The following is a 132,834-nucleotide window of genomic DNA, read 5'->3' as shown; positions in this document are numbered from 1 at the left end:
TTTATCCCCATCACCTGCTTCCCCCCTCCCCTCAGCGTTCTCTACAGTTAAGAGTTTCTTGGTTTGTCTCTTTTTTCCCTTTGCTCATTTGTTTTATGAATGAAGTCATATGTAAAGCCTCTATTTTTTATTTGTTTGTTTTATTATTAGGGAGTTTATTTTGGAGAGAGAGGGAGTGCAGCAGGGAGGGGCAGAAGGAGAGAACTCCAAGAGACTCCCCGCTGAGCACCCTAAGATCACAACCTGAGCCAAAACCGAGAGTTAAACTCTTTTTTTTTAAAGATTTTATTTATTTATTCATGAGAGACACAGAGAGAGAGGCAGAGACACAGGCAGAAGGAGAAGCAGGCTCCACGCAAGAAACTTGTTGTGGGACTCCATCCCGGGACTCCAGGATCATGCCCTGGGCTGAAGGCAGCGCTAAACTGCTGACCCACTCAGGCGTCCCAAGAGTCAGACTCTTAACCAACTGAGTCCCAAAACCTCTTTTATTTTATTTTAAAGACTTATTTATTTATTCATGAGAAAAAGGCAGAGACACAGGCAGAGGGAGAAGCAGACTCCCTGCAGGGAACCCAAAGCAGGACTTGATCCCAGAACTCTGGGATCATGACCTGAGCTGAAGGTAGATGCTCAACTGCTGAGCCATCAGGCATCCCAAAAACCTCTATTTTAAAGTGGGGCAAAACCATACCCAGTTGAGTATCATTGTTCTAAATTCATCTGTTTATTAAATAAAGATCATTTATTTTATGCACAGAATAACTATGCAAGCAGGAATAACATTATTTCAAGTTCTAAAATAAAATAATCTCTGCAATATTTTTTTTTAAGTGTTATTTATTTAAGTAATCTCTATACCCAGCGTGGAGCTTGAACTCAGAACTCTGAGAGATCAAGAGTGATGATGCTCTTCCGACTGAGCCAGCCAGGTACCCCAAGGCTAGTTTAAGCGTGTAAGCTTTTTTTAAAAAAGTCATCTCTATGTTTGATGGAGGCTCAAGCTTGTGACCCTGAGAGCTCCACAGAGCCAGCCAGAAACCCCTGAGATGATTCAAACAGGTTTCCCCAAGATGAGCCACTTTGGCATGTGGTCTATTTGGAGCTGAAGCCAATCCAGACCCTGCAGGCTCAAGAGAAACTTGGCCCTCCCTTAACTCCCTAGAAGACTCTACATTGGGGGTCTTTTCCAGAATTAGAGCTACTCCCTGAGATAAGTTTTATCTGAGCGCCCCGTCTGTACAGCAGGGCAAACATTGACTTACCAAATCCGTGTTCTTGCCCTGCTCCCCTCTGAAGCCCCAGCCCCCATCCCACTGCTTAGCTCAGGCTGGCACCGGTGCCTCGTCTATACCTTTCTGTCTCAGAACCTCTCGTGTCTGTGAGGATCCTGTATGTACAAAATTAAATTTGATTTTCTCCTGTGAATCTGTGTCATGTCAGCCTGATTTTTTTTAACTTTTATGATACAGAGAGAGAGGGGCAGAGGGAGAAACAGGCTCCATGCACCAGGAGCCTGGTGTGGGATTCGATCCTAGGTCCCCAGGATCATGCCCTAGGCCAAAGGCAAGCACTAAACCGCTGCGCCACCCAGGGATCCCTGTCAGTCTGATTCTTAAGCCAGCCATTGAAGGGTAGAGAATTTTTTTCCTCCCCAACATTCTACACAGGTTAAGATACTTAAAACTGCAGGCACCTGGGTGACTCAGCTGGTTAAGTATCTGCCTTCAGGTCAAGTCATGATCTTAGGGTTCTGGGATCAAGTCCCATGTCCGGCTCCCTGCAGGAAGCCTGCTTCTCCCTTTGTCCTTCCTCCTCTGTGCTCTCTCTTTTTAAAAAATATTTATTTATTTATTTATTTATTTATTTATTTATTTATTTATTTATTTATGAGAGACACACACAGAGAGGCAGAGACATAGGCAGAGGGAGAAGCAGGCTCCCTGCAGGGGGCCCGATGTGGGACTCGATCTCAGGACCCTGGGATCATATCCTGAACCAAAGGCAGAAGCTTAACCACTGAGCTACCCAGGTGTCCCAAATTTTTAAAAATCTTAAAAATAAATAAATAAATAAAACTGAAGTATACTTTTTTAAAATTTATTTTTATGATAGTCACAGAGAGAGAGAGAGAGGCAGAGACACAGGCAGAGGGAGAAGCAGGCTCCATGCACCGGGAGCCTGATGTGGGATTCGATCCCGGGTCTCCAGGATCACGCCCTGGGCCAAAGGCAGGCGCCAAACCGCTGCGCCACCCAGGGATCCCTCTCCTTTTTGTTTTGGCTTTTTTTCTTTTAGAAAGAACCTCAAGCAGGCACCCCACCCCACCCCCACCCCGGCCGCAGAGCTCAGAGACCATACAACCTGGGTTCTCGGGGCTTGGTCTCATGACACTGAGATCATAACCTCAGCTGAAATCAAGAGTCAGACGCTCAACCGCTGAGCCACCCAGGCGCCCCTAAACTGGAGTATATTTGACATTCGTTAGTTTAGTTTCAAGTATATGACACAGTCCACAAGTTTATACATTATGCTGCACTCACCACAAGGGTAGCTACCATCTGTAATTATCACAACTTTGTTTAGCAAACACACTTTAAAAAATTTTTTTTTCCTTTTTAAAGATTTTATTTATTTATTCATGAGAGACAGAGAGAAAGGCAGAGACACAGGCAGAGGGAGAAGCAGGCTCCATGCAGGGAGCCCGAGGCGGGACTCGATCCCGGGTCTCCAGGATCAGGCCCTGGGCTGAAGGCAGCGCTAAACCACGGAGCCACAGGGGGGCTGCCCCACACTTTCCTTTAATAAACTTGGTTCACAGCTTCTGATGGGCAGAATATTTCGCATAGAACATTTCAACAAATATAACTGTCCGCTACTAACAGTCACAGTCTCGAGGTTTCAAGTTTATGATCCTCCGGATTATTCTTTTAAAAATCTGTGAATGTTATTAACGTATTGTTTTTTATGATGGCAAGTTATGGAATAAATGTAATTTTGACTCTAATGTTAAGACATTTGGTATGTCAATGTTTGCTAAGTTTTTTTGGAGCCATTTACAGAAAGGTTAATGACTAATGCAGTTATGGCAGTTCACTCACTCCTGTCAACATTCTTTTTTTTAAAGATTTTATTTATTCATGAGAGACACACAGAGAGAGGCAGTGACACAGGCAGAGGGAGAAGTAGGCTCCCCATGGGGAGCCTGATGTGGACTCGATCCCAGGATCCCAGGATCACGCCCTGAGCTGAAGGCAGATGCTCAACCACTGAGCCACCCAGGCACCCCTAAAAGTAAAATCTTTAACAAAAAAAAAGAGGCACCTGGGTGGCTTAGTCAGTTAAGCATCTACCCTCAGCTCAGGTCATGATCCCGGGGTCCTGGGACTGAGCCCCATGTTGGGCTCCCTGCTCATTGGGGGAATCTGTTTTTCCCTTTCCCACCCCTGCTCGTGTGTGTTGTCTTTCTGAAATACATAAATAAATAAATAAAATCTTTAGAAAAATAAAATTAAATAAAAATGTAAAAAAAAGATTGATGGCTTTTCTCAGTAGCTACATGTTGAAGCTTAGGGCCTCTGGTTTCTGTAATAATTTTGATAAAGGGTAGGGCTTATCATCCTTCTTTATTACTTACACAGAATTAATAAGCCCTGAGGGGACAACCAGAAACATGCTTCTGATAGAGACTATCCTTGCCTGGCATGTGTCCTAGTCATCAAGCCTGAGGAACCATAATAGGTAACATTTATTGAGCACTGACTGTTTTAGGAGTTGATCCAAATCCTTTCCACGCATTAAATAATTTAATCTGAGGTATGTGTTATCACAGAGGGCTGAAGTAATCTGCCAGTCAGCTGTTGCTGTGCAACAAACTTCTCAGAATTGGAATAGCTTAAACAATAATGATTTCTTACTTCCCACGGTTGCCGGGGTTGGCTGGGCTCTCAGCTGGGTGGTTCTCTGGCTCTGAGTGGTGCTGACTAGAGGCCCTCATGAAGCTCCTTCAGGTGCTGGCTAAGTTGAGCTGGAAAAGCCAAGGTGGTATCACTCAAGTGCCTGGAGCCTTAGTCTAGGCTAAGACTAGACTTAGCTCCTGTCCCCAAAGGAGTGACAGGAGCACGGGGTTCTTCCTCTCATATGCTCATCAGAGTCTAGCCCAAGGCTTCTTAACTGGTGGCTGGCTTCCAACACAATTAGAAGCTGCAAAGTCTCTTACTGCCGAGGCTGGGAAGTCACGCAGTGCCACTCCCAGCATGTGCTCTTGGCCCAGGAAGTCATAGGACCACATAGATTCAAGGGGACAAGCAACATGATTCCACATGGATTTGGGAGGAATTGTCTGCAACCATCTTTGCAGAAAGTGTATCACAGGCATTTCACCTTTAAATGGTAGATCCAGGATTTGAAGCTTGGCTGTCTTGCCCAGTGCCCTAGCTCAGAACCATGATGCTATTCAGCCTCTCCTTGCACACTTCCAAAGACACATGCAAGGGAAGCTCAGAAGCAGAGCTACCTCCTCTGAAGTTCTGAATAAAGTCTTGTATGTTATGGTTAATTTTGTGTCAATTTGACTGGACCAAGAAGTACCCAGATAATTTGGTCAGGCAGTATTCCAGGCATATTTCTGGGTGAGATTGACATTTGAATCGGTACACTGAGTTGAGCAGATTGCCCTCCAGAATATGGGTGGGCCTTGTCCAATCAGTTGAAGACTGGATAGAACAAAAAATTCTTTCTGCCTGACTGCCTTTGAGCTGGGAAATTTGCTTTTGTTTCCTGACTTTGGCTCTTTCTGGGTCTTGAGTCTGTCAGCCTTCAGACCAGAACTACACCACTGGCTCTCCTGGGTCTCCAGTTTGCTCAATGCAGATCTTGGGACATGTCAGCTTCCATAATTTTATATATATATATATATATATATATATATATATATATATATATATATATCACAAATACCCATGCTTGTCATCATCCTATCAGCTATGACCACTGGATGAGCAACTCTTCCAAGTGGAGGAGGCCAAACTTCCAAGTGGATTCATCTGCTTCCCATAAAACTGTAGCTCAAACCCCCTGGATGTATTCATTTGCTTCCCAGAATATCCCCAGATGAGCCCTGCCTCCTCCTAAAGTGTGTGTCTGCTTGCCTCCATAACAACCATTTAATAATTCCAAGAATAGCTCCTTTCTTTTAACCTTTTTACTATGTTCCAGGCATTCTTCCAAATCCTGTGAGAGACTGAGCTCCTAACTCTGAATGGGAAGCATGACCACAGCCCTGTCTGAGGCCGCATCCGCTGGTGAGCCTCAGAGATTGGAGGGATTGGTAGCTCACTCCTCAAGGGCATGTTTGTCAAGGTCTGGGATTTTATAATTCTTACGGACTCATGAGTTATCTTGTCCCTGTTTCGTGGACACTGGTGGAAGACTCGCACTTCTGAGTCACAAAGGATGTATTCTCCTGGTACAGCAGCCAGTAGGGAGAGCATGCCTGTGTGGTTCCTTGGGTCGCTCATGTCCCACCTAGGCAGCGCAGAGGTTTGCAGCGGTGTGCGTTAAAGCTGAAGAATGCTAGCTGCCAGGTCTGCCTCTTGCAGAGCAAGCCTGTGCTCTTTGTCCAGGAAAGGAGGCAGCCCCTCACCCACCGAGGTTGTTTGTGGCAAACTGAGCCCTGAGAAATGGCCAGATGGACAGTGGAGGGCCTCGCCTCTCCCCGTGACATTGCCCCTCCGGGCGACATTGCCACATAGACATTGCCCTAAATATCCTGCTGGATGGCTGTGCGACCTTGTGGTGAATGGTTACCTCTCCATCATCAAAACACTGAGTCAGCATTACCTGAAGCGAGTGGATCCCTCAGATTACCTCGCCCACAATCTCAGGAAGGAGGTATCCTTACGGAGTGAATCTGTAGTCCTAATCTTCATCCCCTCTAATGAGAGTATCTGCCTTTGAGTGTGTGTCCCTGTCCCTCTACAGACCGCTCCCAACCAACTCCCTGAGCATCTTTCAGATGTTCCTCCCTTAAACTCCACTGGTTCTCAGGCCCCACTCTCCTCTGACCACACCTTTCATTTTACTCATTTTATTTTTTCAAGATTGTATTTATTTGCGGTGCTTGGGTGGCTGAGATAGTTAAGCATCTGCCTTCAGTTCAGGTCATGATCCCGGGGTCCTGGGATTGGGTCCCACATGGGGCTCCCTGATCAACGGGGAGTCTGCTTCTCTCTCTCCCTCTGCCCCTCCCCCTGCTCATGCTGTCTTGCTTTCTCTCAAATAAATAAATAAAATCTTTTTAAAAACAAATAAATATTTTATTTGAGTGAGACATAGACAGAACAAGCAGGGGGAGTAGCAGAGGGAGAGGGAGAAGCAGACTCCCCACTGAGCAGGGAGCCCCATGTGGGATTTGATCCCAGGACCCTGGGATCATGACCTGAGCCGAAGGCAAATGCTCAACTGTCTCAGCCACCTGAGCACCAACAGGAGCCAACAGGTGCTCCTGTTTTATTTATTTTTTTAAGATTTTATTTATTTATTTATTTTAAGATTTTATTTATTTTTTTTTTTAAGATTTTATTTATTCATTCATGACAGCCACAGAGAAGCAGAGACATAGGCAGACAGAGAAGCAGGCTTCATGCAGGAAGCCTGATGAGGGACTTGATCCGGGATCTCCAGGATCACACCCTGGGCTGAAGGCAGAGGCTCAACCGCTGAGCCAGCCAGGCGTCCCAAGATTTTTTTTTAAGTCCTTTCTACACCCAACATGGGGCTTCAACTCAAACCCAGAGGACCAAGTGTCATATGCTCTGCCAACTGAGGCAGCTAGGCGCCCCCATTTTGCTCATTTTAGAACAAGCAAACACACTCCCACCCTCCCACTCCCCACCCCACATTTTAACTTGCTGTTCCCACTCCCAGGAATGTTCTGCTTTAAGGCATTCAAGCCCCAGGCAGAGAGGCCTTCTCTGATCACCTAACCTGGAAGGGACCTACTCGCTCGTATCACGGGCTGTTTTATTTTTCTCCTGACATCGTACAACATGTCTGATTCCCGGCGTGGTCAGAGATCAGTTCCCCCTGAAGAACAGCAGCCCCATGAGGACCTCGTGGCCTCACCTGCAGTGCGTGGAATGGGCACAGGGCACTCACTCTGCTGACACCGCCGGGTGGGCGTCGCCCTGGTCAGTACCCTGACCTCCACGCCCCTGAAGCCACCCAGTGACCACAGCGGCATCTTACCCCGGGCCCTTGCCCACTCTGGTCTCCCTCACTTCACTTCTTGTCTTTACTGCAGCCACTTTGCTGGCTGTTCCCCCCAGCAAGACGGTTTTAAGCACAGAAATCAGATTATGTCATTTGCAGTTTTAAAAGCCTCTAATTGCTTCCTTTTTGACTTTGAAGAAGAGCCAGCATCTTTATCATGCCCTAAACCACCTTCCAGAATGGGGCTCCTTCTCATCTCACCACTTCATTTCCTGCCTGCTGGCTGGCCATCTCTGCCCCATACTGCATTAGCCTCAAAACTCTCTTCCAGACACTGTGATTACACACCTTTTATGCAGAATCCTTAAGCTGATTCCTCCCCATGGTCAAAATATCCAGACTCCTTTTCTACTCTCTACGGGCTGGCTTCTCCTAATAGCTCTGTTCCAGCTCAGACGTCACCAGCTCGGATGTGGTCTTTCCTACCAGGTAAGACCCAACGGGGTTCCCCAACTTTCACATTGGAAAGGATCTGATCCATGTCTCTGTGTCTGTATTGTCTGCCTCTCCCCAGGGCACATGCCCTGGATGGGGCACGTCTGTCTTATCCACGGCTATATGCCCCGTCCTACGTGGCCAACACATTCTTGCTGAAGGAAAGAATAAAAAAGAACCTTTGTCATCTTCATCAATATCTAAGATAAATGCATTTTCCCATCGCAGTTCCTAGAGCAAGACCTCAGCATGCAGGAGCCCTCACGGGACCCAGATTCACCAGTGGCTTTCCAGAAAAGCCCCACCCCAGATTCCTGTCAAAGAATATAGCAGGAGACATCAGGAGGGTGAGAGCCCCCGGGCCAGGCCTGGACTCTCACTCTCCAGCTCTCAGTTTATCTGGGAAATGAGACGTGGTTCTGGAAACCTGCTCGGACCTTCATGCCAGGAGAAGAACTAGATGTGGTGCCAGCCCTGGAGCAGCTCCCAGTCTGCTGGGGCGGCCACCGACTGACTCAGAGAACACTGGGTCCCAGCCATAGATGCCAGGATAGAAGCCTGAGTCTAGAGATCACAAACCATCAGGGTCAAATTCTGGCCTTCCTTCCAGCTGCCTGTTTGGGGACATATCAACTGCTACTATTTATCAATCTCTTTACCTCTGCTGTGAGCTAAGTATCTTCTCCCCAGGGGCAAACTAACCCATCTCCTTCCAGAAGCATTCATTCTCCATCATAAGGCTCTCTGTTGGCCAAATTAAAATACGTACCCAGCTTTGACTCAGTAATCGTTTACATGATAAACTGCAAAGTATTTTGTACAAAGGGCAAGATGGTCAACATATGAGAACAGAAGGTTGCAACAATGTGCATGGCGCTGGAGGGCATTATGCAAGGTGAGATAAGCCAGAGAAAGACAAATATCATATGATATCACTTATGTGTGGAATCTAAAAAAGCTGAACTCCTAGAAACTCAGAGTAAGAATGGCGGTTACCAGGGGGTGGGAAAAGTGGGGAGATGCTGGTCAAAAGAGTACAAACTTGCAACTAGCCAATAAACAAGTTCTGGAGATGTAACCCACAGCATCCTGATTATAGTTCACAATGCTGTATTATAAACTTCAGAGTTGCTAAGAGACTAGATCTTAATTTTTCTCACTGTAGTGAAATGGTAAGTGTACGACATGATGGAGATGTTAGCTAATGCTAAGATGACAATATTGCAATATATAAATGTATCAAAATGGGTGATAATATTGCAATATATAAATATATCAGGGGCACCTGAGTGACTCAGTCAGTTAAGCACCGGATTCTTTTTCAAGATTTTATTTATTTATGAGAGACACAGAGAGAGAGGCAGAGACACAGGCAGAGGGAGAAGCAGAGGGAGCCTGCTGTGGGACTTGATCCCAGAACCCTGGGATCACGCCCTGAGCCAAAGGCAGATAGTCAACCACTAAGCCACCCAGGTGCCCCTAAGCATTGGAGTCTTGATCTCTGCTTAGGTCTTGATCTCAGGATTGAGTTCAAGCCCATGATGGGCTCCATACCCAGTGTGGAGCCTACTTAAATTAAAAACAAAAATCAGGGATACCTGGGTGGCTCAGTGGTTGAGCATCTGCCTTTGGCTCAGGGTGTAATCCGGGAGTCCCAGGATTGAGTCCCACATCGGACTCCCTGCATGGAGCCTGCTTCTCCCTCTGCCTGTGTCTCTGCCTCTCTCTGTATCTCTCATGAATAAATAAATAAAATCTTTTTTAAAAAGTCAATCAAATTAACACAGTGTATATCTTAAACTTACACAATGTTATATGTCAGTTATATCTCAATGAAAGTAAAATTTTTAAAGTGAAGTAAGTCCCCCATGCAGCCCTGCTTTCCGGTTTCTCAATCCCCCTCCCCACTTACCACTTATCACTTCATTATCTTCTCCAGAAATTCACTGCATATATAAGAATATATTTAATGGTTAGCAAGTAACAAGATGTCACAATATGGAGGCACTGTTCTAAATGCTCTCCTTGATTTGAGCTTCATAATTAATACATGGCTGTTAAATGGGAAATACATTTATGGATTTAAGGAATCCCAATAATGCAAAAAGGTACATATCAAAAGGTCTTATCCATGTCTTCATACCTGAACACTTGCCGGGTGTCCTTCCCTTATAGACCACTCTGATGAGTTTCCTATGCAATCCTCCAGTATTTATGCAAAACCCAGGAGATAGGAAAATATATTCCCATTTTTAAACCTTTCCTCACACAAATGATGACGTAATCCTAGTCTGTTCTTGCTTATCTTACTAGAAAATAGATCCTGGAGATTTTCCTGTGCTCCATCCAATTAAATAACATTCAAGTGAGTCGGGACACCTGGCTGGCTCAGTTGGTAGAACATGTCTCTGATCTCAGGGTCATGAGTTCAAGCTCCATGTTACACATAGAGATTACTTTTTTAAAAATTAAAAAAAAAAAAGTAGAAACAAATTCAACTGAGTAAATTTATTTTTTTTAAGAAGAAGAATTTTTTTTTTTTTTTAAGAGAAGCAGGCTCCATGCAGGGAGCCCGACATGGGACTTGATCCTGGGATTCGATCCGGGACCCCAGGATCATGACTTGAGCCAAAGGCAGACAGACACTCAACCCCTGAGCCACCAAGGAGTCCCTCAATTGAGCAAACTTAAAGACCAAATTGGCTTTATTCAACTATTCATGAATCAGGCAGCATTCCATGTAGCAAAAAGAAAGGAGCTCCCCTGAGCTGCAGAAAAGGTTTTTAATGGCAGAAAAATAAATTATTAGCAAAGAATGCATTGTTTCAGGCAAGGTTGCCCTCCTGAGGGAACCGAGGGCCCAACCACACTGCTGCTTACCAGATAATTCCAAGTTGACTGGTTAAAAGTCATCTTCTTGCGGGGCTGGAATTGCATTTAGCTTTAGGTGTTAAGTCTTGGTTTGCCAATGTGGAGTTCTAGTAAAAATGGCTCCATTTCTGGGCCTGCTGTCTCCTTAACACCCCCACACCTTTGCAAATTGTTAAATTCTCCTCAGTTAGCCATCAGAGTTTTGTGTTTCCAGACTCCAAAGACACTCAGTATACCTGACATAATTGAAAACCACTTGAGGGTGGAAGGGCAAAGTGGGCCACAGATAGTCTGGGGGCCAGACCCACATGGACAGGACATACATTCACTCAAGGAATGAGAAGGCCTAGGAACATCTGTACAGGGGATCTGGATGGGAGAAGTCATTTATTTTTTTTTATTTATTTTATTTTATTTTTTTTTTTTTTGGGAGAAGTCATTTATAATTCAAGTTGCCATCCCCACATTCTTGTCGACAGTACCCTCAGTCTCTGCGTGGGCAGAGACTGGTATTTATTTATGAATAAATAAACAAACAAACAAATAAAGATTTATATTTAGTTATGAATAGTTATGAATAAATAAATAAAACCTTTTATTTATGAATAAAATAAAATTCTAATTAATTAATTATTTATTATTATTTTTTTATACTTGAGAGATACAGAGAGAGAGAGAGGCAGAGACACAGGCAGAGGGAGAAGCAGGCTCCATGCAGGGAACCCTACGTGGGACCCAATCCCAGGTCTCCAGGATCAGGTCCTGGGCCGAAGGCAGCACTAAACCACTGAGCCACCTGGGCTGCCCAAAATCTTTAAAAAATAATAATAATAATCACCTCCCCAAACCATCATGCTGGAGATTCCAATATATGGGAGGAGGGGCACTGACATTCAGTCTAAAGCAACAAAAGTTGTGTTTTAAGATAGCTTAACTGACACTTTCTGTTTTTACACGATGTTCTGTGTCCTGTTTAAGAAATCTGTGTGGGGCGCCTGGGTGGCTCAGTGGTTGAGCATCTGCCTTCAGCTCAGGTCGTGATCCCGGGGTTCTAAGATGGAGTACTGCATCAGGGTCCCCAGAGGAGGCCTGTGTCTCCCTCTGCCTATGTCTCTGCCTCTTCTTGTGTCTCTCATGAATAAATAAATAAAACCTTAAAAAAAAAATCTCTGCCAATCCCAATATCCCAAAGATGCTTTCCAATGTCATATTCTTTTTTTTTAAGTTTATTTATTTATTTATTTATTTATTTATTTATTTATTTAGGTAATCTCCACACCCAATGAGAGGCTCGAACTCACAACATAGAGATTATGAATTGCATGCTTTTTTGACTAGGTTGGCCAGGTGCCCCGCCAATGTCCTCTTACAAAAAAAAAAAAAAAAAAGATTTTATTTATTTATTTGACAGAGAGAGAGAACAACTAGGGGGAGCGGCAGGTAGAGGAAGAGGGGGAAGCAGGCTCCATGCTAAGCTGGATGTGAGGTTTGATTCCAGGACCCCAGGATCATGACCTGAGCCATCCCTCTGGAAATTTATTTGAGGGTATGGCATGGGTGGGGATTCTTTGGGAGGATCAATTCTCCTCTACCCTTCAGAGGATTTTTTTGGCTGGTCTAAGAATCCAACTGATACAAGACAGATTCAGAGGAGAAAATCAAATTTAATTTTGTGCATACAGGATCCCCACCGACACAAGAAGTTCCAAGACAGAAAGGTAAGACAAGGCACCGGTGCCAGCCTGAGCTAAGCAGTGGGATGGGGGCTGGGGCTTCAGAGGGGAGCAGGGCAAGGAGAACACGGATTTGGTAAGTCAATGTTTGCCCCGCTGTACAGACGGGGCGCTCAGATAAAACTTATCTCAGGGAATAGCTCTAATTCTGGAAAAGACCCCCAATGTAGAGTCTTCTAGGGAGTTAAGGGAGAGCCAAGTTTCTCTTGAGCCTGCAGGGTCTGGATTGGCTTCAGCTCCAAATAGTCTACATGCCAAAGTGGCATCTTTTTGGGGAGACTTGGTCTGAATCCATTCAAGGGGCATTGGCTCAGCAAAACTCAAAAAAAAAAAAAAAAAAAAAAAAAAAAAGAAGAAGCCATGCTTTCTCCCCTGCAATGCGGTATGTGTTTGTTCGTAAGCCAAGTGACTTTCTGTGTGTGTCTGTGTTTCATCCATCTGTGAGAATACCACGTTATCGGCCTCCCTCCCACCAGCTCCTCTGTCACTCTAGATTCAGCCGCTTCACCCTCCGGCTCTTCCATCTCCCTCAGGGCATCTGCACCTGCTCTGGAATGGGCTGTCTTCCTCCAATCTTTGGGAGGCAGCTGCCCCTCGTCCTTGAGCACTGAACTCAAGTGTCACCCCCGGCTAAGGTCCTCTGTGACCACTCCACCTAAGACAGACCCTCAACATCCTCCACGTGTCTTATTTTGCTAGGCAGAAACCGCAGGTGACGGTGTTTGCATGTTCACCGTGTCTCCCTCCGATGTGTGCACTGAGCAGTGAGGACCTTGTGTCTTGTTCACTAGCCGAGTCCCCTGTGTTCCTTGGAATAAATGAGAAGGAAAAAGCTCCTCTTCCAAATCCAGGATGAATGCATTCCACCCTTGCAGTCCCCTAGAGGGCGGCCTACGACGGATGCGCCCGCAGGGCCCAGCCCCACAGGCCATCTGGAGTTGTTTTTGTGAGTTTGACTGAACTGCGCCTTTTAACCGCAGATTTAGAGACGACAAAGGTGGAAGCCAAGGTTCGGCCCTCGCTGACCCAAAATGAGATATTTTTATTGACTCCGGGGACCCCATGCTAGGCCCCCTAGGGCATGCAGAGGTTAACTGGGCCAGGTGGCCCCAGCCTCACAGAGCTCTGGCACCCCACAGCCGAGCAGGAACAGGTAGGGCATGCGTCCCATGTCTGCAGGTCACCGACACTGGGATCAATCAGCCCTGGCCTCCAAATCTTCCAACAGTGTGTTTGATCCCCACTATTTTAATCTGAGAAAAGGAGCGCAGTAAGAAAAAGGCTTCTGTATTCATTTATCATCATAAGGCTCCTTGCCTGGCAGATTAAAAATAGCCCGTTAAAATGCATGCGTACTGACGTGTTTTGACTTGGTCACGTATTTACCACAGCAGGGGATTCAGAAAGTACAGAAAAGGGGTAGAGAGTGAAAAATAAGTTTCTCACCCCTGCCCGAGTGCCGGTTGCCTGGTTCTCCTGTCCCTCTGGTCTGACCCGATTTCTTCCGTATCTTTCCAGAACTTTCCACAACATATTTTATACAATATTAGTATATGTTATGTGCTGTGCCATAATTAGCATGTATTAATGTGGAACCATCCTTGTGAGCATTTCACATGCATTGAGTCCTATAATCTACTCTTGGATATAATTTCAAATGATCGGCTAATATGTTTAAAATGGAAAATTTAGGGACTCCTGGGTGGCTCAGTGGTTGAGCGGCTGCCTTTGGGTCAGGTTGTGATCCTGGGGTACTGGGATGGAATCCTCCATCGGGCTCCCCGCAGGGAGCCTGCTTCTCCCTCTACCTATATCTTTGCTTCTCTCTCTGTGTTTCTCATGAATAAATAAATAAAAATAAAATTTATCCATACTCAGGAAGGAGCTCCATTTCCACCCCTGTAGCCCACATCTCACTTTCTGCCCGCTCTTCAGGCCATTGCTTTTAGGGATCTCTTCTGTATCCTCTGGTGTTTAAACAAACATCACCAAATAGATGGACCTATTCTTATTTTTACATATTCGCACACGAAAGGTTAAATTCTCTTATACTGTTCTGTTCTGCATCTTGCCTTCCTCATTAAGTCCATACCCCGGAAAATTTTTTCTTTCTTTCTTTTTTTTTTTTTTTTTTTTTGGAAAATTTTCCATTTAGGTAAACAGAGCTCTTCTAATTCATTTTTTTAAAGATATACACATTGTTGCATTGTCTGGAGGTACCACCAATCCCCTATAGCTGGGGACTTGATTTATTTCCCATTTGATAAGAACTTTTAGCAGAAGAGTTTTACAAATCAAATAGATTTCCTTCCTCACCACCCCCTCCCAACAAATGCAGCCTACGTCTTAAAAACAGAAGACTCCAGTCTGTTTTACTTAAAGAGGATGAAAGTCACCATCTGTTAATCCAATCTGCATTACAGAGGAAAAGGAAAATCGGTCTCGTGGGCATGACATCTTTCAGATCCCATGAAGGGTAATTTCTGAGGGTCTTCTGCAGGCAGGCACTGGGAGGTCCTGCCTACTGAGGTTCTGGTTTGCAAATGACGTTTCTACTGAATCTAAGAAGCAGAGGAGGAATTTATGGGAAGGACCCTGAGTAAATCGTATCATGCATGGGAAGCCTAGACAATCAGGCTTAGGAATTTGGTGGGAAGCCAAGAACAGATAGCAGAGTGTCCCTAAAGTCATGTGTAACCACAGCGGGCTGGGAGGCTGCCACCGACCACCATCCCCACTGGACATTTCCTCCTCTCCACACTTGCCCAATGAATGATGCCTGCTCCCCTTCCCCCTACACTCTGAATTTCCCTGTCCTTGCCTCTTTTCCTGCCTAATCAGAGTCCCAAAATTAATGATAGAATAGAATCTAGGGGGTGAGGAGAACAGGAGGAAGGCAGGTCTGGCTCCCCTAGGCTTCCTAAAAAATCAGGCATCAGCCCCCACCACTGTACCTACAGTGACGATCTGCTTCCAAAAAAAAGTGGAGGTTTAGATACTGGAAAGCCCTCCAAATATCTGGCATTGTCTATAGTGTTTATATAGGCTGACATCCTTCAAAGAGCACTCTGAGAAGTAGGGGCAGTAGACATCCGTCCTGACACCAGACACCAGGGAAATCCCTTCACAGAGCAGCAGCCTTGGAGGGCTACAGGGGTCTAACAGCTTTGACAACTATAACTTCCTATATATTGAGTGTTTCAGGTTTTTTTTAAAGCACTAATAGATATTCAGTTTTGCCAAATATTCTTTTTGCATGCATGAGATCATTATATGATTTTTTTCCTACTTGGCTCTGCTAATGTGATCCCATTAATGGTTTCTGAATTTTAATCATTTCTTTTTTTTTCTTATGATTTTTTATTTTTATTTATTTGAGAGGGAGTGAGAATGAGAGAGATCACAGATGGAGAGAAAGAGGGAGAAGCAGACTTTCCACTGAGCAGGGAGCAGACACAGGGCTTGATCCCGGGACCCTGAGATCGTGACCTGAGCTGAAGGCAGACACTTCACCGACTGAGCCACCCAGGTGCCCCAATATTAGCCATTTCTTTTTTTTTTTTTTTAAGAAATGCTGATACTTTTTAAAAAAATATTTTATTTATTTATTCATGATAGACAGAGAGAGAGAGAGAGAGAGAGAGAGACAGGCAGAGGGAGAAGCAGGCTCCATGCAGGGAGCCCAACGTGGGACTCGATCCCGGGTCCCGGGGATCACGCCCTGGGCCAAAGGCGGCGCCAAACCACTGGGCCACCCGAGCTGCCCTCTTTTTTTTTTTTTTAAGATTTTATTTATGCATTCCTGAGAGACACAGAGAGAAGCAGAGACACAGACAGAGGGAGAAGCAGGCTCCTCGCAGGGAGCCCCATGTGGGACTCCATCCCAGGACTGGGATCACGCCCTGAGCCAAAGGTAGATGCTCAACCACTGAGCCACCCAGGCATCCCCAATATTAGCCATTTCTATATTCAGCCCTTATATATTGCATTTCTAGGGTAAATTCCACCTGGTCACAATATATTATTTTTGAAAATGCTGCTGGAATCTGTTCATTTAAGCTGGCACACTCCAAAAAACTGGGAGTTCCACTCTGAGCATAAGAAACTAAGGATGAGGGATGCCTGGGTGGCTTAGTAGTTGAGCATCTGCCTTGCCTAGGGTTGTGGTCCTGGGGTCCTGAATGGAGTCCCACATCAGGTTCCTGCAGGGAGCTTACTTCTCTCCCTCTGCCTGTGTCTCTGCCTCTCTGTGTGTGTGTCTCTCATGAATAAATAAATAAAATCTTAAAGAAAAAAGAAAGAAAGAAACTAAGGATGAACTATGATATATGATATATGATATATATATATGATAAATGATAACCATACTGAGTGTCTTGAAATGTGGCCAGTGGGGCTAAAGAACTGTATTGAACATTTTATTGATATTTAATTTAGTCTAAAAACTGATATTTGGGACACCTGGGTGGCTCATGGGTTAAGTGTCTGCCTTTGGCTCAGGTCGTGATCCCAGTGACCGGGATGGAGTCCCACATCAGGCTCCCTGCATAGAGCCTGCTTCTCCCTTTGCCTGTGTCTCTGCCTCTCTCTCTGTGTCTGCCTCTCTCTCTGTGTCTCTCATGAATAAAATCTTAAAAAAAAAAAAAAAAAAAAGCTGATACTTGATCCGGTTAGATACCTTTTAAGTATGTTTGGACAACTTGGGCATATGGATTTACTTTTATAGCTATTTTATGAATTCCACCTAGATATGAAGCATCTATCTCCCTTGAAACCTTAGCATCCAGGGTGAGAGCGACTTGTGATGGCAGCCACCATGGGCTTGGACAATTTATGAAAACCGAATAGACAGCCTTAAAATAGAATGTGGACCTAAATACCCAGAAACATCCCTCACTTTGTAAGATTTGAAACAAAAATGAATATGAATGGAGTTAATAGTTCTAATGAAGTGGTGGACCCAAGAGCCATATCAGTGCTAGCAAAATGGCAGAATTCATATAGCATCAAAGTTGCCCTGCAAGAGGGGCACCTGGGTGGCTCAGTGGTTGAGCGTCTACCTTTGGTTCAAGTCGTGATCCCGGAGTCCTGGCATCAAGTCCCTCATTGGGCTCCCCCCTCTCTCTGTGTCTCTCATGAATAAATACATAAAGGGCCCTCTATCCCTAAAAAAAAAAAAAGTTATCCTGCAAGAGCTCCCATGCCTAATGTCTAAAGAAAACATGAAACTCCCTCAGCTACCCAAAGGACAGTTACAGCAATTAATCAAAAAAAGAAATCACAGGCTCTTCCCCTTCCCCTCATTAGATTTGAGCAGTCATTTTCCACAGTAGTACATTTTCTAGACACATCTGGTAGATGTCAAGGTACTAGAAAGGACGCTCCCATTCAAATGCAATTTATCTTAAGATACTGTAAATGATACTAATTTTTTTGTCCATTTGAAATTTATAAGTTGTGCTATAACAAAAAAAAAAGAAAGTAAAAAGAAAATTCAGCGTCTAGATTGAGAAGTGCTCTAAATGCAGAATAGCCCCTGGATTTTTTTTAAAATTTTTTTTTATTTATTTATGATAGTCATACAGAGAGAGAGAGAGAGGCAAAGACATAGGCAGAGGGAAAAGCAGGCTCCATGCACTGGGAGCCTGACGTGGGATTCGATCCCGGGTCTCCAGGATCGCACCCTGGGCCAAAGGCAGGCGCCAAACCGCTGCACCACACAGGGATCCCTGGATTTTTTTTTTTTTTAAGATTTATTTATTTATTCATTCAGAGAGAGCGAGAGAGAGGCAGAGACACAGGCAGAGAGAGAAGCAGGCCCCATGCAGGAAGCCCGATGTGGGACTCAATCCTGGGTCTCCAGGATCACACCCCAGGCTGCGGGCGGCACTAAACCACTGCGTCACCGGGGCTACCCTAGCCCCTGGATTTTAAAGGGAGTACAGGCCAGCATCATCACCATGGTCAACAGCTAGGTCGTATTGGGAAATATTTCCCCAAAAATGATGTAGGGGCAGCTGGGTGGCTCAGTCGGTGAAGTGTGGGACTCTTGATCTCGGGGTTGTGAGTTCTAGCTCCACGTTGGGTATAGAGATTACTAAAAAAAAAAAATATATATATATATATATTAGTAATATAATATATAAATATATATTAATTAATAAATATATTATATATTTATTATATAAATATACATAAATATAATATATAAATAACATCTCATTAATAATTAGTTAAACAAGTTATTAAAGTTAACCTACTTGTCTCTTTTTACTTTTTTTACTTTTTGTTTTTTTTAAGATTTTATTTATTTGTCATGAGAGACACACAGAGAGGCATAGACACAGGCAGAGGGAGTAACAGGATCCTCGCAGGCAGCTTGATGTGGGACTCGATCTGGGACTCCAGGATCACCCCAGGTCTGAAGGCAGCACTAAACCACTGAGCCACCCAGGCTACCGTCTTTTTACTTTTTAAAATGTAGCTACCAGAATTTTTTTTAAAAGATTTTATTTATTTATTCATGAGAGAGAGAGAGAGAGAGACAGAGACAGAGATATAAGCAGAGGGAGAAGCAGGCTCCTCGAAGGGAGCCAGATGAGGGACTCGATCCCGGATTCTGGGATCACTCCCTGAGCAGAAGGCAGACGCTCAATCGCTGAGGCATGCAGGTGTCCCTTTTTCTTTTTTTCTTTTTTAAAGATTTCATTATTCACTTGAGAGAGAGGAAGCACAAGGCGGGTGGAGGGGCTTTGAGAGAAGGAGAAGCAGGCTCCCCGCAGAGCGGGGAGCCTGATGCAGGACTGGATCCCAGGACCCCAGGATCATGATCTGAGCCGAAGGCAGATGCCCAACCACTGAGCTACCCGGGCGCCCTAGAAATGTTTAAATTACATTTGTGGCTCACATTATATTTCTATTGGATGGTATTTCTCTGAGGAAAGCAGAATTTCATTTGTAGGCTTTGGCACTAGATGGTCTGAGAACCAGAGATGCTGAGAACTCCGGAGTGGTATTTCTGAGCGTGGGTTTCCCGTCATCGAGGCCTGGAGAACATTAGGGACAGTCAGCCTTGAGGATTCCTTTAGGCCAATCCAGTCCAACAAGTGCGGACCTGGCAAAAGTCCATCCTAGTGATACTTGGGTAATTCTATTAACCATACTTCTACTGACACCAACTCTTTAAGGGTTCTCGGACCTATTCCAAAGTGGAAGGGGATCCCCCTCCCAACAGCAAGCAATTCCTGGACACCAGCTACTGTCCAAGAATTCAAATCAATTCTGACATTATTTACCCAGAGAGAGTACCAGATCCCCCCAATTGTTTTTTTTTTTTTTTTTTTAAGATTTTATTTATTTCTTCACAGGAGACACAGAGAGAGGCAGAGACATAGATAGAGGGAGAAGCAGGCTCCCTGCGGGGGCGGGGGAACCCCCATGTGGGACTTGATCCCAGGACCCCAGATCATGACCTGAGCCAAAGGCAGATGCTCAACCACGGAGCCACCAAGGTGCCCCAGATCCCAAATTAAAGGTTAGATCCACAAAGACTACCGCCACCGTCACATCACATGCCAGCTGCAAAACCCAACCTGTTGTCTGTGCTTCTGACCAATGGCTATGGATTGGAGGTTCCAACAATATTTTCCTGAGGTTCTTTTTTTTTTTTTTTTTTTTTAATTTTTTTAATTTTTATTTATTTATGATAGTCACACACAGAGAGAGAGAGAGAGAGGCAGAGACACAGGCAGAGGGAGAAGCAGGCTCCATGCACCAGGAGCCTGATGTGGGATTCGATCCCGGGTCTCCAGGATCGTGCCCTGGGCCAGAGGCAGGCGCCAAACCGCTGTGCCACCCAGGGATCCCATCCTGAGGTTCTTTTATTTTTTTTTTTTTTTTTTTTTTTTTTTTTTTTTAATATATTTTTTTTAAATTTTTATTTATTTATGATAGCCAGAGAGAGAGAGAGAGAGAGAGGCAGAGACACAGGCAGAGGGAGAAGCAGGCTCCATGCACCGGGAGCCTGATGTGGGATTCGATCCCGGGTCTCCAGGATCGCGCCCTGGGCCAAAAGCAGGCGCCAAACCGCTGCGCCACCCAGGGATCCCCTGAGGTTCTTTTAAATTGCTTGAGCAGCTCACAGAAGTCAGGGGAACACGTAGGTTTAAAGGATATGATAAAGGATATTTATCAGTAGCTAGATGGAAGAGATACATAGGACCAGGTGTGAGGAAAGGGCGCGGGGCTTTCAAGCCACCACTTTATCAAGACATCCCCATGTCACCATCTCGGAAGGTCACCGAAATGAAGCTCTCAGAATCCAGCCAGTCCTCTCAGATTTTGCTGAGGCTTCATTAAATAGGCAGGACTGACTAACTCATTGTTAGCTGATTCCATCTGCAGCTTCTCCCCACGCCAGAGATCAGGGGAGTGAAAGTCCCAACCGTCTAATCACTGGGTTGGTCCTCCTGGCCACCAGCCCCTGCCCTTGGGTGGAGTCCAAAATTCACCTCCTTAACACAACAAAAGACACAATTATCAATCCTTCTCACAGGAAATCCCAAGGGTTTCAGGAGCTGTGATCCCGGAAATGTGGATGATATGAGGAATATATATTTGATCATTGGACTAATTATAGATTTCTTACAAATCATACAGCAATACTCAAACATTCCTTAAAAAGAAAAAAAAAAAGGAAGTTCGGAGTGCTTCCTCTTCCATTTTCTTCTGTTCTATTCTGAATGTTCTGGTTTGTTCCATTGTTCTGGTCTGTTCCATTGTTCTATTTATCTAGATTTGTGCCAACACCACACTCACCCAATTATTTGGCTTCATAAGTAAGTCTTGTTTTTTTTTTTTTTTAAGTTTATTTATGTAAGTAATCTCTACACCCAACGTGGGGCTCAAACTCACAACCCCAGAATCAAGAGTTAAGCGCTCTTCGGACTGAGCCAGCCAGGCACCCCTGCATTCTCATTATTGTGCAACCATCATCACTATACATTTCCAGCACTTTCTCAACAACCCACACTAAAACTCTGTATCACTTAAACACTAGCTCCCATTTCTCCCTGCCACTAGCCCCTAGTAATTACTATTCTACTTTCTGTATCCATAGGTTTTAATATGGGAGGTCTTGCATATAAGTGGAGTCATACAGTATCTGTCCTTTTGTGTCTGGCTTGTTTCATGCAGTATAATGTCCTCCAGGTTCATCTGTGTTGTAAGCATGTGTCAGAATTTCCTTCCTTTAAAACACTGAGTTTTGGAGCACCTGCATGGCTCATTTGGTTAGGTGTCTGCCTTTGGCTCAGGTCATGATCCCAGGTCCTGGGATTAAGTGGAGCATCAGGCTCCCTGCTCATCCGGGAGTATGCTTCTCCCTCTGCCCCTTCTTGTGAGCGTGCTCTTACTCTCTCTCTCTCTGTCAAATAAATAAATAAAATGTTTTAAAAAAGGGATGACTGGGTGGCTCTGTGGATGAGCATCTGCCTTTGACTCAGGGCGTGATCCCAGAGTCTCAAAGTCTCATGTCTTGGGATCAAGTCCCACAGTGGGCTCCCTGCAGGGAGCCTGCTTCTCCCTCTGCCCATGTCTCTGCCTCTGTGTGTGTGTGTGTGTGTGTCTCTCATGAATAAATAAATAGAATCTTTTTTAAAAATCTAAAAAAACAAAACAAAAACAAAAAACACTGAGTTTTGGAACACCTGGAGCTCAGTCAGTTAAGCACCTGACTCTTGACTTGGGGGTCAATTGAGCCCCACATCGGGCTCCACACTGGGCATGCAGTCTGCTTGAGATTATCTCTCTCTCTCTCTCTCTCTCTCTCTCTCTCTCTCTCCCCCTCTGCCCTTCCCCACCTCTCTCTCTTAAAAAAAAAAAAAAAAACTATTAAAAAAAATCCAATCCCCACTGAGTTCTGGGGAAATACATTACCCAGCAATATGTGACTAGTACAGAGATATGTAGATGCTGATGAGTTGGAGAGGGAATACAGGAAGCAAACATGATAGGTGACAGGACTTGATGGTGTCCTGGATGCAGGACTTGAGACTATCAGTGATGACTTAGCATTCTGGCTTGTGCAACTGGATGAGGGCTGGTGATACTCACTGATGGTGTGTGCTGCATTGGGAATGACAAAGTCCTAGAGCAAAGGTCATCAGTTCATTTGGACTTTTGTGTCATCCAAGTGGAGGCACAGCAAGTGCCTGGATACATACATCTGGAGCTTGGAGGAGAGATCTGGGTTATGGTCTATCCCTGTGAGTCATAGCAGAGGTGACCAGGAGTTTCTCCCAGTTTCTTTCCTCTGTAATAGAAGGTTTATCTCGACATAGAGATATCTCAACATATCTCTCTTCAGTTTTCCCCAACCGAAGACTAGATCCCCCAGTCTCCTTTACAGCTTTGCGTGATCATGCAGCTAAGCTCTGGACAATGGGATGTGTATAATTTCAGGATTACACCATCAAAAAGAAGGAATCATGCCAACCTCTCTCTCTTCCCCTCTTCCTCCTGGAGGCGATGCCAACATAGTGGTATGATCTGGATCACATGCTGGATCCCAGGCAGAAGTCCTGTTGAAGATGACAAAGCAACAAGGGAGAATGGTTCCTTGAGACCGTGGAAGTATCATATCAACCTTGGATTGCTAACTCTTGGACTGCTACAAGGGAGAGAACTGTATCATTACCTTGCCTTGGCCTGCCTTGTCTAATACGGTAGCCATTAGCCACATGGGGCTATGGAACACTGGACATGTGTGGCTAGTGTCACACCTTGAAATTTTTGATGTATTAGATTAAATAAAATATGTTGTTAAAATTAACCGTTTCCAGGATGCCTGGGTAGCTCAGTGGTTGAGCATCTACCTTGGGCTCGGGTGGTGATCCCAGGGTGCTGGGATCAAGTCCCGCATCCAGTTCACCATAGGGAGCCTGCTTCTCTCCCTCTGCCTATGTCTCTGCCTCCCTCTGTGTCTTTCATGAATAAGTATATAAAATCTTTTTTTAATTAACCCTTTCCTTCTACATCATTTTATTTTATTTTATTATTTTTTTAAGATTTTATTTATTTATTCATGAGAGACACGGAGAGAGAGAGGCAGAGACACAAGCAGAGGGAGAAGCAGGTTCCATGCAGGGAGCTGGACGTGGGACTCGATCCCAGGTCTCCAGGATCAGGGCCTGGGCAGCAGGCAGCACCAAACCACTAAGCCACCTGGCTGCCCTCTACATCATTTTAATGTGGCTACTAGAAAATTTTAAATTGCACACATGGCTCATATTATTATTATTATTATTATTTTATTGGTCAGCCCTGGTTTCCAGTTACTGATATTTTGCCTTTGCTGATCTAGTATCTTCACTAGTACATGGGTCATTTACCCATTGGTGCCACCCAAAGCCAGGCGTATATGGGATCCCCCGGCAAGAGTGGGTCATGAGAAGAGCAGGGGCTCAAGGAAGAATTTTGAGGAACTCTACTATTCAAAGGACCATGAGCTTGTAAGAGAGTCAGAGAAGGGACCCAATGTAGCAGAAGGAAAACCAGGAGAATGATGTGCCATGTGATCCTAGAGGACAGTGTTTCGGGTTGGAAGAAGTTACCAATAGCATCAGTTACTTGAGAGATCAGAAAGTTAAAAACTGAAAACAAAACAAAACAAAACACAACACAAAATTGTTCAACATGGTAGGGAACTGTATTAGTTTGCTCGGGCTGCCTAAGAAAGCACTATGGACTGGGTGATATAGAAATTTACGGAATTTACAGAAATAAACAGAATTTATTTTCTCATAGTTGTGCAAGTTAGAAACCCCAGATCAGGGATGTCTGGGTGGCTCAGTGGTTGAGAATCTGCCTTTGGCTCAGGGCATGATCCCAGACTCCCAGGACTGAGTCCCACATCGGGCTCTTTGCATGGAGGCTGCTTGTCCCTCTGCCTATGTCTCTGCCTCTCTCTGTCCGTCATGAATAAATAAATAAAATCTTTAAAAAAAAAAAAGAAAAAGAAAAAAGAAAGAAACCCCAGATAAAAGTGTCTTCAGTGTTGTTTTTTTCTGAGGTCCCTCTTGCTTGGCTCATAGACCATCATCTCTTCCCTGTGTCTTCACACGGTCACAGTGTGGCCGTATTAATTCCATTGAACTGTACATTTAAAGATGGTCTAAAAAGGGGCTCCTGGGTGGCTCAGTCAGTTAAGCATCTGCTTTCAGCTCAGGTTGTGATCCTGGGGTCCTGGGATCGAGCCCTGCATTGAGCCCTGCATCAGGCTTCCTGCTCGGCTAAGAGTCTGCTTCTCCCACTCCCTCTGCTTCCCCCCACTTTCATGCTTTGTCACACGTGCATTTGTGTGCTCTCTCTCAAATAAAAATCTTTTTTTTAAAATATTTTATTTATTTATGACAGATACAGAGAGAGAGAGAGAGAGGCAGAGACACAGGCAGAGGGAGAAGCAGGCTCCATGTACCGGGAGCCCGATGTGGGATTTGATCCCGGGTCTCCAGGATCACGCCCTGGGCCAAAGGCAGGCGCCAAACCGCTGCGCCACCCAGGGATCCCAAATAAAAATCTTTTTAAAAAAGATGGTTAAACAGTAACAGTTAACAGTATGTTATATGTATTTTTAGGACAATTAAAAATAACTATTATTTCTTGAAAGGTCAGAGAAAAATTCTTTGAGTAAGAGATACAGACTATCCAGAAAGAGGAAGAATAGTAATAGGAATAGCAAGGCTATGAGTAAAAGGATGTATTTAAAAATCACACAGCTAAGAAGGATTGACATGAAGTAATTGCTAGAGGAAGGCAGTCCTGGAAATAGAGTCAGGTCTGTGGTTTTAGGAGATTGAGGGGCTTCCCAGAGGCCGGCTTCTATCATCTCTCAAGTAAAGGAGGCAGGTCATAGGCTGAGAATGGGTTGGGCTAGAGGCAGAAAGTGTGTCTGAGGTGGAAGAGGATAAAAATAGGGCACTTGTCACCATGGAAATGACAATGAGTTGACCAGATGATAGCAGCAGGACTGTGGGCAATGTTGAGAGCAGTGGAGTTCAGCCATCATGTATTCACGGTGGAACCACTCCATCTGTAAGGTGATTTTCTTTGGGAATGCCCAGTTGCTTAGAGACAAGCTCAGGGGGAAAAAATACAAAACAACAACCTGCCTTTTTTCTTCTCCCAGACTGGGGCCAGAGGGCCCCTTACCAGAAGGGCAGGGGTGCCTGAGTAGGGGTTAAGTGTCCCAACTCTTGATTTCAGCACAGGTCATGATCTCAGGATTGTGAGATCCAGCCAGATCTGGGTGGGGCTCTGAGCTCAGTGGGGAGTCTGCTTGAGATTCTCTCTCTCTCTCTCCTCACCTGCATCTCCCCCTTCTCTCTCTCTAAAATAAACAAATAGGGATCCCTGGGTGGCGCAGCGGTGCAATCCTGGAGACCCGGGATCGAGTCCCACGTCGGGCTCCCGGTGCATGGAGCCTGCTTCTCCCTCTGCCTATGTCTCTGCCTCTCTCTCTCTCTCTCTTTCTCTCTCTGTGTGTGACTATCATAAATAAATAAATAAATAAATTTTAAAAAATAATAATAAAATAAAATAAACAAATAGATAAATCTTTTAAAAAGAAGGGGGGGCAGAAAGGCAAAGGAGTGTCAGATGCATAACATGGCAAGAGTGTTATTGAAATGATGGACCATGGAGGAACCCCTGGGTGGCTCAGTCAGTGAAGCATCTCCCTTTGGCTGAGGTCATGATCTCAGGGTCCTGGGATGGAGCCCTGCATCGGGCTCCCTGCCCAGCAGAGTGGGCTTCTCCCTCTTCCTCTGCCCCTCCCCCTGCCTGTGTATGCACCTGCGTGTTCTCTCTCTTTCAAATAAATAAAATCTTAAAGAGAAAGAAAAGAAAGAAAGAAAGAAAGAAAGAAAGAAAGAAAGAAAGAAAGAAAGAAAGAAAGAAAGAAAGAAAATAAATGATGGACCATGCAGTCATACCCAAAGGAAAGAGGATGGGCTGAGGCGGGTTCCTATCAAGTTAAGAAGATATGATAAACTTAGGGATCTTGGGGAGAGGACATCATCCTGGGTTATCCAGGTGGGCCCTAAAGCCAATGGTAAATGTCCTAATATCCTAATAAGAGGGGCGGGAAGATCAGAGACAGAAGAGGAGAAGAGTAGGTGACATAACAACAGAGGGGAGACCCTGGAGTGATGAGGCCACAAGACAAGGAACCCACAGTTACAAAAAGCTGGAAGGAGCAAGGAACCCATTCTAAGAAACTTCAGAGTGAGTAAGGCCACACTGATAATTTGATTTCAGACTTCTGGCCTCCAGGACTGTGAAAGAATAAATTTCTGTGTTCTGAGTCACCAAGATTGTGATGGTTGTTACTGCAGCCCTAGGAATCTAATACAGGTGTATAGTAGTACTGTCACACCTTCCCCTGGGGTCACATTAATTCTCTGATTGTTCTTCAAGAACCTTGATCTTCTAATACCCCATAGGTTCCATTCTGGTTAACCACGTTTATGATGTAATGCTGATAAAACCTGAAAAGCAGGAAGGAGCAGACCGATACGCGGTAGGTCTTATTGAGACAGACACATGCCAGGGCATGGGAGATAAACACCATGAAAATTGGGGAACTCGTCACCTCAAGGAAATTACTGAGAATCAGGTAGTCTGAGGACAGTGGGAATATGCCATCCAGATGAAGTTACTACATCTCATTCGCCACAACAAATGAGATAAAATCTCCAAGAGGAGGTATTCCTTAGCCTGCTTGATGCTCACGTAGAAGGCACTCATAAATACTTGATGAATTAATGCAAATTTCAAATGGACCCGGAGTATGGAAAGATCTGTGTGATATTGATAAAACAGAGTTCCCTAAGACCCTTGTGATTCCTGAGTGGCAACGGTTAGAGGAGAATCTTTTTTATTCAACATAAGCCACTTTCAACCATACCTGAGTTTATGCTAATGAGATGAGTCTTGGTGAGCCCCTGGGTGGCTCAGGACGGTGGGTGGTTGCCAGAGAAATCAATCCCGTGGTTGGAAGGTCGGACTTTTCAGCCTTAGTCCCTGACCTCCTGGTAGGAGATTGAGCTTCATCACCAACAGCCAATGATTTAATCAACCATCCACTATGGGAATTTCCGTAAAAGTGCTTTCTTGAGTTCTGTAAGCCACTCTCTAGCAAATTATGGAACCTTAAAAGGGGGTTATGGGAAACCCTGATTTATGATCAGTTGATCACAAGTATGGAACACCTGGGATTTGATCTGGAATCTGAATGGGGGGGGGGTGTCTTGTGGGACTGAAGTTATGACTGCATAACTTCAGGTCAAGAGGGTACCCAGATTCAAACAGAATTAAATCTGTTTTGAAGATTTTTGGGGTGCTTGGCTGGCTCAGTCAGTAGAATATACAACTCTTGATCTTGGGGTTGTGAGTTCAAACCCTGTGTTGTATGTAGAGATTACTTAAAAATATAATTAAAAAAAAATCATTGGGCACTCAGTAGTTGGTGTCTAGAGGGTTATAGATTGGTTGTTGGTGTGAAAAAAAGCCCCACACATTCAGTGTCAGACACAGTGGGAGTGAAAAACAGCCCATAATCTGTATCCAGGTGAACTCCTCCCCAAAAGCCTCTATTATAGAGAATGCTGTTAATCCATCTGGTGGATCAGATGACCTCACTGTGGCTCTCCATCAGCCTCCCCAGTGCTGGCTCAACGGGCTCATGAGCAAAGTCTATACATGGATTTGCCTCACCAAAGTTTAGCCAGCTGTGTCACTGATAAAGGCCTGTCTTGGTGAGCCCCCAGTGTGGTAGGTTTCCTAGGGAGATCAGCCAAATATCTGGTCACCTGAGAATTATGCTGGGCTCCCTCTATCATGAATTGAGCAATGACTTTTTCCTCCCTGGAATAATTAAATCTGGGTTGTTATTTGCTTTCCTTGCCTTACCCACTCCTGCCAACAGCAGCATCTGTGTACCCACTGAATGGCCCTATTCACCGTCATGTTGACCCACACAATATTGCTTCTGATCAAGAAACTCCGTTTATTAGGAAGTCGGTGGGCAGGCCCACGAACTCCATTAGCCCAAAGCAGCGAGCTTCACAGAACAGAGGTACAGCCTGTTTGAGATTGCATTATGGTGCCAGGTTGAAGACAACATCCTTGGTTTTGGGTGCTGCGTAGGGTAAACACTGAACCGGGTTCACATGCTAGGTGCCAGATCACACAGACCCAGGAACCCCAAGGTATCACTTCTCAAGATCACACCCGATGACTCATTCTTTACATTTGTTTCCCCTTTTTGTTACCCTGAACTCTGCTGTTTGGGGATTTTGGCGCCTCAAGGAAAACACTTCCCTCAGAGAGCAAATTGTGTGAGTGAAGGCCACCCCTGGACTATTTGGGGTATCTCAGGAGTGCCACGATGCGGTCAGGCAGAGAGGGTAGTCACCTCTTTGATGACTATGGCAGGAAGCAGGAGAGACAAGCCTCTGCACTGGGGGGCCAAGGAAGTGTGTGAATAGAACCTGGGGACCGCGCTGGAGAACCTCCAACTGGCTCCATGTCCTGACTCAGCAGGCAGGGTGGGATGCCAGGCTCATGGAGACCCCTTCCCCTAAGCAGAGCACAGAGTGGCTGAGAGGGTCTGTGCCTATCCCTTTTGCAAGGGCACAAAAGTGGGCATGCACGCTCCTCATCCCTCTTCCACCCCCCCATACTGCCTAGCTCCCGGCTTCCAGGCCCCCCAGCCCCTCCCACCTCCGTAGGGCACGCAGCCTGGTAGACCCGGCTCACGGACCCCATCAGACCACCCTACTCCGTCGCGACGCGCGCGTCTTCCACCGTAGGGCTGAGGCTCAAAGCCTCCTTAGTTGTCTTCCTGGGAGGCACCCAGCGGCAGCAGCGCCCGGTTAGCTCAGCGTCGCGGAGCATCCGCAGCCGCCACCAGGCCCCGCCCAGAGGCAGCCGAGAGCAAGGCCTCGCCAGGAACGACTGCAGAGCGCGGTAAGTGAGCACGGCCGGCAGGGAGGGACCCAGGCGTCCCGGTCCCCGCCCCTACCCCGGGCAGGCTTCCCGACCTTCACTTCTGCTTGCTTCTTGACGCCGTCGATCAGTTTAGGGCTCCAGAGCGGCCCTGAGAAGGGACCCCGCAGCCCCTCCCTGTTCTGGGCCTCGGGCAGACCCGCTCCTTGGGCCCCTCTCTTCTCGCAGAAACCTGGAATCTGACGCCCCCCTGCCCCCCAGCCCTGTCCTCAGGAGCTTCTGAGCCCCTCCCTCTATCCGGGAGCCAGGAATGCAGGCCAAAAATATCTCTCCGTTCCAGACCGAGGCGGCTCGGCTTGCAATCACATCTGAGCGGATGAAAACCCAGGAGCCTGCGCTTTGATCGCTCTTTGCGCCAAGAGCCTGGGCCCGCAGCCTAGGCGTTATTTGGAACTTGGGAGTCCGTGCCTCCGACTCCCACTGCCCTAGATCCAGGCGTCTAACGACAGCCCTGCCCCTGCCCCTGGCCCCACCGACGGTGACATCTGGGACCTGGGAGTCCTGCCCACCGATCCCTAACACCGCAAATCCCAGTGTAAATGAGGATTTGGGGACCCAAGAGTCCGGGACCTCAGCCCACAAACCTCTTAGAGCCTAGGGATCGGCAGCCTCAACTATTACCCCTTTCCGAGACCCAAGAGACAGAGAGACCTTAGCCCACAGACCCCATTAAACTGAGAGGCCTGGTCTCCCACCCTGCTGCCACCCAGAGGTCCAAGCTTGCATCCATCCTGGAAGAGTGGGGCTGGAGCGGACGGGGAGGGGAGGGGGCCGGAAGGGAGAGGAAGAATTGAGTGAGGTGAGACTGGGGTGGAGACCTGGGCTGGGGGCTCTGTCCTAAACAGATGCTAAACAGACGGGTTGCCGTGGCAACGGCCTTCCTGGGCCTCGCCTGGAGACTGCGCTGGGGCCGAGTCGGGGAGGGCAGCCCCCAGGAGCCCCCACACCGCCAGCTGTTGTGTCTTCCTGTTTTGTCACCACGGCAACAGTGACCTCAGCCTTCCACCCCCACCGCCGGCTGGGCAGAAGAGCCTAGGTCCGTTTCTCCCCGGGAGGGGCGTGGTCACTCATCGGCCCCGCCTCGGGGGTGGGGCTGGGATACCCCTGGTCCAGGGAGTCTCAGCCCGAAACCCCGCGCTCCGGCCGGGTCCCCGGCCCCGCCCCCGCCCCCGCCCCCACCCCAGCCCGCCAACCCCACCCAGTAAGCAAACCCAGTCTGCAGCTGCCGCCTCTGCTCTGCAGCAGCCGCCACAGCCGAAGAGGTGAGGCTGCCTGCGGGGACCCCCCGGCGCGGAAGCTGCAGTCAGGATTCCTGGGCGCAGGGGGAGGAGAGGGGTGGGGTCCCGAATGTCTGAATCTCTAGAAAGACTGGGCATGGATCAGGACTCGGGTTCTGGAGAGGAGAGTGCTTGAGACGTGCACTCATACAGGTCATCCATCTGAAAGAGAAAGGAACGGGGGCCCAGACTCCTGGGTCTGAGGGAGGAGGCGGGACGGGGGGTTGCTGGACTCCTGGGTCTGAGGGATGAGGCTGGGGGCCTGGACTCCTGGGTCTGAGGGAGGAGGGGCTGGGGGCCCTGAGTCCGGGACCTGGGAGGAGGGGCTGGGGTCCGAGGGAGGAGGGGCTGGGGTCTGGACTCCCAAGTCTCAGGGAAGAGGGGCTGCGGCCTGGGCTCCTAGATCTGAGAGCCAAGAGGGATGGGGACTCCTATGTGCCCTGGTTGAAGGGGGCTGATACCCAGTATGACAAGGTATCCAGGAGGGGAGGAGTTTGGGTTTGGGAAAGAGAGTACCCTTCCCCGGTCCCCACCCCTCCATTCTGGGGACAAAATTCGAACTCTGGGCCTGGCTGAGACCCAGCATCGTGTTCCCTAAAGCGAGGACGGCTCAGGGAAGCTGATATCCTAAGGCCGAGAGAAGCCAAGGCTGAGGCCAGCGTCCTAGGGTTGCCGGTAGCGGAGGTTGGGGTTTAGGGACGCGATTCTCAGTCTGAGTGATGGGGTGTGGTGTTCGGCCTGGAGGTGGCGAGAGACGATGGGGCGTGGCCGGGGGGGAGCCCTTAGCTGCGCAGGGAAGCCGAAGGGGTGTTTCCTCTCCTTGGCAGTCTTCGGCCGTGCATTCCTGAGTTCTGACCTCAGGCGGCGGCTGGAAGCCGGGCGGGTGGACCCGGGCCCCTCCCCTCCGGGCGGGCGCAGCGCAGCCCACCTCCTTCCTTGGGGCACTTCTGGAATTGTGACTCGCGTTCTTACCCCTTCCGTGCTCGGGACCGGCAGTACCCGCTTTCTACAGTGTGCGAGTGTAGGCTGGTCCTGACTTCCTCCTAACGGGTTTTCGAAGGGCGTTGGGGGGTGGGGGCGGGAGGCGGCCGACTCCCGCCTCCCCCTCCCAGGTGGCCAGCCCCCGCCGAGACACCTGACTTCCGAGGGGTGGTGGGAGGTGTGGCTACTAGCCTTTGCACTGGATTCCGACACCGTAGTTTCCGGCTTGGGGTGGGGGTGGGGGTGTTCCTCTAGGCAAACCGCGGGAGCCGCTCGCTCTCAGAGACCCTCTTGGGGTACAGGCTCCCAGGCCCCGCTCTAGGGACCCAGAAGCCACATTTTTGAAGGACCTAGAAATTCAGGTCCTCCTAGGTTGCCCCCCCCCCCCCCCCCCCCGTCTCCTAAATCCACGAGGGGGGCGGGCCATCCCGGAGGTCCCAGCACCGCCTTCCGGACCACATTCCAGATGGCTGGGCCGACTCGAAGCCTTATAAGGCACGGAGACGCCGCGCCGGGCCTGGCCGCCGGCCTCCGCAGCCACCGCCCAGGGCCCTCCCGCCCGCGGCTTTCTCGGGCCGGGGCAGGGTTAAGATCACCCACACCCACGCCGGCCTGCGCGCAGGGCGTGCACTTTCACCAGCTGCCCTCCGTTCCCGCCCCCGCAGCTTGGGGACTGGGGAGGAAGAAGGGGCGGGGCTTCCCTGAGGTCACCTCCCGGACCCCTCTCGACGCGCCGCCAAGTCCCCGCCCTGGCTGGCCCGGCGCCCGGGGCTGCAGGGCCAGGCCGAGCGTCCTGGGCGAGCCCCCGCGGCGGGCGGTTGGTCGCCTGGGTCCCGGGGGGCGGGGCCGGGCTTGGACCCGGCGCTGACTCTCTCCCGCCCTCCTGTGTTCCGACTAGCCTTTTCCCGGTCAGCCTTGCACCACCTCCGGAGCCGGATCTTTCTCCGTCGGGGTTCTCCGCAGAGACCGCTGGTGAGTGAGCCTGGACTCCCGTGCCTGAGGGAGGAGAGGCTGGCGTCGGGACTCCTGGGTCTGAGGGAGGAGGGAGCTTCCCACCTAGACTTTTGGGTCTGGGTGGAGCACCTGGGGGCCTGGACTCCTAGATCCTGAGAGAAGGACCTGGGAGTTTGGTTTCCAAGGAAAGAGACCCAGACACCTTTGTACCTGAGAAAGAAGTGTGTCCAGGAACTGGGCTCCTGTGTCCTCAGGGTCTCTGCAGGGACAGCGGGGCAAGGTTAGAGCCTCTTTTACTGCCCTCCTGTGTGTCTGACCCTGGAAGGAGGAAGTTTTTTTCCCCCCTGTGGCTAACAGGTCTTATGAGTTTTTTAGGAGTGGCAGCTGAGATTAGATGTCCTAGGGAGGATCTGGACACCTGGTCCGGAAGAGGCTGGGCCCTCTATCCCTAAGGGTCTTTAGGACAAGGAGGCAGAAGGTGTAGGTTCTAGAGGATACAGAAGAAAGAAGCTGATTTCCCAGACTACAGGTGTCTGGTGTGCCCAAGGCTGAGGGCCCAGAGTCCTGAGGTCTGAAGCTATGTTAACTGGACGTGAGAGGCGTGGAGATTTCAGTGGAAGGGACTGGGGCACTGGACAGTTAAGAATCTGGAGCGCTGAGTTTCTTGAAAGTCAGGGAATTTGGAGATTGGACTCCATGGTGGGGGGGCACAGGCAGGTGGAAGTTCAGTGTCCCTGGGTGAAGTGCACCAGCCCCAAATCCCAAGTGGGATTCAGATTTGAGGGCGTGGGCTCTTGATCTCTGAGGTTGGGGGTGGGCGTGAGAAGATGGGCTCCTGAGACCTCAGACCCAGTTCCTCAGACCCAGGCTGGGAGGTTGGAAGCTCTGATTACATGTGGGTCCCTGAGAATGTTCACATGTGGAGGTTGGACTCTTGAATGTCTGGAGATTGGAAATGCCTGTGAAAGAAGGAAGATAGGTGCAGAGGCCTGGGTGTCCAAAGGGAGGAGGTGGAGCCCTCTGAAGCAGAGCTCTTATTCTGATGCAGCAGGGTTGGGGAGGTTTTAGAGGGGAGTCTTGATTTGCTGGGTGGCTGAGTCCGTGGGGGAGGGAGGGCAGCTTTGAGTGTCTGGCAGGGAAGAAAGATAGATGGTTTTATAGTCACTGGGTTGCAGAGAGAGGAAAGGAGAGAAGCAGCCTAGACTCTGGGGTTCTGACATGGGAGGTGGAAAACCTGAGTCCAGAGGAAGGAGGGGGCTGGGACCTGGGTGACCACCTCATCCCCATAGGCCCACAACTGTCCCACTTTGAAGACTGAAAAGTTGGCCCCCTGGGTACCTCCCAGCTAGAGTCTGGGTTACTTTGTCCAGGAGGCAGGAAGGGCGGAGAGCCTGGATTCCCACATACGGAGCCCTCTAAGGACACTTCCTTTCCCTTCTTCCCAGCCATGCCTGTGACGGTGACCCGCACGACCATCACAACCACCACGTCGTCATCCTCAGGCCTGGGCTCCCCAACCATCGTGGGGTCCCCTCGGGCGCTGACCCAGCCCCTGGGCCTCCTCCGTCTGCTGCAGCTGCTGTCCACCTGTGTGGCCTTCTCCCTGGTGGCCAGTGTGGGTGCTTGGACCGGGGCCATGGGCAACTGGTCCATGTTCACATGGTGCTTCTGCTTCGCTGTGACCCTCATCATCCTAATAGTCGAGTTAGGTGGCCTCCAGTCCCGCTTCCCCCTGTCCTGGAGAAACTTCCCCATCACCTACGCCTGCTACGCTGCCCTCTTCTGCCTGTCGGCCTCCATCATCTACCCCACCACCTACGTTCAGTTCCTGTCTCATGGCCGCTCCCGGGACCATGCCATCGCCGCCACTGCCTTCTCCTGCATCGCTTGTGTGGCTTATGCCACCGAAGTGGCCTGGACCCGGGCCCGTCCCGGAGAGATCACCGGCTACATGGCCACCGTGCCGGGCCTGCTCAAGGTGCTGGAGACCTTTGTGGCCTGCATCATCTTCGCCTTCATCAGCAACCCCTCCCTGTACCAGCACCAGCCGGCCCTGGAGTGGTGTGTGGCCGTCTACTCCATCTGTTTCATCCTGGCGGCTGTGGCCATCCTACTGAACCTGGGGGACTGCACCAACATGCTGCCCATCTCCTTCCCCAGTTTCCTGTCGGGCCTGGCCCTGCTCTCCGTCCTGCTGTATGCCACGGCTCTGGTTCTCTGGCCGCTCTACCAGTTCAACGAGAAGTATGGTGGCCAGCCCCGTCGGTCGAGGGATGTTAGCTGCGCCGACAGGCACACCTACTACGTGTGTACCTGGGACCGCCGCCTGGCTGTGGCCATCCTGACAGCCATCAACCTGCTGGCTTACGTGGCTGACCTGGTGTACTCGGCCCGCCTGGTTTTTGTTAGGGTTTGAGGCTCCCACAAAGGAGGCTCTCGATTCCCTTTTGTTGGCAGAGGTTTCTTTCCTGAGTTCTTATTTCTTCTTCCTGGCTACCTCTCTCCTACCTCTCTCATTTCCTTCCTGATTCGTCTTGACGCCTTCTGTTTCTTTACTCCACTCTCCTGTTTCCTCTTGCTCCGTCTTTACCTATTTCTGTTCCTTGCTTCTTTTTCTGGTCCTCGTTTGTTTTCTCACCTGCCTGTCTCCTGGCCACCTCTGTCCCAATTTCTCTTTTATGATTTCCTTGGGAGCTCTGAGACTTCTTTCTTCTCTGCCCCTACTCCACTGCCTACCCACACCCCCTGCCTCCGAAGGTGCTGAGCTCCACATCCCACACCCCTTTCTGCAGCTGTTCATACCCTGGGCCTCCCGAGGGGTCTCATTGCCAAAGCATGCAAGCCCGCCCTGCTTGTGCCTTAGCTGGTGTGTACGTGTGTGTTGGGGGGAGGGGATGGATAGCTAGGGATGGGCTCCATTTCTCCTGGTGGAGGGGGGTGTACATTACATGTCCCCTTAAGATTAAAAAAAAAAAAAAATCTGGAGGCCAATGATTTCCAGTGGGCATGAGGCTTAAAGCACAGACCCTGGGTCCCTGGGCCCTATCTTGGCACCCAGCCTCGCCAGAGACTGGCTCCAGGATTTTGGCTAAGCTTACTAAAAATCCATTGCCCAGAGACCATCATAAAGGAAGAAAAGGGTGGATGCTTTCCATCCCAGCTGCTCTCTGGGTTATTGAAAAAGTGGCTGGCAAAGAACTGTATGGGCTTAAGGACAACTGTCTGAAGTATTTATGGGGGGCAGGGATGTGGCTCTTCTGCCTCAGTGTTAAAAACAGCATATACTGCCTTTGCTGGGAGAAGAGGATGGCCACTGCCGGCCTTAAAGGCAACGTCAGCCTGGGTTTGTTTATCTTTTCCTTTTCCGTCATGAGGGCAAAACTTACTGGGTGGCCCTTATCTAAAAGGAGAAGTTTCTTTCTCAATGTCTTTTTCTTGGGGGTGGGTGGGTGGGGATTGCTGTTGCCATAGTCAGAGGAACGAACTGCATTGCTCGAACTGCATTGCTCGAGTGTGGTACACACACACACACATACACACACACGTGTGTTTCTGCATGCTAGTTGCTTCCTGTAGCTGCTTCCTGCTTCTCGGGACTCACATGCATAACATCATATATATAAATGTATAAATATATATTTTATTTTTTTTTAAATTCCCTGGAGCTTTTGGTTCCCATCAATCCCTGCTGGGACTTGTCCATTCCCTCACTCCCACATCCATAATTTTTTTTTTTACATCAATATAAAGATGAAAGAAAAGCTGTGTTTGCTTTATTGCTGGGGAGGGCTCCAGGAGAGGGGGCAAGATCTGGATTCTTGGGTCTGGTGGGAGAGGGGGCCTGGGGCCAAGACCAGTTTGGCCTTTGGATCTCCCAATTTACTCTCACACCAGGAGAACAGAGTTAGGATTAAAATGAATAAGATTTATCCCTCCTTGGAGTCCCAAGAGCACTTCAGAAATACAGTGAATACTGTACAGTGTTTCTATAGAAATACTCTACACTTGAGTGCAACATCTCCTCCCAAAATTAACTTCTCAGGTTCCCCATCTCCATAACAGGCTCTCAGGGTTGAGGACCCAGGCAGTGGTTCTTTGCATCTGCTCTGTCAGTTGCTCACTAGACACTGTCTGTCCTTCCTCACTGTCCCCTGGTCCAGGCTCCTGACCCAGCTCAGGTATCCTTTTGTTTGTCCTGAACTAGCTCTCCAGCCCCCTCCTTGACTAGCTCACCTCTTGCTCACCCTGGCCCCAGGGGGAAGCTTCTAGCACCCAGGTCTGACAGTGACCCCTCCCCCCACCTGCTCATATCCATATCCGCCTACAGGTAATACTGCAGCTCCTCACTCTGGGCCTCCAGGATCAGACCCTACCTACACCCCCACCCTCAGCTCCATCTTATCCTCAGTTCTAAGCTCCCTGACACAACTGGTCCATAGAAGACCTCTATAAACAGCAAAGGAATCATTACCTCCTGCAAAGAAGCTCTGTCCCACAGGAGGTTCCGTTGCTTGTTTCTGCAGCTCGAGGAGAACCACAAATACATAGACACAAATCTGCAACCATCCCAGGGTCACGCAACTCATGTTCTGCACTTAGATCCGCAAAAGCAACTGGGAAGAGATATGTCGAAGGAGGGAGGGAACCCCTCCCCTCCCCCGCCGAAGAGAGGGAAGGGCTAGCTGGAACAGATGCACTTCCTATCGGCAAGAAGCCTCCTTTTCATCTCTGCAATGTCCACCCCAGAGTTCAGACTCACACCAATGCCTGCATCCTCCAAGGGCGTCTCGCCCCCTTCCCCTGCCCCACCTCATGTGTGAAGCCTTTCTGGAAGGCACCAGAGAGGAGAGCTCTAGAACCTGCGGGTGATGTGTTGGTGATGCGGGGAAAGCAGTCAAGCAGAGCAAGGTGGGATTCCCAGGTCCGTGTCCAGGGCCCCTCCCACCCCATATTCGCCCTTGGGCAGGGCGGACACCTGGAGGTGGCTGGCAGGCAAGAGCACCCCATATCTGAGGGGTTTGGAGAAGTGTCAGAGTCCCTCACCCCGCCCCCCTCGGCTTCGGGAAGCTGGACCCGGACCCCCAAAATTAACAGAGAAGGCGTGGCGGGCCGGCTCCCCCGGCGGCGCCGCGGCACCCCGGCCAGCCTCGCGGAGCGCGCCGGGAGAGGAAGTTCGCGGCCGCGTCGCCACAACAGGCAGTCCGCAAGCTCAGACTACAAGTCCCAGGATTCATCGCACTCCGCAGCACCGGCTGACCGTGGTTGCCCTTGGCAACAGAGCGGGTCTCCGGGAGCTGGGAACCCTGCGCGCTCGCCAGTCGGGGGAGGGTCGCAGAGCGACCTGACCGAGGGAGGGACGCGGGCGGAGCGACCGAGGGGACAGCGGAGCCCGACAGGGCCGACGTTCAGAGGGACGGAGATGCACGGGGCTTTCCAGAGCCAGAGAGGGACGTGGGGGGAGGGGGAGGAGAGGTTCACAGCCAGAGCGGGTGAGAAGGGGTAGAGATGGGGGGCGAGCTGGGGGGAGAAATAGATGAGTTCAGACAGCCCGAGAGATCCCCAGCGACAGAGGGACACGCTGGCAGAGCCAGACAGTGGGTCTGAGGGAGGGCTGGACACAGAGGAGGAGGAAGAGGCGAAGACAAGGAGGCTCGCAGACTGGGGACCCAGAGGGGTGAAGGGGTGGGGCGACAGACACAGATTCTCACAGAGGGAGGGGGCTCCTGGGAACCCCAGTCACTGCCCTATGGAGAGAGGCAGGGAGAGAGCCACAGAGACAGAGGTAGGAAGAGGGAGAGAGTCAGGGACGATGGAGACATCTGGTGAGAAGCCGAGGGACACCAAGACCCAGAGAGGGTCACAGCATGGCCACAGGCACAGGCAGAGACACACAGAGAAATAGAAGCCAGGACCCCTGGGACAGGGACAGAGCGCGGGCAGACACAGTGACCCAGGCCCAGAGAGAGTCAAGACTTGAAGAGCCGCAGAGTGAGACGCCAGGCCTCTCCGTTCACCACTGGGCCCCCAGCCCTGAATACAAAGTTTGTGCAATGAAGCAGTGACACCGGCAGAAGCCCAGAGATCCGAGCGGAGTCTCAGCGGGCTGCCGGGACCTGCACAGGTACCCCAGTGGGAGCAGGCCCCGGCCGGCGGTGGGGGCAGGGCACCGCGCAGAGGATGCCCCCTCCCTCCAGCCAGCCCCCGGAGTGGGTGTGCGCACGTGTGCCGGGGGAGGGGCATTTGTCCCGAGTCTCAGGGAGGGGGGACGCCTTTAAGCCGAAACCCCGCCCCTCGGTCGTCATGGCAACGCCTCCCCCCAGCTGGGGCTCCCACATTTCAGCAGGTGCCTGAGCTGGAGCTCCCGCCGCCGCCGCCCTTGCCTCCGGCTCCTCGGCGCCCTGCCCTCGGCTCTCCGCCTTGCCCGCCCGCTCCCCCTGGCGGAGCCGGCGCGCCCCGGGGTGCGGCTCCCTGCCCTGCACTCCGCGCCTGGAGGTGCCTCGCCCCTCTCCTTCCCTCCTCGCAATCTCCCCGTGGCTCAGGGCTCTCCCGAGTCTCGAGTCTCCGGCTCCTCGTCCTTCCACCTGTTTCCCCCAGAAAGGCAGGATCCTGGTCCCTGCAACGTTCCTGGGGCCATGGCAGGCCTGGGCCCCGGCGGAGGCGATTCAGAAGGGGGACCCCGGCCCCTGTTTTGCAGAAAGGGGGCTCTGAGGCAGAAGGTGGTCCACGAAGTCAAGAGTCACAAGTTCACCGCCCGCTTCTTCAAGCAGCCAACCTTCTGCAGCCACTGCACCGACTTCATCTGGTGAGGGAAGGGGCTGGGGGCCTGAGGGAGGAGGGAACGATGGGTGGAGACATGTCACCCCAGACCCCTGAGTGATGGAGAAGAGGGCTGCAGCCCTGGCTCCTGGTCCTAGGGTAGGAAGGGGCTGGGGACCCAGACTCCTGAGTCTGAGGGAGGAGGGGGCTGGGGACCCAGACTCCTGAGTCAGAGAGGAGGGGGCTGGGGACCCCGACTCCTGAGTCAGAGAGGAGGGGGCTGGGGACCCCGACTCCTGAGTCTGAGGGAGGAGGGGCTGGGGGCCCAGATTCCTGGGTCTGAGAGAGGAGGGGCTTGGGGGACCTGGACCCCTGGGTCTGAGGGGGGGAGGGGCTAGGGGCCCCAGACTCCCTAATCTGAGGGAAGAGGGGTTGGGGGCCTGGACTCCTCCTGGGTCCGAGGGAGGCGGGGCTGGGGGACCCCCGACTCATGGGTCTGAGAGAAGGGCTGAGGGCCAGAATTTCTGGGTTCTAGAACAAGAGACAGCTGGGGCTCCACTCCGGGGTCCTGGTCACAGAGGGAACAAGGCGCAGTGAGGCTCGCAGAGGTGGGAGGCCCAGGCACCCTGTGCTGCACTGACCTCTGATCCTTGATCTTGCAGGGGCATTGGAAAACAGGGCCTGCAATGTCAAGGTAAGAGCTGGGCACCAGGACTCCCAGGACCCTCAGGAGGGTGGAGGCTGGGGCCCCACAGCCCAGGAGGCTTGACACACGTGTTCTTTGGTCCCCAGAGAGGCGCGGGGGAGCCCGGGGTGGGGGGTGTGGCAGAGACACAGCCTGCGGTGGGGAGGGAGCTCTGACGGCGGGGCCACCGCGGAGGTGGTACTGAGGGCCCCTCCCTCGGCCGGCTCCAGGTGGGGACAGATATTTGGAGAATCTGTTGCCATGGGAACAGGGAGATTTGGAAAAGGGGAGCTCAAGGGGGGGCTGGAGATGCGAAGTCAGAGCCCCCCCCCCAAGCTGCTGTCACCATGACAACACCAACAGTCCTAGGCAGGGGCAGGCCGGGTGGGGTCACCGATGGGCGGGTGGGGGCCGGGCGGGGCTGGCAGATATGGGGGGCGGGAGAGGGGGGCGAATCCTAGAGCACCAGCTGCCACTGCTGAGAACAGAGTGAGTCAGGGAGAGGGAGGCCGGCAGCGGCCCCCAGACTCACTTCTGCCCAAGTCACTGCTCCCTCCATTCTGTCGGAGGACATTTCTGTTTCCTCTCCTCCTCAGCCTGCCTCTTTCCTTGCTTTCTCGTCTCTGTGGGTTTGTGTCTGTCCATGGGATCCTGCTTCCTCCTTGGGTCCCTGTCCCTCTGTCTTTCATGGTCTGTCTCTGTGTCTCCCTGTGGCTGTGTGGGCACTGGGGTCCCTCTGCTCTGTGATGCTTTGCGTCTCTGTTTCTGGCTTTGGGTCCATCTCCTGAATTTCTATCTCCTGGTTTCCTTCCCCCACTCCATATTGTGGGCTTTCCTTTGATTTTCTTTTGAACTCTCAATTTGGGGGTCCCCCTCTCTGTTTTTCTTTCTGTTGAGATCTCTCTCTTTCTGATTTTCTGTGTATTGGGCTCTCTCTCTCTCTCTCTCTGTGTGTGTGTCTCTATGATTCTCACCTTCAGTCTGCAGCTTTGTGGTTCATCGACGATGCCACGAATTTGTGACCTTCGAGTGTCCAGGCGCTGGGAAGGGCCCCCAGACGGATGTGAGTGCCCGGACACCTGATTCTTCCTCCTTGGGCCGCGCCCCCGCCCTCACCCCCTCGGCGTCCGTCCCAATTTCTCCTGCTATTTTTAAGGCTGGGAGGGGAGGGGGGCTGGAGAGATAGGGAGAGCTAGTCTGGCCCAGATTCCCTGCCCTTGGCCTGGAAAGGGGGAATGAGAGGGGGCTGAGACAGACTGGTGACACAGGTGGGGGACAGAGGGGAGGCAAGGGTGAATGGACTAAAGAAGAGAGAGCATTGGAGGGGTGGGCTGTCATCCAGGGGTCAAGAAATTTAAAAAGAGAAGAGTTGAGGGACAGAGAGAGAGACAACTATTGATGCAGGCACTGACATATGACAGAGAGAGAGAATCTCAGAAATGCAGAAAAAGACAGATTTGAGACAGAGAACAAGGGAGGAATGGAACAGAGCAGCCCAGGAGGGAGGAAAAGGCAAGCCTGAGACAGGGACAAGAAACTCAGAGAAACAGAGCTGCAGATACCCAGAAAGACAAGCTGGAATGGAAAATGGTAGATATTGAGAACGACTTTGAAGATGCAGAGAGGGAGACCCAGGGAGACCCTGTCATGCACACGCACACATGCACATGCATTCACATGTCCTCCAGGATCTGCGTGTACAGATACCCCATGCGTGTGTGTGCCTGCGCGCGTGCACGCACACACACACACACACACACACACACACACACACACATAAACACAGCCTCCCTCCCTACCTCCACCTCCCATCAGCGGGGATATCAGGTCATCTTACAAGAATGGTGGACCCTGTGGCCCGCTCCTAGTCCCTCCTTCACTTTCTGTCTGGCTTCTCTCTGAGCTCAGTCCCCCCTCTGCAATGATGGAAATATCCTGGATCTACGCTGTTCAGTCTGACAGCCACCAGCCACACCTAGCTAGCTAGAGGAGCACCTCAGAGGGGCTGCTCTGACCCAGGAATGGAAATCTAAGTTCCCTTTATTTTTTTTATTTTTATTTATTTTTTTAAAAAAATATTTATTTATTCATGAGAGACACACAGAGAGAGGCAGAGACACAGGCAGAGGGAGAAGCAGACTCCTTCCAGGGAGCCTGATGCGGGGCTTGATCCCAGGATCCCAGGATCATGCCCTCGCCGAAGGCAGATGCTCAACTACCGAGCCACCCAGATGCCCCTAAGTTCCCTTTCATTGGAACTGATTTAAACTTAAATAGCCACATGTGGTTAGTGGCTACTGGTTGGGACAGCATAAATCTTGACATTGCCAGGCTTGTTTTGATAGTTCAATGCAGCCAAGTGGCTTAAGAGTCTAGCCCAGGTCTTGACATACAGTTAGAGACAGTTTTATGATGAGCAGATGGAGAAAGACAGAATGAGAAATTGAGGCAGAGAGAGAGAGAAAGGGGCAAGGAGATCTACAGAAGTCCAGGGGACATCTTGCCAGTTGGTCAGGTGAAGAAAATTGAAGTTTACAAAGAGGACGTGATTTTACAGAACATATGTTGAGCACCACTGTGTTCTAGCACCCATATATATCATTGATCAGCCGCCTCGCTTGCCCACCTCCACCACCAACACTACTTCTGATTTATCCAATGCTGGTTGCATGCATGCATCAGGTATCTTGCATACAGGAGTGAATCTGCACAACACAGAAGGTGGGGTGTTCTTGTCCCCATCTGAGCACGGGCTCCTGAGCCAGAACGCCTGGACTTGAATCCCAGTTCCACCATTTATCGGTTCTGTGACCTTTCAAAAATTAATTTACTTCTCTGCACCTCTTGAGCTTTTCATCTGTAAAATGGGGATGCTGACCATGCCTACCTTACAGGGTTGTTTTGAGAACTAAATGAGTCAAATACTTGGGATGGTACTTGGAATATGGCGAGAAACTATATCAATTATTATCCTTGGAAAGTTGTTGGTATTACTGATGAAGAAACATGGAAAAAATGAGGAGGAGGTCTTCCTCTCCATCACTCTTTTTTCCCCCCCTTGCTTAATGCTTTTGATCTTGTTGTAAGTTACATGGATCAAGGGCTAAAGAAGCAATCAGGGCTTGGCCAGCATGACTTCCATTAGACTCCTTTACAGGGAGGCCTCGTGGCCCCATTTTAGAGGAAGGAAGCCTGAGTCTCTGCAAAGGGTGGCGTGGGGGGAAGCCATGGAGCTGGGTAGTGGGCAGAGTCAAAATGTGGATGCTAATTTATCTAATTAGAGCTTCAGCACTGTCTCTTTTTTAAATAGTGATTTCACCTTGAGAATAAAAGCAGCTTCTCTCCATGGAGTGGTAGAGCTTGCACGTCAGGCATCCTGCTGAGGCCTTTTACATAGGATATCACTTAGTGCATCAGGCACCCTTTGAGTTAGGGTCAGCTGAAGATCTTTAGAGCCCCAGAGTATTGAAAGAGATCATCACACCCACCCCCTCCCTCCATATGTCATTCAAAATAGAATCCCCGCTAAACTGCAAAAATAAATAAAAGCCCAAGAATATCCTGAATTTTCACCCTAGTGATAACTCTTGCAATGCCTCCCTAGAAAAAGGCAAATACCAAATTATTTAACATTCAGACATTGTCAGGAGTGGGGAAGGAATGCTTTACGGGTGTCCTAAATTCATGTTTAATTGGACTCTGGATACTTAGCATCACTTCAAGATATTCACTGTTTATTTCCACTGGGCAGAAGAGGATACTGAAGCTCAAAACTGGGCACTACCTTGCCCCAAATCGCACAGCTGGTCAATGGCGCAGCTCCTATTTAAACCCAGGGCTATAGTGGAGACTGCAATAAAATCATGAATAGTTAAAAAAAAAAATCATGAATAGTAACCACAGCAGCACGAATAACAGTACCAAACACATTTAACATGCCAGGCCCTGCTATGCAGTTTATACTTTCTTTTTAAGTAATCCCTACACTCAATATGGGACTTGAACTCATGTCCCTGAGATCAAGAGTCACATGCTCCATCCACTGAGCCAGCCAGGTGCCCCTACACTTGGTCTTTCATGAGCTGAGAGGTCCCTATAACTGAGAGGTCATATTTTCCATCTCACAAGAGGCTCAGAGAAGGTGGATCATCAGTGGAAAGACATTGCTAGAGGCTGACAGTGAACAATTTGGCGTTCATCGTGGCCCTTAAGTCCTTGGAGAACAGCTTTTGGGAGGTGTGGGGAGCATAGGGACTGTGGAAGGTTAGGAGCCTCCACCTCCTTCAGGTTCTGCCCAAATGCCACCTTGTTAGTGAAACCTTCCCTGATCACTCTCTGCAAATTTCAATCCCCACCCCTGGCAGTCCCTTTTCCTGCTGCATTTGTCTCCAAAGCACCTATTGCCTACCATCCATCATACTATTTTATTTATTCACAGTGTTTATTTTCTGTCTCCCTCCACTAGAAAGTGAACTCCATGGGGACCACAGTGGGTCCTGGCACCAAGAACAGTACCTAGCACACAGCAGGCAGTCAGTAAATGCTGTAGGGTGAATGAGTGGGGGGAGCAAAGCAGAGGAGGAGGAAAAGTTCAAAGGATTCCTCTCCCAAGGTCTAGGGCACCCCTCTCTTCTGACCCCCTCTGATGTCTCCTCTCTGCCTCCAGGACCCCCGCAACAAGCATAAGTTCCGTCTACACAGCTACAGCAGCCCCACCTTTTGCGACCACTGTGGCTCCCTGCTCTACGGGCTGGTGCACCAGGGCATGAAATGCTCCTGTGAGTCTGCTACGCTTGCTGCTCCTGCTTGCTGCTCCTGCCAGAGCTTGAAGCTCTGGGGCCCCTTTCAAAGAGCAGTGTCTGGGTTCCGGTAATGCTAGGGGATGGAGTCTGGTGTTGGGGGCGGCTGGACGCGCTACCTCGCGTTTTGTACTCCCCAGGCTGCGAGATGAACGTGCACCGACGCTGTGTGCGCAGTGTGCCTTCTCTGTGCGGGGTGGACCACACCGAGCGCCGTGGGCGCCTGCAGCTGGAAATCCGAGCACCTACTGCAGATGAAATTCATGTCACAGGTGGAACCCCGCTCCCTAGTCTGGCCCCGCCCTTAAACCCAGGGGGAAGGCCAGTGTTGTTCCCCTGCGCTGCCCACGCCCCCTGCGGGTCCGGCCCACACTCCTGACCCCACCTGCAAGGGCTGACATCACCCCGCCATGCCCCTTCCAGCTCGGAGCGGGGTCTCCAGCCTTGACTCTTAGCAACTTCCAGCGCCTCTTTATGACCTTTCTTAATCGAGGTCCTAGAGAGGGAGGGAGGAGAGAAAACTTGGCGGGGGGCGGGGTGGGGGAGAGGCTCGGGATTGCTATTGGTAATATGGCCAGGGTCCTCACTCCGGGGTCCTGGGGGGAGGGGGTTCTGGGTCTGATTTCTGGGTCCCTGGCTGGGGAAAGGGCTTTCCTGCCCTGTCTTCTGGGTACGTGGGTCGTGAGAAAGGCTGAGACCTTGGACTTTTGACTGCTGACTAAGGGAGACTTAGGGGCCTCTTCCTGGATCTAACCCCGTCTCCCCTCCACTTCCCCTTTCAGTTGGCGAGGCCCGTAACCTCATCCCAATGGATCCCAATGGTCTGTCTGATCCCTATGTGAAGCTGAAGCTCATCCCAGACCCTCGGAACTTGACAAAGCAGAAGACCCGGACGGTGAAAGCCACGCTAAACCCTGTGTGGAACGAGACCTTCGTGTTGTGAGCCTCGGGTGCAGGGGATGCAGTGATGGCTGACGGAGAATGATCTGAGGGTCTTGGTGACCCACAAGACCCCGGAGAGCAGATAGTGGGAGGTGTTAGGACAGAGGGAACCCAAAAACTCGCAGAGAAAGGTGGTGGGAGCCGAGAGACACGTATCTGCACATTTAATCTCCATCAAAGCCCACTACTTTAGAGACAGAGATGGAGGGCGCTCAGAAGAGGAGACGCAAACCCAAAGAGACACAGAGACAGAGTGCAGGGGGTGGAGTGTAAGCAGGGGGGTGGTGGGTGGGTAGCAAGAAGAGAAAGAGAAGCTAATTAACAGAAAGACAGAAGGACAGAAACCCAGAAGAAAGCACGCACGGAGACAGGAGAGAGATCTGGAGAGAAGGATGGGACAGGGATGGGAAGGAGCCCAGGATGTGGGTGGAAGGGAGAGAGACCGAGCCCTCTGCATGTACTCACGATCCCCATATTGGGGGAGGCCCTCTTGGAAAGGATCAGAGATGACAGGACACTTCAGAGAGCAGGAACAGACCCCAGCTCCCCCTGAGAGAGGGAATCCTCCAGCACTGAGGAGAGGGGAGGCAGGGAAGGCGGAGCTGGACCTCACTCTGCCCCACCCTTCCTGCAGCAACCTGAAGCCGGGGGACGTGGAGCGCCGGCTCAGCGTGGAGGTGTGGGACTGGGACCGGACTTCCCGCAACGATTTCATGGGTGCCATGTCCTTCGGGGTCTCGGAGCTGCTCAAGGCACCCGTGGATGGCTGGTGAGGGCGGGGCAGGGGTGGAGGCTGTACCTGGGTCTCTCGGTCTCCTCTGGCTGTTTTCTCTGTCTTCCAGGTCATCATCATTCCACCTCCCTCTCTTGTCCCCTATGCCTCTCCTCCCACCCCATTTGCTCCTGTCCCTTTCCCCTGTCTCCCCATTCCTGTCCCTCTTCCCCATCCCGTCTCCCTGTCTCCATTGTCATCTGTTTCCCCGTCTCCCCTGCCCCGCCTCCGTCCTCCCCACCTGTCTTCCCGTCTCCCCCCACCCGGTCCTTCTCTCCTTATCTCACTCTTTCTCTCCCCATCTCTGTCTTTCTTTCTGCGTCTCTCCCGCCCCACCCACCCCCACTGTGATCCCTCTGCCTCTCCTTCATATACTCCCCTCCTCCCTGCCTCCTGCCCTGCTCTGGTCTCCGTCTGTACTTCAGGTACAAGTTACTGAACCAGGAGGAGGGCGAGTATTACAATGTGCCTGTGGCTGATGCTGACAACTGCAGCCTCCTCCAGAAGTTTGAGGTATTCAGGTCCCGCTTCCCCCAGGGGAAGCCCAGCCCTGCTGCCCACAGCTCAGAGAGGCTGGTTGCCCAGTGGTCCCGGGACTACAATTCCCAGAAGACCCTGGGGTTCCTCCCTGTGCTTTTCTAAGGGACTCCTGCCCCAGGGTATGATGAGAATTAGAGTTCCTAACCATTCCTGGGCTTGGGGGTTTGGAGTCCCCACCCTCTGCTGTAGGGCAGCCTCCTACCTCTCTGGGGGCTCTGACTTTGGCTTTCTTCTCCCTCAGGCCTGTAACTACCCCCTGGAACTGTATGAAGTGAGTAGAGCTCAGGCCTGGAATGGAGACCGTCTCATTCCGGTGGTCTGCCTCTCTCTCCCCACATCTCGCTCCTCTGATACTTGTTTTCATTTCCACACACATGGGCTGGGCACAGACCTGTGCACAGGTCTTGTGATTGCTGAGTAAACCAAGCACTTTGGAGGTGAACCTGACCCTTAAGCAAGTCCCCCAGGTAGGGATACTGTCAGAAATTCCAGTATGATGTTCTATGTTAGAGGTAACCCAGGACTCTGAGAAGCCTAGAGGAGGTGCTAAGCCAGCCTGGGGGGGCAGGGGGAAGTGGTCAGGGAGGGATTTCCCTGAGGAGGTGACACCTGAATGGATCCTTGAGTTTTTCTATTTATCACTGTGGCCTTTTCTCCTCCGTTTGTTTTCTCACTCACTCCACACCTATTTTCTGATGTGTCACATAACCCAAACCCTTTCTGGGAGAAGAATCAGTCCATTCCCTAGGGAGCTCCAATTTCAAAGTAGGAGAAAGTTATAGATGGAGACATCTACCAGGAAGGAATGTGTTTGATAATGGAGGTAGTAGCCTCAGGCACTGGGGAGTACCAGAAGCACCTGGCATAGCCTGGGAGAGCCAGACAAAGCTTGGGGGTGGGGGGTGAGTCCCAGAGGAAGTGCAAGATTCTCCAGGCACAGGAGATGGGGATCAGATTGCTAGGCTGAAGGATGGAAAGCCTTCTAGGCAGAGGGAAGAGCAGGCACAAAGGCCCTGTGGTGGGAGAAGGCTGAGAGTATCTGTAGCACAGCAAGGAGGACAGTGGGGCTGAAGGGGGTAGAGGATGGGAAAAAATAAGTTAAGTCAGAGAGGGAAGGGGTGTGACTTGTCATTCACTAGAAGGATTTTAGCTTTTAAACTGGGTAAGATGTGGTAGGGGTGTGTGGGAGCATCAAAGGTGGCCTGAGGTGGTTTAGATCTGAACAAGACCCTGCTTTGTTTAGAGAAGAGATGATGGAGGCAGAGGGGAAAGGGGAAGGAGGCTCTGTGGAGACTCAGGTGGTAGGAACGGGAGGCAGTGGTGGTAAAGGTGTTCAGATTCTGGGTGTGCTCTGAAGGTTGAGCAATAGGAAGGGTGCTCAGCACTTGCGTCCTGAGAGACCTTCATCCATTCAACACCCTCTGTGCTGGGCGATGCTGAAGACACAGAAAAGAGGGAGACACAGTCTCGGCTTTAATGGATTTTTATTTCTGGCTCTGCTTTTTCATCTGCTGTGTAACTTTGGGCAAGTTATTTAATGTCATTGTGCCGATTTCCTCTTCTCTAAAGTGGGAGTGAGACCACCTGGTGGGCTCAGTTAGTGGAGTGTGAGACTTGATGTTGGGGTTGTGAGTTTGAGCCCCACGTTAGATGGAGAGATTACTTAAAAATAAAAAATAAGATGGGGTGATAACAGAGTTATCTAATGTCATATGGTAATCTGTAATCTGAGTCTTAGTTAAATGATCAGCCCTCCAGGCTCTGGAAAATCAGTACAAGTTCTGAAGCCAAGGGGTGGGGGGCAGAGACAACTTTCTTTTTGTCTCTGTCGCTCCCCGACCCTTTCATTCTTGGATGCTGTGTCTCTCAGGGGCATCTCCTTATCCCTGCCTGGAATCTGACTGCCTCTGGCTTTCTCTCCTTTCTCACAGCGGGTGCGGATGGGTCCTTCTTCCTCTCCCATCCCCTCTCCATCCCCTAGTCCCACCGACTCCAAGCGCTGTTTCTTTGGGACAAGCCCCGGACGTCTGCACATCTCTGACTTCAGCTTCCTCATGGTTCTAGGAAAAGGCAGTTTTGGGAAGGTTGGCCTCCCTGGCTTCTCTCGGGAAGGGGAGGATGTCTGGGGGTAGGGGAGATCAGATTTCTGTCCTTAGGGAAGAGGTACATAGGGAGGGACTCTAGGCTACTGAGTCCCCCAAAGATGACTCTATGGGACCCCTGAGTGCTTTAAGACAGTGCTCAGCAAAACCAGGGCACCTGGTCCTCTGAGAGAGAGAGTCAGGAAGAACCTGGGATTTCCTTTCTGTGTCCCTGAAAGGGAGGGGTTTCCAAAATGGGCCTCTGTCCCTAGGTGATGCTGGCTGAGCGCAGGGGCTCAGATGAGCTCTACGCCATCAAGATCCTGAAGAAGGATGTGATTGTCCAGGATGACGATGTGGACTGCACCCTGGTGGAGAAGCGAGTGCTGGCCCTGGGGGGCCGAGGCCCGGGAGGCCGGCCCCACTTTCTCACCCAACTGCACTCCACTTTCCAGACCCCGGTAAGGGGCGGGGGGCGCAGAGACTGGCTCAGGTCAGACATCTGCTGGGGAATCCGGAGCGGACAGCGAGGCCAAAGAACTGCCTGCACTCTGACTGGGCCTGGCAGAGGGGTGGGTGTCTGTTGGGCGTGGCCAGAGGTGGGGTGTGGGCGCCTGCTGGGCGTGGCCTGAGCCCGGGCTTGAGTGGAGGTGCCCTGAGCGAAGGAGTCCCAAGTAAAGGGCGCGCGCGGGCAGGAGGGTGGCTGCCGAGTGGCCTGCCAAAAGATGGGCTCCACGTAATGAGGTCGTCACCTTCGGATTCTGAGATAAGGTCTGGATAGACTCGGGGCGTGTCCCCGAAGTCCAGGGACAGAACCAGAAGCGAGAACCATCAGAGGTTTGAGAGGGCATGACTACTTAAGAAAGCTCTGGATAAACAGAGCTGGCTTCCTGGATATAAAGGGAAATTATTGTCACTTGCAGGTGGGGCCCGAAACACTTCTGGTTCCTAACAGGTGGCCAGGGTTGTGTTTGTGTGAGGACGTGGGGGGAAGAGGTGGTGGTGCCCCATGGGGTGTCCAGGGAATGGTGGGCTTCAGTCTTCCGTTCCAAGAGGGTGGGAGCCGTTCGGAGCCGCCGCGGGAGGGTGCCTGGCTTAGGGTCCTCGGGACCTCCCCGCTGCTCCGGATTTCTGACTGGGTGGGTCCCGACACTTTCCAGTTAGTCTGCAGTGGGCGGTGATGGATATGTCCTGCCCTCTGCCCAGGGTGTCCCCGCCTCTAAGCCCTGCCCTCCCCTCTCCGCCCCAGGATCGCCTGTATTTTGTGATGGAGTATGTCACCGGAGGCGACTTGATGTACCACATTCAGCAGTTGGGCAAATTTAAGGAGCCTCATGCAGCGTGAGTCTGGGCCAAGAGAGGGGGGGCGGGGGAGGAGGAGCCCAGCATTTGACCTCAGGCTCCTGCCTCCTTCTCCAGGTTCTACGCTGCCGAAATCGCCATCGGGCTCTTCTTCCTGCACAATCAGGGCATCATCTACCGGTGAGGAGTTGTCCGGGCCTTTCAGTGGAGGACGTCAGGCCCCAGAGGGAAAGGGATCAGATTCGGGCTCTAGGGGGCACCTGGCTGGCCCCCACTTGGGACATTGAGCTTACTTAACAACAAAACAAACAAAACCTTGCTGGTCCAGCCAGTTGAACTCTACCCTTCCCTCAATCCTATCCTTTCTACCTCCCACCCCCAGGGACTTGAAGCTAGACAACGTGATGCTTGATGCCGAAGGACACATCAAAATCACTGACTTTGGCATGTGTAAGGAAAACGTCTTTCCCGGAACCACAACCCGCACTTTCTGCGGGACCCCAGACTACATAGCCCCTGAGGTAACCCTTCCTCTGCTGCTCTCCGCGAGGTCCAAATTTGCCTGGTGGGTGTGGCTGGTTATCTGACATCCAAAATATGGGGGTCCTAACCCTGGGGTCTTGACGTGAGTTGTGGGCAGTCTAGCAGCAAGCGGGGTGGAGAGGCCAGTGCACCCTGTATTCTGAGTGGGTGAAGCAGGGTCTCTAAGCTGGCAACATGGGCATGGGCAGAGAGGTGGGTGAGTGTCCCCCAGAAGGACTGGCCCAGCCCATGAGGGTTCTCAGAGAACAGGACCTGTTACAGGACTATTCTGGAAGGTGGAGGCTACATCTGGTATCCTCTCAGCATGTGGGGCCAGTCCCTCCAGAGTACTGAGTGTGTGCAACGCTGTCTCCTGAATATTTCAAGTGGGGGGAGTATGCTCTGACTGTTAAGGAGTTGGAGCTAATGATCTGACTGTATGTAAGTAGATAGAGGGTCCTGACTTCTTTTAATTGAAGGAGGTCCTGGCGTTGGTGGTGCCATTATTAATCATTCAGGGTGATACAATGCTAGTGCCCAGGTAATCAATGTCGATGATTTCAAAACATGGCTGGGTATCAGAATCATCTGCGGAGATTTTGAAAAACACACACATATTGCTGACTCTGACGCTGACCTAATGAGGCTAGAATTCTTAGGGTTAGGAACAGCCCCCTAGATGAATCTTAAATACATCCAGATTTAAGACTCTCTGGTCTCTGAAATGTAGCACTTATGCATCTTATGCACTCTCTTCTTATTGTAAGGAGAGTGTCCAGTTACCTAATTGTTCTAGCTGGGCGGAACTTTTGACTTGGTCCTTAGATAGTCTTTATTTTGGGGACCAAAGGAATGTTCTAAGTAGGTAAATTTTGTTTCTGAATTTTCCAAAAAATGGAGCTCTGACCTGAGAGTTCTGAATGGGAAGAGTTTGTGTTGAAAACACTTAAAGTGGGTACAGTTCCCAGGCATGAGGCCAGAAGGGATCTTAGGCCTCTTAAAGCACAAACCATGATTCCTACCTTCCATCCTTCCTCCTCAGATCATCGCCTACCAGCCCTATGGGAAGTCTGTTGATTGGTGGTCCTTTGGGGTTCTGCTGTATGAGATGCTGGCGGGACAGGTAAGGGAAGCTGGGGACAGGCTGGATTGGCTAAAGGCAACATGGCATGGGGTGCCACCCATTACATGGCCTTTATCTCAAAGGAGCAGATTAGGAAGGGATATCTGGCCTCTCAGGAGGGGTGCTAAGCAGTTGGGAATGTCCTGCTGGATAATGCTGTCCTTGGTCCTGAACCATTATTTTCCCACAGGCCAGAGGTTCTTAAACTTTTTTGGTGCCAAGGACCTCACCTCAGAACAATATGCTTAAATGCATGAAATAAAATAATAGGATGACAAGGGAAATCAATCACACTGTAATGATTATCAAACCTTTAAAATTTTAATTTAACTTAGTTAAGCCAACTAAATAAATTTAACTTAAAAGTATACAGTTTTGTAAATATTAAACACTGGGATGTGGACCTATATGTGATTTCCTATTAATGAATTAAATAGTAATATCTCACAGGGATGGGAAGTAAACAGGAAGGGCTACCAGCAATCTTCAAGTTGAGATGACTAATATTTTGAGATAGCTGTAAATCCAATGTGCTAGGAAAATATCTGTGATTTCTGTTGGTGATGAAGTCACAAGTACTACTATTGTGGTTTTTGCATACATTCATAATTGAATGGGAATGGTAAATTTCAATTAGAGATTTTACAAAATAAAGATGTACTTTCCCCCCTCAATTGTATAAACGGACCTCCTAGACCCCACATTAAGAATCCTTGCCTTGGGGGGTGGGGGGAGCACCTAGGTGGCTCAGTAAGATAAACATTGGATTCTTGATTTCAGCTCAGGTCATGATCTCAGGGTTGTGAGATCAAGCCCTATGTTGGGCTCCATGCTGGGTATGGAGCCTGCTTGGGATTCTCTCTCTCTCCCCCTCTATTCCTTACTCTCCTCTCCCCTACTCCTGCACTCATGCACTCTTTTTCACTCTCTCACTCGTTCTCTCTTAAAAAAAAAAAAAAAGAAAAGAAAAGAAAAAAAAAAGAAAAAAAAAAAAAGAATCCTTGCCCTGGTATTGCTTTTCCTAATCCCAGAAGACTGGAAGCCACTCATCCAACCAAGAGAATGCTTTTACAGTTTTTCCTGTATTTTTTTGTCTCTCTTCTATTTAAATGACATATTGTCTAATTAACACCCTGCTGATTTGCATAGCAGAGCAAGACAGAACAGCAAAGAGGTGCAGAGAGCTGGTGCATCTGAGTTAGGAAACCAGAGAGTCTGAGAGAGAGAGAGAGAGATAAAGCTTTGATGGCTTGTTTAAATTTTTCCCTAGGATGTCAGAGGGGGGGGGTGTTCATGTTCATGGTTGGTGATGAGGGTGTGGAAGGTGGGGAGAGGCAGTTTGTCAAGCTCTGACTCTATCCCTCTATTTCCTCAGCCCCCTTTTGATGGGGAGGATGAGGAAGAGCTCTTTCAGGCCATCATGGAACAAACAGTCACTTACCCCAAGTCGCTTTCCCGGGAAGCTGTGGCGATCTGCAAGGGGGTGAGAGCCCCCTGACCCCTAGGTTCTCCACACAAACTCCTGTGCCCACCCTCAACCATCCAGATACCATGCAGTATCTCTGTGCACATGAGGACCAGGCTCCCACCCCTCACATTACTTCACTTCCATCTGCTGGGAAAGTTTGTAGGATACAGAGAAGTCATCAGAACACTAAATGACTGCCCTGTTGCTACCTCTGGTCTAAGGATGACCTCTCATTCCTCTCTGCGGCACCCACTTCCCAGCTCCCTGCAGGGAGTACTAAAAGGCCAGGGTGGGTTTCCAGAACCGGGTGGGTCAGGTGAACCTAATTCCTGCCACTTTTCTTCCTGTGGGATCTTGGGCAAGCCACCTAAACTCTGGGAGCCTCCCTCCCCTACTGGGGTGATGGAGTTAATGCAGGAGTAAGAGCCTAGCCTGGGGCAGCTTCTCAGGCTTTAGCACACTTCTGCTTCTGGCTCCTGTCTCTATTCTCTCTGACTGTTCCTCTCTGGGTTCTGTCTCCCACCTCTGCCTCCATCTCTATTTGATGGGGCTTCCTGTGTCTCTACCTTTTCTCTGGGGATCTCTGTCCACCTGTCGCTGGGTGTGTGTTCTCCTCCTACCCCCAACTCCCATACACCCATACTCTGGGTCTCTGTCCTCTTTTTGGAACTCCTCTCCTCTCTCTCTGAGTTTCCGCCTTCTCTACCCTTCTCTCTGGGGGCTTGCCTCTGGGGTCTCCATCCTCCTCTCTTTCTGCATCTCTGCTTCCCCCCCAACATCTGCCTATTTCCCACTTTCCCTGGGTCTCTATCTCCCCCTGTCTTGGGATCTCTATGCCCCTTTGCTCTGGGTCTCCAATCACTGTCTCTCCCTTGGGCTCCCTTCATCCCTCTCTTTTCTCTCTCCTCTCCTCCTCCTCTGTCCCTTTTGGGGATTCTTCCCATGTCCGCTTCCTCCTTCTGGGGTTCTTGCCCCCCATACACGGATGCCCTGATTCTTCTCTCTTTCTCTCTCTGTCCCTGGGTCTCTGGGTTTGGAGCTCACCTATCTCATTCTCACTGTTTCTCCCCCATTCTTCTTTCTGCCCGCCTCCCCACCCCTGTTCCCCCTTTGCTGTTCTTCTCTCTCTGGGTCTCTGCCGTGTCTCTGTTCCTGTCTTTCTCTCCTGCTCCTTCTGTGTGCCTCCCTGTCGGGGACTCTGTCTGTCTGTCTGTCTCTGTGTTTTCCACAGTTCCTAACCAAGCACCCAGCGAAGCGCCTGGGCTCGGGGCCAGACGGGGAGCCTGCCATCCGTGCTCACGGCTTTTTCCGCTGGATGGACTGGGAGCGCTTGGAGCGACTGGAGATCGCGCCTCCGTTCAGACCCCGCCCGGTCAGCCACCTTGCGGAGACAGCCTTGGTCCCCAGGGGTGGGGGTGCCCAGGAGCTCCAGTTCCCGTTTGTGCGGGGGAGGGGGGGCTTCCTCTGCCAGGAAGATTGCGCAGAGATTCCAAAGGAAACAAGTGATGGATGGAGGGGCCACAGAGGGACACCCAGGGAGGGAGGAGAACTTCATCCTTCTCTCCCCATGTCTCCCAGTGTGGACGCAGCGGCGAGAACTTCGACAAATTCTTCACGCGGGCTGCGCCAGCGCTGACCCCGCCAGACCGCCTAGTTTTGGCCAGCATCGACCAGGCGGATTTCCAAGGCTTCACCTACGTGAACCCGGATTTCGTGCACCCGGACGCCCGCAGCCCCATCAGCCCACCGGCTGTGCCCGTCATGTAATCTCTCCTGTCGCCACGAGGTGTCCCCAGCACTCCCTTCCCGCGCCGGCCTTAGCACCCACCCCCACCCCCCCTTTCCAATTTAGATCTTGCTCCCCAACATTCTAGCCTCTGCCCTGTGGATGCTAGATGCCCCTCCCAAGCGTTCCTGGCATTCTAAACTCCATGCAGTCTCTAGGGCCTTACCGTGTTCTAGACTCTGCTGTGCTGAGCCCTGGATTCTCACCCACCTCGGTATTCTGGACTCTGCTCTACCAGGTTCCAGAACCAGTACCACTATCTCAATTCCATGGGGTTCTAGACTCCATTTTGGTAGAATCTGTGCGTCTTGTTTTTCTTTTCTTTTCTTTTCTTTTCTTTTCTTTTCTTTTCTTTTCTTTTCTTTTCTTTTCTTTTCTTTCTTTCTTTTTTCTTTCTTTCTGGGAAATAGTCTCATGGGGTGGGCTGTTCCAGACTTGGATTCCAGAACAAACCCCTACCTCTGACTTACCCCCCCTCCACCTCCACTCCATTCTGGACTAAATGGGAGGCTGTGCCCCCATGCTCCAGCACTCCTTTTCTACACTCTAGGAATTCCTGGGATGTATGAAGGATTCTTACCCCAGCTGTTCTCAATCAGCTTTTGTTCTAGACCCCCCACCCTAAACCCATCACTGCTCGCCTGCCAGGTGCATGGCTCCAGTCCTGCTCGGAACCCCCTCCCCACCAGCCCGTGCCTGCCACTCTCTGGGACTCTCCTCCTCCCCCCCCCCCCCCCCCCTGCGCCCACTCTTCTCTTTGGCTCTCCCACCCGGCCACAGCTGCTGGAGAATAAATTTGGGATGCTGATGCTGAAGTGTTTGGATGTTTTCTTCTAAGCTTGCAGAATGAAGGGGGTGTGGAGGTGGGACACTGTACACGGAAACACACACACAGGCTGGGGAGGGGGCAGAGAGAGGGAAAGCACCGAGATGCATAAAGTGGGGAGAAGGTACCCACAGAGCAAGAGGGAAGGAGCAGAGACGAGACGTGGGGGGAGGCATAAGTGCCCCAGAGAGGACCAGAGGGCACCTGCACGAGGAGGTAGGCATGAACGCACAGACCACGGGGGGTATCAGGTAGAGACGCCCCAGCACAGGGACAGTAGCATGCACCTACTCACCCAGAGCAAGACAGAAGCTCACAGACTCACACTGAGCCCCCCAGACTGGGACGGGGTTGGGGGCAATCCTGAGAGATGAAAGCCAACCAACCCTCCTGTTGAGAGACCTGGGAGACCCCACCACAGAGAAAACAAACAGAGCCTGTGAGCTTGAGAGCCAGCCACCGAGGCCGGAGAGGGGCTGACGAGCCCTCCCGGCCTCTTTGCCTTGGCCCACTTGCGAGGGGGTGGAGTGGAAAGCACAGTCCCAACGGACTACAGTTCCCAGCAGACACCGCGGCGGACCCTTCCCCCAGGTGCGGCCTTTCACCGCCAAGGCTGCTGGAAAATGTAGTCCCGGGTCTGGGGCAGGCCAGTTGAATTGGTGTGCCTACGTCTGTGTGTTTGGAGGGGACTGAGCCCCAAAGCTTCGTAGGCTCCCTCGGGGAGCCCTGGCGTCTCTTCGTCTCTGCAGGCTCTTGGGTTTCCGGTACTCGGTCCAGTTGGATGTCGGGGCTCCCCGTGGCTCCCCCAGCACCGCGGCAGTACCCCCATGCTCTGCCCGCGGCCCCCAGCCCCCGCTCCGACCCTCGGCGGGCGGCCTGCCCCTTTAAGAGTGGCCCCGCTGACATCACGGCGGTGGGGGGTGGCTGGCCCGGCTCCCGGCTCCGCGGCGGCTGCAGGACCCGGCTCCGCTCTGCGCCCGCCTGCTGCTCCGGGGACCCCGGCCCGGGACGCCCCCTCCCGCCTCCTCCAGCCGCCCAGACCCCAGGCTCCGCCCCAGGCCTGCCCAGAGCCCCAGTCCGCATCAGGGGAGCCCCAGGATTGCCCCTGCTCTCTCTCCTTCACAGGGTCTCTTTCTCTCTCGTCTGTCTCTTTCCCTGGCTCAAGGTCTCTGGGTCTCAGCATCTCTCAGCCCGGGGCCTCTGAGCGTCTCCCTGTCTCTCTCTGTCTGTCTCTCGGACCTGTCCACTTCCAGAGCCCCAGAAGCTCTGAGCCCGAGGGCAGCGGGGGTCTTAGACTTGATCTCTGCCTCTCCTCTCTCTGTCTCTCTCTCAGGCCAGCTCTGTGGGTCCCCCAGTCTCCAGACCTGCGAGTCTCAGAATTTCTCAGCCTCGAGGTCTCGGTGGGACTTGAGCTCCTCCGCTCGGGCTCTCGGCCTCTCGGTGTGCCCCTGCCCCTCTCGGGCTCTCTGCCTCTGTTTCTATTCTCCTTCCCTCCCTGCCTCCCCCATTCTCAAGGCCCGTCTCCCTCCCTCCCTGCAGCCTCCCCCTCCCCTCCCGCCCCTCCCCTCCTCCGCAGTAGCCAATGAGCGGCCGCCGGTCCCAGCTCCCGGCGCCGTCCGCCGAGTGAGGCCGCGGGCGCGGGGGGTGGGGGGTGGGAGGCCGGGAGGGGGCCGGGACGCCGGGCTCCGGGGCGGGGGCGGGGGGCGCGGGCACCGGCGACCCCGGTGGCGGCGGTGGCGGCCGGGGGAAGCCGCGGAGCCGGTCATGCGGCTGCGGGGCCCGCGGCCCGGAGCGTGCGCCCAGCCCTGAGCGAGGTGAGCGAGAGGGGAGGGTCTTGGAAGGAGTGGGGGCTCCCCCGGAGGTGGCGGGGAGCCGGGGGTGGGGGCTAAGAGGAGCCCGAGTGGCCCCGGAATGTGGGATTCTGGCGGTCAGGACGCCTGAGTTCGGGAGGCAATGGAGGGGTGGGGGGCATTGGGCCTAGGGAATCCAGGAGCACCGGGTCTTAGGGTCCTGGAGTGGGGCAACTCTACTCTGAATGTCCGAGTCTTAGGGACCGTGGGCTCTGAGGAGGGTGCAGGCCAGGTCCTTGGGGGAGGCGATCCCGGATGAAGCGGGGAAGGCCCAGGCCCGGGGAGGGCAGGATGTGTCTGAGAAGGGGTCCCCAGAAATGAGGAATACGTTCCCCAGGAGATCGGAGGGAGACGGAGTTTGGACTTGGGGCTTGGCGAATGGGACCCCCGGGATCCGAATGCCTGAATCCAGCAGAGGCTGCGATATATAAAGAGGGAGAAGAAGGTGGCTCCAGGCCTGGGGGAGGGTCCCAAAGGAGGAAGGGCTGGAGGAGAAAGAGGAGATCCGGGCGGGCCATTTGGAGTGGGGCGGAATCGGAGCCAAGAAACGGGGTGGGGGTGGGGGGCAAAGGGGGCGGGGGGGTTGGTCTTCAAAGGGCAAGTGAGAAGGGTGTCCATGGACAAGGTCCCAGCTGGGAGTCCAAGGAGCCATGGTGGGGCGGTGGGGGGAGCTGAGGTCAGCTACCTGGGACTCAGGCAGTCAGGGTGACTGGGGTTTTGATGCTTGTTTCCGAGCTGAGCGGGCTGGAAAAGGAGCCGGCAGCTGGCGGTCAAGCCCTGGAGCCTTGGGACGGGGGATGGGAGGAAAAGCTGGTCAGAGCTCTGCCAGACTCGGATTCCTGACTCCTCCAGGAGGCTGGGGGTGGGGCCTGGCGGGATGGGGGCTCTGGACGCTGAGGTGTGTGTGCGTGTGCATCTGGGGTCTGGGATGATGAAAGTTGTCTGACTCCAAGATCCTGGCCTGGGGTAGTTTTAAAGGCTCCAAGAATTCTGATTAGAGAAAGGCGAGTCTCAAGTCCTGGCTGCATTGTTGGGCAATGTTTAGGGTCTTAACCTTTATGGTGAAAAAAGATGATGGGATTGCTGGTATTCCGGGATGTAGAGAGGTCTTTGGCTGAGATAGGATGGGGGATCCCAAGTTGAGTCCCCCAAATCATGGGATTTTGTGGTTTATGGAAAAGTTATGGGGTTGGGGAGCCAGGGTGGTAGATAAGACATTAGTAGCTCCCTAGTTCGAATCTCTAGATCCCTGCTTGGAATTTGGAAGGCCAGAGCTATGAACTGGGGATCTCTTGTTTTGAGGGCTCAGGGTTAGAGAGGTCAGAGTTCCAGGCTAGGTGTTAAAGACGGTCTGTAATTGGAAGTCCTAGCATGGAAATTGGAGTCCAGAATCTCTGGTAGGGAATTTAGGGATATTGTGATGGCACATAAAAGAGATGGAAATCCTGGACTTCCCGATTTGGGATTTTAAGGTTCAGAGCACTGATCCCTAGTTTCAAGGATGGTCTCGAGTACTCTGGTTAGGGTGCTGGGTTGGAGGGGAGGGGGTCCCAGATCTTGGTTTTGACATTCTGGAGTCTCTCGCAAAATATAGGCTCTAGGTCTCGGGGTCCCAGGGTTCTGGGATCCAGTAGTCTGAGATGGAGTTCCAACATCCCAGGGTCTTGGGCCTGCCTGGATCTCAGATGGTGGGGGGATTAGAATTCTGGAATCTTAGAGCTGAGTCGTGGGCCATGATCTCAGATTGGAGTACCAAATCAAGGTCAAGTCACAGGATCTAAGTTAGAAGGTCATGGGTCATGGTCCTGGTATTAGAATTGGGTGTTAAAGGTCAAGATAAGAGTCCAAGGGTTTAAACTTAGATGGGGACCTCTACTCAGGTCTTGGTTAGTGGGTCCTTGGTTAGTAGGACCCTTAGTTAGGGTTCTGGTTAGTGACCCACTTGGGAGATTTCTGGTAATTATTTAGCAAAGTCCAAAAGAAAGGGGTCAGGGTGCCAGAAGACAGGATTGGGGGGATAGCCTGGTTCTAGTGTTGAAATGCCTGATCTGTGTAATAGTTTCTGAGCTTAGGCTCAAGGTTAAGGATTCTGGTGAGGGCTGGTCCAGGGTGAAGGTCTCGTCTCTGGTCAGGGCATAATGGGAGGGTTGGAGGGCCTGGTTCTGACTTTGAGAATATGGAAGTTGAGTTTCTAGGCAGTCAGGATATTTGGGACGTAGGTCCAGACACATGGTTGGAACTAAGGTTTCATCTCTAGCTCTGGGCTGTAGGTGTTAGTTGGAAATCTTATCCTGGGGTCAGGGATCTAGTGTGGAATCTGTCATCAGGACCCAGAGCAGAACACAAGTGTCAGGCTTGGGAAGACCAGTCCTGGGGCTGGAGGTCAACTGTTGATGTCACCTGTCCAAATCCAGAAATGGGGTCATGGGCTAGGGCACAAATGTCAGTTGAGAAGTTTCAGTTTGAGAAATGGTGTCTCTGGCTTGGATTCAGTGTCCCTGGTGGCTGCATGGGGTTGGGGGGGACTCTCGTTAGTCCTATCATGGCTCTCCAAGGCAGGGGCTTCCTGTGTCTCAGGCCCCGCAGGGCGCCCCCCGCCGCTGAGAATGAGTCACTGCAGCAGCCGCGCCCTGACCCTGCTAAGCAGCGTGTTTGGTGCGTGTGGCCTGCTGCTCGTGGGCATCGCAGTCAGCACTGATTACTGGCTGTACATGGAGGAGGGAACGGTGTTGCCACAGAACCAGACCACGGAGGTCAAGATGGCACTGCACGCTGGCCTCTGGCGAGTCTGCTTCTTCGCAGGTACAGACCCCACCTGTCCTCCATTCAACTGTCCCTGCTTTGCCCGGGACCCAAGAGTCCTTATCCATAGTCCCAACTCTTGGGTTCCAGAAACCCAGAAACTGATCCTGTTTCTCTCCTGGAGACGCAAATTTCTACCTGGAGACCTGATTCCTAGCCCTTTATTTCCAGATCCAAAAGTCGCGATGCTCACACGATCCCCAAATTCCTAATCCCTTGCGAGTCCCCATCTAGAAGCAATAGTCTAGCATCAGAGCTTGTCCCCTGCACAGTTCTGGTGTTGAATGGGCAGGATAAAAAATTCATGCCCCCCAGTGACCGCGGAGACCCTTCTAGGAATCCCCCCCTCCCCATCCTCTTTAGGGATTCAGGAGTCCTAGCCCATTGCCCCTCCTCATGGGGACCCGGGTTCCAGCCGCGTCCTCCAACCACGGGTCTTCAGGGGAGCTCGAGAAGGGAGCTCCCAGACCTCCTGTGCAGCCCCTTCTGTGACCCCCTGTATAGACGGGAACCCCTGGATGAAGCCTCATGTACCCATCCCGAGGTCTCCCTACTGTACCACCTGCCCCTCACTGCCTCTCCAGAGCTCAGGAACCTCTCATGCAGCTTTGCCTTCTTGCCTTATCCCCAGGCCGGGAGAAGGGTCGCTGTGTGGCCTCGGAATATTTCCTTGAACCAGAGATCAACTTGGTGACGGAAAACACGGAGAATATTCTGAGTGAGGGGGAGCTGGGGGCCTAGACAAAAGGGGGCAGGAACTAGGGGCGAGTCCTGGGTCGAAGGGCAGCCCCAGAAAGGGAGGGGGGTGGGAGGGAAGAGGTGGAGGCCAGAAGGAAGGCGGAGGTGGGGTAAAGAGGACGAGCCAGGTTGATGAAGCGGGCGGGCGGGGCAATGAATGGGTGGAGCCCACAGGAATGGGGCGGGGTCAAACCAAAAGGATGTGGCCTGGGTGAAGGGGTGGGGTCAGCAATGGAAGTATCAGAAAGGGGAGGAGCTGCATAAAGGGACGAGTCCAGGGGAATGGGGAGGTGTCATCTTCCCCAGGGTCCCCCCTCACCCCTTGTTTCACCCTTTACCCCTCCCTCAGAGACGGTGCGCACGGCCACTCCGTTCCCCATGGTCAGTCTCTTCCTAGTGTTCACCGCCTTCGTCATCAGTAACATCGGCCACATCCGCCCTCAGAGGACCATTCTGGCCTTCGTTTCTGGCATCTTCTTCATCCTATCTGGTGAGCCCGAGGAAAGGACTTAAAGCCCTTTTTTTTTTTTTTTTTTTTGTTTTTGGTTTTTGGTTCCAGGAACCTGTGGTTCCCTCCTCCATTAAGAAAGTTACTTCCTTGCTGTGTGATCCTAGCAGGGTTGCAGAGCCTCTCTGAGCCCCACTTTCCTTCTCTGTGAAATGGAGATAGCAGCACCCATTTCACAGCTTGTTGGGAAGACCCAGTCGTGGGTGCTGATTAGGTACCAGGCTCTGTCCTAATACTCAGGACAACCCCGTGAGGGAAATGCTATTAATAGCCTCATTGTACAAATAGAGAAACACTCTCAGAGACCTGAAGTCATTAGCTCAGGTTGGTGCAACGAGGGAGAGTTGGGACTCACGCTCGCTGTTCACCCCAGAGGCTGTTTTTTAACTGCTCCTGATATTTTAGCAGTTAACATATTCCAAGGCTCTTTCTTTTCTTTTTATGATTTTATTGATTTATTTGAGAGAGAGAGGGAGAGGGAGCAGGAGCAGGAAGAGGGGCAGAGGGAGAAGCAGACTCCCCACTGAGCCGGGAGCCAGAAGCCAGGCTCCATCCCAGGACTCTGGGATCATGACCTGAGCCGAAGGCAGAGGCTTAATTGACTGAGCCACCCAGGCACCCTCTTTATTTTCTGTGCAACATTTTATTTGAAAATTTTCAAACAGAAAAGTGGAAAGAATTTTGGAGTGAGCACCCAGGTACTCACCACTTAGTGTCAACCATTACCTTATGACTAGACTATCTGTCAATCTGTCTATATTTCTGCGTAGCCATCAATCCGCCTTATCATTATTTCTTTATGCAGTTCAATGTGAGTTGCAGGTGTATACTTCGCCCTCAATACATCACCATGCCTGTCATTAGCTACTTCTCAGTATTTGTTTTTGTTTCTTATTTTTTTCTTTTGAGATACGAGGCTCTTTTGTATGTGTGATCTCACACCTTTCCCTTAACATCTCTGTCACGGAGTTATTATTAGCACTCGATAAAATGGGGGCACCCAGGCCCATAGTGGTGCAGGGAGTTGCCCAAGACAGCAGCATGAACCGGTGCTGTGGGACCGAGTGTCATGAGCTCCAGAGCAGAGTTCTTTCTCAGATGTTACCCACCTCCAATGTCAGCACTGTCTGGTCCAGTTCATTCCCTCTCCAGTCAGGTCAGGCCAGGTCAACCCAGCCCTGACACATTTCACTCAGCAATCCAGTCCGACTAACACTGGTCCCTTCTGACTCCATTCTGCAACCCAGTTCAAATTAATTCAACATCATTTCGTTAAACTCTATTCTAATTCTTATCATTCAGTGGATAATTTTATGAACAAACCCCGCTGATGTCTCATTTCCATTCTGTCCCCTGGGGCCTGCACTCGGATTCGTCTTCAGAGTTGGCTACGCAAAGAGTTGAAGATGGATCTTTGACAATCTCCAGTCTCATCCCTGTTCCTCACTCAGCTAAACCTCCCCCATGCCTCCAACCTAACCTGATGAGACCTTTTCCAGAGAAACCAGGGTGCAACCTCCCTGTAAACTTGAATCACAGCATGCAGAGCCAGACACTGAGCTAAAATAAGACGTGTAGAATATCACCATCCCGGAGCGTCAGAGCAGAAAGGTCTCATCATTTTTCATACAGAAAAATAGTGGCCTAGAGAGAGAGAAAGTGGGACAAGGGTAGGAAGCATGGAGATCTTATTCAATCCACTCAGACCACTAGAAAGAAAATCCCATTGTTTGCTGCTTACACAAGGAGCTGCACAGCTGAGTGGTAGAGGGGTGGTGCACACAGACGGTGTTCTCCTCACAACACCCGCACTCATGCTCCTGCAGTGCCCCAGAACCTGACTTCCCAAGGTCAGGCTGAGGATCAATGGTGCTGTCAGGGCTGGAGGTCAGGCTTGTGATGTAACAATACAGTAATTTGTGGGGGATTGAACTCCACTTCCCTTTGTCGAGTTCACGTTACAGACATGGCAGACATGGCCTGTGTGCCCCACCTCAAGGAGTCCAATCGTGTGCTTTCAAGGTTGTGGGGTGTGGTGGCTGACAATTCATGTTGCTGTGAACCTAGGAAGACCTGGGTTCAAGTTCTTCCCCTTCACTGCATGGGCTACAGCCTTTGTGAAGTTGTCAAGAGGACAAATCTTGGTCAAAGAGTGGCAAACCTGTCTAGGGCCAACTAGTACATATTTCAGGTTTTGTGAGCCATAGGGTTGTAGTGCCAAAGCAACCAGAGGTGAAGCAGTGAGTGTGGCTGTGTCCCAGTGATACTCTATGGACCCTGAAATTTGAATTGTATGTAATTTTTGTGAGCAATGAAATACTCTTCTTTTGTGCCTTCCTCCCCCTCTCCCACTCCTCGCACCATTTAAAAATGTAAAAACCATGCTTTGTTGGAAAACCAGATAGAAACAGGTGCTGGGGCAAATGGTAGTTTGCTGACCCCTGATCTCCATCATAGATGTGGAGGGCTGACCCAGTGCCTGCTAAATACAAATATATGTACATACATAGTAGTAGGGACAGCAACAGCCAGAATAATAAGCACTTGATGGAGTGCCACAGTTTGGGGACATTCTAAGTGCTTTATGCAAATTAAGTTATTTTTTTTTTCTTTACCTCATAAGTTAGATGTCATTGTTACTGTCATTCCCCAGCTGAGGAAACAGAAGGACCCAGGGGTGAAGTTTTTCCAAAGGGGAAGCAGAATTCCTACTGAGGCTTTCACCGTGGCACTATACTGCCCCACCACAATTGAAAATCACACAAAAATGGGATGCCTGGTTGGCTCAGGTGGTAGAGCATGTGACTCTTGATCTCAGAGTTGTGAGTTTGAGCCCCACATTAGGCATAGAGATTACTTTAAAAAATAGGACTATAAGTAAAAAATGAAAAACTTTTAAAAATCATAAAAATGGTGGTGCCTGGGTAGCTTAGTAGGTTGAGCATCCAACTGTTGATCTCAGCTCAGGTCTTTTTTTTTTTTTTAAGATTTTATTTACTTACTTGAGAGAGAGAATGAGTGAGTGAGTGAGTGAGTGAGAGAGCATGAGCAGGAAGAGAGGAAGAGGGAGAAGCAGACACCTCCCGCCCCCCACTTAGCCTGGAGCTCGATGTGGGGCTGGATCCCAGGAGCCTGGGATCATGACCTGAGCCCAAGGCAGACATTCAACTGACTGAACCACCCAGGTGCCCTCAGATCAGGTCTTGATCTCAGGGTTGTGAGTTCAAGTCTTGAGCTGGGCTCCATGCTGGGTGGGGCCTACTTAAAAAAAAATCATAGGGCAGCCCTGGTGGCCCAGCGGTTTAGTGCCACTTTCAGCCTGGGATCGAGTCCCATGTCAGGCCCCCTGCATGGAGCCTGCTTCTCCCTCTGCCTGTGTCTCTGCCTCTCTCTCTCTCTCTCTCTCTCTCTGTCATGAATAAATAAATAAAATCTTAAAAAAAATCATAAACATGAGGAGATTTAAAAGGAGAGGGAAGGGTGATAGTACCAGCATCTTAGATCTGGGAACAGAATAATCTGGTCCAATTGCTTCATGTCCCAAGACTTGGAGAGAGAGACAGGAGTTGCCTAAGGGCTGGTGAATAGTGACATTGGCATTCAATTCTGGAGAAAGCAGGGGGAGGGTTGGGGCAGAGGAGGGAAAGGGTCATAAGCATCCTTCACAGATGGACTAGCAGGAAACATGGGAAATGGGCAAACCAAGGCAGAAGCTTATGCAGTGGTCTGTCTGGGCAAGAGCAGCTGGTGCTTGAGCTGGGGCTGGTGATGGAAAGATAAAGTCAAGTGGATGGCTTTGACAGAGAAGGATATCGACAGAACAATCAATGGAACCAGATGACTGACTGGATATGGTTGGTGAGAGAAGCAGGGAGGAGGCTGGAATGATAATTGATTTTCATTCCTGGAAGAATCCAGGCCATAAGAAGCATGCTTCCCATACAAAGCCCATGCTAACCCTTGACCCTCAACATGTTCTATACATATGCTCATCCATTTGTTCATCAAGCATTTACACAGACATCCTACATGCCAGGCCCTGCACTGAGCACTAAAGATGTAGCTGAATCCTAAGTGGGAGCTCACATCCAGTCAATTACAAAACAGCCTCAATTTCCTGTCAATCAAAAATACACACCTGCTTCATTCCCTTCCATGCTCAGTGGATTCCCATTTGCACATAGAGTACATCCAAAGTCTCCATGCTAGTCTACAAGGTTTTCTGTGATTTGGCTACTGCTCAGATCTCTGACCTCATTTCCTAACCCACTAACACTGTCTCCATGGCTTACAACCTCAGCCACAGTGGCCTCCTGCTATTCCTTGAAAATGCTCATCTCAGCCCCACATGAGGACATTATACTCAATAGCCTTCCCTGCTTGAAGTCTCTTCCTCCTGATACTCAAAGGGCTTCAACTTTCTGTCTTCAGAGTTTTCTTCTCTGACAACAGTATGTAATGTTGCCTTGTCCCCACTATACTATTACATTACACACTTTATATTTGTTTCATAGCTATCGTCATCTTATGCGTTTTCTGTCTCTTACTAGAATGTAAACTACAAAATACATGGGCCTTTACAAGCATGCTCTCATTTGTTTCTGCAGAGCCTAGATGAGTTGCTGGTACAAAGTACACATTGAAATATTTGTATAAGAGAGGAATAATAAAGACAACTTAGGGCATTTTGGGAAAGGGAAGATGCATTAGCTTGGCACAGTAGGGTGGTGGCAAGGGGGGGAATGACCCGGGAGGGCTTCCAAGAGGAGGTGACATCTGAGTAGATGAAGTTGAAAGGGTGAGCGAGGGAGGCTTTTTAGAGTGAAGAAAGAATAGTGCCTTCTATGGAGGTGGAATTCACAGCATGTGTTAATGCCCTAGAAAGCTGCTGAGACAGGTAGAGGCACGTGCAGCTCTCCATGGTCCTGAAACCCTATTGTTCTAAGGCCCAGTTCTTTCTTTCTTTTTTTTTTTTTTTTTAAGATTTTATTTATTTATTCATAGACACACACACACACAGAGGCAGAGACACAGGCAGAGGGAGAAGCAGGCTCCATGCAGGGAGCCCGATGTGGGACTCGATCCCCCGTCTCCAGGATCACACCCCAGGCTGCAGGCGGGGCCAAACCGCTGCGCCACCGGGCTGCCCGGCCCAGTTATTTCTATCCAGCTTGGAATGTAGGTGATTCTTGCCTACTGAGCAATCTTGAAACAGATGTGGGGTGAGGAGGGAGAGGGAGTGGGAGTTGGACTACAGAGAAAGGAAAGGGGAAAGGAAGGAGAGAAAGAGGAAGGGAGATAAAGGGGAAAAGACTATTGTTTTTGGATAACCAGAGTGCCATTATTAAATGTCTAGGAAGTAGACAGATGACAAGAATAACTTACCTTTTGCTACTTTTTAAAGATTTTGTTTATTTATTTATGAGAGACACACACAGAGAGGCAGAAACACAGGCAGAGGGAGAAGCAGGCTTCCTACAAGGAGCCCGATATGAGACTTGATCTTGGATCCCGGGATCACACCCTGAGCAGAAGACAACCTTTTGCTATCTTTAAAATTTTTATTTATTTATTTATTTATTTATTTATTTATTTATTTATTCTTTAACTATTTATTTATTTATTCATGAGAGACACAGACTCAGAGAGAGAGGCAGAGACATAGGCAGAGGCAGAAGCAGGCTCCTTATAGGAAGCCTGATGTGGGACTCAATCCCAGGACCCCAGAATCATGCCCTGGGCCGAAGGCAAGTGTCCAACCTCTGAGTCACCCAGGCGTCCCTCATTTATTTATTTGAGAGAGAGAGAGAGCACAAGCAGAGGGAAGGGTAGAGGGAGAGGGAGAAGCCAGCTGCCTGCTGAGCAGGGAGCCTGACTCAGGGCTTGGATCTAGGACCCCAGGATCATGACCTGATCTGAAGGCAGATGCTTAACCAACTGAGCCACCCAGGTGCCCCTTGCTATCATTTTTACATGATTTCCAATTACTGAAAACAAAAACAAAAGCAAAAAGGAACAGCAAAAGATTCTTTGTCTTTGGAAATATTTGTTTCCTTATCCATCCTTGCTCCTGACTTGCCTTAGCACTGTAATGTGAAACATGGAACCTAAAGGTGAGGTTGGGTGGTTAGCAGGAATCAGATCACAGTCTGGAATGTCAGGCTGAAGAACGGAAAACCTCGTCTGGACAGTAGGGAACTAAGGGAGAGTTTTGACAACAGAAGGATGGAGTTTGTGTGGGTTTTAGAAAGAACCAGGATCTAAAGCAGGGAGATGAGGATTTAAGAGCAATGGTACAAACATAGACAATAAGCCTTAACAGGGTCAGAGGACTTTGATTGCAAGAAGGGGATTTGATTTATGAGAGATACAAGAAGTAAAATAGACATGACTTGATGATTGAGCATCTTTGCTGGATGAGAGAGAATAAAATCAGGATGACTCCCCTGCATTTGACTAGGGTACCTGAGTGAGTGTGGATTTTGAGATTCCTTTGCCCTTTGCTATCTCTTTTCTTTAAGCCTGTTCATCTTTCTACACCTATCTCAGATGATTTCAACTGTGTAACACTTTGTGGGCCCTCTTTTGAATATCCAAATTATGGAATACTAGAAATTCAAAGTGCCACAGAAGTTCAGAGCAATGAAAGGTTGATTCTTTGAGGAAATGGAGGAATGGTGGGATTTAGAAGGGGGTTCAAGGGCAGCCTGGGTGGCTCAGAGGTTTAGCACCACCTTTGGCCCAGGGTGTGATCCTGGAGACCCGGGATCTAGTCCCACGTTGGGTTCCCAGCGTGGAGCCTGCTTCTCCCTCTGCCTGTGTCTCTGCCTCTCTCTCTCTCTCTCTCTGTGCCTCTCATGAATAAATAAAATAAAATATTTTTTTTTTAAAAAAAGAGGGGTGTTCGAAAAGGAGAAGCAACTAATGAGCTTTTCAAGAAGCTCCAGTTGCTTGGTGAGTATACTTATCTATTCAACTGGTGTTTATTATGTGCTGGATCTTGTGCTAGATGGTAGGGGTTCAAGAGGGAACAAGGTAGGCTAGTTCTTTTATCCTGGTGGGGGAAATGTATGATGGGAAGAGTCACAGATACAGATTACATGTTAAGGAATGATAAGAGTTACAGAAAAAAGTAAAGCAGGTTGAGGGGAAGGAGAGTGATGGGGGGCCACTATTTTATCTCAATCACTCCAGTTTCTAATGAAAATCTTGAAACTGATAGCAGAGTGCAATGAGCACTGGTATACATTCCTCCACCTAAATCCTGCATTTTGGTGATTTTTTTTTTTTTTGCCATAGTCTCCCCGCAACCTCCCCCCCAACTTTTTTGGGATTTTATGATTTCACAGTACATCACAGGCATCATGATAGATTGTCTGTAAACACTGTAGTATGCATCTCTTAAGAGGAAGGATGTTCCTCTACCACAACACCATTACCACACCAAGAAATTTTACAGGAATTCCATAGTATAACCTATTCCATTTGCCAACTGTCCCATTGTTTCAAGAATGCCTTTTATAGCTCCCCCCCAAAAAAAATTGGGATTCATTCTTGTTTCACACACAGCATTTAGTTCATGTTTCTTTTACTCTAGTTCCCCACTATTTTTTTTTACAACACTGACTTCTAAAATGTATTTCATTATAAAAATATAGAAAGAATAGTATAAATAAATGAAATCCCATGTATCCTTCCCTCAGTTTCAGTAGTTATCAACATATGGCGAATCTTTTTTTAGTTGTGCTGCCGTATCTCCCTTCTGCACTTCAGTACATTATTTTAAGACAGACTCAGCCATTAAATCATTTTATGCACAAATATTTCAGTATATCTCTGAGAAATAAGTTCTTTGTTATTTAACATTCATCATCATGCCCACACAATTAAGAATGGCTACTTAATATCATTTAATATCTAGTCAGTGTTCAATTTCCCCCTTTGTGTCATAAATAAATGCTTTTTTATAGTTAGTTTATTGCAAATCAGGATTCAGATTCCACTTGTGCACTTAGCTGATAGATCTCTGAAGCCTCTTTTAATCTCTCATAGTGTCTTTCTTATTTTTTCCTTGGCATTTATTTGTTGAAGAAACCTGGTCATTTGTCTTATAGAATTCCCACACTACTGACTTTTCCCACCATGCTCTCGTGTTGTGGTTTCATTCATTCATTCCTGTGTTTTCCTGTAAAACTGTCATTAATCCCATCCAGGTGTGTGGGATTTTGTTTCTGGTTTCTGCTTTTTTGGCAAAAAATACTTCATAGATAGGGGGTGTTGTTGACATCCTACCACATTGCATCCAGAGACATAAGAACGCCTGGTTGTCTCTCTTCTTGAGATGTTAAGGATGACCACTGGTTCAGGTGTTACCAGCTTGACCCACATCACTGTCCTTTTGAAGACTGGAGGCCAGGGTATCATGTGGAATGCCTACATCCTAGATTTGTTCCTCCTTCCTTGAATTCTCTATAACCCAGAAGTTGTCTAGACTAGAGGCTTTATTAAATTCAGGTCAAATGGGTTTGGTAAGCAGATGCAGAGGGCAGTGTTGGTACCATAGCAAATACTGTCAGGTTGTTCTCCGGGAGGGGGACAAAGTTTGAACCCTTGATAAAAGTGGTGGGCTTCAGGGCTGTTCATTGAAAAGGTACATTTTCTTCTTTCCAATTAATAAGTAATTTTCAGGGTAATACTTAGGTACCTTAGGGAGGTAAAATCCTGTTTTGGGGATACCTATTTTATTGACATTTTTTATTTTGGAAAAAAATGTAAACTTGCAGAAAATTTGCAAAAATAGCACAGTGAACTCTCACGTGTGCTTCATCTGGACCAAATTTTCATATTTTGCCACATTTGCTTTCTTTCTCTCTATATGTATCTCTTTATTGTATCTGAGATATTTATAAACATAAATACATGAACTACTTGAACATCAGTTGCAAACACCTCACCCTGCTTCAGCAAGTGTCTCCTAAAAACAAGTGCATTCCCTTTTCTAACCACAGTATAATAATCAAATTCAGGACGTTTGACATTGATACAATATTACAGCTAAAGCACAGTCCACACTCAGATTTCACCAATTGTCCCAATACTGTCTTTTATAGTCATCTTTCCCCCCATTCAGTGTCCAATCTAGGATCATGCTTTGTATGTCCTTGTCCTGTCTCTTTCATTGCCTTTTATCTTTTATGTAGTTCTTGTGCCTTTTTAAAAAAGAAATACCTTTCATGTTGACTTTTTTTGAAGAGTGCAGCCAGTCATCTAGTAAAATGCCCACAGTTACCTTAGGAGTAGATTCAGGTTACACATTTTCAGCAGGAACCCTGCATAAATGGAGTAGTGGCATGCTTGCATGAGGAGGTAATGGTGTCAATCCGCACTGCTATTGGTGATGTTAGTTCTGAGCACTTGCTTGAGATAGTATGTTAGGTTCCTTTACAAAAAAGGAAGCTTTTTAAAAAAATCTCTTTGTAATTAATAAATATTCCAGGAGGAGTTTCTATCGTGCAGTGATTTAGCAGCCACTGATGGTACTGACCGGTATCCTAATACTACTCCTAGTGTTCCAAAATGGGGTTTTCTAAATCTGCTGTTCTATCTACATGTATACCACCAAAAAGAAGAATTTTCTCTTTTCTTTGATTATTTGTTTATTTATTAAAGAATATGTATGTCAGTATGGATTTGCGTTTTTAAAAATTCAGCGTATTATATGCCATTTCTCTTTTTTAAAAAAGATTTATTTATTTATTTATTTTAGAGACAGTGCAGCATGCAGATGGGCATCTGCGCTGGCCGGGGGACGGGCAGAGGGAGAGGGAGAAAAGCAGACTTTCTGCTAAGCATGGAGCCTACCCTGGGGCTCGACCCCATGACCCTGAGAGCATGACCGGAGCCAGAATCAAGAATCAGCCACCCACCTGAGCCACCCAGGCATCCCAATACATGCTATTACTTATATTATTCATTTCAATGTTCAAATTGTCCTTAGCTGGACTATCAGGAACCCCCTTCAAACTAGTCCCTGTATCCTTTTTTGATGTGTCTCCATCATTTTTTTGAGTTTTTCCTCCCTTTGTGGCACAGGTACACTTTTACTGCCTCTCCCCCAGGCTTCAAATTATCTACTTCTTTTGGAAGCCCTAGCTTCTAATTTAGTGGGAGATAGTATCAGAGACCAAAAGCTGGTTGCTAGGTTGGCTCATTGCTGCTGGGGTGTCATACATACTGTCTCTGGGATGTTTCAAGACACAAACTGGAGAATTATGTGCTTGTAAAACAGGAGTTTTTGCTGATGTCCTGTGTCTTCTTCATCTTACCCAATTCTGATCCATTTCTTGCTCTTTTCAGAACCAGAATCCAGCTCCCTAAATATCAGTATATTTGCAAATTTGCTCAACCCCACACTGAGTAAGAACTACCTCCAAACACTCCCCCCCCCAAAAAAAATTTACTAAGTAAAGTTCAAGATTTCTTTGCAGATCTTTTGTCTTTAGGGTAAAATATATAATCAAAATACTGTATTTGTAAGTTACTTGGAATTCTACTTTTACCCCCTCCTGTGGTTGTATTATTCATCTGATATAAAGTTACTTCATTAATTTTTGTTGGTATTCAATTTTAGTTTTTCCCCCATCCTTGTTGATTTTAGCTTTTGAATATATAAAATATTGTCTAAATCATGCAAAAGTATATGTATTCAGAGGAGTGCCGGTTCCTTCCTGTCCTCACTTACCTCCTGTAGGTGATCAGCCTCATTTGTGGTTTTCCTTACTATGTCTCTTTTTGCAAAAATAAGCAGATGCACATATGTATTTTATTTATTTATTTATTTTTGGTTAAAAGCTAACATCCTGCATACTCTTCTATGCATTTTTTTTTTAAGATTTTATTTATTTATTCATGAGAGACACACAGAGAGAGGCAGAGACACAGGCAGAGGGAGAAGCAGGCAGAGGGAGAAGCAGGCTCCATGCAGGGAGCCCGATGCGGGATTCGATCCTCGGTCTCCAGGATCACGCCCTGGGCTGAAGGCAGGCGCCAAACCGCTGAGCCACCCGGGATCCCCTATGCATTTTTTTTTTTTTTTTAAACTTAGTGATATAGTCTGGAACTATCATTGAACTCCACACCAGTTCACAGAGAACATCCTCATTCTTATTTCACAGTGGCACAGGACTCTGTTCCGTGATGTTTTACAGTTTATCCCACTAATCCTCTATGTAAGTTCATGTAGGTCATTTCCAATATTTTGCAGTTACCGGTAATGCGGTGAATTAACACGCGCCTGTGTCTTTTGTGTGGTTGGACAGACAGCTTCAGGGTTTTAAATTCTAATGAATGAGATTGTGTAGCTAAAGGACAGATACATGTGTGGTTTTGTTAGATTCAGCCAGATTCCCCTCCACAGGGGCTGGGCCATTTTTATCCTCATCAGCAACGCATAGGAGCTGCTGTTTCCCCAGCCTCACCAAAAGAATATGATGTGAAGCTTTTTAACTTGATGACCCGATCAATGAGAAATCATATCTCTTCACAATTTCCATCAGCAGTTTTCTTCTTTTTTTAAGAGTTATTTATTTAGGGCAGCCCCAGTGGCGCAGCGGTTTGGCGCCGCCTGCAGCCCAGGGCGCGATCCTGGAGACCCTGGATCGAGTCCCACGTCGGGCTCCCTGCATGGAGCCTGCTTCTCCCTCCGCCTGTGTCTCTGCCTCTCTCTCTCTCTCTCTCTCTCTCTCTGCATCTCTATGAATAAATAAAATCTTTTTTAAAAAGAGATTTATTTATTTATTTGTGATAGACCTAGAGAGAGAGGGGGGCAGAGACACAGGCGGAGGGAGAAGCAGGCTCCATGCAGGGAGCCCGACGTGGGACTCGATCCAGGGTCTCCAGGATCGCGCCCTGGGCTGCAGGCGGCGCCAAACCGCTGCGCCACCCAGGGATCCCCCAGTTTTCTTATTCTAAAGATTTATTTATTTGTTTAAGAGAGAGAGAGAGACTTGGGGGAGGGGAGCATGAAGAAAAAGGGGCAGAGGGAGAGGGAGAGAAAGAAAATCCTCAAGTAGACTTTCTGCTGAATGCGGAGACTGAGGCAAGGCTTGATCCCGGGACCCTGAGCCAAAATTAAGAGTTGACCCCTTCACTAACTGCGCCACCCAGACTCCCTCACATTTTTCTTTTTGAACAAGGAGCTCAGGGGCACCTGGGTGGCTCGGGTGGCTCAGTGGTTGAGTGTCTGCCTTAGGCTCAGGTCGTGACCCCAGGGTTCTGGGATCGAGTCCCACATCACGGTCCCCACAGGAAGCCTGCTTCTCTTTCTTCGTATGCCTCTGCCTCTCTCTCTGTGTCTCTGATGAATAAATAAATAAATCTTTAAAAAAATAATAAGATAAACAAGGAGTCCTTTCTAAAGGAGAGACAAAGGAGGAGAGATATAAATGAAGTTAGAGACATGGAGAAATCTGGAGGAAAAGCATTGTAGTTGGAGGGAACAGCAGGAGCAAAGGCCCTGGGGGCAGAAATAAGCTTGAGGTGCTCAGGGAAGGTGAGGAAGGGTGATCTAAGTAGAGAGAGTAAGGAGAAACTGACCAGGGATGAGTCTGGTGGGGCTCAGACTGCATAGGCATTGCAGTCCAGAGGTAGGCAAAGTTTTTCTATAAAAGGCCAGATAAATAACATTTTCAGCTTTACCAGCTATACAGTTTCTGCCACAACTCTCGAACCTTGCTACTGCAGGTGTCGGCTACACAGTAGCAAAGGGGTGTGGCTAGATGCCCATAACATTTTATTTATAGACCCTGACATCAGGAATCCATGTGCTTTTTAAACTGAGATATTATAAATTACAAAACATAAAGTTCATATAATTCAGTGGTTTTAGTATATTTGCAAGGCTGTGCAGTCAACCCCATTACCTGATTCTGCAACATTTTCATCACCCCCGAAAGAAACCTCATACCCTTTAACGACAGCCAGTGGGAATCTCCCTTCCACCCCACTCCTTGGCAACCACTAATCTACTTTTCTCTCTCTATGGATTTGCCTATTTTCGACATGGCATATAAATGGAATCGTACAGTATGTATCTGCCTTCTTTCTGTTAGCTTATTTTCCAAGTTCATCCATGTGGCAGTATAAATCAGTATTTCATTCCTTTTTTTGGCTGAATAATATTCCTTTATACGGCTATACCACATTTTGTTTATCCATTTAGTTGATAGACACTTGGGTTGTTTCCACTTTTCGGCTATTATGAAAAATGCTGCTACAAACATTCATGCAAAGTTTTTGTGTGAACATATGTTTCCTATTCTCTTGGGTAGAGATACCTAGCAGTGGAATCGCTGGGTCATGTGGTAATTCTATCTTTAACACTTGGAGGAGCTGCCAAATGAAATTCATATACTTTTTACATGCCACAAAATATCATTCTTCTTTTAATTTTTTTCAACAATTTAATTGTGTAAACGCCTTTCTTAGCTAGTAGGCCATTACAAACACAGGAGGTGGGCTGGATGGAGCCCATGGGCCATAGTTTGCTGACCCCTGTGGTAGGCAGTGGAAGGAATTTAGATTTATTCTGGGTGTGATGGGCACACATATGTGTATTTCTAGGATTCTGGGGGAAGATGCTGATAAGGATGACTTAGATTGATGTAGGGTAGGGGACCTCATAACCTCCTTAAGCCACACTTGACATGGCTGCTGTTTAAAAGAAGTTCACCTTGAGGAAGTGATATTTGCCTCTTAAAGTTTCTCAAACCAGACGTCTCCTATCCCCCTTCTCCAATGGCTCTGCTCCCTCAACTGTCAGTTTATAAAAATGGTACCTATGTGGAAGGATCATTGGGGGGTTTGAATAAGTTGATGCATATACAACCCTGAGAACAGTGCCTGGCACAGGACTAGACCTGTATAAGCAGTTGCTATTATTATTTTTAATATTATTATTGATGTTGTTGCTGTTATTATTAGTCTCAACTCAGGCCTCATCCTTTTCCCCCTGGAGGATCACAACTAGTCTCTCACTCCAATCTCTTTCCAGAATCCACCATTCCCCAAGTGTTCTTCTAACACTCCAATCTGACCCTGTCCTTCCTCTGCTCCAGACCTTCAATGGCTCCTTAGTGCCCTTGGCATTTGAGGCCCATCATGGCTGTGTCTCTGCCCCTTTCTCTGGGCACCTGTTTTGTGGCTGTGGCCCATATTTTGGCTATATAGATGGATCAGTTCAGTGCTCCCTGTCCAACCCTTTGGCCATGCTGTTCTCTCTGCCTGTGGTGGTATAACTGTGTACTCTTCTCCTCAGGTCTCATCCTATAGGACCCGGGTGAAGGCCATTCTTCCAGGGAGCTTTCCTTGACTTCCCCTGCCCCTCCCCCTGTCCCTGTCCCTGCCTCTCCCCTAGGTGGGTTGGTCCCTTTTCTGGAACTGAGCTACTACTTTCCTTACTGCACATATCACCATGTATGTGACTAATGACCAATGTCCATATTTACCTTCCCCAATTACACTCTGAACTCCCCAACTGGAGATTAGGGAAGGGGGGCAAACAGGAAGTGGATTCATCTCTGGGGTCTCTACACCCAGCCAAGGCCCAGCATGCAAGGGGCTTCAAAAAATGGAATTTAGTTCAGGACTTAGCAGAGAGGAGAGGGCAGGGGATGGCTGTGAAATGGGGGAGACTGGGACTGGCAAGAGGGACCCAGTGCTAACGGATCAAGGGCACCCTCTGCTCTCCAGGCCTCTCCTTGGTGGTGGGCTTGGTTCTCTACATTTCCAGCATCAATGATGAGGTCATGAACAGGCCCAGCAGTTCTGAGCAGTATTTCCACTATCGCTACGGGTGGTCTTTTGCCTTCGCTGCTTCATCCTTCCTACTCAAAGAGGTGATGTCTGTGGGGCCCAGACATGAATGGGGAGGGGTCTCATTCCTGGATCCAGGAGTTAGAGGAAATTGGGGGGTGTATACTCTGGGTTTTAGAGATAGGTGGTAGTCGAGGGCCTCACCTCTGGGTCCTGGAGGAGCGGTCTGGGAGTTCCCAACTTCTGGGTCCTGGGTGTGGGGAGGAGCTGATAGCCTGGACTCCCGGGTCTGAGAGAGGAGGGGCTGGGGGTCTGGAGCCTTGGGCGTCCTTGGGAGCTCGAGCCAGCCTCTGGGACTCTGATCCTGCGTTGCCACAGGGGGCTGGCGTCATGTCGGTGTACTTGTTCACCAAGCGCTACGCAGAGGAGGAGATGTACCGCCCGCACCCGGCCTTCTACCGCCCGCGTCTCAGCGACTGCTCCGACTACTCGGGCCAGTTTCTGCAGCCCGAGGCGTGGCGCCGGGGCCGCAGCCCCTCCGACATCTCCAGCGACGTCTCCATCCAGATGACGCAGAACTACCCTCCCGCCATCAAGTACCCGGACCACCTGCACATCTCCACCTCGCCCTGCTGAGGCCAGCCCCTCCTCGGAGCGCCTCCACCTCCTCCTCCTCCTCCTCTCCTCCTCCTCCTCCTCCTCCTCCTCCTCCTCCTCCTCCTCCTCCTCCTCCTCAGGGGCATCCGGGCCCCCAGCCGGGCTCCCTCCCTCGGGGCTTCTCCATCCCGACTGGAGGATGCCTCGCAAGCTTTAGCCCCGCCCCGCCCTGTGGCCCCGCCCCTCGCCCTGGCCCCTCCTACTTTCCAAGGGCTCCTCCCCCCTCCGGGCCTTTCGACCTCCGCGGTCCGGTCCCTCGCAGACAGCCCCTCCCCCTCCCCCCCGGCTCCGCCCCTCCCCTGCGGATCCGGGGCGGCGGACCTCCCCACGGTGCGCACCCCGCGCCCGGGGGCCGCCACGCTGCGCCCCACGGCCTCCCCTCTCGCCGCCGGAGCTCCGGGCTGGAGAGTAGGTTCGGCAGCCGCCTGGAATGCCAACCGTTCTCTTCTCCCCTCGGCCCCGACTTCTCTCCTTCCCCGCCCAGTCTCCTCTCCGGAGCTTGGGGGCCCTCGGGTGCAGCGTCCGCAGCTGCAGAGTGGGGTGAGGGGCTGGAGGCCCGGGCATGGTTTAACCTGGTGTCCCCACCACACACACACACACACACACACACACACACACACACACAGAGTTCTCTGCTTCTCCGGGAGGCCCCATTCTTCCTCGCCGGCTGGGCTCTTGGCCTTCTGAAGGTCACCTGCCTTTGAGGGGGCGCCGTCGGAAGGATGTCCTTCCTCTCTCAGCTGCCCTGGGCTTCTCTTTTTCCTCTTCCTCCTTTCTACCCGCTCATCCAAAGCCCCTAGGTGCATCTAGCCCCGCACACCCGCGACAGGGATGGAGACCCTAGGGTGGAGGAAAGTCCTCCGTGCCATTTCCACACCTGTGCCGGCCTCTTCCCCCTCGAGGCCCCGTCGGGGGAGGGAGAGGTAGTAGCGGGGGTCGAAACCCCCCAAACCTCGAAGTCTTCCATTTTCTGGCACTCCCCCTCATTGAGGTCCCTCTTCCCATCTCAGACCCCCAACTCTGGCCTCTTTCAAAGGTCCGTCCGCCCCCTGGGACAGATTTGGGGGGAAGATCACCGGAAACTCGCCCTCCCCCTGATTAGGGCAGAGGGGGTGAGGTAGCACAGTGCTGTACACGGAACCGGAAAGGCCCCCGGGGTGGGGGGAGGGGGGCAGGGCAGGGACGGGGGCTTTTAGTTTGCATCTTAGGTGGGAGGGGGGAGGGGGGACCGCAGCAGTTAACTTGTCCTTACGCAGCGATTTTTAACGAGGCTGGGGGGAGGGGGGCTTGAGGGTGGGGAAGGGATGGGGTGGGGTGGGGGGCCCTGGCTCTGTTATTTGCCGTGTATCATATGTAAATACCGACAGAAACTTCAATAAACTTTATTTCAAACACGTCTCCGCCTGCCCAGGGAGAGGGGATTGGATACGGTCCGTCCAGGTCTCTGCCCCTGGGGTGGGGGCCTTGAGTCCTGCAGAATAAGGTCAGATTGGTCTTTGTTAAGTTGCTTAATCATCATAATTATTAACAGCAGCACTTTATAATTCAGTCCGTGTAAAGCATGTAGGACAGCAAATGACACCCGTCAGGATCAATAAAAATTAACTGTTGGTGTTACCATGACCACTTAGAGTACTCTTACTATTGCTTGCCTTCCTTCTACATTTATTGCCTCATTTGATTTTCTCCCCAAGCTTACTTGTTGAATTTACTGAAGTCATTTTGCAGATAGGGCCATGGAAGTGAAATGACTCACCCAGGGTCACATAGGTAGAAACTGGCAGAGGCAGAGCTGAAAGTAGGTTTCTCTGGTGCCAAAACTTGAGCTTTCTTCCCCCCTTCCGCCCCTTTGCACTGGAGAGCAGTGGTTCTCCTAATGTTTGAATCCATCCCTCTGTTGAGAAATCACTGCTCCATTTATTGCACACCTACTATGAGCTGCACACTTTCATCCCAAACGTGATCTCAGGAGATGTTCCCAGCAGCCTGGTATCAGAAGCTCCCAAGCGGGCCCTAAGATCTGAGATCTCACCTACTCCACTGAGGGGTTGAAAACAGCCTGAGTGTTTAATAAGCTTCTTGAAGTGTCTGGAAAAGGAAACAATGCTAGCCCTTTGGCTCTTTGCCTTTTTGGGATTTAGGCTCTTGGGGGGCAATCAGAACGGCTCCCACAATCATGACCACATTCACCAAGCTATTATTAGGTGTCAGACACTGTGCTAAGCGCTTTCCATGTTGTTAGTTCATTGGATTCTCCCAAACCTGTGAGCTAGGCATTGCAAACAGTCCCGTCTTGTAGATGAAGAAACTGGCACTCTCAGGGAGATAAGATCCCCCAGCTGGTGAGATGCAAAGGAGAATTTCCACCCAGGCCTGTCCAATTCCAGAACCTCCTCTCTCAGCCACCATATTTCAGCCACCATGACTTTGATGCAAACTCATCCTGTGACCTTGAGAAGTCTTTTAATCTCTGGGGTTTTAGTTTCTTTTTCTATAAAAAGGAGGGAGGATGGGCTAGAAGGACTCCAAATCCCTCTGGAACCAGAAGAGTGGTGGAGGCAGGTTAGCAGGAAAGAATAAGATTCAGCAGGAACTGACTCCCTGAGGGAAATATTCTGAGTCATTTCCAATGGTTTCAGGAATTTCTGGAGGTCATGCTTGAGATCTGGGATGGCAAAGATGTTTCAGCTTCTTTGTCAAGACGAATCGATTCCTAGTGGCTGCCTGGAGCATGATATTGAGAAGGATTTTGAATATCTATCTGCTCAGTGGAAGAGGATGTCCCCATTGTTTGGGTTGATTGGTGCTGTCTGCCAGCCTGATTAATTGGTGCTGTCTGTCTTGCCTGCAGAAATGGCACTTTTGGTACAAGTGCTGGACATCTGCTTATTTCTCCAGAATTTAGCAATCTAATGTCCTAAAGTCTATGTTCTTTTAAAAAAGAATCAACCTAGGTTTTTTGTTTTTTTGGGGTGTTGTTGTTGTTGTTACTGTTTGGTTGTGTTTTGCTTTTTTACATTTTGAAAATGGAATGGGAATATGCCAGAGTGGCTCAGTCATTTAAGTGTCTGCCTTTACCTCAGGTCATGATCCCGGGGTCCTGGGATCACCCCACATCAGGCTCTCTGCTCAGCGGGGAGTATGCTTCTCCCTTTCCCTCTCCCTCTGCCTCTGTGCTCTCACTCTCTCTCTCAAATAAATAAAGTCTTAAAAAACAAAAATGGAATGAGATCTTAAAAATTTGTTTATCTTTAAAAAAAAAATGCTGTGAAGGGCAGCCCCGGTGGCTCAGCGGCTTAGTGCCGTCTTCAGCCCAGGGCATGATCCTGGAGACCGGGGATCGAGTCCCGCGTCAGGCTCCCTGCATGGAGCCTGCTTCCCTCTGCTTGTGTCTCTGCCTCTCTCTCTCTCTCTCTCTGTGTGTGTCTCTCATGAATAAATAAACAAAATCTTAAAAAAAAATGCTGTGAAGAGTCAGTCCTACTTCTGACCTCTTGACATCCAGAAGTCCCCATCACCCTCACATATTATCATCTTACCATACACAATTTCAAGAATCTATTTGCATATTGAAGTATATACATGTGTGTTTAAATCCACACACAGGTGAGTATGTAGCACATATATGTTTATTTGACACAGCACTTATCATTGTATACACACAGTTCTGCACCTCCCAATTTCACATGGCAATGTATTATGGAGAGTATTTAGTATCAGTTATATAATTCTACCTTATTGTTTTTCAAGGATGCTTAATAATGACAGTTTGCATAAATTAATTGCATAATTTATTGACTGTTTCCTATGTGTCAGCCACTTTTCATTCAATAACCCAAGGAAGTTGGTGCTTTTCTTTTCATCCCTATTTTATAAATGAGATCCTAGAGGCACAGAGAGGTGAATTAATCATTTCCTGGTCACACAGCTAGTAAGTGTGGTCAAGCTAAGATTTGAATCCTGGGCGTCTTCCGAACCTACCATGCTTAACCACCAAGCTAAATACCTCCAAGTATGCTGAAGCCACATAGTTCCATCTATTTACGTATCATCAGTTTTTGTTTAAGAAGCCTCCAGGTTGAACTGAAGACCTTGAGATGGAGAGTTGCATGCTCTACCGATTGAGCCAGCAAGGTGCCCCATCTATCATCATTCTATACCATGTTACTCAGTTAGTTAATTTATAGAATAATACTACACACGTTAGTGGTCTCAAAGTGTGGCCTAGGGACCCTGGGGCATGCCTGAGACCTGTTTAAGGGGTTCATGAGGCCTAAACCACTTTTACAAGAATACTAAGATATCATTTACCTTTTTCACTTGTAGTCTCTCATGAACTGAATGTATAGGGTCCAGAGTCTTTTTGGGGCTTCACAACAGGGGGTACCACAATAGATTGAATGTAGAAGCAGATATGAGAAACCTACTTTCTTCTAGTAGCCCAAACATTGAATAGATTCTCAAAACTATAAGTCAGCACCACTCTATTTTTGCATGTGTTTGGGAAAATACAATTATTTTTCACTAAATAAGTTGTCTATGTAAACATGCAATGAGTTTGTTATCATTTTACCGAAATCAATACAGATTTTTAAGTCTCCTTTATTTGAATTTTGAATATGTTACATATCAATAGATGTAACACACATAAACAAACACCATTGGGATCCCTTGCAAATTTTTAAGCATATAGAGGGGTCCTGAGACCAGACATGTCCTTTTGTTTTTGTTTTGTTTTTTTGAGACCAGACATGTTAAGCATTGCTGCTGTTTGTCACGGAGGCAGCAGCACATCAGATAGAGACTCAACTCATTTTTTCATTAGCTGTGTGTATGCCTTGAATGGAGCAATAAACCCATTTTTTTACAAATTTAATACCTGGGGATCCCTGGGTGGCTCAGCGGTTTGGTGCCTGCCTTTGGCCTGGGGCGCGATACTGGAGTTCCGGGATAGAGTCCTGCATCGGGCTCCCGGCATGGAACCTGCTTCTTTCTCTGCCTGTGTCTCTGCCTCTCTCTCTCTGTGTCTATCATGAATAAATAAGTAAAATCTTAAAACAAAACAAAACAAAACAAATTTAATACCTAACCTTAAATTTCAAAATAAGCAGCAGAGAAGGATGGAAAGAAAAAAAATGCCTTTCATCTTCTCAAGGATCCCAACCCCAGCCTCATTTTCCAGAGTGATTGTTCTCAGTTTCTTCTAGATCAGTGGTTCTTCATGGGGGTGATTATGCCCCCAGGGGGGCGAGGGAGGAACATCAGGCAATGTCTCTCTGTGGGGGACACTTTTGGGCATCACAGTTGGGGAGGGGGTGCTGTTGGCCTCTGGTGGGTAGAGGACAGGGATGCTGCTCTGTCCTCCTCTGAGGCACAGGATGACGCCCACCACAAATAGTGATCTGGTCCAAGATGTAACTAACTGGTGCTCAGGTTGAGGAAATCTGCCTTAGACAATATCTATGCAATCACACACTCTCTCTGGCTTTTTGTTTTGTTTTGTTTTGTTTTTTATTGACATGGATGAGATTTTGTTAAATCTGTCAATAGGCAGTGACTCTTAACTGGTAGGGGATTACAAGCCCCTTTAAGAACCAGATAAGGGACACCTGGGTGGCTCAGTGGTTTGGTGCCTGCCTTCAACCCAGTGTGTGATCCTGGAGACCCGGAATCGAGGCCCACATTGGGCTCCCTGCATGGAGCCTGCTTCTCTCTCTCTGCCTCTCTCTCTGCCTGTGTCTCTGCCTCTCTCTCTGTATCTCTCATTAATTAAAAATAAATAAAATCTTTAAAAAGGAAAAAAGAACCAGATAAAAGCTATGGGCCTCCAGAAAAGAGTACCCACATTCACTAAATGTCAAAGGCAATTTTCAGAGCTTCACAGACACCCTCCGAAAACCCTGCCAGAATTCCTGGAATGTATGATTTTGTTTGTTTTTGTTTTTTAAAGATTTTATTTATTTATTCATGAGACACACACACACACACAGAGAGAGAGAGAGAGAGAGAGAGAGGCAGAGACACAGGCAGAGGGAGAAGCAGGTTCCATGCAGGGAGCCCGATGTGGGACTCGATCCCAGGTCTCCAGGATCAAGCCCCAGGCTGAAGGCAGCCCTAAGCCGCTGAGCCACCTAGGCTGCCCCAGATGTATGATTCTGAATCATAGTCCCAGGACATCCCATCTTGAGTGAGATCACTACCCATACCCCATCCCCATCCCCATCCCCTTTACAGACAACAGGACAAGGTGCCCAGAGCACAGGGGTTTTTTGGTTCTGGAACCCTTAGCGAGGCAAGGAAAAACAAGGATTGGAACTCAGACCACCTGATTTCTCAGCACTGGAATATTTCCACTTCACCCTGAATGAGGACATTTTAGAAACGCTGATCTTCTCTTCCTGGTACAGCGGGAAAACACGCCACCACCACTCTGTTCCTCTTGAGAAAACACAAAGGCCCCAGCTGTTGTTGATGAGATACACTCAAGCACCTGGGAGAACGCACACTCAGGATATGAGGCGGGAGAGGATGGACAGGGATGGGAGGTTGTCATTGGCTGCCAAAGGACTCTAGAATATGTATCCACTTGCTCCCTGAATCTTTCAATGTTTTCTCCATCCATCTCCATCCATCCATTCAGCACCTGCAGACCGAGGCTTCTTATCTACCAAAACTGGGCACTAGAGGATATGGAAGTGAACTAGCCCTGTGCCTGTCTCAAACAGCCCCCACTCTGCTGGAGGAGACAGACTGACATGCAATCGCTATGCAGGCTATTTACCCTGCTCTGACAGGGGCATGACAATTACAGCTCTAGCCCCTGATGCAGCCTTGGGAGGTCAGGGAAGGCTTCCCAGAGGAAGGAGCATTCTAGTTGAGTCTTTATGTGAAAGATAGAAGAAGATCCCAAGAGACAGAAGAGGTGGAAGGTGATTCCAGGTGAGGGAGCCACACCCAGGAGCCTCAGAAGTGCAAAGGAGCTGAGCAGAGTGGGGAAAACCACTCCAGTCTGCAGGAGGCAGCAGTGGGGATGGCATAGGACAAGACTGGTACTATTGGCAAAGAACAGGGGTGAAGAGCTTATATTTTCTCCTGAAGGCAATAGGGAGCCATAGGAGAATTTTGAGGACAGGGAAAGGTCAGTTCTGAATGTTAGAGTGTCTTTAGAGGCTGAGAGAAAATCAGGCTGGAGGGAGACCAGTGACATTGTCTGGTGGCATAGTCCCGGCAAGAGGAGGACAGAAGGAAGGGGATGGATATGAAAGGGATCCAAGAGGGAGAAGAGAGGAACCCGCACATAAGAACGCTAGTGGTGGGAGTGAGAGAGGGGGCGACACGGAGAGGGGGCATTAATGCAACACTGGCTGAGCAGCACCTGTGTGACCTTCACAGTGCAATGTGATGTACAGAGTCTATCAGTTATCTGCTGCTGTGTAACAAAGTACCACAGATGCCATGGCTTAAAGCAGCATGTACTTATTATCTCACATTTTCCATGACTCAGGAACCTAATAAAGTGCCCTGGGATCCAGGGTTTCCCAAGGCTGCAGTCAAGATGCTGGCTGGCCGCATTCTCATCTGGAAGTTTGATTAGGGAGAGATCCACTGTCAGGAGACAGAGATTATTTCCCTATGATTGCACAACTGACATTCCCATGTTCTTGCTAGCAGATGCCATCCTCCGGTCTTCACCACATGGCCTTCTCTGTAACAGGGCAGTTTGCTTCTGTGGGATAGCAGGAGAATCACTTGCTCTGAATCTCTGCCACTTCTTGATGCTTTTCAAAGATATTGTCTGATTAGGTTAGGCTCATCCAGGATAACCTTCCTTTTGATTAGCTACAAGTCAGTTGATTAGGGATCTTAGTTACTTATGCAAAATCTCTTCATCTTGCCATATAATATAATCTACTCAGGGGGATGACACCTTACCCTATTCACAAGTTTGCCCATACTCAAGAGGAGGGGATTCAACGGGTGTGTACAAGGTGGGGGGAAGATTTGGGGAGTCATTTTAGAGTTCTGCTAACCACATGGGACCAGGAGAAGCAAGGGTGGAGGGCCTCCTCAAGCATAGGAGCTTAGCAGACTTATCTGAGTCTGCAGCCTCTAGGTCTCTAGGTCAACTCCATGGGAGACTTTGGATAATGTGACATGAATTCATGAGCAAATCTAGGAATGAGATCTGAAAAGGGGTCATCACCTATACCTTCTGTGACATCCCTTCTGAAGGTACTTCTATGAACTGAAGGGTTGATCAGTGGGTCTAACATTTCTGTCTTACAACACAAAGTCCAGAGGTGCTATCTCATTTCGCAAAAGGATAAATATAGGATCCAGAAATTCCACTCCTAGGTATATCCCCAAGAGATGTGAAAACATATGTCCGAGGTGCCTGGCTGACTCAGTTGCTGGAACGAACATGTGACATCTTGATCCCAAGGTTGTGAGTTTGAGCCCCACGCTGGGTATAGAGATTGCTTAACAATGTATAACCTTTAGGGGCACCTGGGTGGCTCAGTCAGTTAAGCACCTGCCTTCAGTTCAAGTCATGATCTTGGGGTCTTGGGATCAAGCCCCATGTCAGTCTTCCTGCTCAGTGGGGAATCTGCTTCTTCCTCTCCCTCTGCATGCCCCCACCCAGTTCATGTTCTTTCTCTCTCTCAAATAAATAAATAGGATCTTTTTAAAAAATACAAATAAATCCTTTAAAAAAATAAAATATTAAGAAAACCCAAACATATGCCCATGTAAAAACTTAAACACAGATGTTCATGGCAGCATTATGTACAATAGCCCAAATGGGGAAAAGATCCAAATATACAACAGATAAGTAAAATGTAATATTTTCATACAATGGGATGATATTCATCAATAAAAGGAAATGAAGTACTGATACATATTATTACATGGATGAACCTTGAAGATTTTATGCTTAGTAAAAGAAGCTAGATACAAATAAACTATGATTCCATTTGTATGAAATGTCCAGAATAGTCAAATCTATAGATTTGTGACTGGCCTAGGGCTTAGTTCAGTGGTGGGGGATGATGGCCAGCTAAGGGGTGTGTGGTATCCCCTTCAGGCTAACAAGAATGCTCTGAAATGGATCTAAACTCGATGGGTCCCCCATTCTGTGATTATAGCTAAAAGCCACTGAGTGGTACACTTTACATGGGTGAATTGTATGGTATGTGGATCCTATTGCAATAAAGCTACTAAAAAGAAACCAGATATATGCCCTCTGAAACAGGCAATCATGATGTAAAGTCTATCACTTACTGCCACAAAATTAACTGATAGAAGAACTAAAAATATTTATATGGGGAGACAGGGAGGGAAAAGTGAGGTCTACATGAGCTAAATCCTTATCTCGCTGAGAAAAAGAATCTATAATGTGTAATGCTGACACATCCAGAAAATAATTATTATTTAGGGATGGAAAGGCAAGTAAGAGAATAAACAGCTAAACACAAACGTTAAGAGGCTTTTCCAAAAAGGAAAAAGATTTGAGGGGTGCCTGGATGGATCAGTTGATTAAGCATCTGTCTTTGGCTTAGATCATGATCCCAGGGTCCTAGGATCCAGTCCCTACTCAGCAGGGAGCCTGCTTCTCCCTCTCCCTCTGCCCCCCACTTGTGCTTGCTCTGTCCAGTGCTCTCTATCAAATAAATAAATAAAATCTTTAAAAAAGAAAAGGAACAGGATTTGAGATAGGACAGACTGAATTCTTATTATAACCCCCTCCTACTATCATCTGGCGGGTAGAGTCCAGTGATGCTGCTGGACACCCCAAAGTGCGCGCCAGATGACCCCCACCACAGAGAGTTACCCAGAGAGTGTCACTAGTTCCCAAGTGTAGAAACCCTGGCTTGTTTTATTATCTTCAGAGTTTTGTTTTCACCCTTTGAAAGTTTCCGGTTTTGTTGTTTATTTTTAGCAGAGGAAACAGCACAGGCTCTGAGATCCGAAGCCTGGGCTCTGCTTGCCAATGTAATCACCTCCTACCTTGGTGATGTGCTTACCTCTCTCTGCCTCAGTCTACACACAAATGACTTGGAGTCTGTACTGTTCAGCGCTCAATGTATATCGGTTACCGGGCCTGTTCGCAGCTGTGTCCCTCTCCCTGGCAAAAGAGCAGAGGCGGAACAAATAGTTCTCAAGTGAATGAATTCCAGGCCCCTTCCCTTGTGGCTGGTGCTTCTTTGCTTCCAAACAAGGGGTGTCAGAATGCTTCTCTAAACGTCCCCCCCGCCCCCTGCTGGGGGCCATGGTGAGAATTAAGTAAACTGATCTCTAGAAACTCCAGTGGAAATGTGAGATGCTGGCCCCAGAAGGAAGTGGCCCCTCCAGAAGGAGGGGATTGGGTGCGTGGGGAAAATAGGTCTTCTCTGTCTCTGCCAGTCCCCCAAAGGAAGGAGCTGGCCCCAAAATGGCATGTTAAGTGGCTCTGAAGTTCATTATTGCTGACCGTCCCATCAAGCCCCACCAAGAGGCTGCTTCATCTCCAATTCTGCCTTTTATTCCCTGAGCAATTTGAGCAAATCGCGATACTGCTCCAAACCTCAGTTTGCTCATCTGTAATATGGGAACTTCAGTGCCCACATTACAAGGATTCTGCAAGAATTTGACCAGTCGTTGAAACATGTAAACTACCTAGCCCAAGTCTATGGTCATGGCTAGCTTTTAGTTTCGGATGGCATTTGCAGGAGGACAGGGTCCTGAAATAACTGCCTGCCTAGAGCAGTGTTCTAGGCCTTTTCTCATCAGTGTTCTTGATTCATTGGAGGCAGTTCATTTCCTGTGATAAATGACTGACTCTAGAAAAGAGGAAAGGTTTTGCCCAAGGTCACACACTGGCTACAGGCATCTCTAAGATTTGAATCCAAGACCAAACTTCTGACTCTCATCTCAGATTTTCCACTTCAAGTTGTTCCACCCCCTGCCCATTGGCGAGTTCTGGAACTCCAACAGTCATTAGTCTTAAAACTTTCAGAGCTGTCCTGCCCAGCCCTAGACAGATTTCTTTAAAACTTATTGCTACCCAAGCCTCTCACCTCCGGTTTATGTGCCCCCCCCACCATCCCCATCTCGGGGTGGAATCTAACTCCTGGAGTGAGGGGGGAGAGGAAATGTTGGTGAAACTAAGAGCTTGTATCCTCCGAACTTGAATAGAAGAGAATTTCATTTTCAGGGGCTCTTTGCCCTTGGCAGTGGTGGAGGGGGTGGGGGGGAAGGCCCGGGGAGGTGGGGCTGTCCCTTGGATTTGGGGAAAGGGGACAGCTCCTGGGGTCCTTTTGGAAAGGCCCTCCCCTCATTTCCGGCGCTGCTGCCAGCCTTGGCTGGGCGCCTGGATCCTGTTGCTATGACGACAGGAAGAGGCGGTGGCGGCGGCAGGCGATGCTGTGGAGAGATGGAGGCTAGTGGGGGTGGGGTGGTGGCTTTGAAATGAGGATGGGGGCAGGGAACAGGGGCGCGGGCTGTGGTGGGGGAGAGGGTGCGGGTGTCCTAGATCTCTGACCTTCTTCGTCCATCGCAGCCTGGCCCCTCTTTCTTCTGATGCCTCCTCAGTGTGTCTCTGTGTCTCGTTCTCAGGGTCTCTCCCAGTCAGGCGCTCTCCACCTATCTCTCTCTCTGGGTCTCTGCCTCTCTCTCCTTCTGCACCTGCTTTTCCATGTCCAGCCACCTTCTACCCATCAGAGCCCTCTCCCCTAAATCCTCTTGTTATTTACTCTCGTCCATTCTCTCTCTCTCCATCTTTTTCTCTCTCTAGAGCATCCTTCTCTTTATTAAGACCTTGCCCCCACCCCCCATTTCTATCTTCCTTTCTCTCCCCCCTCCCCAGTCTCTGTCTCTTCCCATCTGTCTCTCCTCCTCCTCTCTGGATGACTCTGTCCCTGTCTCTTCTTTCCTTCTGTTATCCCATTCTGACCCCCCATCCGCTCCCGTACCCCATCCCCCATCAGTCCCCCAGCCTCTGGGTTTCTCTCTGTCTCTGTCCCCTTCCCTCTCTGGATATTTCTCTGTGTGTGTGTCTCTCTCCAACTTCCTTCTGCCACCAGCCGCTGCCTCCCCCAAATTTCTCCCTCCCCCATTTCTGTTTCACAGTCTCTGGGCTTCTCTTTTTCCACTTCTCCTTGTCTCTCCCTGTCTCTCTCCCTCCCTCTCTGGGTCTCTCTCTCTCTCTTTTTCCTCAGCTTCCTTCTGCCACCCAGACCCTGCCCCCCAATCCTTTCCCTCCCCCCACCTCCTCTCCGTGGCTCCCCCATCCTCAGCGGCTCCCCTCCCCCTCCTTCCCTCCTCCCTCCCTCTCCCGTCCTCCAGCTCCGCACTTTACCCAGCGACACGAGAACCAAATTGTCTCCTCACCTTTTTTTTCCCATCCCGACCCCCACTCCCTTGGGGCGCGAGCTCAGAGCTGCCCCTCAGCCCCCCTCCCACCTCAGCACCCTCATTCCCCATACGCCTCCTCATCTCCACCCCCCAACCAGGTCGGACGCCTGGGTCCCTCGCTGCTGGGGGAGGGGGAGCAGTGAGAACTGGGAGCCACAAGGGTTTTCCTGGGGGGGTGCAGACAGGGGGGCTCATCGTCCCCTCCCCAGTGCATCGGAGAGTTGACCTATCGTTAACAGAGGTGAGACAGATCTTTTTATTAATCGGAGGTGGGTGGATGTAGAAGGAAGGTTCTGTGACCCCCCCTAATTCTGGAGGAAGGAGCCAGTCCCTTCAGAGAGAGAAGGGCTGGTGACCCCTCTCAAATCCGGAAGCTTTAGAATTGGGGGTCCCCTGCTCCCTCCTCCTTTGCTGCCGCTGACAGATGGACTAAAAGAAGAGTCCCTAAAACCAAACAGATTGCCCCTCAAATCGACAAAATGAAAAGATCTCCAAATCTTTTTTTGATGGAGAATTTCCCTCACTCATCCGTTTCTCTCCCCTGCTTATCCTGGGTCGTGGGGGGCCCATCAGGGGGAGGGGTACACCTCGGGGTCATGGGCTCAGTCCCTGGGTGGAAGCAGAGGTTTGCTAGGACAGTGGAGGCGGTTGTGCCGGTGGCAAGGGGCACAGATGGGGGAGAAGAAGCCAGCAGAGGAGGAGAGGAGAGTCTGGAGAGGAAGGGGCCAGACCCAGGGATGGGGTTGGGGGATGTCAGGGTCCAGCGGGCTGATGAATGGGGCCGGGTTGGGGCGCATGTGGGCAGGCTAGTGGAGGTGGGGGAGGGAACACTTGTGTGGGGCACTAGGCCCAGTTGCCATGGAGACACCCCCCATAGACAACCTTTCTCAGCCACCCCTCGTAGGAGCAGACCCAGGCTGGGCCAGCTGATGAGGGTGGAGAAGGCCAAGGTCACCCTGGTACTAGGACCCAGTTGGGGGGTGGTTTCCTGTTGGCTTCCAGGCTCTGAACTGTAACAGGGGGCTTGGGGCAGAAGTCTAGGAAACAGTGAGTGGTGGAAGCTGTTAAGGGTCGGGTGCCTGGAAGGAGGAGGGTTGGGGTGGAGACGGCAAGGCTGGGGGTGTGGTGGTGGGGATTCTGGGGAGGGAATGAACAGATATGGGGGTTGCAGAGGGGGAATTATTCCTAACTAATAAGAGAGTTTGTAGCCTCATGGATGAAAATTTTCTGAGGAGCACTGTCTATGATGGGGGGCTTCATTCACATTGGGAAGAAAGTAGGGCTGCAGAGCATGCTCCTGCACAGGTGAAAGAGTAAGGGGAGTTGGGTGGGTTCCCAAGAAGAGTAGCTGGAGGGGAGGCTCCTGAAGGGAATCTTCATGAGTAGAGGTTGGTGGAGGAAGGGGATTCTTGCTGACAAAAGGGAAGCCAGGAAAGGGGGTAGGGGGAAGTTCTTTAAGTCAAAGAGAGTAGGAGGTCCAAGTGAGTTGGGGAGATCTAGTGTTGGGGGGGGTTTCATCGGTGTGATGGAGATAACAGAACCGGGGCTACGATTGCGATTGCGGGGTTTGTAGGCATTGGGAGAAAGTGGAAGGGCAGAGGAATGGGATGCAGGAGATGCTGGGCAGAGTGGGGGGTTTCCCTGGTCACACATCAGATTTCTCAATGGGGAAGAACTAAGGGTCTGGGGAAAGGAATTCCTGGGAGTAGCTCCTCTGTGGAGCTCATGGAGGAAATTTTTCTTAATGGAGGAGGAGAAAGTGATGGCTATGACGAGTTTGCCTAAGTTGTAGAGACAGTGGGGGCCAGATTTCGGAAGACTTCTTTAAGCAAAGCAGAGGGTGGGGATTTTGCTTGAGTCCAAGATGTAGTAGGGGATGGGGGTTGGTCCAAGGGAGACAGTTGGAAGCTGTAGAGTGGGTACGAGGGAGATGGGGGCATTCTTTTGAAACCAGACGTGGTGGTTGCCCATTAGAACCACCCCCAGGGAACTTTCAAAAACCTAAATGCTGGGGGTCACACCCCAGACCATTGAGATCAGAATTTCTCAGGTAGGGCTCAGTGGGGGTGTTCTGAAGATCAGGTATCCTGATCTTTAAGATCTTTTGGTGATTTCAAGATGTGTTTTAGGTTGAGACAGAGGTGTCTGAGTGGGGAAGGGGGTTCCTTTCTAGAAGAGATGGGGGGGCGGTGGGGCGGTGGGGATGGTAGTGGTGGTAACCATGTGGTTCTTAGTTCTGCAAACAGTAAGGATTCTATGGGAAGACTTTTTTTTTTTTTTTCTTAGCTGAGGAGAGGTTGAGAAATTTTTCTTGAGTAGAGGACACAGTAGGTGAGGAGGGGAAACTTGCAGGGGACACGGGAGCCAGCAGAACTGTAAGAGATGAGAATGGTGATGGGGGTCTTACAGGTTAGTGGTCTTGTAGGACCGAGGAGGAGGACGAAGCTCCAGAAGGAGGAAGCCCTGGGGCTGGAAGTGTGTGGGGGGGTGGCCTTCCCTGTGGGGAAGACGTGAGGACCAGGGGGAGGAGCGGGAGGGCACAGGAGGAGTGTCTACAGTGTCAGGCACGGTGGTGGGAGGGGGGGGTGGATCTCTCCCAGTGGGATTTAGTGGGAAGACTGCCCTGGGCAGAGGGAGACTTTTTCAGAGCGAGGGAGGCCGGGAGAGCCGGAGTGGAAGGAGTTCCTTCAGCCCAGGAGATAGTGGGGATCTTCGTGAGTTGGGGGCGGTGGGGGAGGCACCGTCTTTCTTGACTTCCTTTATCTGCTCCCCGCCCCCACCAGCCGGCGACCATGGCCGCCCTCTGACCCCCGCCCGGGCCGCGCCTCCTCCTCCTCCTCCTCCTCGCCGCCCCCCGCCCAGCCCGGCAGGCCCCGGGCCCCACTTCTGCCTGCGCTGTGCCCCCCCCAGCCGCCGGCACGGCCCCGCCCCCGCTGCCCCGGTGGTGGCCCGCGGCCCCCCGGCTGCCCGTGGTCAAGCTGGAGTCGCTGAAACGCTGGAACGAAGAGCGAGGCCTCTGGTGCGAGAAGGGGGTGCAGGTGCTGCTGACCACGGTGGGCGCCTTCGCGGCCTTCGGCCTCATGACCATCGCCATCAGCACCGACTACTGGCTGTACACGCGCGCCTTCATCTGCAACACCACCAACCTCACCGCCAGCGACGACGCGCCGCCCCACCGCGGGGGCAGCGGCTCCTCGGAGAAGAAGGACCCGGGCGGCCTCACGCACTCGGGGCTCTGGAGGATCTGCTGCCTGGAAGGTAGGGTGCGGGGGGCCCCTGCCTCGCGCCCCTCCTCCCCTGCGGACCCCGCGGCCCGGAGGCCCCCTCTGCTCGCTGCTCGCCCTCCCCTCCCCTCCCCTCCCGTCGGATCCCGCCCCGCTGAGTCCCCCCTCGCCCCGCACATCTGCCCTCTGCCCTCTGCCCTTGCCTCCGCAGCCCAGTCCGGCCTCCCGGGGGCACCCCCCTCTGCCCCTTCCCACCCCTCCCTCTACCTCCTCCTCCTCCCCCTCCTACCTGCTTCCCTCCCCTTCCCTGTCCCCTCTTATCTGACCCCCCCAACCCCCTCGCCCCGCCCCATACACTCCGCGGCCCAGTCCGCCTCCTGGGCGCCTCCTGGACGCCTCCTGCCCCTTAGACCTCTCCCTCTAACTCCTCCCCCTCCCGTTCCCCTCTCGTCGGATCCCGATCCCCGCTGCATCCCCCTTGCCCCTGCACACTGCCCTGGCCTCTGCACACCCTGACCCTCCGGCCTCCGCAGCCCCGTTGGTCCGGCCTCCTGGGAGCCCCCTGCCCTTCCACCCCTCCCTCCGCCTCCTCCTCCCTCCACGGAGCCCTCTGCATTCGTCTTCCTTCCCTCTCACCGTTTCTGGGGACCCCCCCCCCCTCCTCTCCTGGGCAGTCTCTCCTCCTTCAGGCCCCCTCTCACCTTCTCTCCACGGACACCCTACCCTAGTCCCCTAGTCCCCTCGCTCCCCTGCCCCTTCTTCCTCCTCTTTGGGGCTTTATCCCCCAGACGTCATGATGGTGCCCTGTCTGGTCAGAGCTCCTGACGCTGTCCTGTCTTCCCTCCTTCTGACTCCAGTCATGTTTGCTTCTCCCCCTCTCTCCGTTAGGATGTTAGGATGTCCTCCAGCCTCCACTGCCGGCCCTAGGCCTCCTCTGTTCTTTGGACGGCTTTACTTCATCTTCCCTCACTCACACCTCCTTCCGCCTCTCCCTCCTCCTCCAATACCTCCCTCCGGGACCCTAAGGCCACTGCCTCTTGCAGCCTCCATCCCTGCACTGTCCTTGGGTCCTGCTGTCCATCTTGCAGCCCCCCTTCTGGCTCCAGTTCTCTGCCCCCGCCCTGTGCTCACCTGCCCACTGCTGCCCTCTCCCTCCCCAGCTCCTCCTCCCTCCCACTCATCTTTGCTGCGTCTTTGCACAGCCCTGGGCAGCTGAGCTGGAGGCAGGAAACCTGGGTCCCAGGCCCACCTGGGGTCTGTCCCCTGTGTGATGGCTATCTGTTACTTCCCACACAGAGCCTCACAGCTCTCATCTGCAACAACGCAATCCCAGATATTTCCTCCAGCATCAAAAAGATCGAGATCCTTCCACTTCCTCTCCATCCAGTCTCTCCCATCCTTTCCTCCTCTTTTGCTGAGCACTCCTGGTGAGTGAGGAGTGCAATTGTCTCCTTTAATCCTGTGAGGCCAGGCATGCCCTCCTGGCGGGGATGAGGAAACCAAGGCTCAGAGAGGTTAAGCCACTTGCCCAAGGTCACCCAGCTGTGACTGGGGCAGAGCCAAAAACTCAGGTCTGAAGGATGGGATGTGCAGATATGCTTTGTCTGGTGTTCCAAGTGTTTAAAACTGAAACCAAAATCTGAATCCGTTGCCAACATTTAAAAATAGGGAGACTTCACATTGAAAATCTGATTTCCGGCTTCTTTTGAACTAGTGGAAGATCTGACAACGCAGGTCTTCATTCTACAGGGTCTACGATTGGCCAGTCCAAGCAGCAGCTGCTCCTTCAGATCAGGCATGCAGTCTCCATGTCCACCACAGTCACCTCTGCTCCCTATCGCCTCCTATCTGTCCACTCTTTCATTATGGTACTTCCTTCCTCCTGCGGGCATTCAAGTCCATGTCCATTCACTGATCTGACCAACACCAGGCACCAGCCGCATGTGGGGGCTTGCATCCTGAGACCCCTAGGACAGCGTATGGCATATAATAAGAATGCCATTCATTCATTCATTCATTCATCCATCCATCCATCCTTCCATATGCCCAACATTTATTGGCTTTATACTATGCGCCAGGACTGTTTTTGATTGCAGGGCTACGGCAGTGAAAAACAAAAGATCCCTGTTTTTGTGTGTGTTATATTTAAGAGGGAGAGACAAATAATAGGAAAGATAAGTAAATAAAACCTTCAGGGTGTTAGCTGGCACTAGGTGCTAAGAAGGACAGGGGAGAAGATGGAATGCGTTGGGACACATGTGTGAAGTTGCAGGTGAGGAGACTAGGTTGGGTTTCACTGGGCCGGTGATCTCAGAGTGGAGGTCTGAAGGAAGTGAGAGAGGGGGCCATGTGGCTCCCTGGAGGAAAGTCACAGCTACCATGAAGGCCCTGAGGTGGGAGCCTGTGTGTCTGGCCACTGGCAGAATGAACGAGGGGGACGTGGTGGGAAGTGTAATCCGAGAGAGAACAGGCCCTGATTTCACACATTCTAGGTGCTGGAGCTGGAATGCAACTCTCCTGTCCAGAGTTCCTGAGCTGAGCCGAGGTGTAGAAAGAGCTGACTTGCATTGCGGACAGGAGTGCTCTCATTCTGTGGATAGGACTAAAGGGACAGGCAAGAGGGACAATAGGCCGTGGCCAGTCTGCGGTTGGGAGCAGGAGAGCTGGAGAAGTGACTTGAATTCAGGGTGTGTCCCAAAGCTACAGTGGCAGTGGGGATTGCTGGTATTGCTGGCAGGGTGGCTACGGGATGTGAGAGAGATTGGAGTCAGGGTGTCTCTAAAACAGCATCTTTCAACCTCAGTACTGTTGACATGGCACAGATAGTTCTGTGCCGTGGGGGCCAGCCTGAGCGTCGTACGGTGCCTGGCAGCATCCTGGCCTCCATGCCAGGAGCAGTCCCCAAGTCGTGACAACCAAAATTGTCAAGTGTCTCTAGTCTGGGAATAAATTCGCCCCCCCCGGTTGAGAGTCACTTCTCCCAAGGCTGTGGCCTGAGTGCCTGAGAATGGCAGGGGTGGGGATGCAGGGGGCATCTGGAGGATGGCACGGTGGACTTTTTATTTTATTTTCCTTGGTCTAATTTATTGTGAGGAGAGATATCATGAGCTCAGTTTTGGACACGTTAAATTCAGGATGCCTATTAGGGATATCACCTAGGACATAGAAAAGTGCCATGCAGTCAATATTTTAGGCTTTGTGGACCTGTCCCTGTCACAGTCACTCCTGAAAACAACCAAAGACAACACATGAGTGAATGAGCGTGGCTGTGTTCCAGTTAAACTCGTGTTCAGACACCGATATTTGAATTCTGTATCTTTCTCATGTGCCATGAAATACTCTCATTTGATATTTTTTTCAATCACTTAGGAAATGTAAAACCCATTCTTCACTGGATTTGGCAGGCTGGGTCTGGCCCACGGGTTGTAGTTTGCTGGCCCCTGATCTAGGCTGTGAGCAATATGATGTATGAGGCCAGAGTTCAGGGGACAGTCTGGGCTGCAGATACAAATTGGGGGGGTGTCATTGCATATGGATGAATGAGGTCACCTAGAGAATGCAAAGAGAGAAACATACCAAACAATTAGTTGAACAACCTTAGCTAGTCCATTATTAAAAGAGAGATGAGAGAACCCACCAAAAAGAGCTCAGAAAGCAGGAGCCATGAGAGTTAGGGAAAATGAGGTAAGTGGGTATCCGGGAAGCCAAAGGAAATGTTGTCAGGAGGGTGGAAATGAAGGCCGGCTTCCTGATTATTGTAATTGTCCTGTATGTGCTGCAGAATGTGCACAGTGGCCTTGTGTAATATGCACCACTATTATCTCCTCCTTCTAGAGATGGAAGCAAAGGCTCAGACAAAGTGAAGTGACTTTCTCAAGGTCACACAACTGATAGGTAGTAGAGTCTGGATTTGAATCCAGGTCTGTTTTATTTCCTAGGAGAATGAAGCAATGTATCCACCTGCCTGCAGCCCATAAGGGACGCAGGAATGTAGAAACCGAGACCCCTGAGCCATTGCCTCCTGAAGGGCACTGTGTCCCTGGGGTTTTCAGGTTCCATCCTCATGTCCCTGTGAGTTGCCACAACAGATGCAGTAGATGGAGTGACTGAGACACAGACTTTGGGACAAGACCCATTGGAATTGGGTTTACTTCCTGCACAGCCGGGTGACCTCGGGCCACACATTTAAGCTTTCTGTGCCTTGTTTCCATTATCTGAGGATTGGGGATGGCAATAGCCCCTAACCTGCAGGGATTGTGTGTGGATTCAATGAGCTGAAACTGTAAGGCATTTAAAAGACTAACAGGCACAGAGCGAGAGCTAGATTATGTCATTTCTATTTTGTTGTTGTTGTTCTAATTATTCAGAATTCAGGTGACTGCCCTGAGCTCCCCCTTCCTCGAGAGCCCAGAAATCCCAGCCTCCTACCCAGCACTGCCCAAAAGAAACATCACACAAACCACGTGTATGATTTAAATTTTTCCAGTAGCTACATTCAAACAAGGAAAAAGGAGAAGGTTCATTGAATATAGTTTAATACATAGAATTTATACAATATAAAAAATCAATATAAAGGCTAATAATATCTTTTATTTAACCAAGCATAGCCAGAATATTATCATTTTAATATGTAATCAATATAAAAATTATTGATGGAATAGTATGCATTTTTTCGTACTATGTCTGAAATTCAGTGAGTTTCTTACGCTTATACCTCATCTCAATTGTCACGTTTCAAGTGCCCAAAAGCCACCTGAGGCTGGTGGCATCCATGTGGGTGTAGCCCCCTCCTCAGGAATCAAGACCCTGGACTCACAGCTCCATTTAGTCAAGCCGGTTATCTAAAGCCTCTGTGCTCAGGACTTTTGCATTCTTTTTTTCTTAAAGATTTTATTCATTTATTCATGAGAGACAACACAGAGAGAGGCAGACACATAGGCAGAGGGAGAAGCAGGCTCCCTGCAGAGACCCCAATGCGGGACCACGTCCCAGGACCCTGGAATCATGACCTGAGCCGAAGGCAGAAGGCAGATGCTCAACCACTGAGCCACCCAGGTGCCCCAGGACTTTGCATGTCTCATCTCACCAAATCCTCCCAATTGTCCTCCCAGTTGTGCTGGGTGAAGGAGCGGTTTGAGAGGGAAGCTGATGGCCAGAAAAGGAAGGGAGTCAGCCACATGGCCAGCCAGCATGTGAGGAGCAGGATGGGCTGGAATTCACTTCCACGTGCATCCTCACTGCTGCACACACTTCCCTCCACTCCCACCTACTCAGGTCTGTGCTAGGCAGGCTCTGGGGAGACCCAGGGACACATCGCTGCTATCCCTGGACATAATAAGCTCCTGGCTCAGCCTAGTCAGGTCAGATAATACACAGAAGCATGTTGCATAGTCCCCTCGTATTCTGCACTGGTCTCTGTTTCATTGAACTCTTATCAGACCCTATGAGGTCATATTATCCTCAGTTGCCAAATGAAGAAGCTGAGGCTGGGGAGCATTCAAGTCCCCAAAGCCACACAGCTGGGAAGTGGCAGTCCTGGCATGAGTCCAGAGAATTTGATTCCAGGGACCATGCTCATGGCTACCATAGCCACCTTACTCCACTGCCTTAAATATGCTCACCTCCGAAGCCCAGCTACACTGAATCTACTCCCTATGACTTGTCATCTACATGGGCCTGAGTGTCTTCCAACTCTACTCAACTCTACTCAGTTTTCTGTATCCCTAAGTTTGCCATAGTTACCCAGTGCATTAACACCTGTCAAATGCTCGGAGAGGTGCCTGGCGTGTGGTTAGTGCTCAGGAGGTGTTAGTTATCATGACTGCTATCAACACTAATCTCTTGAGGGGGGGTCTATGTGCCTTGCACTTTATATGCTCAATCTCATTTAATTATGGTTAATGTTTTGAGAGAAGTACTGTGATCCCATTCAATAAAGGAGAGAACTTGAACCCACAGGTTTACCGACCACACCATAAAGGATGTGCTGATGGATAAGAGTTTGCCCTTGAGAGGTGTATAATCAGTCATTCATTCATTTAAAAAAAATGCCAGAATTCCCTTACTTTTTTAAGGCTGAACAATATTCCATTGTATGTATAGACCACATTCTGTTTATCTGTTCATTCACTAACAGACACTTGGGTTGTTTTCAGCTGTTGTGAAAAATACTGCTATGAAAATGAGTGTGCATGTGTTTCATAGAGAACTTGCTTTGGATTCTCTTGAGTGTATACCCAGAAGTGGAATTGCTGGGTCATCTAGTAACATTTTTTATTTTAAAACTTTTTAAAAAATTAATTAATTTTTAGAATGGTAACAGCTGCACCATTTTACAACCCCACCAACAGCGCACAAGGGTTCCAGTTTCTCCACATCCTTGTCAAATGCTTGTTATTTTCTGTTTTGCTTTCTTTTTATGGTAGCCATCCTACTGGGTGTGAGGTGTTATCTCATTGTGGTTTTCATTTGGATTTCCCTAATGGCTAGTGATGTCTTGCATCTTTTCATGTGCTTGACTCATTCAATCATGCTCTCATAAAAATATTTATTAAGCACTTACTAAGTGCTAGACATTGTTCTACATGTTTGGAATACAGTGGTGAACAGCCCATAATCTTATATTCCAATAGAGCAAACTGCTGTGTATTTTATTTCTGCTTCCACCACACATTAGCTGTGCATTGATTAATCCCTTCTGTGCCTCTGCTTTCTCATCTGGACAATGGGTAGCTCCACTGATATCAGTTGAGCACTTCATTATGTTCTAGGCAAAGTGCTAAATCTCTTTACCTGGAATCAATCCTCACAACAACCCCATGACGTAGGCCCTACTATCCACTTTCTATAGGTTAAAGGACTGAAGCAAATTGGCCTAAGTAACACCAACAAGGTCACAGAATCAGGACATGATGGAGTTGGGTTTTATTATCAAGCAGTGTGAGTCTTATTCCCAACACTTGGCCACTGCACAACACCAATAACATTATCTATTTCATGGGACTCTTGGGAGCTCTGGATGAGTTAATCCACCTAGGAAGCACTTAGCAAGTGTTAGCTGTTAGTGGAATCACTCACTGCCTTAAATTCCTTCTTCCCAATCCTTTCCTTTATCCCCATTACTTTCCCTGTCATCTTCTGTCTCCAATCTCCCCTTCTGCTATCCCTCTATTCATTCCTAATTTCATTCATTTATTCAACATCCATTTCTGAAGGCCTCCTTTGTGCCAGGCAATGCTAGGGACATACAGAGGAATCAGACTCCATGCCTTCCCGCAGCAGGAACTCCCAGCTTGCTGAGGAAGAAGAAACTCCTAAAGCAACCCTATGCACTCCCCCCGCCCCCAACACACAAAGGGTAGGGGTTACCACAGGTTGCTGCTCCACTCTGGAGGGTGAAACTGACCCAACTTTGGTGGGAGGTGTGTGCACGTGGGTGCACAGGGAAAGCTTCCTCAAGCAGGTACCCTGTGAGCTGCCCACTTGCAGGGTAAGTTTTTCATCAGTGAAGAATGTGAACGGAATCCACAGCATGGGCAAAACCCTGCAGGTTGGAAGGAGCCTGGAGAATCGAGGAAACTAAATGTATTTATATTTATATTTATTTACATCTCAATCTCCAGTTATATGGTAGAGATAGTAGAATAGGAACTGTCCCCAAAAGTGAGAAGATGGGTTCCCCAAAGGGTGTGAGAATGTGAGGATTCTGGGATGGAAGAAGGGGGTAAGACTGCATGACGCCTAGAGGTATACCTCCTCGCATGCCTCTACTTGCTCCAGCCACTCCATCTCCTTCCAGAGAATTCCAGGTAAGAGACTGGGAATCCCTCTTCCTATAGGCAGAACTGAAGAGACTACAACTCCCATGGTCCACTCGGGCTGCACTCACAATTGAACTCTACAAGTCATGGGCCTCATGGGAAATGTAGTCCTCGCCTTCTGTGCGCGCCTTCGTTTCCCACGCATTTTCAGACCGGTTGACGAGTTCAGAGTTGCAGAGCGCCCTGACATTGCTGAAACCAGCGCCTTTTTTTTTTTTTTTTTTTTTTTCCCTTATAGCGGGGGAAACAAAGCCAGAGATGTGGAGTGTCCTAGCCCGGGTTACAGGGCAAAGGTCTTTGTGGCCTTTTAGTGACTATTGCATGGGTTTTTCTTTTTGTTTTCTTTTCCTTTTTCCTTTCTTTTTTTTAACTGTTGGGAAAACCGAGGCCAGAGAAGCTTAAAGTTTGTCCCAGATGTTGACAGGCTCAGGAGTCAGGATTTCCCACCTCCCAATAGGCCCCAAAAGAGGAGAGGTTTGGGTAAGGGGGGGGTCTTCTCTCATTGGGGGTTCCCCCAACTCTTAAGTCCCCCCCACCATCACCCCCATCCCCCTCCAGGGTTGAAAAGAGGCGTCTGCGTGAAGATCAACCATTTCCCGGAGGACACGGACTATGACCATGACAGCGCGGAGTATCTGCTCCGTACGTGGGGGTCTGAGTCAGAGTGGGGTGGGGGAGACTGCTGGGCCCAGGGCGGGGGGCCGGGGCGCGGACAGTGGAGAGAGGCACCTAGATGGACGCTCAGGGATGCGCTTGCCAGCAAATCCACATCCAGATGCTGAGATCCTCTGGACCCCAATTGGTTCGGTGATCCCTCACCCGCCTCCTCCTCTCACCTTGGGGCGGGTTGAGGTTGGGGGGATATCCGGGAGGTGGTTGGGCGCCTTGCTGCCCGGGCTCGCAGAGTCACCGCTCCGTGACTGGTTGTCGGTTTCTGGGCTGTGATTGGCCACTGCGCCCGGGGCTGTGAGGCCACCTGCAGCGCGGACTGGGCACTCTCAGGAGCTGGCTGGGGAAGCCGGCGGTGCGATTGGTAGCCATCCCGAGAACGCGGCAAATCCTGGATGCTGATTGGCTGCGGCCTCAGCGGGGCTCAGAAATCGCAAAATCCGTTTGCTGGGGTCTGGACGGTGGGTGGCAAGGATTGCAGAGGGAAAGACGGACAGACAGACAGCCACACTCACATTAGCTAAGCCCAGAGCAATAGATGGAGCCAGGCAGAAGGATAGGGGGTGGGGCGCAGACAGCTAGATGAAGCGAGGCAGAAAGGGGGTGAATGAGATATTGGGAGACTTGATAGATGTAGAGGAAGGAACAAAATACGGAGAGGAGAAGGAAAAAGAGAAAAAGAGGGAGGGTCCACTGAAGTTCAGGGGAAAAGTGATTTTAAGAAATAAAAAGGAAAAGTGTGCCAGGAGAGAGAAAAAAATAAGCCGAGGAAGAAGAAAGAGGAAGAAGAAAAAGGCGGGAGAGGAGAGGAGATCAGACAGAAAAATAGAGACATTTTAAAGAGGAGAGAGAAGGAAACAAAAAATGAAATGGGCAGAACACAGGCAGAGCGGGGGAACTGGAGGATTCTAGGGAGAGGAGCGGAGACGAAAGCGGGCAGAGGCGCAGCGCGCGAGGGGCGGAAAGGGCCGCACCTGACGCCCTGGCTCCCACCCTTCCCTCCTCCTCCTCTCCCTCGCAGGAGTGGTCCGGGCCTCCAGCATCTTCCCCATCCTCAGCGCCATCCTGCTGCTGCTCGGGGGTGTGTGCGTGGCCGCCTCCCGGGTCTATAAGTCCAAAAGGAACATCATTCTGGGAGCAGGGATCCTGTTCGTGGCAGCAGGTGAGAGGCAGAGGGAGGGGGCGGCCTCCTGGGGCGGCCCACCTAAGCCGGCGCACGTGTGTGTGTGTGTGTGTGTGTGTGTGTGTGTGTGTGTGTGTGTGGTGTGTGTGCGCGCGCGCTCGTGCCTGCGCGTTTGCAGAGCCATCCTGCCCCAGGCGCCTGCTGGGGTCTGGAGCCTTCCCGGGTTCTTCCTAAGCTCCATCGCCACCCTCTGGGCAAGGTAGGTGACGCCTTGGCGCGGTCTTCGGGGGGATCTAAACCCCTGACAGGTGTGTAGCGCGCTATCCGGGATGCGGGAGCTTAGGTTCCAAAGCCCGCGGTTCCGCAGACTGGAAGAGCGGGGCTTGGGAGGGGTGGGGCCTCGAGACAATTGAGGTCTTGAAGATAGAAGAGGGAGAAAGTGATTTGGCCGCAGAAGGAGGGAGGAACTTGTTTTAGGGGGCGGGGCCTCGTGAACCCCTGCCGTTCCAAGAGGAGGCTGGTGCTGGGAAACCATCCAGACCAACTTCAAGTGAGGTTTCCCCACAGTGCCCTCCCCCGCACCCCTCTTCCCTGCTTTTCTACAAGAAATGAGTAGTGCTGGGAAATTCCAGGGGGCGGAGTCCGGAGAAGGAGGAGGATTTAGCATAAAGAGCAAGGGGTGCTCTGGAGATGGGTTTGAGCCATCCCCAGACTCAAAGACGGGGGAACAAGCAGGGAAGCCGCGTCTGGACCGGCAGGGAGGTGGGGTTAGGGTACAAGGGGGACCCCATCTAGTGAGGGCAAATTTTAGACCAGCAGGGGTGGGCCTAGACTAGATGACCAGTCTGGATTGATGTCATGAAAGAAGAGGTGTTTTTTTTTTTTTTTTAATTTTTGGGTTTTTAAAAAGATTTTATTTATTTATTCATGAGAGACACAGAGAGACAGAGACATAGGCAGAGGGAGAAGCAGGCTCCCTGAGGTGAGCCTGATGCTGGACTCCATCCCAGGACCCGGGATCATGACCTGCACCAAAGGCAGATGCTCAACCACTGAGCCACCCAGGTGCCGGAAGGAACAGTTTAGATCAGCAAGGGACCCAGCCTGGAGAATCAGAGCGACATTTCCACATTAATAGGGTTGAAACGAGTGTGGGACCCGGGAGAAAGCCCAGGTTTATAACGTCAAGGATTGAGTTGGACTAGTCAGGGTAGGGCTTGGAAACCCAGGCGGGGATCACTCATCACGGTCAGGGTTTAGACCATACCGAACAGGATTTGGACCAGCGGGGTCCGGGTTTAGACCAGACCGGTGGAGGTGGGGCCTGGGCTAGCTGGGAGTGGGTCTTCGGCCATTTAGGAGGGGGCCTAGATCAAGTGGGAAGGGCTTTAGGCTGTCCGTGACAAGGTCTGGGCCAGCTAGGGCCTGGACCATGAGGGGGGCGGGTAGTCCGACTATGCTATCTTGGGGCAGGGCTGGATTAGCCACGGAGGAGTTTAGAACACCTGGTACGAGACCAGGACCACCCAGGCCAGGACAAGGAGCATAAGGAGGGGGCTAGACCACACGTGGGTGGAGCTTAGACCAACATGGGGCGGGGCCTGAGCCAGCTGGGGAGGAGTTTAGATCAGCTGAGGTGGGATGGGGAGCATTTGGAGCGGGGCTTACACCACCCAGGGGTGGAGCTTAGACCAAGTGTGAGGTGGGGTCTAGGCCAGCTGGTGAGGAGTTTGGAGCACCTAGGACGTATGGGGGGGGCAAGGATCACTTGGGGGCGGGGCTTTCACCACCCTGGGTTGAAGCTCAGACCCGAGTGGGGCGGGACTGGGCCAGCTGTAGAGGAGTTGAGACCGTCTCGGGTGGGACGTGGACCATTCAGGGCGGGACAGGGAGCATTTGGGGCGTGGCCTGTGCCACCTGGAGCTGGAGCTTAGGCCCGCCTGGGGCTCCGACTGGATCGGCTAGGGAGGAGTTTGGAGTACCTGGGACGTGGCAGGAGGCATTGGTGGGGCTTCCACCACCCGGGGGTGGAGCCTAGACTACCCTTTCGGGCACGGCCTGGGCCGGCTGTGGAGGTGTTTGGAGCCCCCGGGCCCCAGCTCTGACCCGCGGGGCGGGACCGCGGGGCGGGCCGGGGCCGGGCGGGGGCGGGGCCGGGGTGGCCTCCAGGCTCGCGTCTGACCGTCCCCCGCCCAGGCCTGAGCAACATCATCGGCGTGATCGTGTACATCTCGGCCAACGCGGGCGAGCCGGGCCCGAAGCGGGACGAGGAGAAGAAGAACCACTACTCGTACGGCTGGTCCTTCTACTTCGGCGGGCTGTCGTTCATCCTGGCCGAGGTGATCGGCGTGCTGGCCGTCAACATCTACATCGAGCGCAGCCGCGAGGCGCACTGCCAGTCTCGCTCGGACCTGCTCAAGGCCGGCGGGGGCGCGGGCGGCAGTGGCGGGAGCGGCCCCTCGGCCATCCTCCGTCTGCCCAGTTACCGCTTCCGCTACCGCCGCCGCTCCCGCTCTAGCTCCCGCTCCAGCGAGCCGTCGCCGTCGCGGGACGCATCTCCCGGCGGCGCCGGGGGCCCGGGCTTCGCCTCCACGGACATCTCCATGTACACGCTCAGCCGCGACCCGTCCAAGGGCAGCGTGGCTGCGGGGCTGGCGGGGGCCGGCGGCGGCGGCGGCGGCGGCGGCGGCGGCGGCGGCGGCGGCGGCGGCGGGGCGGCGGCGTACGGGGGCGCGGGCGCGGGCGCGGGCGCGGGCGCGGGCGGCGGCGGGGCGGGCGCCGAGCGGGACCGCGGGGGGGCGCCCGGCTTCCTCACGCTGCACAACGCCTTCCCCAAGGAGGCGGGCGGCGGCGTCACGGTCACGGTCACCGGGCCGCCCGCCGCGCCCGCGCCCGCCCCGCCCGCGCCCGCCGCGCCGGCCCCCGGGACCCTGGCCAAGGAGGCCGCCGCCTCCAACACCAACACGCTCAACAGGAAAACCACGCCGGTGTAGGGGCGCGTCGTGGGGCGCCGAGGGGGCGTGTCCGGGGCGCGTGCGCGGGCGCGCGTGCAACGAGGCTGCCGGGAGGGGGGGCGGGGGCGCCCCTCCCTCCCCGCGAGCGCGCTGGAGACTGCTTAGCCTTCCCCCGCGCCCCGCGCTCGGCTCGGGGACCCCCCAGGGAGGGGGCCGTTGGGAGGGGGCGTCGTGTTTTATTTTTTTTGTGGGATGGGGGGAGGGGGAGGGCTGTGGAGTTTTTTTGCAGTTTTGAGATGTTTTCTTTTTAATGTTTTGCTGTGTGCATGTGGGGGCGGGGCGGGGGGAGGGAGGGACTCCCAGCCCAGCCCAACTCCTGGAGAGGGGCGCTTAACACACGAATATATAGTTCTACCTACAAACTATATATATGCCCTATGTAAAGAGGCGGAAAGGTAAAGAGGAGGCTTGCGGAAAGGCAAAGTAACAAGGAATGGACGTGGGCATTCATTCATTTTCATTCATTATTCCACAAAGGTTTATTAAGTGCCTGTTGTGTACCAGGAAGGCCCCAGGGAGGGAACATCACGGGCATTGAGTGTGACTCGTTCATTCATTATTTGAAATGTATTTGTGTACATAAGCACTAGGCATTGTGCTGGATCCCGAGCCTACAGAAGGGAGCCTGCAGACGGGGTCCTCAATGTCCTCATAGAGTTTGCATCTTGTGCAGGAGACAGACATTAGTCAAACAGCAACTAGTATATACAAACAGCAAGTAACAGTTCAGACACAAGAGAAATCCGAAATGCTCTGTCAGGGAGGTGTAACCCAGTTTAAAAGGAAGGAATATTTTAGCTGACATTGAAAGGATGATGACCAGACATCAGCCAAGTGAAGCTGGGGTAAGTGTCTCAGCCAGAGAACAGCATATGCAAAGGCCCTGGGGCAGGAAGAGCTTCCAGGGAGGGCTAAAGTGTAGTGAGGCAGGTGCAGATGGGACAATACAAAGCTGGAGATGTAGACAGAGCCAGACTGCCCAGGGACTTGTAGGTTAGGTCAGGAGTTTGGATTTCATTCCGAGGGCAGCAGGGAGCCACAGAATGGCTTTACACAGAAGCATAATGTGAATAGGGTACAAAAGGGAGGCAGGAAATCAAAGATGAGAGAGGCTGAAAGGCAGAGACAGGCTGAAATTCAGCATCAAATACAGGCACTGGCCCTTGAAACCCACATTCCCCGGGAGGAAGCAGATAATCACATAAAACACTGAAGCACAGGCCCGGTGTCTGGTGTGCAAGAGAAGCTCTGTGGGACTTAGGCATTTGTGTTCATTCATTCATTCATTCATTCAGCCGTTCACTCATTGACGTTTTTGTGCCTCTGGCACCATATCAGGCAGTGTGTTGGAATCAGGATCCCCTAGGGATGAAACAGACCTTAACCCTGCTCTCGAGGAAGAGGAGTCAAAAACTGCAATCCAGGCAGGGCTACTGGTGCTTGACAGGGACCATGGTGGACTCCCTGACCAGAGAACAGAGTAACCGAGCTCCAGGAGTGGGCTGTACTCAGGGAAACTTTCTGGAGAACAATGCCCAGCCAAGGTTTAAAAAGAATGCATAGGAATCTGCTGAGTGATGAAGGGGGTGACTCAGGCAAAGGCCAGGGGGAGTGGCATAGCGTGCTGTATTTGGGACAGGCTTCACAGTTCTGGGACCCCAGAGGACAGGGTGAGGGTGGGAGGTTTGGGCAGAACCTAACCTAGTTGAAAGGTGCTGGAGTTCTGGGCTCAGGAGTTTGGACTTTGTTCTGAGGCTAGTGAGGAGAGACAGGAGAGTTTTGAGCAGCAGAAGTGCAGGACCCGATGTGGGTGTTAGAAGGAGCCACTTGGGAAAGTGGTCAACGGGGCTGATGCTGTGGGATAGGGGAGAAGAAGGTTGTAGGTGAGCAAAGCAAGGGCTGTGGGGGTGGTGGGGGATGGTTTTGAAGGCCAGTGAAGATTCAGAAGGGGCGGTGCATAGTGGCCGTCCCTTCATTTGCTCAGTAAATATTCCCCAAGGTCTCCTGTGTGCCAGGCCCTGTGCCTGGTGATGCTGGGGGTTGGAGATGCCTCAGACCCTGCCCTGCCCTCTAGGGCCCCCAGTCTGGTGGGGAGACAACTGCAGACACAGATGGGAAGGAAGGTGGTACAGGGGCTTTGGTAGCCTCTGCCCTAGTGACGTGAGGCAGCAGAAAGGGGCAGAGCAGAGGGGGGATGGGCTTTGACTGGGTGTTGGGAGGTCCCCTCAGGGGCCCTGTGGGTGGACAAGAAATGGGGAGAGCCTGGAGGGCAAGGGACCAGGGAGGAATCCCCTGGGGGCAGTTTCAGGGAGCGTGGGTAGAAAATGTGGGGGAAGGAATACAAGACAGGAGCACTGAGTGATGCTAAATGGAGAGACAGGGCGAAGAGAGGCAGAGCCAGAAGAGACAAGTTGGGTAGGAGGGGAGATTCTTTGGTGGAGGAGGGGGTAGAACTGGTGGGGGGAGTGGATTCTAGAGTCCAAAGGCCAGAGAGCTAGAAAGAGGTGGAGGATGGGTACAAGGCAGGGGGAGTTGGGGAGGAGGGGCAATGGGAAGAAGGAGCTGGGGGAGGAAAGGGAGGGGAAGAAGGATGAGGACATAAGAGAACCAAAACTGGGAGACTTACAAAAATAGGAAAAGTTGAAGACACTGTGGGTGACCCCAGAGAGGACAAGAAGAGGGGCAGAGAGGGAGCAGAGGTGCACAAATCAGAGGAGAGATGTCTCAGAGACACACAAGACCGCATAGTGTCGGAGAGGCAGAGATGGAGAAAGATTCAGAGATCTGCCCAGAGGGAACCCTGGAGACTTGGAAGCAAGCACAACGGACAGGATAAGAACGACCCACTTCTTTTGTTTGTTTTCAGTATTAGTATTCGAGAAGTATTTATTGAGTGCCAACCTGGTCGGGACCCAGGCCGGGCCTCGAACATGGCAGTGGGCAGATGGTCAAGGTCCTGCTCTTCTCGAAGCCCAGGACAGACAAATAAGAAACATTTCAGTTACTGAGAAGTGCTTTAACACTAGGCAGGATGTGGTGACGGTGAACAGTTATGGGGCAGAGATGGCTTTAGATGAGGTGTCCCAAGAAGACCTCCCCACAGTGGCAACGTTTGAACAGATATGGGACTTGTGACAAGGAAAGAAGGGACAGGACAAGCACTCAGGCCACCAAAGGCAGTATAAAAGCTCTGTGGGAGTCACGGGTTTGGGAGGAGCCCCCGTTGCAGGCACAATAATGGGGTGAGCAAACCTGGGTGAGGACAGAGTGTAGGCTGAGCGCCCATTGGGTGGTCCTGGTAAGAAATTTACATTTTTCTAGATCTCATGTGAAGCCTTCGGAGGGTTTTGAGCACAGGCATGATATCATATTTTTATTTTTAACAACAACAACAAAATAACAGCACTGTATAGTTGTGCTGAGACTACATTATGAGTAAAAAGTGGAAACAAAGAGTTAGGGGCTGGTGTCCTTGTCCTCTCCGGGCTGATGGTGGCCTGGACCAAAGTGGAGTTGGTGAGGATGGAGAGAAGTGGAGGAACAGGTCTGGGGGTTTGGGGGCTGAACCCTGTGGGTTCAGGGGTAAGTGGAGCGCAGGCAGCAGGACACGAAGTGAGAAGCTAGAGTGACGGAAAGAGGAACTCTTAGGCTTGCGCAGCACCAAGCTGCAGTGTGTTGCCTGGAAGGGCACCCGGAGCAAGGGATCAGGATTTGGGCGGGAGGGACCAAGTCCTCCTTTGGACACGTCAAGTTGTAGATGCCTGCCAGAAAGCAAGGCGGGGTATCCGGTAACTAGCGGATATGTGAGCTTCGGGGAGAAGCCATGGCTGGAAATGTAAGTTTTGGAAACATCAGCATATAGGAGAATTGAAAGCCATGGGACTGGATGAGGTGACCTGGGAGGAGAATGCTGAGAGGGAAGTGACCCTGGCAGGAGCCTCACCCACATCCGTGGCGGAGGAGAAGAGGATGTATCAGAGGGAGTCACAGGGGATGACCACGAGGTAGGCAGAGGCCAGGAGGAAGTAGCCAGAGGTGCTGAGAACTGGACAGAGAGCCCAAGAGCCAGAGGACAGCAAGGTTTGACCTGGTGAGAGGTCATTTCAGTGCAATGGTAGGGACCAGAGCCCTGCTTGTGTGGATGGAGAAAGAAAAAGGTGCGAGCCATGTTTTTTGCATGAAAATAACGAGAGCTTTCATTCCAAAGAAAGTTCATACCCTTTCTGGGAAAAGAGAGCAACAGGATGGAAGATAATCCTGCATCTCAGTGCAGGTGGGCAAGCCGGGTGAGAAGGGGAAGAAGGATTCAGGAGACAGGCAGTGTACTGCATGGAGCCTTGTCTGCTCAGAACACTCTGGTGCCCCTTTAGGTCCCGTTAAGGTTGGGGAAGTCCCAGTGGGGGAAGGAAGGAACAGGTGTCACTCTTTCCAGGAGCTTGGCCATATAATCTCACAGCTGCTGGTCAGGAGACAGGTAGTGAGGCCAGGTAGGATGTACAGGGAGGCGCGCTCTGAAGGGAGCACCTTCCCCAGCGTGGGGGGACGTGTCTGTGTGTCACATCCCATTTCATCCATCTGTCCACCCTTTTAAGTCACCTGATGCACATCTCCCAAGGCTCTTGTGTACCCAGTCCTGGGCTGGGCAATGTTGAGGACACAGATGAGTTCCTCTGGTACCCCGGCCCTGCCCCAGGCTGGTGGGAGAGCTGCACACACAGTCACATTCCAGGGTAACTCATGCTCCAATGCAAGCCACACAGGGCGCCGTGCGCGTCCAGAGCAGGGTGGACAGGGCCGGGTGCAGCAGAGCAGCTGACCACAGACGAAGGTGGTGGAAGGTGGGTCCCACCTGGCCCGTCTGCACAAGGGCTGAGGGAGGGGGTGAAGGGGGGGAAGATCAGGCCCTGCTGCCATTCCACATGGCTGTCCCCGTCCCTGCCCCCGGGGGGGCTGAAACTGCATGGAAGGTCCCCCGGGGGTGCCCTGTCTAATAAACTCGATGACGAGGACTGTGACTCTGGTTCCAGTACCCCTGACACCCAGCTTCTCCCTGACGCCTGCCCTTTTCACCTCTGGGGTGCTGAAGACACCAAACCAGAATCAGTTCTGCCATTCATCAAGACCCAGGGATCTGGGCCCCAGTCTTCTGCCCCAGGGATTGGGCTTCTAGCCCCTCCTCCCTCAGACCAAGGGTTCAGGCCCCCAGCCTCCTCCCTCAGACCAGGAGTCTTGAACCCCAGCCCCTCCTCCTTCAGACTCAGGAGTCCAGGCCCCAGCCCCTCCTCCCTCAGACCCAGGAGTCCAGGACCCCAACCTCCTCCTCCCTCAGACCCAAGAGTCCAGCCCCCCAGCCCCTCCTCCCTCAGACGCAGCAATTCAGGCGTCCAGCCAGGCCTGCTCCGGACCGAAACTCCAGGTGCCCTGCCCTGCCCCGTCTCCTGCCACCCTGGAGATGGGACCCTCGGCTCCCGCTTGCCCCTTAAGGAAATAAGAGCGCGCTCAGGCTCTAGTCGGGTCAGGATCCCGCCCTCAGGCCCTCCTCCCGGGACAGCCTCCCTCCTCCGCCCGCGTCCCCTTAAAATACCCGAGGTCCCTATGGCAACAGGCGCTGGGCGACAGGTGCGGGTGTTATTTACGGGTCAAGCCTGAAATAGCCGGGGAGGGCAGGGGGTGGGCGGGAGAGGCGAGCAGACCGGCCGAGCAGAGGGGCCGAGCGGCCGTCCGGGCGGAGCAGGCGGCTCGGAGGCGGCGCGGAGCTGGAGCCGGGGCGGCGCGGAGGCAGGGGAGCCAGAGGGGGCCCTGCCCGGGAGCCCGAGGTGGGCGGCCTGCGGGAGGCGGCGGGCCTGGGGCTGAGCCTGGAGCGGTCCCGGCCCCGCAGGCCCTGGGAGCCCGGGGGAGGGGAGCCGCAGAGCCCCCGAGGGACGGACGCAGAGTCCCTTCCGGGGTCCTGGTAGTCCTGTGAATCCTGGGGGGGCCTCGCCCCTGTTTCCTGAACCTCAGTGGGGACCACAGCCCCTCCCCACCCCGCAGGGACTCCAGGTCCCCCTCCTGAGCCGGGGGCATCCCCCCAGCGCCCTTCTCTGGACCCCACTCTCTCTGAGCCACTAGTCCCTTCTCTGGGACCCAGGAGACTTTCTCTGGTCTCCTCTGAATGGCCAGGGAGACACCCACCCCCTTTTCCTGAAGCCAAGCCAGGACTGTGCTGTCCCCTTCCGTGATTGTGGGGGGGTCCACTGCCTTTTTGAGGCTCCAAAGGAGTTCTGATCTCCTCTTCTGTACCCCAGAGGGGCCCCACCTTCTCCCTCCCGACACTCTGAGCCCAAAAGGAAGCTGGAGGCATCTCCTCTCAAACACTCAGAGGACTTCAGCAACCTTCCCTGGGTACCCCAAACTCTAAGCCTTTGTGGGGTCCTCAGATCCCTTTCCCCAGGACACCCAGCTTCCCTCTGGTGATTCCTCCCAGTGGGGGCCCAAGTAGGGGGTGACTCAGCTAGTGCCCAGGCCTCCTTCCTCTGGAGCCCTCATGTCCCCCTCCTAGATACCCAGCTTCTAGCTCTGGGCCTTTGGGGTACCTTGCTTTTCCTCTGGGTCCCACCTTCCTTGCTGAGTTTCTGTGGCCTCCCAGGCCCTCCACTGATTTAGAGGCTTTACTGGCCAGAGGCTCTGTTTTTTCCTCTTCTAAGCTGCAGAGGCACCTAGACTCCCCCGCTGGAGGTTCCAGGGAAGATTCAGATCTTCCTTTCTTGGAATCCATTGGAAACTGAGCCCTTCATCTCCTTCAGGACCCCAGCCTGTCCCCACTCCCCACCTTAGGGCCCCTCCTCAGCTCTGCCTCCTTTGCACCTGTTCTGAGCCCCACCGGGGCCACGGCCTCTGGGATGATGATGTGGTCCAACTTTTTCATGCAAGAGGAGGACCGGCGGCGGCGGGAGGCTGTGGGCCGGCGGAGGGCTCAAGGGCAGCATCAGCTGACCCCCGAGCGGGAGGGGAAGATCAAGCTGGGGCTCCTGCTGAGCGCCGTGGGTGCCACGCTGGCTGTGCTGGCCGTGGGCACCGAGTTCTGGGTGGAGCTCAACACGTACAAGACCAATGGCAGCGCCGTCTGCGAGGCTGCCCACCTGGGGCTGTGGAAGATGTGCACCAAGCGGCTGTGGCAGGCCGACCTGCCGGAGGGCAGAGATACCTGCGGCCCCGCAGAGCTGCCTGGAGGTGAGAGGCCACGCCCCCAGCCCGGGAGTTGTGCCCCAAGATAGCCAGAGTGGTGGGGGTAGGAGAAGCCCATACCCCAGAGAGAGCCTGAGCCCCAGGAAGAGAGCTTGGACCCTTAGAACCCCACCCCCCGCCCCATACCCACATCAACCCTTGCTCCCTGTAATATCCTTTGCCCCAGGCACAAGCTGTGTGTGTTGGCTGGAGGGGGGGGTGGTGGTGGTGGTAGAAGGTAGGAAGGAGAGAGAGGAGAGTCTGTACTTCCAGACTAGTCTGTACTGACCATCCTGTACCCCACCACAAGTGGCCTGTTCCAGCTACATCCTGTGCCTCAACCTGCCTGTACCCCCAGACTAGTCAGTACCCTAAAGCTAGTCCACCCTTAAATCAGCCTGCATCCCCAGACCAGCCTCTGCCTCCAGTCAGTAACCCTTAGACCAGCCTGTATCCTCAGACCAGCTTGTACCCCAAGAATAGCCTGTAGCCCCAGACCTGCCTGTACCCCTACACCAGCCTGTATACCTAGATCTGCCTGTATCCCTAGACTGGCTTGTAGCTGGAGGCCAGCCTGTGCTCTAGACCTGCCTGTGCCCCTAGACCAGCCTGTACCCTTAGGCCAGCCTGTGCCCCACACCAGCCTGTATCCCTAGACCTGCCTGTACCCTAGACTTGCTTGTAGCTGGAAGCCAGCCTGTGCCCTAGACCTGCCTGTGTCCCTAGACCAGCCTTACCCCTAGGCCAGCCTGTGCTTCAAACCATGCTCTGACCTCCAAAGCTCCTGTACCTCTAGCACAGCATGTGATCCCAGTCATTTCTGCGTCTCCAGACCAGCCTGTATCCCGAGAGAGCCCGTGTTCCCTAGAGAAATCTTGTACCTCTGCATGCAGCCTGTGTCCTGAGACCCAGCCTGTCCTCCACACTCCGCTGGTGCCCTCAGTCTGCATTCCCTAAAAGCACCCGCACTTATTGAGACAGCCTGTGCCCCGAGAGAGAGCGTTTGGATTCCTGGGGTCAGCTTGCTTCTCCCACACTGGAGGCAGGCCACACTCCCATCCTGTGGGCCCTGGGGAGACAGACCATTTTGATGCCTTCCCCAAAATGGAATCTGTGCCTGTTCCCCACTATTGATTCCACCAAGCAGACCTCTTGCCAACCACCCCTCAACATCCCACCAGAGACCTTGTGCTTCTAAGAAATGTGCTGCTTCATTTCCTGCCCCGTCACCTCTGAATGCCCAGACTGAACCCTTCAGTCTTCCTTATTTTCTCCTCCAGATACCCCACACCGGTCACTGTTGTGCAGAATGGACTTTCACCCCTGGCTATGCCAGAGAGCTATCCCATACCTCTCACTCTCCCTGACAGGACATGCCATGCTCTCTACGTATACCAGTGGGACATCCTATACCCCTTGGGAATGGGAATGGGCTCTTGCTCCACATCTACTGACCCAAGGAAACTAACACCCCTCATGGTCCATCCAGGATGTCACAGGCTTGGTCACGCAGATGAGATCTCCAACACTCTGCTCTCCAAACAACATCCCATAACCTCAGTGTCCCTCAAAGAAGATCTTCTATTCCTGGGCTGTGGATGGGATTTCCCTCCTCAATTATCCAGATGTGACATCTTACATCCATAGGATCCCCAATAGGATGTCCCAAATCCTTGATAGCAAAGTGGGATGTCCCTGTAGTGTGAGGCACCCACCCACTCAGCATCCAGATTAAATACCACTTCTACAGATGGGCTAATTTTTTGTTCCTCAGAGCCTCAAGCAGGAAGTTCCCAAACTTTTGCAAAATGGGATGCCCTGGTCATCATATGCTTGTGTAATTTGCTGAGATGCTTCTGTAATGCCTAGGTTCTGTTCAAAGTATTTCATATGCATTAACTCGTTAATCCTCATAGCAACCTTATCAATAGTCACTAATTATAATCCCCATTTTAACAGAAGTGAGAAATGAGGAGTGAGGAATGTTTAGTGGCTTAATCTATGTTCCCAGGCCAGTCAGCTGGGATTTGAACCCTGATTGTCTCTGTTTTTAACAACTATACTGCTTTGCATCTCACAAGTCCATAAAGATGTCCCAAAGGTCCTTGCTGCCCTGGAGAGGCTGCCCCCATCCCAACCTCACCGCATAAGGCAGGACTCCTCACATTCCTTGTTATCCTCCTATGGGTCTTCAGAGGACCATCTCCATCATCCCACACTCCTGACCCTGCTGCCAAGGGACCCCAAAGGACCCTCCAGAAGCTCATCACCACTTCCATTATCTCAGAAATATCCCACACTTTGCTCTGCCTCAAAGGACATCCCATACCACCCTGGGCTGCAAGGACAGGGGAAGGGAGGGTGTGTGTGACCCATTCTACTCTTTTCCGAATGGGATATGCCATCTGGAGTCAGAGACGAGATTTCCTAAATCATTAGTAGCCAAAATGGGAGGCCAGACAGCCCACACTCTCTCAGAAAGATGTACCACACCTTCTTACTCTCTAGATGGGACTTCACATTTCCCTCATGGATGAAGACCATGTGTCCCCCACTGACTGCTACCAATAGCATCCTCACCCTTTGCTCTTCTGCATGAAGCATCCTTTACTTCTTGCTGCTGCAGGATTGCTGTTGCAGGGTAAGGATTCCCGTCCCACTGCTTTTGATGGGACCCCTCACGTCCTTTGCCTTCCCTTGGGCCATGGCTGCAGCATCCCACCACCTCCCCTGACTCAGCATTTTATTTCTCACCCCTCCACATCCTCCTTCAATGTGGAAAGTTCCTTTCTCCTTCTCCAGACACACCACCTGGTCCCTCTTCTTCTTCTTGTACCCATCTTATTGTTGACCTCTCTCCTCCACCCCTCTAATGCCTCAGTTTCCCCATCTGTAGAAGGAGAGAGAGTATTGGGCTAGGTGAATTTTTTGGAAGTTCCGGTTGCAGGGATCCCTGGGTGGCTCAGCGGTTTAGCACCTGCCTTTGGCCCAGGGCGCGATCCTGGAGTCCCGGGATCGAGTCCCACGTCGGGCTCCCGGTGCATGGAGCCTGCTTCTCCCTCCTCCTGTGTCTCTGCCTCTTTCTCTCTCTCTCTGTGTGTCTATCATAAATAAAAATAAATAAATAAATCTTAAAAAAAAAAGGAAGTTCTGGTTGCAAAATGAGGTTTAGGAAGTGCCCTCGTCTTTATAAGGTTTAGATACCCTTAGACTTCACGTTCACAAAATTGGACAACTCTTACTCTTTGGTTTCCATCATAGTTGTCACCGGCCTTTCCAAGAGCCTTCTCATCAGTTATTTTACATGATATTCTCCCCCCCGCCCCACACCTTCCTTTCTAACTCGGCTCTTTACTTGTGTCTGATATGCATCCACGAATATATATTTTAACTTGGAAATTATGTAGCGTTATTTTATATCTGTCTGTGTTTTAATTTACATAAATGATATCATGCTGTGGATTTTTCCCCCTGTTTTACGATTTTTCCCCCTCAACACTTTCTCAGATCTCCGCATACTGCTTTCTGTTATTCTAGTTCATGGCTACCACATGCTGCAGAGATTTGCACAAGAGGGCATCCATCCCCTCGACTTGATTTCCCTAGAGATGGATCCTTGGGTTGATTGACTTCCTGTTATTTACAAACAGTGTTGCAGCAAATATCCACATATATGTTCCTGCGTGTAGTTTTTGCCTGGATGCATACCCAGAGATGAAATTGTTGGGTTATGGGGTATATACATACTTTATTTCATAAAGTACATCAGAGCACTTTCCAAAAAGACTAGTACCAGTTTATGCTTCCAGCTGTTTCTTATGCTTCCCATGCTTGATATTTTATCCTTTTAATATTTGTCAATCTAATTGATCTAAAGTGGCTCTTCCCTGCTGATTTAAGTTGCTTTTCTGTGATCCCTGGTGAGGTGGAGCATCTCTTCATATACTTGTAAGTCATTCAGGCTACTTCTTCTGTGAATTGACTATTGTCGTCCTTTGCCCTTTTTTTTTTTTTTTTCCAATTGGTTTCCTTCTCTTTTCTTGCTGACCTGCAGAAGCTCTTTGTGTGTTCTAGTTTGGAATTCTCTCTGAGATGACAATCTCTTCTGAGTTTGGTAGCCTTCTGTTCCCTGTATTTTGGTGTCCTTTGTTGAATAAAGAGGATCATCGTTTCTAATCCCACTTGACCCTTTGCAAACCCATATGATGGAGCCAGGAAAGAGACTCTTATCTCATTTTATAGAGAGAGAGTCAGAGGCACCAGAGAGGTCAATAGCCCTCACAAGGCTGCAGATCTGGACCTCAAAGCTCCAGACTGGAATCCTAACTCCTGTATAACTGGGTGACGGCAGATGGTTTTTGCTTCTCTGAGCATCATTTTTCTGCTGTGTTTGTCAGGGATGTGGATGTCCTATTTTTAGGCTGTTAAATGTTAGTGACTGTTAAATGAGTATGAGTATGTTAAATGTCCAGTCCCAAGCTTACACTAGCAACTTCCATGTCATAACCTCTTTCTCTCTACTACTCCCATAGAAGCAAACTGTACCTATTTTAAATTCTTTACCACGGGGGAGAATGCACGCATCTTCCAGAGAACCACAAAGAAAGGTGAGAACTCTACACTGCAGTGGGGTGGCAGGGGGGGTATGCTGACTGTACCAGTGGAGTTCTTAATGGCTTTGGTTTCTCTGTTTTGCCCTGGGGAGGTCCCATCTTTGGGGGCAGGTGGTTCCCCAGAGCTCCATGCCTGATGCTCTTGCCCCAGCTCTACCTTTGCCACATGCTATGTGGCTTTGGACAAGTCACAGCCGCTTTCTGTAGATAGCACTTTAACATCCTAAGCATGTGCATCTGCCACAGACTAGGCATAGGGCTGCCTGTTTCATTTATAAGAACTCCAGTCCTTTGCATGACCCTACAGGGCAGGGGCTTTATTTTCATCTCCCATGTGAGAAAATGGAAGCCCAGAAATGGGTACATTTACTTTTCCCAGGAAGTGGCAGAGGCAGAATTCAAACCCAAATAATCCTGCCTCTAAAGCAATGCTCTCCTATAGAATCTTCTGTGAAATGGAAATGCTCCATTTCTGTGCTGACCAATATGGTAGCCACTGGCCTAGTGTGGCTGCTGAGTGCTTGGAATGTGGTTGGTGTGATGGAAAAACTGTTTTTTAAATTTGGGGTTTTTGTTTGTTCTGTCCAGCATGGAGCCCAACATAGGGCTTGAACTCAAGACCCTGAGATCAAGACCTGAGCTGAGATCAAGAGTCAGATGCTCAATTCACTGAGCCATACAGTGAATTCATGCCATACAATTTCTCCTAAATTTTGTGTTTTTTAAAAATATATTTTATTTATTCATGAGAGAGAGAACGAGTCAGAGACATAGGCAGCGGGAGAAGCAGGCTCCCCTGTGGGGAGCCCAATGTGGGACTCAATCTCAGGACCCCAGGATCACTCCCTAAGCCAAAGGTAGATGCTCAACCACTGAACCACCCAGCCATCCCGCCCCTAAATTTTGTTTTAATTTAAATCCATTTATTTATTATATATTTTTAAATTGTAGTTCGATTTGCCAACATATAGTATAACACCCAGTGCTCATCCTGTCAAGTGCCACCCTCATTGCCTGTCACCCAGTCACCCCATCCCCCCACCCACCTCCCCTTCCACTACCCCTTGTTCATTTCCCAGAGTTAGGAGTCTTTCATGTTCTGTCATCCTTTCTGATTTTTCCCACTCATTTTCTCTCCTTTCCTCTTTAATCCCTTTCCCTATTTTTTATATTCTCCATGAGTGAACCCACATAAAGTTAGTGTTTCTCAGATTGACTTACTTCACTCAGCATAATAACCTCCAGTTCCATCCACGTTGAAGCAAATGGTGGGTATTTGTCGTTTCTAATGGCTGAGTAATATTCCATTGTATACATGGACCACAGCCTCTTTATCCATTCATCTTTTGATGGACACTGAGGCTCCTTCCACAGTTTGGCTATTGTGGACATTGCTGCTATAAACATCGGGGTGCAGGTGTCCTGGCATTACACTGCATCTGTATCTTTGGGGTAAATCCCCAACAGTGCAATTTCTGGGTCGTAGGGCAGATCTATTTTTAACTCTTTGAGGAACCTCCACGCAGTTTTCCAGAGTGGCTGCACCAGTTCACATTCCCACCAACAGTGCAAGAGGGTTCCCCTTTCTCCACATCTTCTCCAACACTTGTTGTTTCCTGTTTTGTTAATTTTCACCATTCTTACTGGTGTGAGGTGGTAATCCATTTAAAATTAAAAGACCACATGTGGCTAGTGGCAACCAGTATGGTTCCCACATATAGTGCAACTCTTAAGACCCTTTCTGCTATAACCACAGCCTCTCCATCACCCCAGGACCCAGAACCTTAGCATCCCTCCCCACCAGTAAAGGTATTGTGATCATGTCATGACTTTTATCTGGTCTTTGTAAGGAATTGATGAGATGATGTAGCTAAAACAGACTGTGGGGTGCCTAGCACATAGTAGGCCCTTAATAAACAGTGGTTCCCACCCTTTCCACTCCTTTCTCTCTTTCTTTGTGCTCAGTGAGCTTGGTCAAGTCACCGTGCCTTTATGGGAGAGTAAATAATCATAATGCACCTGTTCAGCACATCTGCTTTGTGCTAAATGCTGCACTGGGCACTTCATATAAGTGATTTCTAACATACCTCCTTTTCTGTTGTCACCCACACACTTGCTGCCTCATCTGCTTCACCTGTAAGCAAACAGGGACCGGATCATAAGTAATGATGGGCAGTTTCCATTACCTTCTAATCCTGGTGTCTCCTCTTTGCTCTGTGGCCTCAGGCAAAGCACTGGCCCTCTCGGAGTCTTAGTTCTTTCATCAGTGTAAGCAAAATTGGACTGGATGATCTACCTGAAAATTCTTGTCCAGTTCTGTATCTTCCATCTTCCTGGCTCTAGGTCCCTACAGGAGAGTTCTCCCCACTCTCTACATCCCATGTTCTCTGTTTCTTCCTTCCAGAGGTGAATCTGGCAGCTGCGGTGATAGCAGTGCTAGGCTTGGCAGTCATGGCCCTGGGGTGCCTTTGTATCATCATGGTGCTCAGCAAAGGCGCAGAGTTCCTACTCCGAGTTGGAGCTGTCTGCTTTGGCCTCTCAGGTGAGGGTTGGGAGCCTGGAGACTGAGGGAATAACATGCTGGGAGGTAAGGTGTCCAGGTACTTCTGCATGCTGGGAGGTTAGATCTCCAGGCACTGTTGCATGCTGGGAGATTGAATCTCCAGGTACTGTTGCATGCTGGGAGGTAAGATGTCCAGGCACTGTTGCATGCTGAGAGCTGAGGGAAACCCATGGGCTATATAGTAGGCTCAAAAATGGGAGAATTCCAAGCTTTCTTGTTGCCTAGGGATTAAAGTATCTCCAAACACTATTTTAAATTTGGACCAAGGGTCTCCAAGGATTGTTGCATACTGGGATGTATGCTGGTGGTTGGAGGAAGCTCAAGGGTTATACAGGTCTCAAATATAGGAGAATTCTGAGCCCTGTTGTTGGTTGGGAATTGGGGGGTTTCCAGTTTGAACCTGGGATTTTGAAGCACTGTTGCATGCTGGGAAGTTGAAGGACATCACCAACCACTGTTGCATACTGGAAAGCACAAGGGCTGTCGTAGGTTCAATGTGGGAGTTCTAAGGCCTGTTATTAGCTGGGAATTGGAAGGTCTCCAAATGCTCTTAGATTTGGAACTGAGGTCTTCTTTTTCTTTTCTTTTCTTTTCTTTTTTTCTTTCTTTCTTTTTTTTTTTTTTTTTGGAACTGAGGTCTTCAAGGACTGTTGCATTCTTGGAGTTAGTGGTCCACAGATATAGGACATCTTGTTAATGTAGTCCTCATTGGATCAATGTTTTCTAAGGTGGATAGAAAGGTCATTAACTATATAAGCTTTCTTTATTTATCCTTTGTGTATTTATTGAGCACCTACTATGTTCCATGCCCTGTGCTAAGGGCTGGAGATATAAGACTAACAACAAGACAATAGTGTCTGCCCTTACAGAGCCTAGATTCTGGCAGAATTAGACAGTAACCAGTAATTACACGTACAATAATTCAACTGTAATTGTGAGAGTTATGATAAAGCATATTAAGGGTATGCATTGCAGTGAAGGTGTGTCAGAGAAACTCAGGGAAGGTGATATTTAAGCTGGTAATTGAAGAATGAATAGGAATCATCCAATCAAAGTGTGGTGGTGACAGTGGAGGTGGCAGTATTGGTGATGTTTGTTGTGGTGGCAGCGATTGGTGGTGGTGATGGTGACAATGATGGTAGTGATAGTAGTGATGATGTTGGTGGTGATGGTAGTGATGATGGTGATGATGATGGAATAGGATGTATAGAGGCTGTAAAAGACTTGACACATTTGAGGAACAGAATGAAAATCACAGCATAAAGCAGGCCAAATCTTGTACAAATGTAGATCATAGTCTTAACTAACAAGTGAGATAGAGCCTGATGCAAGATAAGAGAGACATAATGAGTCTTCAAGAGCATGAACATATGAATGGAAAACAATAATGGCCAAGTCTTATTATTTTGTTGCTTTAGAGATCTTCCTTTTTTTTTTTTTTTTTAAGATTTATTTATTTATGATAGACATGGAGAGAGAAGAAGCAGGCTCCACGCACTGGGAGCCCGACGTGGGATTCGATCCCGGGTCTCCAGGATCGCGCCCTGGGCCAAAGGCAGGCGCCAAACCGCTGCGCCACCCAGGGATTCCCCCTAGAGATCTTCCTAAATAAAGGAAAAAATTCAGTCATTTCCTTCCCTTTCTCTCATTAATTCAGATGGTCATTTTATTCATTGATACACAGACACATTATACACAACATATTTGTACATATATGTATATGTAATATCACCTGAGTGTATAAGATAGAAAAGTGCTTTCCCTTATGGAGATTATCATCTGTTTAAGGACACAGAAATATCGCAGATCATCCAACAATTACAAACTTCTAGGTAATATAAAGGAAAAAGAAAAGTAGATTTCTGTGAGAGTGCATAATGAAAGCACTTGATTTAGAGCAGAGTTAGAGAAGGTGTCCATGAGTTACCAAGTTAGACAGAGTTTGGTGAATTTAAGGTCTTGAAAGAAAGCCGGAGTGGCTGGAGCATGGAGAGTAAGGAGGATACTGGTATAAAACATGGATCAGAGGGGTGCCTGGGTGGCTCAGTTGGTTAAGCGTCTGCCTTTGGCTCAGATCACAATCTCCAGGTCCTGGGATCAAGCCCCACGTCAGTCTCCTTGCTCAGTGGGAAGTCTGATTCTCTCTCTCTCTCTCTGACCCTCTTCCCTGATTATTCTCTCTCTCTCTCAAATAAATAAATAAAATCTTTTTAAAAAGATGGATCAGGGAATCAACAGGGAATCAAAAGATCTATGTTGAAATCCCAACTTCTGAAGAGTTATGTGATCTTAGGCAAAAAAATTTTTAATCTTTGAACTCAAGTATTCTTATGTCCATGAACTCACTCATCCAAGTATCCATTTGTCAGGTATCCATCCCATCCATCCATCCACTGATTCATTAATTCCCTCCCACTGCCTTCTCTTCTTCCTTTTCCATTCTCCTTCCTTTTCTCCCTCTCTCCCTCCATCTGTTTTCTATCTGTTCATCCATCTAATCATTCAACAAGTATATTTTTATATCTAGTAAATGCTAGATGCTGTGCTAGGTACCACTGGGGATAAAATGATGAATAATAAGAGTAAGATGGTCTCTCTTCTTGTGGAATTTATAGTTGGTAGGAATTTGATGCTGCTGTTATTATTGAACTCATACTTGGGTTATTCCAGGGGGTACCATGAAGGTGTGGATATAAAAGTGTATTATAGAAGTCTCAGGCATGAAGTTTTTCTGCAAATTGTGCAACCAAATGAAAGTGAGGGAGTGGATTTGATGCTGTAAGTACCTTGGTTATATTGGGTATCAAGGACTGGGCAGATTGTGTTTTTAAGTTATCCTTAGATAAAGGGACAAGTTTGGGTTATATTGTTTCTCTCCATAAAATAAATACATCAGGCATTGTTCATGTTTTAGAGATATGAGATAGACAAGCTTCCTGCCCTTGTGGATTTGTAGTTTAGTGAGGGAGACAGAAATTGGACAAACAGGCAATACTAATATATAAATTAATATATATTAATAATTATCAACTGTGATAAAAGCTATAAATGAAAAGAGTATGAGGGAAATGTATAATTGGGAGATCTGATATTGACTTCAGTGGCAGCACTCAGGGAAGGCTTCTCAGACTAAGTGTAACATAAATAGGGATGCATAAAGGTCTCTAGGCTTGAAAGAATTTGGTGCATTTAAAGACTGAAGGAAGTTCCACTCCCTACTATTATAGGGTGGGAAGAGCAGCCAAGAGGAGGATAAAGAAGTAGTCAGGGGCCAGATCACGTGGGCCCTTCTAGGTCATACAAATGATGTCAGGCTTGATCAAGGAGGAGGTATAGTGACATACCTAATGGAATAGTCTATGGAGTAGACCAGGCTGTGCTCAAACACAAGCTCCACTTCTCCAGTCTTTAATGTTCCCATCTATAAAGTGGGAATGATGATAATACATACCTCACAAGTTCTGGTGGGAAGAGATGAGAAGTGAGAGCATCTAGTTAGATTCTTGGCACAAAGCTAGTGTGTCAAGGCCAGGGGTCCTCAGACTACAGCTCATGGCCAAATCCTACCTTTCTATGCTTTGGGGTTAGTCATCTTTTTAAACCATAAATCATATTGTGGTTTCTACTTGATTCAAAGGCCAAGGGCAGCCTGGGTGGCTCAGCGGTTTAGCACTGCCTTCAGCCCACGGCCTGATCCTGGAGACCCTGAATCGAGTCTCATGTTGGGCTCCCTGCATGGAGCCTGCTTCTCCCTCTGCCTGTGTCTCTGCCTCTCTCTCTCTCTCTCTCTGTGTCTCCCATGAGTAAATAAATAAAATCTTTTAAAAAAAGGCCAATAAATTAACAATAAATTACTACCACTAGAATAACATGACTCCAAGGTCTTATGTGGCCTGGTTCCTGGCTACATGGGACTTCATCTCTTACTACTTGTTCCCTCTGTTCTGGCCACATTGGTTTCTCTGCTATTCCTTAGACACTCCAAACTCATTTCCTCCTCAGAGCATTTTGCACTGCTTCCCATGTTTTATTTCTTCATATCATTTAAGTCTCTGATCAAATATTACCTCCTCAGAGAGACCACTGTTGACCACCTGTCTAGAGTAGGTCCAGTACCTGCTGTGTCCCTACCTTGCCTCTTTTTTTTCCTATAGAATCAATCACTACCCCAAATTACATATTTGTATGTGTATTCATTTGCTCAGGCTGCCACAGACTGGGGGCTTAAAGATGAGAAATGTATTTTTTCACAGTTCTGAAGGCTGGAAGTCTGAGATCCAGGTTAGGGCAGGACCGTTTTTCCCCCCAAGGCCTCTCTCCTTGGCTTGTAGATGGCCATCGTCTCCCCATGTCCTCAAGTGGTCATCACTCTGGCTCTGGGTGTCTGTGTCATGATCACCTCTTCTTGTAAGGACACCAGCCATTTTGCCCTATATATTGGGATAGAGCCCTATTGACTTCATTTACATTTAATTCTTGCTTTAAAGACTCTATCTTCAAATATGGTCGTATTCTGAGAAACTACAGGGTCAGGATGCCAATGTATGAACCTTTGGGGGCACAATTCAGCCCACAGCAATACATTTACCTGATTATTGTCCAATTCTCCTTCTGGGATGAAGCTCCAGGAGGACAGGCCTTTGTTAGTCTTATTTATGTATTTTATAATGAGAGCTCAATTGAGATCTGTTGAATGAATCAAAGATGCATGAATTAGCAAAGGAATAAAGGGGACTGGAGAGTATCTCCCCTTGTCAGGATGCTCTTCACCTCCAGTGTCCTAAGCTGAGCTGCATGGGGCCAAGGAGGCCTCAGAGGGAGCCACTGACTCACAGGACACAACTCCTGGCTGCATTCTCCAGGCCCCTGATTAAAAACATAGGGAAGTGGACTGCTGGGACGAAGGAGAGTCTAGAACTTAGATTGGGGCCGGACTCCAGGGTCTGAGAGACGAGGCATATAGGACTCATGACTCATGGATGACCATCAGATGGTCCTATGTGATCTGTCCCCAAACTGTCTTTGTATTTCTGTTATCCACTACTCTCCCCTTCCCATCCTCTGCTCTAGGCACACTGACCTTCTTTTTTTTCCCCCAAACACACTATACTTATTCTACCATAGGGCCTTTGCACCAGGCATTCCCTCTGCTTGAAACAGCCATCACTTAGTTTTGTGCATGGCTGGCTTCTTTTCATCATCTAGGTCGTAGCTTAAATGGTGTTTCCTGATGACATCATCTTAAAGTCCCTGCCCCCCCTTGGGTGTCATTCCCCTTCCCATCACCCTGTTTTTATCTCCTTTCCTGGCACACATCACTCTCTGAAATTATCTTGTCCTCTCATGTGTTTATTTGGAAGTTACAACCTGGCAGCCCATAACCAGCAGTGACCCACAAATGCACTGTGGTGGACAGTGCAAAAAGAGTTCTCTGAGCAAATATTTAAAGGTTGGGTAAATTTCTATAAAATAATAATCATTAAAAAAAATTCCAGCTATCCTTGAAAAATCAGAAGGTTTGGCAATTGAAGCCCCCATTTCTGAAAGCTGTCAGCCAAAGCTGAGTTTTGGCTACTCCTTGTCATGTTTTCCACCATGCTCACCTGCCTCGTTGATTTATGCTTTCTCATAGTCTCCTGCATGGAATTTGAGTTTTACAAGCCTTGGTTTATTTGCTTCCCACCTGTCTCTTCCAAGTAGAATATAAGCTCTGTGAGGTTAGGGTCTTTGTCTGTCTTGTTCTTTCCTCTTTTCTTGCTGTTGTTGTTATTAATCAAACTGCATGACAACTTGACTGCTTTTCTTTTTGTTTTGTGATCCCTCATCTTTATTGGGGTATGACTAATAGGCTTTACTGGGGTGTGATTGATGAGTGGAAATTGTAGATCTTTGAGTGGACAATCTGAAGTGTTGATATACATGCATGTTGTGAAATGATCACCACAGTCAGCTTAGCTAACACCATCTATCCATCACCCCACATGGCTGTCTTTGTGTGTGTGATGGGAACTCTGGGATCCAGTCTGTAACAGATTTTGAGTGTGCAATACAGTGTTGCTAACTATAGTCACCTTGTTGTACATCAGATCCTCTCAACTCATTCACCTTGCATAGTTGAATTCTGTGCCCTTTGCCCTACATCTCCCTGTTTCTTCTCCCTCCAGACCTTGGCAATCACTCCCTCTGTGCTTCCATGAATTTGACTATTTCAGATTCCACTATCACTCTTTCCAAAGCCTTGCTGGAATTTTTTATTTTTGTTTTTGTTTGTTTGTTGTTTGTTTAAGTAGGCTCTACTCCCAATGTGGAGCTTGAAATCATGACCCTGAGATTGAGTCACATGCTCTACTGACTGAGTCAGCTGGGCACCCCTTTTATTTATTTATTTTTTTTAACATTTTTTAAATGGAGTCTTTAATTGATTCTTGATTCCAGGGTATGTATGTATGTATGTATGTATGTATGTATGTATTTGAGGTGGGGAGGGATAGAGGAAGAGAGAATCTTAAGCAGATTCCATGCCTTATGGAGCCCAACACAGGGGTCCATCCCCACAACCCTGAGATCAAGACCTGAGCTTAAATCAAGCTGGACACTTGACCAACTGAGCCACCCAGGTGCCCCTGCTTTTTTTTTTTTTTTTTTTTTAAGCGATAGATACATAACATGAAATTTACCATTATAGCCATTTTTGTGCTTGGTTCTGTGGCATTTGGCACGTACACACTGTAGGGCAGCCATCCCCACCACCCATCTCCACGACTCTTTGACTTCTCTGTTTCCCCAGCTGAAACTCAGCCTCTGTTCCCCTGGCCCGTCCACCCCTGGTGGCCACCATCCTCCTTCTGTCTCTAACATTTGTGCTGGGTTCCCTTATTTACCTCCTGCTTCCCAAACCGTGCGTGTTATACAGTAGGTGTTTCATAAGAAGCTGTTAAATGAATGAGGTGGGGGCAGTCCTGGGGTGATCCCCGGGCTCCTGTTCGAGCAAGCACAAGATGGGGTGTGTCAGGGATCCTGGGGGCCCCTGAGCACCGTGTCCATCCTCTCCCCACAGGCCTGCTGCTCCTGGTCAGCCTGGAGGTATTTCGGCATGCCGTGCAAGCCCTGCTGCAGAGAGTCAGCGACGAGAACCCCCCAGCCCCTGCCCTGACCTATGAGTACTCCTGGTCCCTGGGCTGTGGCGTGGGGGCCAGCCTCGTTCTGCTGCTGGGAGCTGGCTGCTTTTTCCTGCTCACTTTGCCGACCTGGCCCTGGGGTTCACTCTGTCCTAAGCAGGGGCCCCGGGACACCTAGAGCAACCACTGTGCCTTCTCAAAGCTCCTTCTAAACTCTTCCTTTTCTCCATTTTATCCCTCAACCCCCACCCCCTGGAAAAACTGTGTTCTCCTTGTTGTGGGGCTCACATGGTTTGCACAAACCTGCCTCTTCTGCCTCATTGTTGCCCTTTGTGAATATGTTCTTTACTATAGCTGAATTGGGATGCTCGGGGGTAGGATGGGGAGAGGCTTTTTGCAAATGAGGGTCCCCAGGGAAGGCTGGGAGGGAACTGATGGGGTACCTAGGGGGTGGGGTGGAGGGATGAGGTTGGGGGTCTTGGGAGGGAGTTGGACCGATTCATTTCCCAGATCTGGATGTATTCACTTGTGGGAGAGACTTCTTCCAACTGATTTGAATCTTGGGGATATGGGGGAGGGGGAGGGGGAGAGACCTTTGGGTCTGACCTTGCTACAGTCGGTGTGGGATTAAAGATTTGGAAATTTAACAGCTTTGATCTGGAGTCTGTTTGGATGTGACTGTGCGCCCTGAGGTAGAGAGAAAAGTGACTGCCTCATGCTCTCTAAAAACCTGTGGCAGGCTACTTAAGCAGCCCCAAAGTCACATATCAACAAACCCACAGAAGGTGACAGGAAAACATAGCAGTTTTGAACACAAACATTGTGGGTCGAACCACATCCCTCCCAAATGTCTGTGTCGGAATCCTAACCCCCAGGACCTCAGTGCGAGACCTGATTGGGAGAGTCTGTATGGAGGTGGTGAAGTGGAAATGAGGTCATCAGGGTGGGCCCTCATTCAGTGACTGGTGTCCTTAGAGGATGGGGGATCAGGACACAGGCAAGCATGAAGGAGGAGACAGGGAGACAGTGGCCAGTCACCTGTTAGCCCAGGAGAGAGCCTGGTGCAGATTTTCCCTCTCAGTCCTTGGAAGGAAACAGCTCTGAGACACCTGACCCTGCACTTCCCGCCTCCAGAACCCTCAGAGTGCGGTGTGTGGTGCTTTGTTAGGGCAGCCAGCAGACTGGCACAGAGTGCAGGACCTGGGAACAGGTGCTGTTGGAGCATGCTCCTAAAGAAGAGCATGTGGCTCTGGGGCAGGGGGTCAGGGAGAGGCTAAGGACTTCCCAGGTTCATGCCTCCAGGAGACCGTGGGAGGGGATGTGCACCCTGAGGGTTCCAGAAGGAGGCCAGAGACCAGTTGGAAAGCCCCTGTCCTCTCACTGTAAACAGAATGCTGGTAGGAGCTGGAGAACAGCAGCAGATGACACCTGGGGAGTGAAGACCTGGGTGGAGGGCTCTCATCCCCTGGGCCAAAGGGCTGGCCTTGTGCCTCCCGAAGACCCAAGTACTTACTTCAACCCCCAAGTCACGACTTGAGTGCATTCTTCAGGTATGTAGGAAAAGCTGAACCCTATCCGTTACTTCTCAAAGGCCAGTCTCTTAAACATTTAAAAATGCTCAAATTTTTAATTAAAAAATGCAGGACTCCATCCCAATTTAATTATAAATTATAAATGTAATTACAAATATAATATTATATATTATACCAGCATTATATATAGTATATGGTTCTTTTATAATCAATTGGTTATTATATTAAAAACTTATAATTTAAAGATTTTATTTATTCATGAGAGACACAAAGAGAGGCAGAGACATAGGCAGAGGGAGAAGCAGGCTTCCTGTGGGGAGCCTGATGTGGAACTCAATCCCAGGATCCCAGGATCATGACCTAAGCCAAAGGCAGATGCTCATCAACTGAGCCACCCAGACACCCCTATATTAATAATATTATTTCAGTAATTATTATTTATTATTTTAATAAATTATTTCAATTTAATGTTATTAAAATAAATATATTTAACACTTTAATATATTCTCCTAAACATTTCTATATTTTATTATACATTTCTGTATTTCATCATACATTACAAATGATTATATATTATGGGCAGCCCCGGTGGCGCAGCGGTTTAGCGCCGCCTGCAGCCTGGGGTGTGATCCTGGAGACCCGGGATCGAGTCCCCACATCGGGCTCCCTGCATGGAGTCTGCTTCTCCCTCTGCCTGTGTCTCTGCCTCTCTCTCGCTCTCTCTGAATGAATAAATAAATAAATCATTAAAAAAAACCACAAAAAAACCCACAAATGATTATATATTATATAACTATCTAATAAGAAAAAACTATATAAGATAACATTATACATTATAGTAATCTTTATATAAAAATAGCCTATCATGTTATATAAATATAGCATTCATAATATTATATATAGAACATAATATATAATGTAGTATATTGTAGTGTATAAATACCATAATATTTATAATATAATGTGTAACATATTTATATAACATGACATGTTATAGGACATAAACAATTATGTATACATAATTACAAATTGTCCCAGGGCTCCCAGCAGCCTTGTCACTGGAGAGATAGTTTTGTCACCCAGGAAATGTGGGGTGTCCTTCTGTGGATTCGTTGAGACTGCACTCCGTCTCAGAGTGGGGGCCCTTTTTGGCAGGATATTCTCTTCATTTCTTTATGTACTAAAGTCAGCATCGGGCTGAGGATGAGAAGTTCCTGTCTCCTTGAACAAGTAGGGAGGCTTGGGGCAGGCACTGGGGAAACCCTAACTCTGCTTTCCTCAGCCTGAGCAACTTGCTGGACCTCTGATCTCTACTTCTTCATCCCTTAAGAGAGTTCCTCTCGGTGCTTCGCTCCTGGAGCTATTGCCGGAGTAATGCCATCCTCATTCTTGCAGAGCCCTGGAACGCGGGCATGCCTACATCAGCCCTGCTGCTCTTATTATTTATTGAGTGGCACTTTGGGCCTGGCATACAGTAGAGCGCAAAAAGGGACCCCTGAAGAGCTGATAGTCTGGCGATGGAAACAGATATTAATCACATAATCAACTAATGAACATGTAATTATAAACTCAGACAAGAGCCAGAGAAAGGGATCAGCAACATTTTTTTTTCCCTACTTGACTTGATAAGCAGCTGGCTCCATGAGGCCCTGAGAGATGTCAGGGATGTCTGCTTCAAGGGAAGAGTCCTCTGGTCTTGGGAATGGCTCTTTGTGTGAGGGGCTTGCACTCTGCACCTCTTTCCTACTCAGGGTCTGAGTGGACTTCTCAGAGATGGGGGAAGGGAATAGAGACCCACCAAAGACCAGTAACTGGAACCTCATCACTCTACGGGATAATTTGCTGAAACATTAACTTGCGTCTCTTCACCGTATACTTTTTGCAGTAAAGGAAAATAGCAGCTTCTTGAAATCTGTGATTCTGTCCTTTTTAAATACATCTTAAGACTTTTTGAGCATAATTTCAAAGTTATAGAGAAGTTGCAAGAACTCCACAGAATGCACAGAAGACCCATATACTCTTCATGCAGGTTTCCCGTTGCTAACATTTTACCCTACATCCAAATGAGTCTTTTTGAAATTCGGCAAATGTTTATTTTTAAATGTGGGATGCATCATATATGCAAGAGCGTGTGTAAGAACCCAACATCCCATTTAAAGAATCAGAATAAAAAACGTTCACTTTCTCAGAACCCTGGCCAAGAAAAAGAACCCAAATCTTGGAAGCTGCTGTTAACCATTCCTCACTGAGCTCATCCCCACCTCAATTCCCAGCTCTGAGATTACCAGCCACAACCAACCACAATTATTTTGAATAAATCCTTCCCTTTTCCTTGTAATTTTGCAAACTATAATTCTACTCTTTAAAGAAAGTGCTGTTTCATTTTGCTTATGTATGAAACTTCGTGTAAGCGGAATCTAACCGTGTCTATTTTCCAGTGTCAAGTTTATTTAGTTATTTATTTAAAAAGCCTGAAGAAGATTCAAACTCATGGCGAGAGGGACAGATAAGACCCACAGACGTATTTATTTCACCTTCGCGATGTTCACAAAGTTATTTACTTATTTAATCGGAGGGAAATTCATACAACGTAAAATTAACCATTAACCGTTTTTAAGGAATGTACTAAGTGCATTCTCAGTGTTGTTCTGAGACATTTTATGCTCCAAATGGAAACACTGTCTGCACCAAACAACTATTCCCGTCTCCCCCGTCTTCCTAGTCCCTACAGCCACTAATCTATTCTGTCTCTGTGGATTGACCAATTCTGTGTGTGTGTGTGTGTGTGTGTGTGTGTGTTTTAAGATTTTCTTTATTTAGTCATGAGAGACACACAGAGAGAGGCAGAGACACAGGCAGAACGAGAAGCAGGCTCCCTGTGGGGATCCGGATGCAGGACTCCATCCCAAGACCCTGGGATCATGACCAGAGCTGAAGGCAGATGCCCAACCACTGAGCCACCCAGGTGCCCCAGGACTGGTGTCTTTATAGAAGACACACCAGAGCTCCCTCACTCTTTCTCTTTCCCCTCATACAGAGAAAAGGCCACATGAGGACACAGTTGAGAAAGTAGTCATCTGCAAGCCAGAAAGAGAGATACCACCAGAAACCAGCCCTGCTGGCACCTTGATCTGAGATTTTTAGCCTCCTGACCAATGAGAAAATAAGTTTCTGTTGCTTAAGCCACCCAGCTATGATACTCTATGATGGCAGTCTGAGCTAGTTAACACATATGTCTATGCCACATTTTGTTTATCTATTTGTCCATTGATGGATTGCCTCTACCTTTCTGTTATCCTGAATAATGCTGCTGTGAACACGGAGGTGCAAATATCTGATACAAATATACACATTTGAATCCCCTGCTTCTGATTCTTTCGGGCCTAAGCCCAGAAGCAGAAAATCTGAAGCGAACAGCAATTCTGTTTTATGAGTTGGAATCTGACGGTCTGAATTTTTGTTGTGTCAGTGAGGACTCACAGTGAGAGAAGCTCAGTGGGGGATGGCTTTTAGGAGTGTGATGTCGCAATAAACTATATCTCATTTCCTGAAGGGTCAGCAAAAGACCAACTATGGGGTAGAAGACAGAGCAGGGGAGAGAGTGTGGCCTCCCCGGCTTTGCTCCCTTTCTCAAGCTGCAGAACTAAACGGGGGTGGGGTGGGGTGGGGTGGGGTGGGGGGGTGTTTCTGGAACAGGACAAAAGGGCTCCCCCAAGTGTGGCTCTTGCTCCGCTTTGGGAAGTCTCCTGGGACTGGGCAAATAGCTTGAGGCTGAAAATGAGGGTATTGGTGTGGAGACATGCAGGATGGGATTGGGTTTCTGTAAGGAAATCACCGTTACAGTTCCAAGTGATGTCGTGTTGGACATTAGACTTCAGGCGAGAGCTACGAGTGCCTTCCTGCTTCTCCATCTTCCTTTGGCTGGAGACAATCATTGGCCGCCACCTAGCTGCAAAAGCTGGCATCAACAACCTAGACATGGAGCCTGAGCCAAGGGAATAAAG

The 132,834-nt window shown here is 50.0% G+C and overlaps 5 protein-coding genes across 7 annotated transcripts; all 5 read left to right on the top strand.

Moving 5' to 3' along the window:
• Window positions 1-29,154: 29,154 nt before the first annotated feature.
• MYADM (myeloid associated differentiation marker) lies at window positions 29,155-36,351 on the top strand. 2 transcript variants are annotated; one of them, XM_038527848.1, is made up of 3 exons: window positions 29,155-29,339; window positions 32,535-32,608; window positions 34,036-36,351. In XM_038527848.1, exon 3 carries the CDS (start codon window positions 34,038-34,040, stop codon window positions 35,004-35,006), a length of 969 nt encoding a protein of 322 aa, XP_038383776.1. In that variant the 5' UTR covers window positions 29,155-29,339; window positions 32,535-32,608; window positions 34,036-34,037; the 3' UTR covers window positions 35,007-36,351. The 2 variants fall into 2 exon arrangements, with proteins under 2 accessions (XP_038383776.1, XP_038383775.1); XM_038527847.1 differs by lacking the exon at window positions 29,155-29,339 and adding an exon at window positions 30,553-30,640.
• Window positions 36,352-38,936: 2,585 nt separating this feature from the next.
• PRKCG (protein kinase C gamma) lies at window positions 38,937-56,111 on the top strand. Its single transcript, XM_038527804.1, has 18 exons — window positions 38,937-39,392; window positions 40,009-40,040; window positions 41,012-41,094; window positions 44,698-44,809; window positions 44,971-45,102; window positions 45,613-45,769; window positions 46,407-46,541; window positions 46,970-47,057; window positions 47,326-47,355; window positions 49,016-49,168; window positions 49,438-49,626; window positions 50,415-50,506; window positions 50,585-50,647; window positions 50,850-50,988; window positions 52,032-52,112; window positions 53,488-53,595; window positions 54,812-54,952; window positions 55,159-56,111. The coding sequence occupies exons 1-18, from the start codon at window positions 39,223-39,225 to the stop codon at window positions 55,345-55,347; spliced, it is 2,094 nt and encodes a 697-aa protein (XP_038383732.1). The 5' UTR covers window positions 38,937-39,222; the 3' UTR covers window positions 55,348-56,111.
• Window positions 56,112-57,910: 1,799 nt separating this feature from the next.
• CACNG7 (calcium voltage-gated channel auxiliary subunit gamma 7) lies at window positions 57,911-79,188 on the top strand. Its single transcript, XM_038527872.1, has 6 exons — window positions 57,911-58,006; window positions 60,620-60,844; window positions 61,476-61,562; window positions 61,932-62,072; window positions 76,839-76,984; window positions 77,280-79,188. The coding sequence occupies exons 2-6, from the start codon at window positions 60,649-60,651 to the stop codon at window positions 77,535-77,537; spliced, it is 828 nt and encodes a 275-aa protein (XP_038383800.1). The 5' UTR covers window positions 57,911-58,006; window positions 60,620-60,648; the 3' UTR covers window positions 77,538-79,188.
• A 13,651-nt stretch (window positions 79,189-92,839) lies between these two features.
• CACNG8 (calcium voltage-gated channel auxiliary subunit gamma 8) lies at window positions 92,840-105,780 on the top strand. Its single transcript, XM_038527873.1, has 4 exons — window positions 92,840-93,209; window positions 101,554-101,637; window positions 102,686-102,826; window positions 104,984-105,780. The coding sequence occupies exons 1-4, from the start codon at window positions 93,032-93,034 to the stop codon at window positions 105,778-105,780; spliced, it is 1,200 nt and encodes a 399-aa protein (XP_038383801.1). The 5' UTR covers window positions 92,840-93,031.
• A 5,811-nt stretch (window positions 105,781-111,591) lies between these two features.
• On the top strand, window positions 111,592-127,747 carry CACNG6 (calcium voltage-gated channel auxiliary subunit gamma 6). Of its 2 annotated transcripts, XM_038527879.1 has the most exons (4): window positions 111,595-113,010; window positions 117,537-117,611; window positions 120,022-120,159; window positions 127,238-127,747. In XM_038527879.1, exons 1-4 carry the CDS (start codon window positions 112,680-112,682, stop codon window positions 127,474-127,476), a joined length of 783 nt encoding a protein of 260 aa, XP_038383807.1. In that variant the 5' UTR covers window positions 111,595-112,679; the 3' UTR covers window positions 127,477-127,747. The 2 variants fall into 2 exon arrangements, with proteins under 2 accessions (XP_038383808.1, XP_038383807.1); XM_038527880.1 differs by lacking the exon at window positions 120,022-120,159 and having other exon boundaries at window positions 111,592-113,010.
• The last annotated feature ends 5,087 nt before the right edge of the window (window positions 127,748-132,834 follow it).

Source organism: Canis lupus, chromosome 1, assembly GCF_011100685.1.
Source record: "Canis lupus familiaris isolate Mischka breed German Shepherd chromosome 1, alternate assembly UU_Cfam_GSD_1.0, whole genome shotgun sequence".
NCBI lineage: Eukaryota > Metazoa > Chordata > Mammalia > Carnivora > Canidae > Canis > Canis lupus.
This window is presented reverse-complemented; position numbering and strand designations above follow the sequence as displayed.

Excerpts from the sequence above, each read along its gene's own strand:
- CACNG8 (XM_038527873.1), top strand. The coding sequence starts at position 93,032 with ATGACCATCGCCATCAGCACCGACTACTGGCTGTACACGCGCGCCTTC. Across the intron at positions 101,638-102,685 it reads CAGCGCGGAGTATCTGCTCC|GAGTGGTCCGGGCCTCCAGC; the intron begins GTACGTGGGGGT and ends TCTCCCTCGCAG. Across the intron at positions 102,827-104,983 it reads GATCCTGTTCGTGGCAGCAG|GCCTGAGCAACATCATCGGC; the intron begins GTGAGAGGCAGA and ends TCCCCCGCCCAG.
- CACNG7 (XM_038527872.1), top strand. The coding sequence starts at position 60,649 with ATGAGTCACTGCAGCAGCCGCGCCCTGACCCTGCTAAGCAGCGTGTTT. Across the intron at positions 60,845-61,475 it reads GCGAGTCTGCTTCTTCGCAG|GCCGGGAGAAGGGTCGCTGT; the intron begins GTACAGACCCCA and ends CCTTATCCCCAG. Across the intron at positions 76,985-77,279 it reads CATCCTTCCTACTCAAAGAG|GGGGCTGGCGTCATGTCGGT; the intron begins GTGATGTCTGTG and ends GCGTTGCCACAG.
- CACNG6 (XM_038527879.1), top strand. The coding sequence starts at position 112,680 with ATGATGATGTGGTCCAACTTTTTCATGCAAGAGGAGGACCGGCGGCGG. Across the intron at positions 113,011-117,536 it reads CCCCGCAGAGCTGCCTGGAG|AAGCAAACTGTACCTATTTT; the intron begins GTGAGAGGCCAC and ends CTACTCCCATAG. Across the intron at positions 117,612-120,021 it reads CCAGAGAACCACAAAGAAAG|AGGTGAATCTGGCAGCTGCG; the intron begins GTGAGAACTCTA and ends TCTTCCTTCCAG.
- PRKCG (XM_038527804.1), top strand. The coding sequence starts at position 39,223 with ATGGCAGGCCTGGGCCCCGGCGGAGGCGATTCAGAAGGGGGACCCCGG. Across the intron at positions 41,095-44,697 it reads GGAAGGGCCCCCAGACGGAT|GACCCCCGCAACAAGCATAA; the intron begins GTGAGTGCCCGG and ends CTCTGCCTCCAG. Across the intron at positions 49,169-49,437 it reads GAAAAGGCAGTTTTGGGAAG|GTGATGCTGGCTGAGCGCAG; the intron begins GTTGGCCTCCCT and ends CTCTGTCCCTAG.
- MYADM (XM_038527848.1), top strand. The coding sequence starts at position 34,038 with ATGCCTGTGACGGTGACCCGCACGACCATCACAACCACCACGTCGTCA.